This window comes from Folsomia candida, unplaced genomic scaffold (genome assembly GCF_002217175.1).
Source record: "Folsomia candida strain VU population unplaced genomic scaffold, ASM221717v1 Fcan01_Sc044, whole genome shotgun sequence".
Classification (NCBI taxonomy): Eukaryota; Metazoa; Arthropoda; class Collembola; order Entomobryomorpha; family Isotomidae; genus Folsomia; species Folsomia candida.
In genome coordinates, this window is record NW_019091236.1 from 151475 (window position 1) to 275744 (window position 124270).

The following is a 124270-nucleotide window of genomic DNA, read 5'->3' on the forward strand; positions in this document are numbered from 1 at the left end:
TTGGAATCACGTGGAGTTTCTGGCACGACGAGAGGGATGGAATGTCTCCTAGAAATTCCTGGCAGAGTGAAGAATCTCATATTTTCCGTAGATTTCGAAGTTGACGCTAGTGTCGACGACCTACCCAAAATTTTGTACAGTTTTCTGAAAAAACGTTCCCCCACTTTAGAAACACTAACCCTCCAGATGTCTTGGAGGAAGCAAGGGAAATACGTGTATTGGAAATTCCTAAGATTTCCGGTCATGAAAAACTTCAGAATTGCGGGAACTATGATAACAAGCGTTAAATTTGAAGTCAGACCTGGAAAATTTGGAGCGAATGATTACAACGCGTGTTTCCCAGTTTGGTCATGTTGGCGTGTATTTTTTCCTTTTGAAAATCAATATAATTTTCAAGTGGTCAAATTCGTGAAAAACATTCAAGTCAGAATGGTTTCTAATATGGAACTGGCTAAGATGTATACGCGATTTTTTGATGTCTTTCCAAGCGCGAAAGAATCGCTGATAAAACCATTGCAAGATTTACTTTTAAAGTGAAAATTTAAGTACATTTTCGGAAAATAATGATTAACAATAATGTACATACGTGCAAGCAGCAATGTCTCAAAATTTAATTATCTTGATTATGCAAAAGGATTCATGTAAGGACAATTTAGGTAGGTAACTGAAAAAAACCGGAACAATTATGTCACCGTATTTATATTGGTTATTTAAAATTCGGAAACTTTAATTCTCAGTTACTGAAATTTCTATACGTATATTGTCATGTTCACAGGGTGCTAATTAAATACATCTGTTCACGTATTTCTTGTACATATTAAATCGTACTGCAAAAAATATTTCTTGTAGCATTTTCTCCACATGTTTTTAACCTCTTAACAACGAAGTACACACATTTGTGTAGTTATTTTATTTTCCGTTCACGGCGAGGTACACACATTTGTGTAGTATTTTTCTGTTGACGGCGAAATACATATTGTACTGCAGAAATTTCCTTGACACCAAAATTTCTTCAAAAAAAGAATATTTCTTCGGTATTTTGTGGAAAACTCGATGGTGAAAAGTGGATTTTTTTCGATATTTTTCTCCTAAAATTTTTGAGTTTTCCCTATACCGAACAATGTTAAAAAGTGGATTCTTTGTGCACCGCATGTTCTATAATTTGATTTATTACCATCAGGCAGCCCACTGCGTGAGACTTTACACGGATAAAAGAAAGTCATACATTACACAATTTTCATTTTGCTTGTACATATGTATGTACATATAAAAAATGATGATTACATCATAGAAAAACAATCTTGATACTCAAACGAATCGAATAGTTCCTTAGGTCTCTTTGTATTCTGGCCATTAAAAAAATACTTCTTCGCCTCTTTTTTACACATAAGTAGACTCATCTTTCATGCTCATTTCTTAAATTTAATGGTAGATTAGACCATGACAGTGCTGCCCTATATTAAAAGGACTTGTTGGAAATATTAATACTAATTAAAATAATAGGAAAAATATTTGGGACTGCAGTCATTTAGCATTTTAAATACTTATTTACACAGCTCCCACAACAACAATATTTTCCGCTACTAACCATTCCAAGTCGACTGATATGACGAAGTTTTAGTTTCAATACATTATCTGTCGATTAAGGCTATTCCGAAGGAAATAGAGATGGGACAGTAGTTGAGGTTCCCTTGTTAGCATAACATAGTTATGATGATGATGTTGATGTTAATGACTTCGAAGCATCATAGTTTTGAAAATTTGGATCTACTTATTATTTTATTACACACCGGTAAAGTAAGAATGCACATATTTATGTTTCAAAATTTCCGCAAGTAATACCAAGAAGCAAATTAATAAACCAATTCCGCAAACGTAAAAACCCGTCGTAACCTTCGAACTAAAATCCAACCGTGTTACCGGTCGGACTTTCGGACCAGTCCAATTCCCATAGTGCCCAAGCAGCCTTGAAGGAGTCCATAATTTGTACACGACTTTCAAATGTGTCAAAATTCCCGAAGATATAAAAGATTTGAGACGTTTCTCGACATAATTCATTCTTACCCGAGGTATTGTCCAACCCCTAACGGTCATAAAGAAGGAGTCGCCATCCCCCTGTACGAATTTGGCATGGTGTTGATTATCGTTCAAAAAATTTGTAATTGCAGCTATATTCTCCTTTCTATCCATTAGCGCCACTTTTCCACAAGTCTGTAATCTCTTAGTCACCCCATAACTATCCCGCTCATCATATTCCACTGGTTGTATGGGGTAATCAATTAAAACACTTTTATCATAAGGTTGGGTTAAACTACCCATTGGTGAAAACGTCCCATTTCCTACGAATCTAAGGTTGTCATCCATTCCAAAATGTGGTTTAAGTTTCTGAACTAATTCTTCTGCAGTCTTCCTTTCACCAAAATTATGATCTTCGTTCGTATACATATTCCATACTTTTTGACAGCGAACGAGAATATCAAAGTAGAACATTTTATAGCGAAAATAGTCAATTTGAGGTACCATATTAATAATATTTCCGGCCAGTAAATCAAAAGGCATAAGGACTTGAATCCCTTCTACGTCCATCACACTCTTCCAAGGTGACTCGTACACCGTGGGGACAATCATTTCCATCGTAAACCAAGTTTTGTACCAGCTTATGAAAATAGTACCGACAAAAATGGTCCATACCAAGCAAAGGGTACGTATTCCGTACATGGGATATTTATTTCGCCTAAATTTTGTCTCGTAAGCAGACAACGAGATTGAGGTCTCCAGAGATATCGCTATAATTAGAAACATCCCGTCGGACATATTTCTTCTAAGCATTATAGACAAAATTAAGACCACCAAGACAAAAAGTATTATTATGCATGCCCAACTGGCAACGTCAAACGGGCTACTTAGCGCTCCTAACATTTCGAAATTTTCTCTTATACCATAGCAAGATACAAAACTATACTTCTGAACGTCATACATGACAAAATCATGTCCACCAAGTCCGTACATGCTGATTTTCTCCATTGGGTCGAAATAGTGAAATGGTGTCAAGTCTTCCAAACCGTAAATCAGCACGTCTTGCAGGATCAGAAAGCAGAAGAATCCATGAAACGAGATTAAATTTGTTATCAGCTGATACGCATACCTGGAATTACGCATGGTCCAGATATCAGTTTTATTAAAAACGCCGCTCAGTAAGTTTGCATCGTGTGTTCCTCTTGTAGCCCAAAAGTATTTGTTCAGCCGCGATAAGTTCTTGCCCAGTAGGACTAACTGGTCGAAGCATTCGCCTGGTGTACAACCTATTTGATACCATTCTTCAGAATGCTCCATTTTAAAAACGGGTTTCTTAATTTCGTATAAGTTGTGATATTGAAACAGCAACAGTGAATTATCGACTTTAGTAACGTCGACTAAAATGACTTCAGCTACGTACATGCGCAGAAACATTATGTTTTTTCTCAGGTAGCTTTTAACATCATTTTCAACCCCTGTGACGATGATGAAGTAATGTGACCGCAAAATAGTGTAAATGAAGGACGGCATATTCACAAAAACATGAAATTCGTTGGGCAATAATAAGCCTGCTTTTTCTGGTAGAATAGCTAACGTAGCCCAACAAAATGTTGCAGGATTACGCCTTCGTAATACAGAAAATTTATTATAAATCATCCTCCCTGTCACTAAACTGATCTCGATGTCGTATTCAAGTGAAATTATTGGTCCGTTAGTTGTCCGTTTGGTTGCCCAGGAAAATTTTCCTTGGAAGAAGACCATCGTTATACAGTTCTCAAATGGGACAAAATAATCCGTCAGCCTGGCATGGATGATGTCCAGTGTTGCCTGAGGATTGGGTTCTGCATGACCGACTGCTACATTTCCTAAGCCGAAGGTTGCGGCAGTTTGGGCCAAAATTACAGATAATACGAGTAAGGGGCTAAAATTAACTGTTGCCATTTTTCTGAAAAAGATAAACGGAAGGAACTTTGAGATTTGTGGATACTTGTTGCTTATTTGACTACAAAGTGAACACTGATCGTGATACTCTTATAGCCATTACTTATTCTGATTAGCCATAATCAAATTAATTGTTTATTTAGTTTGATACATACTTCCTACTATCAGTTAGATTTCTAGTCCAATTGTCTACACTTATAAGCATTTACTGAATATTGATCGAATTGGGTAATTAGACTGATCTTGAGGTGGTTGAAATAGAAACACATGGAGCAAAAATGTTGGCCAAGTAGTGTATAGACAAGTGTGTAGTTTTACAACTGCTGAAAAATAGTACCTACATTCATAAATATATAATTTAAATAATGATATCCAATTTAGACTAATTTAGCATAATTGTGTTGTGTCAACATTAGAGGCAGCCGATACATATGTACATCAAAATGCGTGGGCGTTTAGCCTTTTTTAAATGTAAAACGTAAATTATAATGCTCTGCGAATACAATTTAAACTTTAATAAATAAACTCAATGCGTGGGCCCTACAACTGGGACGCATTACCTGCGCAAAAGCAAAACATTTGCTATTGTCAACATCTGGAGACGAATGTCGTACGATAATATCCTACATACCTACGTATGTGCAAAAAATAAACGTAGTTAACGATTAAATTGTTAGCACAATTACCTGTTTACTATCATAAGTATGAGTGATTATGATACATATGTACATAGTTCGTGTTATAAAGTGAGTATGAACTTCATTTCCTTGGAGTGAAAATCAATATTTATTTTGTTCATTTACTTAACTGATTATTTTATACGGATTTAGATATTTTCTGCAATCCAACGAACATGTGTTTTTTTGCAGCAAAAATTATTAACTTCGCAAATCATGACATGAATCAATACAGTTTGTTTACTGTTCAACAATTTTCATTCAAACTCCCAACTATAAATACTTAAATTTACAAATTTATAAATGCACAGAAATTAAACTAGAATACATATTCAAAAATAGATCGAATAATCACGTGCAAAGTTGCGAATATTCATAGAGTTACGTTTAATTCGCAAATTGCAGTATTTACATATATTAATATGCCGTAATTTTATGTATTTAATATTTTCTTTATTTAATTTATCCTCCTTTAGTTTCTGTTAATGTCCTTTAATTTGTCAAATTAAAGTTAAAGTTTCAAAAATTGCCAAATGGATAGCTTCAGTTTTAATTGGTTAAGAATAATAATAACTTTAATTTGTCAAATTAAAGTTAAAGTTTCAAAAATTGCCAAATGGATAGCTTCATTTTTAAGAGTGAAAATATGTACATAATCATTTTAATTATGAAAAAGTTTTTTTTACTTTGCTGAGAATTGACAAAATTAGACAATTTTCACATTTAAGTCAACTTTACAAATTTTTCACTCTTCTCCCAAAGCAAGACAACATCTTTCTCGGTTAATTTTGGTCTTTGGGTGCAATCCCAAAATTTGCAGTCACTGTACATTTCTGCACTGCGATAAGCCAAATATGTGCTGAGGTCAAAGTGCAACGTGGTTTCTGCGCCCTAAAAAAACATGTGCAATTTAAATTAGCAATTCGTAATACTTTTGTAATCCGGGTTCTTGGGGTATTGGGAGTTTGGGGTAGGAAATTTGAGCAATACCAACGGGTCGTCGGGGTAGTCGGGGTTTTTAAATTTTATAAATGTGACATTAATTAAAGTACGCAAATTAAAGTACGTTCGACTCCTGTCACATTTTTAAAATTCGCCATTTCTCGTAACATTTTTTTCGTGATAAATGGACGTCGCCCGCGTCCCTTCTGGATTTTCCCTGTCGATATGCTTCGCAAGAAACTAAAAACTGATATATGCAGTGTATGCAGAATCGCACGAGGAATCCAACGCACTTATCAGATGTTCATTATCTCGAGCAGTTTTAAAGTTACTAGCTACTAACACTTAGCCTGAGCCCAGTAGGTAGGAACTGTAATGTAATGTTGTAATGATCAACTTTTTGTCCTCTTTTGTAACAAGTTTTTTTAGGTAGTACTCGACCACGTTCAGGTACTTGCGAAAGTACCTGAACCACTCTCTTTTCTTGACAATGTAGGTCAGAAATAGGTATACTATAGATATATAAACAGCAATCACGACATTACACATCACGCAGTGATCATCATGCAGTGATGATCAAGTCTTGGGATGGAGTGAAGAAGGGGAGAAGAGTCTTGCAGCAGATGCTGCTGCTGCTGCCCTTACCTTGTACAACCCTGACAAGTCAGAATGGAATAAAACTCTTGTCTACAAATACGCAACTACCATTCAAAAAGTCGTCCTTTATTTCCATCGCAATTCTCATTCAGTGCTGCGCATGAGCCACATGTGGGGTCATTTTAATGAACCCTTAAAAACGGTTCATTACAGAACCATTTTGCATGTGTACGCATACTTATTGAAATATAATCAATGTAATTAACCTGATGTATGTATTCATGACGATAAGACTGGAATCGATTGATGAAGAATATTCGATGAACTAGCCACGTGGCGGTCGCATCCGGTGGTCAGCGTAATATATAATCAAACCTTCCTTTATTTACTTTAATTAATTCCTTTTCTGACTAAACACAAGTTATGTAAATAAAATTGATGTTATACAAATCCCATTAAAACATTGTCTTACCTGGAAACGAATGAACTAATGAATGTATGTACCTAAGTTATTGACAACATAGATACGGCCAAGTCCATCGTCGGCTGAATAATATTTAGTCGTACTAATTCATAAAAGACCTAAGTGCAGTCGATGTTTCATTCAGAAACGACCGAAGTGCAGTGGTTACTTAATTCAGAAACAGGGCTGTGGTACTTAATTACTTTTGTACTTAATTACTTACTTAATTACCGAACTTGAAGTAATTGATAATTGATAATTGACTTCAATTACTCCAGAATTTTTCAAAGTAATTAAGTACTTAAGTACTTGAAGGACCTGGAGTAATTAAAATTAGAAGTACTTAATTACTTGGCCAAGTAGTAATTAGTAATTGAATTCTCAATTACTTTGATCAATTACTTAATCGAACATACTTGGGATGAAATACGCCTAGTCCCCTCTCCCGATGAACTCGAATTATGTAAATATCTTTAGCTGTGAACGCTTTGGCCATCATTCCCAATCAACATTTGCACTTCAAGCTTAATCCAATTTTATATTACAATTGTTTCAACTAGCTGTGCTCCATAGAATGCAAAAATTACCTAAGCAATCTCGTTTATCAGAGTCAGTTAAAATGCAATAGATAGAAATTCACGCACTAACAATTTTAAGATTTTAATTGTGTGAAGAAAACGACATCTATAGTAAAGATCGACAGCAATTTTAAACTGCTTTTGGATCCTATATAGATGAACTGTTTGCTGTACCAAAGATATAAAAGTTTTATCCTAGCCGGAAATGAATTTTTTGATCGAAAAAATTTAACCTTTAAATAGCATCTAATTAATTCTAAGTACGAGGGTTAAGTAATTGGTAATTAAGTAATTGACTTTCAATTACTAATAAGTAATTGGTAATTGAAAATCAATTACATGTTTGCAAAGTAACTGTAATTGATAATTAAGTTTAATTACTGGACAAAGAAGTATTTGTAATTGATACTTAATTCCAATTTTCGCAGACAGAGTAATTAAGAATTAGGAATTAATTACTTCCAGTGGTAATTGAACAGCCCTGTTCAGAAAAGACCTAAGTGCACAGAAAAAAGCAAGCAAAGACCTATGTGCAAGTATTTATTTACTTATGGCTAAATCGCGCGATATATGAAGACTCGTTTTGGCAAGATATATCAATTAGTAAATACATACTTGCACATAGGTCTTTTCTTGCTTTTTTCTGTGCACTTAGGTCTTTTCTGAATTAAGCATCGACTGCACTTAGGCTATTTCTGAATTAAACATCGACTGCACTTAGGTCTTTTATGAATTAGTACGACGTTTACGTAAATGTACATATGGAAATTCGCGGAATTATGTATATAGGGACACAAAATTCGTGGATTCGCCGAAAATTCGTGGAAAGATTAATGAATTCTTCATCATTCGTTTGTAACTATTAATCTATTCTGAAATTTGCGTACACATGGAATACACAAATGGAAACAGTTAATTATGGTTATATGTCTTCTTCCTAGTATTGATGGCATATCATTTTAACCTAAAATTTAACAGTGCTGTTGTCGACGCCTAGCACAAATAAGCACTTCTCATAAAACATTGATCTTGCGAAGCTCTAGTGATAAAAGTTTTTGAATTTAGAAATCCTTCAAAACCCAGTATGGTCACAATTCTTCTATTTTACTTCATAATGATCGCTTCCACTTTAAAATTACCACTGACCATAACTCAGCCGCGAATGGGGTGTACCTGGAAATATTCTATCTTGTCTCGCGGCGAGAATACTTCTAATCAAATTAATTTAAATGAGTTCTTTCTTCATAGTGCCACATCCAAATTTCCCATTATGCTGGAAACTTTTCCAGAAGAGAGGTCAATTCCACTTAACATGTCGACCTCAGTTTATAGACCATCGGATCAATGCAAAGTTCATGTGGTGATTGTAAAGCATTCTGACACGTTTTATTTGCCCACTGTTTATGGCGAGGATAACGCCAAAACGTTGGTATACATTACACCCGATGGGTGGCGTATGCGAGAAATAATTGTTAACAAACGTTGGGTCGGGTTAATTGATCATATTCGTGAAATTTTTGTGTTAAATGTTTCCTACGAGATAAACAAGTTGACATTGCTAAGAGGTTTTCAACACAGAGCCACAGAAGTGGTGGATTATGACCCTGAACAAGGTACGTAAATTAATCATTCATTTCATATTATGCTGAGAGATTTCTCTTTATAACCGAATTTGGAATTAGAATACTTTCCTTCAAAAATTTGAACAGTCCCCAATACAACTAAATGTGAAGTTTTGTATGTTTAATTTTTTCAAATTTTATTCAAAACACTAGATTCCTTCACCCATATCATAGCATTATTATGTTCGAGTATTAATGCCTGTTCCTAATCATACCTCTTAGGATATGATACTTAATGATTAGTCGAAGACATTTTTCTTTCTTGAAAGTTTCTACCTTTTTTCAGGAGTCCCTCAACTCAACGGAAACTTCAAACTTGCCAACATTTTGGTTTATGAACCAGAAGGGGATCAACGACACATATATCTGATAGCCCTACTTCATCTATCAAACCTCCCAGAACTTGACGCCTTACCAACCTTAATTGCTCCACAGTTCATAGTTTTACACCAATTGCAAACCAGCCTCAATTTTACTCCAGTGTTCCTACCAGATAACACAGCCCCTACGCAGCACCATCAGGACCGCAGAGGAATCAAACCTCCCACGATTTATACGCCAAAAATGTATTCATACGGCAAGACACGAATCAGCAATATAAATCCTTTGGTTACCACGTACTTAAAAATAAGAGAGGAAGCCTTGCATCTTTTATACTGCGTAAATGATCCGTCTCCCTACACCCCATCTGCTTTTCCTGAAATGTTATTTCACGCTTTCGACTATACGACATGGGCTTGTCTACTGGTTGCAATTGTTTGTTGTGCGCTCACCGCAAAATTTATCTCGGCCGGCGACCCGTACCCAGTTTTTGACATTTTTTGCGTATTATTTCGCCAAGATGTGAGCTTCTTTAAGCCACTGCATCTAATCCTTAGCCTCGTCCTTATCCCAGTCCTGTTCATGTATGAGGCCGATATAACGGCGCACGTCATTACGCCAAATGTTCCAAATATCTACAATAATTTTGAGCAATTAATTAATAACTCTTTTGCCATTTTGGTGAACAAGATTAATATTGGAGGTGGCACAACAGCCGATGAATATGAAAGTATCCCATATAAAATTGCCGATGCAAATTTGACATCAAAGAACATGATTAATTTTTATGTTGCTATACGTCAATTGAGAAAAATTATCCAGGAATTGGTAGAACGAAGGAGAAAATATGGAGAAACGAGGGAAAACGATACCAAAGCTGGGTATAGCTTGACAGAAGATGGTATAACAAATCTACTCAAATCTGCTCAAGTGATGTTGGGCATCTAAAATCTGTTTTAAATTTTAATTTAGAAGTTATTTTTTTGCTTTAGTAACCCTACGGAAACCGGTTTTCTATTTCTAATAAGTATCATGTTTCCGTTCTTTGTTATTACTCGCGATATTTGAACCTACTGCGAAGGTAGGCGACAATTTTTGTTTGGTTTTACATATAAATTTTTTAGGCGTAGTGGCATTAATAAAAAGTATGTAGGTGTGAAGCATTTTATGCTAAGATGTCGAAATTTGAAAGCAATCGGCCTAGATGTGTAGGCCTTACTAATCGTGTTTTGCAAAACTACAAAGGAGTAGCTTGAAGTAAATCGGAAAAGTCAAAGCATGGCTTGAAAATGGAACCTAAACATGCCTTCATATCTTTAAATATATTAGACGGATAACGCGAAATTGGAAAAAAGTGAAAACCGGTTTTACGAAAGTATGTCACATTTAATTTTTAAAATCTCAGTTTTGGATACCCTACTGTGTAACAGTGTAAATTATATTTTATTATAAATAGATATTCAATTGATTTATGTATTTCATTCTTATTCAGACGGCTTTCAACTCGTTGATGTCGCCTTCGCAAAGACGAAGCCCGGTTGCTTCCAGGACAGCATCCGTCGGACATTATTTTACAGGACAACCGGGCTTGAGAAGAAGTGTCACCTTGTCAAGGAACCCATCTTAACGAACGAGCCAAGCATTTGGACCTTTAAGCGGGATCGTGGGGGCGGATTTATGAGAAACAAGACAAATCAAATGTTTGAACATGGATTAACCGCTTTGTGGTATGATTCCTACGAGAGGGAAGTTCTGATGAGGCCGAATTTAAAAAAAAGCAGCATTTTTAGATGTCACCATTGAAGTTTTGAAGATACGAAAAGTAGCCTTTGCCTTTGTAACGGGGAGTGTTTTTATTGTGGTTTGTGTTGTGGTGGGGCTTGTTGAAAAGATGAGGCATTTCTGGATTAAAAGAACAAGGTGGGGTGCAGGAACTCGGGTAACTGAAATATTTCTATTTCAGTTCCTGCCCTGAGATTGTGCAATCCGCATTTTTTCTACATCTACATAGTTGCAAGAAAAACGTGTGCCTCGTTAGTATTTCTGCTTTGGGACTTGTGTCAGTCTTATTGAATGAGAGTAATTAATCAACCAGTTTATTAAATGAGATATAACATTTGGCCCTCATCACGTTTACAAATAGGGGAACATTAGTTACAAAACCGAGCTAAAATTTATCAAATAAGTAGTCACTAAAGTCGAAAAGTTTAAAAATAGTTATAAAAATATTGTTGTCTCGGCGACTAGCTTGAATCGCTTTCATTGCATTTATCGCGCGTCATTTCAAATTTATATTTCCACATTGCAACGTAATTTGCTTGAATTTATTTAAATACATTTTTTCTAGTGGATTTATTTTAGATGTGCATTCCACCAAGCTCGCTGCATTGCGTGAATCGAGTATCGAAGAACCGATGACATTTTATGCACCTGGCATAAAGTATGTGCTAAGATTAAGTTGTTAAGTACTACATAGCTATGTACATACATACATATGTAGGCATTATTATTTTTTAGTGGTTACTTATTATACTAAATATAAATGTTAAGTTACATACATGTGTAAAGGAATAAATATTGTCTGATCGACTTTTAAGACGTCCAAAAATTATGGCACACCATTTTGCACGCAGCCTGCACAAGTTCTGGGGGGAACGTATCTTGAAGGAGAAATTCAACTTTATATTTTGCACGCAAACGTCTTCCATAAGCATTTAGGTGATTAGACCGAAACATGTCAGCCACTTTATTTACGGGGACAAATTCGATTTCACGGTTTGGAAAATACTTACGTGATTTGACTTTCATGTGTACACATTATGTGAGAGAAAGTGTACATCGTTGCATAAAGATTTCAGCTCACACAAAAACGTACTGATATATTTTTCCGAATTGTCACTCATATTTATGGACAAAATTGTTACATATACTAAAATACATTTTCGAAAGGATAACGGATGTTATTACTTTTATCGACCTCTCTGACAGAAATAAGTTGCCGATTTGACACATATTATGATCATGTCAAATGAGAATATTATTATAATATTAATATTATTTTAAATTTAAATGGGTTTGGACCAGATAGAGTTGATGGGCATTCCTTTTGATATATTCATCCTTTCTTCTTTTCTTATGCTTCTGATGAATAATCCTTCTTTGAATTTTCTGTAAAATTTTTTGGGTTCCTTAAGTATCAGTTTATGAGAATTGGGGTCTGGTTTATGATTTTGTTCAATCATGTGTTTCGCAACGGGTGAAATTGTTGTTATTTCATTTCTAATGGCATTTTCATGTTCAGATATTCTTGTTTTGAAGTCCCTTTCGGTTTCTCCTATGTATTTAGCTGAACAATCATTACATTTGATGGAATATACACCGCATTCAGTTTTCTTGACTTTTTCTTTTGCATTGCATATTATTGTGAATAGCTTAGGTCCTGGATAATAACCAATTTCTACATCTAATTTTCTTTGTAAATATCGTGCAATTTTGGTTGTGACGTTTCCTGCCCAAGGTAGAATAATTCCCGTTTTTCAATTAACCCGTTTTTCTAGTTGTTTTGGGTCTGGGTTTGGTCCTGCGTTAATTTTTTGTTTGACTTTCTTCAAAAGCGGTATCGAATCATAGATTCTGGATAGTCATTCTTCATGAGTATTTTGATGGTGTACTCTATTTCGTTGGTGAGATGATCATTGTCTGAGAGTTTGAACTCTCTTGTCAGCAGTGTATCAACTACTCCAATTTTGTGCGCAGGTGGGTGGAATGAATGGAAGTTTAAGTATTTATTTGTGTGTGTAGCTTTTCTGAGAATGTGGTGGCCTAAACTTCGGTCTGGTTTTTCATAAAGCATTACATCTAAAAATGCTATTTTGCCATTTTCTTCTCTTTCTACTGTGAATTTTATATCAGGATGAAATCCATTGATTTGGTTGAGGACAGCTTCTAATTTTCATTTCCTAATAATTGCAAGAATGTAATCCACGTATCTCCTCCAAAAGATGATGAACTTGTTGTTGGTGACTAGTTCTTGTCCCAGGCTTTGCAGATTATTTTAAATATTAACTCTGGCAGTTGATCGTAAAACGACTTGCCTGATCAAGTTTCTATGTCAAAATTTCGAAAAATACTGATCAGGCAAGTCGTTTTACGATCAACTGTCAGAATTCTATTTTAAAGAGTTTTAAAGCCCTCAAAAAATTTGATACATCGGTTTGCAGAAGGCCTTCAAATGTCCTTGAGAGAGGGTATTTTTAAAACAAATTCAACGTCACATTTTACACCGAAACCCCTACCGTCCGAAGCCAATTGGTTATACAGTAGCACGCAAGCAACTTTGTGTAGTCCTGTAATTTTCCATGGTTTGGAAAATAATTAACAGAAGTGCCTTGTGGGGGTCTAGTGGGATAGTTTAAGCAGTGTAGTTGCGTGTTCGCATGAGTAAAGTAAAAGACTTCGATTGCCTACGTAAACACCATAAACCTTGTTCATATGTGAAAACCATATGTATGTGGGGATAGGAAAACTGGAGAACTTTAAATATCCATTCCATTGCAAAAAGCCAAATATTTGTTTGACTTAAGAAACAATACAAATACTCATAGTTTTGTGTAAAAAATAACTGTAATTTCCACATCATGACCGCCCAAATATTCATTAGCTTTTTACTAATAATCATCATCTCAATATCCTCCTCCTTCAATTTGAGACAGGTGGCAAGTTTATTTCCTTCCAGGTCGATCCTACATGTATTTGACGACTTAAGCGTAGAACATCAAACGCCTTGGGAAGCTAAGCTACTCAAGTTTCTATTGCAAAACCAAAGTTTTCTCAAAGTTTTGCACCACGATCCAACAAATCATAACATCACAGGCAGTCGATATTATGGGTCTTGCAAAAACAGTGCAAACATATTTTCTAAATATTTTGGTCACTCTACCACTCAGATTTCTGTAGTATTTTTGCACAAATTGGAAACGAATATCGATGAAAGAAAAATCATCCAAACCCGTACAATATTAAGCAACTGTGGAGAAGATCCAAACTATATATTTCTTATTGTAAGCCTGATAAGCAGAAGAACATACAGGATTTCTCGTTCTGCAGTATTAACATCGAAATGTTTTGTAGTCCGCGGAGGCCAGAATGGTACAGAGTCTCTACAAATTTTTGTACCATGCCTTACTTGCATATTATCACATCTCTTGGAACTTAAAGCACCAGAAAATGACCACGCCACAATCCTTGATTCCTCTTGGAAAATTCATAATTTCAACTTACGAGGATTACAAGTTAGCCACTACGGGTATCGTAGATTTGATACACAAATCCATACATGCAGCGCACTTCAGCGAGCTGGTAAAAGGTTTTTACGATTTGGCATATGTGTGCAGCGAGCACTCGCAGACAAACATAACTTTAGCGACATTATCATAACCGGAGAAAAAAATTCGGTTATTCCGGTTAATTTTGATTTTGTAGTTGATTCCACGTATGCAACCAAGTCTACAATTGAATTTGCGTTTATGTACCCGTCAGCTTTTTTATCCTGGGTGCCACATTTTGTTGAAAGGCTTCAACTTAGAATGGCCACGGTATGTTTTATAAGGCCTAAGTTGGTAGGCCTTAGAGCTCTAGTTATGCCCTTTGACCGGTATACGTGGGCGGCATCAGGAGTATCTTTCGCTTTCATTGCTATATTTCTGTCAGCAATTAAATTAAAAGATGGTTACACGTTAAAAAAATTTATTGTATACTTCATCCAATCCTTGCAATGGATCCTATCCTGCCTGACCGCACAATACCATGGGACACCTGTTATTTTGCGACTCCTACCTAATTTCCCTCTCTCAGTTATTATTTGCATCATGTCCTTTTTTCTACTAGGGACTGTGTTTTATCAAGGCTCCATGTTTTCTTCATTAATAGCGCTTACTCCGCCAGATCTACCATCAACCCTGGAGTCTGTTGTCGACTCTAAAATTCAAATTATTACTACCAGCTTTCTAGCGATAAGTATGTCATTATTACGCTATGAAATAATTGACGAGGTAATGAACGCCACTGGGAAGTCTACAAAGTTATTTCATACTTTGACCGACCTCAAAGCTAGAACAAGCTTTATCCCTCCCTCCACCTCATCATCATTTGGTATTGCTCTCCATATATCTGAAGCACGGAATTTAAAATTTGAGAATAATGTATTTAAGAAGGTTATGGATACATTCGCAATTATAAATACGGAATATGACTTGGACCAACTGTTAGCCGGGATGGGCGTTAAGAGGTCCCCTTTCGTTGTCCGCCATACAGAGTCGCCTAGATTTTTTATAAATAAACCCGTAACGACTACTCGCGGCTTCGCGAGTTGCGTCCTTTACGAAAGTATTGGTCAGTTAGTTCAATCAGGGTTGTTTAAATTGTGGATGGATTTACAAAATACAAAAAATTTTGCCCAAGGCGTCGCAGGTGGAATATCTAAGGAGCAATATCGAAGAATCGTGGCTAATAGAATTTTTGGAGCAAAGAAACAAATTATTTTTGAAGAAGCGGAACAAGTTGAGTTGTCCTCATTAGAAAACATAGTTGTGTTGTTTGCTGGTATAATAGGTATCTCAATAGCTGCCTTCATGCGGGAATGGTTGACATATCAAATTTTGAGTCATTTAGGCTGGAAATGTTGGCGAATTGCATGCCAAGTGTTGACGATGATGAAACTTTTGCTAATAAAGTTTCAAGAGGGTGCTGATATATTATCCATATCGTTGGTTCAGAAGGGCTGCAAATTGCTGAGGAGAGCAAAGTGGCCGTAATTTGGAAGAAGTTATTTGCTTCGTGCTTGCTTCATTGTTTAGTTTTAAATTCATAGCTAACTTGGGTATTTTTGTGTCGCTGAATTCGGATTGTGAATATCGATATTATTTACAGGGTAGAAATTAGTTATGAAAATTAAGGTAGTATGATGGAAATCTGTTAAATAATATATTATTCAAATGGGTATTTTAGCATTATTTGTGATAATTCTACACTGTAAAATAAGCATTTTCAAAATCAATTAAATGTCTAAAATTCTACTCTTCAGAAACTTTGGATTTAATGGAATAAATAATTTATTGGTTATATATGTAAGCCAAATGATATGGAAAGATGACTCGTAGTTTTTATTTTAATGTGAGCCACGACTAATATATTTGCGCTCTATAGTTATTGACCATTTGTCGGCCCTGGAAAACGATGAGGGCACTCCCACACGATAGCATCGCCCCCAAGCATTTTTGCCATGCCAAATATATAACCGCTGTTATTTAAATTATTAGTTAAGCTAATATTTAAATAAATTTAATTAAATTAATGCAAAAATTAATTAAACATTGCTATCCCACATTTATCCCAGTAATTGTTGACTAGTTTAGAACAATACAAGGACAACCCATCCTAAACACCCATAGTCGCTGATAGTTATCCATTGTATTAAATATTTCTTAAATGCCACTATACCACTGTGTCAAACATAATTAGCAGAGATACTGTTTGTCCCTGGCAAAAATTCTGTGAGACCAGGGTGGTCAGTAGGTCCAAACGATTGCTGCCAAATGCCAAATAGAACCTTCAACTACTTCAAGGATTGCAGCTGTCTTCTCCAGACCGACATTCGCCCCCCCCCCGTTATCGTCATCGTCCACACTGACATGACTTGTTCCGAGGTAACCACCAGGAATCACGACATCGTCTCTAAACCCGTTAGTTCCGCGACTACCGTTAAGGGAAATGAAATTGTAATGTTATTTGAAATGAAATGTTATTTCAAGTTATGGGAAATAACAAGAATCCAGGGAATGGAATGCGGTAATGAAATTTAATAATTGTCAGCAATGCAAGGATTTGCAACATCGGGGTCTCAATTAAGTTGCACGGGATGATTAAAAGCTGCCCACAGTTGTTCATAATTATATCCAGGATTTGCAAACGTCTGAGATGTTCATCTCCTGAGTGATCCTCGCGAAGGAGATGATCGGGGCTTCTCCACGTCTCCGCCTAAGATTCAAAGCAGTTTATAAATAAAGCCATATCGGAAATTTACCTGCTCGTGATTTTTTTCTTGAAGGAATTCATAAAATTGGATTTCTTTTGTCCAATACTAATTTCCTAATACGTGACCGTGTGACGTATGTATCAGATAAGTTCAAAACATGTATGCTTAAATGGGCAATGTTGGCGTCATATTCCTCATAAATGTCCAATTTGTCCTTCATGCTTGTAATGCATGCCTGTCACATTGGCTAAGCTACCAACCCGTCTAGACGGGCCACTAAACTTGTATGACATAAATAACGCTTCTATGTCCTTCTCCAACGACAATCTTTATGGGGTACTGTCTTGCAAATTTTCAAGCCCTTATCCTGGTCAATGTACGAGATAGAACAGTTTTTGTACCGTACACTTTAATTTGCTCGCCACTGTAACTATCTATGAGTGGTTACTTATTATTCTACATATTATAAATGTTATGTTGCATTGTATTATACAATGTATAATATACATATATGTAGCATATGTGTACAAACAAGTCAATCAACCAATGTATTTATTTGTTCAAACGATGGCCGCAGCCCATATCGCCACAAGAATTTCGGGAACATTAATTATGAATGTGTACCAACAAGTCACATGTTGTGTTATTGACTTTCAAGACCTTAAAAAATATGGCACACCATTTTGCACGCAGCCTACACAAGTTCTGGGCGGGACGTGTTTTTAGACAAACCCAACGTTATATTTTACACGCTAGCGACTTTCATCAGCATTTAGTTGATTAGGAAGTCATATGTAGAGCTGTGCACGGGCCCGGCTTTCAAAAACCCGGCCCGCCCGGCCCTACTGGGTTTTTCTGGATAAAAAGGCCGGCCCGCCCAAAACCATATTGAAAAAAGCCCAGCCCGCCCGGCCCTATAGGGTTTTTCTGAAAAAGCCCGGCCCGCCCAAAACCCTATAGGGTAGGGGCTTTTTACCCATCCATATGCAGTTCTGCACGTACGTTCTGCAAGTTCGTACCTCTACAACTTTTAAAGTTTCTGTTAGATTTTCAAGCTTTTGTACTTAAAATGATCAAAAAGGTCAAAATTTTACGGAAAAAATTAAAAACCAAGTGTTTTTAATTTTTGAGATATTTTTACGATTTTTTCGACGAACCCCTATGCACAAGAAAATTGCAAAATTTTGCGAAAAATTTAAAAGCTCAATTTTTTGAAAAATTTCATTGCATATGAAAGTTTAACTCTTTGTCATGATTTTTGTCAAAAATCATGAAAGTGCGTCCTGAATTTCAAAAGTTATGGCGCTTTAAAATTGAAAAAAATCAAATTTGGCGAATGTGGCGCCACGGCACCGCGCCAAATTTAAGTTTTACACGTAAATATGAATGGATCCCTCATCTTGGGTCCTAGTAGATTCCAAAAAACATAATGGGTACCCTGGACACGATGGGCACCTCGGAAGTTTCCCTTGTAAGATTTTCGGCGACTCTATTATACACGTACATTAGGTATTAGTAAAAAAAATGCAAATGTCGGACAAATCTAACACTTATTATTATCAATATTAAGTAAATTTACGTTATTTTAGTTTAAACAAAAATTGAGTTAAGGCCTTGTATTTAATAGAACTGTATTTATAATTTTGTCTTAATCTCACTGATGTGATTTACAGTTGAGATTTATTTATTCATGAAATTGGCTCGTGTAATGAAATAGGCTATATAAAACTATGAAGTTTTGTCTCAAATTTCCATATTGTACTTTGTCAGTAGGGTAAATTAAAAAGCCCGAAGCCCTACAAAAAAACCCGGCCCGCCCAAAACCCTACTGGAAAAAGCCCGACCCGCCCGGCCCGACTGGATTTTCCTAGGCAAAAAACCCGGCCCGCCCAAAACACTATAGGGTAGGGTAGGGTAGGGCTTTTTTAGGGTAAACCCGGCCCTACGCACAGCTCTAGTCATATGTAAGCCACTTTGCAGAATCTAGTTCCTTTTCACGGTTCACAAAATACCTAATTACCTGGTTTGACTTTTATGTGCAAAGATATCTATGCTTAAAAGCTTAAAATAGCATGAGTACGTGTTCCCCTGAATAAAGTGAAAGATATTGATTGCACACATAGCCATGTAAGATAAGCCTTGTTTCTAGGTGAACCCATAAGGATAGGTAACTTGAAAACCTTTAAATATTTCATTCTAGCACAGTCAGCCTAAATATTTGTTTGCCTTAAAATACCTTACAAATTCTCAAAGTTTTGTATCAAAAAAATCGATAATTTCCATAGCATGACCACTCAATTCTACATTGGGTTTCTAATAATCATCCCTTCGGTAGGCCCTACCTTTAACCTCGAGGAGCTTGCGAGTTTATTTCCTTCAAGGTCTGTCCTGAATATATTTGGCGACTTCAGGCACCAAACCTGAGTTTGGTGCCTGAACCTGAGTTTCTGAGCACCGAACCTGGAAGTTTATCACCTGGAATTTTGGGAAGTTGGTCTTCTCAAATTTCTCCTGGAAAACCAAAGTTTTCTGAAAGTCTTGCACCAGCTTCCAGATATCGTGGCGGCACAGCCAATCGATATTATGGATCTTGTAAAAGAGAAAGGCAAATCTTTTCTAATTATTTTGGTCATTCTTCCACTCAAATTTCTGTCGTATTTCTACCCAAAATCTGGTCACAGTTCGTGAGTGGCGTAGTCTCTCTTACCGGTCAAATCTTAACTTATTGTGGAGAAAATCCAAACTACATACATATTCCTTATTTTAAGCGTGATAAACCACAAAACGTTCAAAATTACTCGTGATTCAGTATCAACATCTAAATTGTTTTTAGTCCACGGTGGTCGAAATGGTGCAGAATCCCTTCAAGTTTTTGTGGCATGCATTCCCTGCATATTATCGCCTATGTTCGAACTTAATACATCAAAAAGTGAGCACAACGAACTCCTCGATTCCTCGTGGAAAATCCACAATTTCAACTTACGAGGTTTACAAACTAGAGGGGACTGGTATTCTGAGTTTAATCCAGAAGTTGATACCTGCAGCGCAATTCGGCAAGGTGGCAAAAAGTTTATAGTGTATATTACATGCATGCAGCTAGCACTCTGAGGCAAATTAAACTTTACTGACGTATATATATATCCAGAGTACAGAGTCCCCTTCTTCTTGATGAAAACAATGACTTTGCAATTGCCTACTTCTATGCGACAAAGTCTGGCATTGAACAGTTCATGTACCCTGCGACAGCTGACCGTTCCTGGATGCCACATTGTGGACAAAGACTTCAATTTAGAATGGCCACGGTTGCTTTAAGAAGAAATAAGCTGGTAGGCTTGGAAGCCCTAGCATTGCCTCTTGACTGGTATACTTGGGCGGCATCAGGAGTATCCTTCACACTCCTCGCCATATTTTTGTCAATAATTCGATTAAGAGATTATAGAAAGTTAAAAAACACATTTACTTCATTCAAACCTTGCAGTGGATTTTGTCCTGCCTGTCAGCACAATACCATGGAACTCCTGGTATTTTGCGACTCCTACCTCATTTCCCGATCCTTGTTATTATGTGTGTCGTGTCCTTCTTTCTGCTGGGGACCGTGTTTTATCAAGGCTCCATGTTCTCTTCACTAATAGCCCGTTCCCCACCAGACCTGCCATCAAACCTGAAGTCTGTGGTCGATTCGAAAATTCAAATTATTACCACGAGCGCGTTTTACGAAACAAAATCATTGCTAAAGTATTTAATGATTGACGATGTAATTAGCACAACTAACAAGTCTACAAAGTTATTTCACACTTTAGCTGAGCTTAAAGCAAGGACGAGTTTCATTGTTTCCTTGCGTCGTCTTTACACGTCAAACCCATCTGGATTTATTATTGGTCTAAACATTTCTGAAGGAAGGAATCTACAATTTGAGAATGAGGTCTCCACTAGGGTTATGGATACATTCGCGATCATAAATGGGGAACTCGACTTAGACGAAACGTTGGCAGGGGTCGGAGTGAACAGAGACCCCTACGTGGTCCGACATGTGGATTCACCAATATTCTTTTTAGAGATTCCTCTAGGTATTCATCGTGGCTTCGCGAGTTCCGTCATGTACGAAAGTATTGGTCAGTTAGCTCAATCAGGCTTGTTTGATTTCTGGGTGTATTTAGAGAATACCAGAAATTTTCTCCTCTCGGCCAAGCTTATGACATCTAACGAGCAATATCGAAAAATTGCTACCGCTAGAATTTTTCGAGGAAAGAAAGAAATGATTTTTGATGAAGCGGAACACGTTCCGTTGTCTGCATTAGAAAGCATATTTATGTTGTGTGCTGGTATGTTAAGTATTGCAACTGTAGCTTTCATACGGGAATGGTTGACCTACGAAATGTTAAGTCACGTAGGTTCGAAATGTTGGCGAATTGTATGTCAGGTGGTAACGATGATTAAACTAGTGCTAACAAAGTTTAAGAAGGGTACTGAAATATTATCTACATCGTTGGTTCTGATTGGCTGGAAATTCCTGAGAAAAGCATAGTTGCCGTAATTGCGTTATAGATATTTGTGTCACGTTTGTTTCGTTGTTTAGTTTTTATTTCATAACTAACTTTGGTATGTTTTTTGTCCCTGAATTCGGGTTGTGAATCTCAATATTACAGGGTAGAAACTAATTATGAATATTAAGGTAGTATGACGAAAATCTGTTAAATCATATATTGCTCAAACGGTTGTAAGTCTTGGGCATTATGTGTGGTAATCCTTGGCTACACGATAAATTAAAACACTGTAAAATTAGCCCTATTTAAAACCAATTATGTAAATGTATAACATTCCACGGTCGAGGCATTAAAATTATAGACATTTTTACATGCATTTCTTTACTTATAATGCCTGACTAGGGCTGACAAATTCGGATACTCCGAATTCGAAAAATCCGATTTTTCGGATTTAGGATACGGATTTCATTTAGAGACGAATCCGGATCTCCCTAACTTCAAGATTTGTATTTATTTACGATGTAAATATTCAAATCTTGTCGAGAAGTGTGAATTTAAAAAAAATTAGCATGTTGTGTTAGGTTAGGTTAGGTTCATTCCAAATATAATTAGTTTATCAGATCCGACATCAAACTCACTTATTTGAAATTCTACATTTCTCCAGTTCATGAATTGAAAAAAAATTCCCAGAACTTAACTGCATCGTCAGAAAATTTTCAGAAATGTTAGAATGTCTAAAAAGCTGAGATTGCAATTGAAGTCAATAATTCTACCATCTGACATCCATCTGATTCGTTCAAATATCAAGGAAATAAATAATAATAATAGATAATTAAAATCCGGATTTAAATCCGGATGTGGGTCTAAAGAAAGACGGATAATCCGAAATCCGGATTTGAAAATTGGGAACGGATTTTCAGCCTTATGCCTGACCATATAACTAATCTTCAGAAGCTTTGGATTTAACGGAAGAAATAATTTAGTAATTATATACATGCATAAGCCAAATGATGTTGAAATATGATACTTAATTTTAATATGAGCCACGATTCATATTTTGAAACAATTTTTGCGCTCAAGTAATTTGCCATTTTGCCCCCCTGGCGAAACGATGAAGGCACTCCCACAGGGTGGAACCTTCGGCGCCCGTAAGAATTTTAGCGATGCAATGTAACCGCACATCAGCTTGCATTTTGCACTAACAAGGGACACTCACGACCTGTCGTTTGAGTCCAGGGTACCCACTATGTTTTTTAGAATCTACTAGGACCCCAGATGAAGGATTCATTCATATTTCCGTGTAAAACTCATATTTGGCGCCGTGGCGTGGCGCCAAACTTAAAAATTTGAACCTTACAATGAGAAGGTGTGAGGTGGTTATCGTCGATATCCACCGGACTAATTTTAAATTGTTCACGCTCTAAAATAAGTAGACCCGTATTTTTTCGTTTTCGTCATTGACATAATGAAATAACATAACAAATTATTTTCGGTTTCAATGAATTCGAAAGTATTATGAAGCCAGAGTAAAATTCGCTTACAGTGCACATAAAATCTACAAAATCTCTTTAAGCTTTAATAAATATTTTGAGATTAAAATTTTATTATTTATTGCCTTAATTGTTTTGGCGGATTTAGTTAAAATCTTTGAACTAACAATAAGAGATGGTTATTAACCATCCCTTAAAGGGGATCAATTCTAAAGCGCTGTCTAGCTTTGCTAAAATTTCTAGATGAACTTCAGAACAGTAACGCCACGTACACTCCAGTGGCCCAATGGCTTCTTTCTTAATTTGAAAAACGCTCCATATATTTTGGAATTATTCTGTCACTCGCTGTTTGAAATTCGAAATACTTGCATGTATTATGTACCTAGTCTAATCTTAAAAAGTGATAGTAGAGTAGGCGACTATATTAGGTTAGTTTTAAGGAATTTCGAATTTATTTTTATTCCATTGAAAAGCCAGTTAAATTTCACGTAGGAAAAACGTATCAGACTTGAAAATGTATTCCTCCTGTGACCATGAAAAATTGGTTATCAGAGGTGAAGCTTCGATCAAAAATATGCACGAAATTTATTGAAAAAGTGTATCATTCCCCGGTCAGAATTTTTTTTGTGACCTTGACACTTCGATGGGCCTCAGAACGGACCTTCTCCTCAACTTTAATCATGATTTGGTGGTGAAATCGATTTCGGTTCGGCAAGACCAAGGACAAACTTAAATCGGAAATCAAGTCAGAAATAGATTTCTTCAGCCAGGTTTTCACGAATTTCGCTGCATTTTTACTGTGGGGTCCTGCACACAGGTCGGTGGCTTTCCACCCAATATGGACTGGTCAAGGGGTGTTCCATCTTCATTATGACGTTAATAAAATATTTTTTTGAACTATCTCCTCTCCGTAATTGAGGAAATTGGGCAGTTTTTGGTTTTGCGTTTTCCAGAACGCGTAGACTTTCGTCCATGACAGAATTTTCAGAATAAATTTCAGCCAAAATCAGGATTTTCCAAACCGTAATAACTTTTTAATGAATGGACAACCCGGTTGTAAATTCTATTAAATATTGTCATATCAACGAATAATCCAAGTGCATTAAAATCATTTAAAAGAAGGTAAAAGGACGGAAGCATTACAGCTTAAATAGAACTTTGCAAGTAAAATAGTGGTAAGTAAAAATTCAAACCATAGTGAATACGTCAAATTATACATTTTTCTAAAAAAGTAATGCATATTTAAATGTGTTTATAGTTTTAGCTGGAATATTTGTATAAAATTTCACCTTTTTTCAAGTACCGTTACATACTGGAGAAGTGAATAGAAGGTGACAAGTATCACGTACAAGAAGTAGAAGCAGCCATTGTGCATGGCTGTGATTGTGTGGAGCGTATCTCCAACGATTAAACCGACCAACGCGTACCACTCCACCTCGTTTCGGTCTACCGTCTCACAATTTGGACAATTTAATAAAATAGAGCCCAGAAGTGGAGGAGAACAGGGATCCATCAAGAAATGTGCCGCGACACAGAAACACGTACTTTCAGGGACGCTTGACACCAGGAACAACATTACTTTGAGGGCTGTCCATTTATTATGGGCACGTTTCTGGGAAGATGTAGTATCTATTTAACGAATTTAAAAGATTCACACTAAAAATGTGGACGCGAACCATGTTCAATCCAGATTATTATTTTTTTCTACAAGTTAGTTTGAAACATTAACCCTTTCGAAGCAATAAATATTTGACACGGTCTTTATGCTGATGCGAAAAATTTAGACTGTTTAGAGCCCCCCAAAATAATAGGTGTGAATTGTAGTTGCGAATTTTATTGTCGCAGAAACGTATTGAATTTTTTGTACATCTGCTCAAGTCCCCAACTAGATAAGTGTTTTTTCTAAAGAGTTTCTTTTTCAAAATAACATGTCAAATAATAATGTGGTAAGAACATTGTTTGCGTCCCCATTGTGAGTATATTTTTCTATCAAATTTATTAATCAGACGAGTACCAAAATGCTTATCAAATTTCACCAGAGCGTTTAAAAGCCGTGCCGCTTCGACGTTTGGATTCCACCCGTAGCTGAACAGTAGCAGGTTTAACGTGCACCCGAAATTCAACGTGGCTTCCATCATTTTTCCGTAACAACCGTTTGTTCCCAGTCGGTCAACCACGGTGAACATGGCGAAAAGACTCCAGGACTTGCACAAGTTTCCTGAATACACTGGAAAATTTCGTTTCGTATACGACCACTTCATTTTCAACCGGGTCAAAATCGAAGATCACAGCTCTCAGGAGTTTTAGAAGTTTGATCTGGAATTTGACGTAAGGTAAAAATATTTCTGACAGCATTTCGACCACTAACAAAATCGAAGCTACTCGTTAGCCTGGCAATTTTGAAGAAGAAGGAAAATAGAGTTAGGCATGAGGATATATGTTCCCAACTCGATATATTTGTCTGCATTGATGCATAACTGCGTTATTTACATTATTGATGAATTCCCGACTCAAATTGCAACTAGGTTTTGTGCATAAATGTTTCAAACTTCAAAGTTCAAATGATGGACATTTAATCAAGTTATTTTGAGAAAGTTGATGAAATTGAAATATTAAAGATCAATCAAGGAATATTTATTCTCCAGAGCTGGAATAATTCTGATTAAAAGATTCTGCTAATCTATAATTTGGCTATGACAGTTCTAAAAAACTAATCATAGTCCATAATCTCACTCAGGAGGGGAGCTTCACCACCTGCCCTTCTGGGATCTCGATGCCCTTTGGATATGTGGTAGGGTTCCATGAGTGTACTAAAACCCTGAAGTGGTTTGACTCCATGGCCACATTTGCACCCGCCACCCATTCGAATGGACGAAAACACGAACAAAGCCTTTCATGTGCTTTAAATGTCACCAAAAATCCAATTTTGCTCGGATTTTTATAAAATTTACATTTTTGTGATCCCAGATACTTATGTGATCATATCCAGCAGATATCACAACTTTTTTGAAATTTTGAATTTTTAGCCCGAGCCAGGGCTTATGTAACCACCATGTCCGTCTGTCTGTCTGTCTGTCTGTCTGAGACATCATAGAGCAAAAAGTATTTGACCGATCGATTTGAAACTTTGCACACTTGTTCATTAGGTCAATCTAAAGGATGAGTTCGAAGATGACCATGATCGGTCCAGTGGTTGAGCTGTAGGGGTCACATGACCACCACCGGTGGGGTTATTTTGCACCAAATTTCAAATAGCTTTATTTTGCATTAAAAATGAGGTTGTCCAAACGAATACCATGTGCTTCATATTTCGACATATTTTAATTGGCAATAATTAGCATCTAATTGGTTCTTATTGGTGGTGTGGGTGACCGGTTGGGGTTTTTATGAAAATTTTCAAAATGGTCGTAAAGGGTTGAAAACTGGTATGAATATGGATGGTGATCCCAGAAAGTCATTTGCAAACTCAGAATTTCATATTTTTTGCCCCAGACGGGGGGTGTGGGTGGAACCACACTGGTTTTTCAAAATAGTCGTATAGAGTTGTAAATTGGTATGGGTGATATGTTTGCTTTGCTACTGTACTAAATTTAATAGAAAGGATAATTTGAATTAAAAAAATGTAATTTTAAAATGCATTAGTATTTAAATCGGATGGAATCACACCCTGGCTCGGGCTGCATAAAGTTGTACTGAGAGGTTTTTCGAATAATTCATCAGCTCGAAAATTTCGAAAATTTTAAAAAAGTTGTGATAGCTACTGAATATTATCAGACAAGTATCTGGGATCACAAAAATGCAAATTTTATCGAGATCCGAGCAAAATTTAATTTTTGGTGGATTTTTTAAGTTGGTAACTTTTGTGGTTTTCATCCCTTTGAGTGGGTGTGGCGGGCGCAAATGTGGCCATTGAGTCAAACCACTTCAGGGTTTTAGTACACTCATGGGACCTGTCGTCGATTTAAATAATTATTTTAAATGAATTTGACTAGATGATTATGATTTATGAATTTGACTAGATAATGATTTATGAATTTGACTTCATGATTGTATTGTATGCATTTGTCATGATAATTTATACGTATGTGCATGCATGGTAAATAATGAGAAAAGCAGGGTGGAAGATTCAAATGAGTAGCCAGCCAGTCTGGATTTTAAGTGGAAATTGACCACATTTTATCTTCCTTTTTGTGCTCCCTTGAACTTTTGTGAACCTTTGTCACCCCTCCTCTCATTGGTTTAAAATTTTAGTGACCCCCTCCCTCCGCGTCTCCTTCCGTGTAGCCCATTGGAGATTGGGTGTAATTGTAGGCAGTGTGTTGCCACATATATGTGAAAACTTTGTGAATTTAATTTTAGTGTCCCTCCGACAGCCGAACAAGAACAGTTTCCTCTCGTCACACACTCTTAAACACTCTATTTGTAAGTAAAAACTTGTGACTAAATAAATAAAGCTACCACCCAGTAACTATTGTGACCACACCACGTTCTTTACGCCGACACGGTCACATTTTACGCCACCACCGAGTTACATATTAGTCACAGTCACAAACACATCAAATACATACAGTCCTCGATAATAAACTACAGGACCCTACCACATATCCAAACGGCATCGAGATCCCAGAAAGGCAGGTGGTGAAGCTCTCCTCAGTTTTTCGGGAATTAGAAATAATTCCCGCAAATAGTACCATTAACACAATATCCGTGACAGATTACGAATCCTGATTAATTCCAAATGTGATTACCAGGATTCGTAATTAATCCTCAATCTGGATTATTTACTCTGTTTTATTATCAAATCACGCTAGTTTGTCGGACGACATGTTGGGATTGCCAATGACGATTAAAGTGACATACTATGTAACCAAAAAATAATTACCACAACATATGCAAACTTTAACTTTACTGCGGTTGATATTATTCTTTATGGAAATAAAAGTCATTAATCACGAAAATAATCATGATTGCTAATAGTAATACGTAATTCTGCCTTTTCGCGAAAGCATGGATTAATCAATGCAAACATGAATTAATCACAAGATAAGAAGGTAATCACACTCCATATGATCTTGATCTTGTGGTTAATCCATAATTTTTAATCCACCTTCCAAAACAAAATAGTCACCCAGCTCTGTTGTACCAGATACCTAAATATGTACATAGATATATGCGTCTTGGGATGGCAAACAAATAATCAAGTTTTTGGAAGGGTCTCTCAGAAACATTCTTCATGAATGCATTCATAAATTGATTAAAGTTGGAACACACAATTATAAATATTTGAATCGATTCAGACTAACTTGATTGATTATTATGGCGTAGGAGGAGATACTATGCACCTTCTGTTCTCAATTTTTGAGGCCCTTTGCACTCTTGAAAACTGTTCTCTTCATATAAAAGTAAATGGACTCTTGTGACAAAATACAGTCGGGAAAATGTATTTATTGCCCAAATCGATTTTGTTACTTGAATTTGGAATTTTTCTTTAGATTAGTAACATTAATATACTGATCTCGTAGAGTATTCCTATAATCGATACATATGTTCATATGTAAATAATTGTACTTATTTTATATAGTAAAATATTTAAGGAATAGTTATTTCGTAGTGTTAAATTCTCATCTCAACAACTTCAATCATCCTTGACTCCGCCACCCCATTGCTTACACAGGCCGCAGAAACGTGCAAAACCCGATTCGTATCAATTTCCATCATCACCTCGATTGTTTCCAGATTTGCCTCCGCGGGAGGGATCCCATTTAGATAAAAGTCGCCCAACTTATGGTTCTCGACCGCTTTCGCCGCCTCCCCTTGAAATATCGAGACAAGAACGGAGGTCTGTTGATCATTCGCCGTTCGAAACTGTGCCCTCGTTACGTTTGGGATGGGAGTATTTTTGGGAATGACGACAGAGTAATCGCCACCCCAAACTTCTACCCCATACGACATCTGCGTCACGGTGGTGACGTGTTGATAGTCTGGGGAACCCCGGCGGATACTACCCGTCAGCATGGCCACCCTCATGGCCGCACCATGAGCCACAATTTGGTCAGGATCAATCGACATTTGAATGATGGTCCGATTACCAAAAAACTTCTTCAGCATGGCCTGAACTTTGGGAATTCGGGTCGAACCCCCGACCATGACTACCTCCTTGATCTGACCCTTATCCACCCTGGCCGCCTCCAGACAAGCGTGCGTCTTTTGAATGGCAAGCTGGAAAAGGGACTTGTTCATGTCTTCGAATTGATCTCGAGTTATACTGACGTCCAAGTCCACGTGGAGGGTCTGACCCTTACCATCCTGAAGCTTAAAACAGTCCAATTTGACGGCCGTTTGCATCGCGGAGCTGAGGACTTTCTTTGCTTTCTCACATGCCAACTTAAGCCTTTGGAGTTGCCCTTTGTCAGAAATTATTACCGTGCCATGCTTCAGCTTAATTTGAGCAAGAATGAATTGCATCATGTTTTGATCAAAGTCCTCCCCACCAAGATTTCTGTGCCCATCTTGGCTAATAATGTTTGACTTTCCCTTGGCCATCTTGACTACGGCGACGTCAAACGTGCCCCCACCCAGGTCAAAGGTTAGGACGTACTTGCAGTCCAAATTAACGTTGAGCTTATTATATGCAATTACCGCAGCGACCGGCTCCGAGATAATTTCAAGCACGCGAAGACCCGCCGCCTCACCGGCCAGCTTGGTAGCCGTGATCTGTTTCTCAGTAAAATATGCGGGCACGGTGATAACAACGCTTTTTATTTGGCCAACTAAATTTAACCTTTTCTCAGCCTCGGAGCGGAGCCCTTTAAGAAGTTCGGACGCAACGTGCGGTGCGGATACGAGAGTATACTTGGTTTTACTATTTTCCGGACAAAATATCTTGATCTTGGGTTCACCCCCGTCATTGACTACTGCGAATGGCCAGTTGCTGATGTTTTTCTGCAACTCGGGATCCGAAAATTCCCTACCTATCATCCGCTTTGCGTCGTAGGCTACGCTCTCCGAATGCGAATAGGAGCCTTCCTTAACAGAGTCGCCAAAACCTAGGGTATGCCCATGCTCGTTGAACCTGACATAGCTCGGGGTGGTGGGTAGCCCGTCACCATTGGCGACTGTTTTAACACAACCCGCCTCATAGATGGCGACACAGGAATAAGTGGTGCCAAGGTCGATCCCGATCCCCTCCACGGTCGGATAATTCATGTCGTTTCGTTGGACAAAGGTGGAATACAGAATTTCTAGTCGGCAATCAAATTCTCTAACCTTCTCCGGAGAGAATATCTTCCTTTCTAGGAGAATATGAGACCTAACTACGTTGTGCTCCCCACGAAGAACATTATCTCCTAAGAAGCAGTTTGTGTCGAGGCGTAAATTCATTTCTTTACAGTACTCTTTCTCCCCGTGTTTGAAATTGTCGTCCTGCTCGCCTAATAGGTTTTCGAACTCGGGAGAAACATTCTCATCAAAAGTGGCCTGTATAATGTTTTTCAGAATACCGATATGACTAATGCATAGTGGGTCGCTAGGGCCGGAAAAAAATTTCTGAAATTTTTTAACGGCCTCGCGTAAATAACGGGCATGCATTTTACGGAGGTCTTCCACGTTTGCGACCTGCTCTACCACCTCGGACATTTCATTGTCATACTCGTTGCTTACGACGTCCTGGAATCGTTTGATGGAAAGTGGCCTACGGCGTTGATAGCTTGTCAGGATATTGTCGAATTCGTTGGACACCTCTGACCGAAAATCGTCAAGAAGGCCGTGATTTTTTGTTTGTTGGTCAGAGTCAGACCTTAAATTTACCTCGGCTTCGTACACTTTATCATCGTGCAGTGCCCTAAGTTCGGAATCGCTGCGTATTACCTTGTCCATCATGAGCCAGTTCTTATCATGTTTGTACTTTGACATTGCGACCTCAATCAGATTCTTCTTACGGTCACAAATATCTCTTTGATGCTGCCGGAACTTTTCTTTGATGCTTGAAAAGGATGAGGCCAATTTCTTATACATATACGCCTGGAATTCGGTTGTTTCCTGTTGCAAGTTTTCTCTAGCGGATGACGTTAGCTGGCACCATTTTTTCTGAAGATCCTCTGGTGTGTACAGATTATCAAAATCTCTAATCGTTTCATCCTCAATGTACTTGATTATCTGATTGACTGCGGATTTTTGAACTCGTTCTCGTAAACCCTTATACACTTCGTTTATTTGACGCTCAAATTCTATGTAGAATTCTTCAAATTCATTAGGATTTTCGAAGTTTTCTTTCCTGGCGGTAAGGTCGTTTGATATTTCTTCAAACGCATTTTCGTGAATTTCCTTTAATTCTTGCGAACACATTGAAGGGTTGTCGGTCATTGCCTTGGACAATTTATCAACATACTCCTTGGCAAACTGGGCGGGCTGGAGATAATGGTTGTCGTCGTCAGAAGCAATGTCATCATTAACGGAATTCTTAAGGGAATTATTTAATTTTCTTCCAGGCGCTTGCATGGGTAAATTTGTCGTGTCCATTTTTTAGTTGTTGTGCGTTGCTAATAATTAATATCAAACTTAAATGAGCATAATTTGCGAGTGACAAAGTACTTTGTGACCTTCCTCAGCATATAAATAGTTAGGTGTTTACCAAATTCTGCACCGAATTATCGTCTTGGAATTATAACGAAATCTCCTTAACCCATAGATTGATTGGCTTCTCCTGTTATGCAAATGGTTGATGTGTTATCAGATTAGTAAATCTGCATACGTAATTATGCAATAATAAAAATGTACAGAGGGAACGTCCATATTTTGCGTGAAAAAATTATCGGGGAATTATTTTGGTTCTTGTGTCTTACTTCAGTTGAGCGTAACATTAGTGAGATACAGATTGGATGTATGGGTGGTCAATAAATTAAAATTTTTTCTCCGTTCTCAAAAGTGTATGACGTACTAGATATTAGAAATCAGGTGATGCCGATGCCGTCCAAATGAGCGTAGAAACCTATAAATTAATTCAATCGTTGATTTTTATCGTGTTCTCACATACTTGGAATCCCTTCTAAATAATAATTAGTTCTAATAATTAAGAAACGACAGTACGGATTTGACATTAAAATTGCATCTTAAATTAAAAATTATCAAAGCGGGAACTAAAATTGTTTTAGATTTGGATGGTAATTCTAGTCAATATTTGAATACTTACGTAATATGATTGATTTTGTCGCCAGCAAATGTTACCAACTCGCCCGGTCAGCAATGACTAAACAAGTAATTTTTTACTGAACAGCTGCAGCAAAATTCATTTGCAACTTCAAATCTGTCTGTATCGATACTGGGATTATTCGTCACTTCCTTGTACTCAATGTACATAGTTCTGGATATAAAAAATTGACAGGAGTTTAGTTGTAGCGTCTCTGCGGTTCATTAACCCCAAAAGTGACCGGCGACGTTATTACCGGCAATAAATATCTACAGTATTATAAGGTTTATCAGCCACTGGACGCCAACCCAAGTGATCTGTTATCAGTCACTCCACTCGAATCATGTTGGTTTATCTGGAGAGTTCGTTCACTGAACAAAAGCTAAGTGATTGTGACTCCTCTCCTTGATTGAAAACTGATGTTTATGTACCAACTAATACGGACGCTACACAGGTAAGGTTATTTATTTGTACATACTTCATGCAAAACTAGGCATTTACAAACATAAGTGCAATCGCACATGACAGTTCTTGCTTGTGGCGTCTGCTTGTGTAAATGCCATCCACCTTGCTGAAAACAAGTATGTCTACAAACTGGTAGTGATGGGTATTACAAAGCATTTTTTGTTATCTGTCTCTCCACGCGAGGCTTTGTCTCAATTCTTGTTGGATGGAGTGAAGCCGTCATCCATCCAACCCTCCTCATCCTGGGGTGAATAACTCGTCTGTCACTGTCAAGCAGTTTTGACTCTTGTACAAGCAGCCGATAACGAAGAACTGCGTACCTGCCCTGATCTACGAAAAAGTATTCCCTTGCTTAAAATGCAACAAAGTAAAACTTACGACTATAATGCGCTCCAAAACCTGAGTCAGCGTCTTCGTTGCATTAATCAAGAATGCATACAGAAAATAGAGGAAATGAAGGAGCCATGCGGAGTTTACATTAAGGAGGTTAATAAGGGTAACAATAACTTGCAGTTATGATCAAATTAACAAGGTGGTCAACAATTACCGCAGCCTTTTTTAATTTTGAATGCAATAAATGTAACCAGTGTTTGTAATTTTTTCATATGGTGTGACCATTTTATAACCACCTTCTATTTCAACCATCCTATTAGCCATTAATAATCTACGTATTTACTAATTTAGTTCGCCTGGCACATCGATTGGATCAGGTGGCCAAGACGGTGACAGAGTTGGAAGGTCAGATAGCTACAAAGAGCGGGTTCCACTATACCGTCGCGTATCGCGAGATGGTGACACATGCTGCTAAGATAACAAAGGAATTGGACTCCTTACTTCCTGATGATGATGACCTACGGAACTCACGTCTTGTCCTGCTAAAACGGGTTGAAACTGCCTTGAATGGAGCAAAATTAAAAATTATTAAGGGACACGCTGATGGACAACCGTGTAGAGGGTGCGAAGTTCAGCACATTTAGGTTCCAAACTATCACACATAATGCGAGTTGAATAAAGATAAATGTGCATAAAAATAAACTAAAATGACAATTAATTTTCGGGAATTATTTATTTCGACGAATAAAAATACGTACGTAATAACATGCATGTTTACCTAGGGCAAATTTGTATCGATTGAAATCAAGTACATTAATTTATTTATTCATGTTTTCCAACATAATTTGAATATGTAAGTTGGCTGATATTTGATTCATGTTGTAAGACTGGTTGGAGTGCCCGGTCCCAACAAGTTTTGTACACGTGGGACGATTACAGGTTTCAAAGCCCCTGGGAGAAGGGTGGTCTTAAATTGGGTGATCAGCTCTGAGCGGATAGATTTGCTTTCATGGGCGAAAGCATAAGTCCCTCCGGATGACGATGCGATTTCACGAATGTTGTTAAAGTCGACATCTTTGCCAATCCCGATCGTGAAACATCGCCACCTTTGCCGATTATGGGCAACGAGCTCAATCGTTTCTTTTGGCTGGGAAACCTAATAAATAGGAAATCTATGTGAGGGATGGATTAACCACATCTAACAACGGGGCTCATATAATGTTCAACCCAGACTATTATTTTTTGACCAGCTCAGGATCAAAAGCCAACTTGTTAAAAAATCGGTCAGTGCCACAGTTTAACAAAATTCAGAGCTTTAAGGGCGTCAAACGGTCAGGAAATTGTCTTACGGACTCTGCGCCTGGCGGCTACTGGTCAGTTTTTTGCTCGAATTTGCTGAATTTTGCGCATCAGCGCAATTTACCCACACTAAATGTTGCTACTACAGGGTTGGTGTCTCAAACTTTGGAGTAAGTCACAAGTTGTCGGCCCCGGATTTCGATCTCCTATTGGATATGTTGTGGTACTGCATTAGTGTAGAAAATGTGAAGGAGGGCTCCATGAGCCCATTTACGCTCGTCACACCCCCACAAGGGCGACCAACCCCGTAGAGTTGCCGTACTCGACAAAAATCGAGTTTTGGTCAGATTTGGAACTTGTTTGAAATTTTCAATATTTTGGAAGATTTTCTGACCAAGCGTATATATTAAAAAAATTCGAAATTTCAAAAAAGTTGATTTTGCTATTCGATATGATGAAGCAACTATGTGGGAGCACAAAAATGTAAATTTCTTCCAAATCTAACAAAACTCGATGTTTGGCGATGATTTTAGTGAGACAACTCTGGAGGTTTGGGCGCCTTCGGGGTGGCGGGCGTAAATGGGTTTTACCCTCCTTCAGTTTTTCTACACTCATATATACAACATAGGCTAAGGAGATCAAAATCGGGCGCCGACAACCTGGGACCTTCTTAGCCAGTTGAACGGAACCTTGGTTGAACGTGGTTTGAATTGCAAGTAAAGTATGCACACACCTGTCCATCTGTAATTATGTAAAGTTGTCTCAGGTGTGCAGGGACAGGTTTGCTTGACAAGATATCTTGCAAGACTGGGAAAAGGTTGGTGTATCCCATTGCATTAATTCCTATAAGTTCAGATGAGACGGGAATAAGAGTAAAAATTAGTGGCGACACTAAATGACTGAATTAGTTACCCTAAAAACTAAACCCTACGCTGAACTAAATGCTTTCCCTAAGATTATCAATAACTATCCCTATTTATCTTACCACAAATAAAGAAGAAAGGTATCCTTATTATGGCACAATTGCATAGAAACTCACCATCCAAAAACTTCTTGGCGATGCAAATGTTTTCTTGAGTGTATGGTTGTGATGCTTCAAAAATCATTGAATGGGTTCCATTAAAGGCAACCACATTGAAGAAACAGCTTACAGGGAGGGACTGGAGGGCAAACTAGGTGACCAATTAACAAGACATGGCTTAGTTTGTAAGGCGTGACTGTTGTAATAATGGTATAAAATGAAATAGGAATTTTTATGGAGTCAAACGTTCATATCGCAAAATTTGCTCCATTTTTGCAGATAAATTACCCGTAGTAAACTTAGAGACGAGTTCACTCCGTTTTTGAGATGATTTTTGAGATACCCCAAAATGAATATACCAAAACAACACCAGGTCAAAGTTTGATCAGATATAGTGAAAATAATTCATGGAATAATAATGTGACTTGAAATTTTTGACTAATTTTTGAAATATTTATCCACTGATTGGAGTAGAAATTGACGAATTTTAATTCTTACGTGTAGAGCCTGCTTGGCCAGAACAATTTTGTCTCCGTCCATGGAACTGGATCTGTCCAAGATAATTATAAATTCATATTTTTGATCGTCACATCGCAAATTGGGCTTTATAAAATCAGATTTTATCATTGCGGTTTTGCTATCCATTTTTTGAAATTTTTTTTATTCGACTAAGTATTTGAGAAGTAAAAACAAAATGTTGAGGTTAACTTGCTTCTGCTGCTCTTGTGCAAAAACACATTGGTGGAGGGAGCACACAGCAAAGATTTTGTTTACTCAATTCAATGACTTCTCCAGATTAGGGCTTGAACTCTTATCTACATCCAGACGTGGAGGGCATTTCTGTGTATTTTGCATACGCAAGTGAACGGCAATGCTTTATTTACCTATGGATCAATGCCTCTTCTGTTGTTTGATAAGTGTCAAATGCTTATGAGTTGAACTTTGCTACTTATAGACAGGTAAATTTTTTATTAGGTATGTAACTCTTTGACAATCTAAAAGGCAAAATATTTACGGGTCTTTACTCTCGCTGGGCGGGACATGACTAGGCAGATTTTGAGTAATCGCTGCATCACTTTTGCCTACTTATGTACATAATTATTTATGGACAATGAACCTTGTCTCATCCGGCATTTTACTTCCTCCTTGGGGAAATTTGTATTTATTAAAGACCTTCGTACATACATTAAAGTAAAGATCAATAGGAGGAACAAATACTAAATATAATCCGGACATAGAGCTTAGCAAGCTTTACATTCGCATCTTGGCTTGGTGTTCAGCAGCCGAGAAAAACTTGCTCGTTTCAAGGATATAACTTTGTTATTTACAATGTGATGGTGTAACGTGTAGCATTCAGATTTGGTGGTATTGTAAAATTATGTATTTAGTCCGAGTCAATGCAACCAACGTGTGTAAAGGCAGTTTGTGCGACAGTTGTAATTTCTTTAAAGATTTGAGGTCAAAGTTAAGGAAATTGGACGATTCTTAGAACGCAGAGGAATAAAACCGTTCTATTCGAACGAAAAAAATGTAAATTCCTGAACTTGTTCTTGAAATGTTTTGAAAACCCATTGCCCAAACTGCCTCAAGAAACGTTGGTTGAATTGTCCTGGACGATATAATTAAAACTTTCAACAAAATCAGACTGCAACGCTTTACACAGTCACATTGTTAGATATCGAACAATAATAATCCTATCGCTTTTGAGCATTAAATTCTTTCATTTTCTACGCACCTGAAAAGTTAGAACTCTGCATTTTTTATAAATTGTACGATATACTTGTGGTCGTATTCTGAATAGACTTAGGTGTGGTCAATGTTTAATTTTAAAAGGACCAAAGTGCACAAAAAAATTTAGGTTGATCTATTTGAGTGCAATTTGAGTGCCGAAATAATAATGCGTGAATTAAAATCTCGTAATAAGCTGAGATGCCAATATGTTGGCCCAAGAAGTCTAGTAGTGACGAAAAATTTTTAATTTAAAAACCACACCTTCCGCCGGTGTGGTTATTAGTTATTTATTTATTGTTAACGTAATTAAAGGTTTACAAATTTAGAATTGCACTTATGTCTTTTTAGAATTTTTATGCAGTTTGGTCTTTCTAAAATTAAGCGTCGATTGCACATATATAGGTCTTTTTAAAATTAGCTATCGACTGCACCTAAGCCTTTTTAGAATTAGTACGATGATGCACAGAAACTTGTTATGAACCAGCACCCGTCATTCATGTTGGGGGGATACCTTACATTTACCAATAAGGCAATTAAAGCTTCGTTAGATTCACACAAAACAACGCGTCTGCCAAACGTGGATCCTGATTCGACAGTTGCAAAACCTATCTGCAGCTATATAACTTCAAATTTCCGCCCCGATCCAATGGCGTCCATAAATACGAATAAACGGGATAATAAACAGGTAATTGCACACTAAATATTTTCGGTGTATGTAACAATAAACTCGAATAATTAAACTTTCTATTTTGCAAGTATTTTGCGGAAATTAATAGTCGACGGGTTGATTTTAGTTTAATCATCTCCTATATATGCAATTACAACATGATTTTGTCTGTGTTTTGTTTCCATTCTTTCACTTCACATCACATCACGTATAAACAAAAATTTGAGTTCTAACTCATTGGTATCTTTTTTACTGTAGACCAACAATTTACGTGGTAGCGTTGCAAGTAAGAACTTTCCTACAAAGTATTCTGCCCCACCGAGTGGACATCTATCTCGCTCCCGAATTTCACCGGATGAATCAAAAATTTCAACCCACCCTCCCGTCAAATTTCACAACGATTATGTAAACAATCTGTTTGTCTCACTTGGTCGTTTACAAGAAGAGGAAAGCAGATCCAAAAAATATCCAATGGATATATGGAGCATATGTGACCAGTGGGGAATCTCTAATATCCGAATTAAACTGGATGAGAATATCAATGCCACATTTCGTGGGTGGGCCACTGAGGGGTTCAGGTTTGGCCAGGATTTTTGTTTCGAAAACGCAATCGAACGCATATATTGGGAAATGTATCAGGAAAACCCTGATAATAGGAGATTATGTAACGAGTACCAGGATAGCTTAATACTTCGAAAGCGGAATAGAGTATTGATTGTTCGAGCTGCGATCGAAACACTTAAAGAATTTATGCAAGAGGTGAACCAAACATCTGGCAGTTCTAACCGCGATTACAGACTCAGTATAGCATCAAGTAATCGCCAACTTTTAGCTTCAGAAACTTTCCTATATATTGTTCGCAACCCGAATCCAAATCGTCAGGACTTTCAGTTTTACCAACGTCTAATTCAGACTGGTTCGGAGGCTTTGTTTTCCCAATTTTATGCAACTATGGTCCATGATTTAATTTCCGAATGCTTCACCGAACTACAAAAGAGGGTAGATGTAAATTTCATGCATTGTTTGAAATACCTCAAAATCGCGCAGGAACTGGGAAATAAGTACATCAGGACCTTGCGTAGCTTCAGGTACTGTAGAAACGGTATAAATATCATAAATGATGAACTGTTGCAAAATTTCGTTGCGCTGGTGGATGTTAGTATTGACACTTTTTCAAGTCGAATTTTTCAGTCGCTTGATGAAATGCAGGAATACGCCGATAAGAAAATGATGTCCTTAGTTGCAAAGTATAACGAGGGTATGCTCGCACATGTATCTACGAACGAAAACAGCATTGTTACGGCCCACAAGAAAATGTGCAGCGATGCAATAACCATGTTTTTTATGGAGTTAGAGAATTGTAAACATTGCACGGCAGAACTAAGAGAGTACTTTGTTACCAAGCTTAAACTACGTTTGGACGCAGATTTCGCAATTCATTTGGAAAGGTGCAAAGCAAGAAAAATTGAACGCCATTCCGCTGAAGTGGTTGAGCCTGGTTGGGATACTTACGCAATAATTTATTTGGAATTAGACAAAATATCCTTTGTCTTTGTGTCCAATGAGGAGGGATATCATCAAAGGAATATTAAACAAATTAAGGGTTCCGAACATGTCATAATTACCAAGGACAATGAAGCCTTTGTTGGAGATTTAGTCACGTTTTCTAGCCAAAGGATCGATAGGAAAAAATTAGTCCAGTCGTTACTCTCGTGTAGGGAGAAAAAAGCCGACACAGAATTATTTTTTGCCATCCTATTTAAACACATTGTCCAGCTGAGGGGTGACCACGTGGTGGACAAACTTGTGCTCATATTAACACAAAATTTTACTTGCACGTTTTCGACCTTGGTCCAGAATGCCCTTGAAACAGCACACGTAAAGGATTCTATCGTAATTAATGACGCTTATAACCTACCAGTTAGCAAAAAGGTGGGCAAATACAACCACGAACTAGACAGGTGCTTCTCCTCTTGCCTCTTTGTTCTTCATGAAACACGTTTTGAAAAGGGCCGTTTGGATGAGAAGGTACTGTCTTATTTTGACCTGCATGAGCGCAGGCTTCGAATGACGATATCCCACATGGACTCAAAGTCACGGGCAGAATCCAAGAAAATTTATGTAACAAACTTTCTAACGCGAAGAATCAATTTTAAAATATTGAAAACAAGCACAATTTCTTTTTCTGAAGTGATTGACAAAAGGGAGGAAAATTATCTTGGATATCTTGAGGTGAAAGGTCAAACTAAGAATGCTACTTGTACCTTCTCCTGTCACATTTCACCTAGTCTAAACTTCGGTGTTAGAGTTGAAGAAAGGGACGATTGTTCTATTTCGTGGACTCGAACGACACGAAAGAACCAGCGGGAGGACAGTGTAAGAATTAAAAATAATAGGGCAGAACTTGAGAAGGTATCGTTTTCAAAGGACATGGTACCAAATCCGGTACAAATTTTGAAGAATGTTGTTCTTCGAGTTGAGCACAATTTGAGGCATCATCCAGGCTTGAAACAATTTACGGTTAATCGCATTACAAAAGAGGTGGTGGCTGCGGAGGAAATAATTAAAGATGCGGGTGACCCCGATCGGATTCAAGATAAGATAAAGCTATTAGAAAAGTCGATACCGCTTTGGTTTAAAAGTGTTTAAAGATTGTTACAGTCTTACGTAAAGATGTTACCCTTTTGGAAAGAATCAAAATTATGTTCGTGTTAAACTATACTAAACGCAAAGTAACTTGCCTCTTTGTATAGTTAACATTACGCTGGTTTTATCATAATTTACTTAATCATTTACATAGTTACTTTCCAGAAAGTAACATTATTTTTAACTATGTATAAGTTACAAAATTATGTTGTAGCATGTGTAATAAAAAACGCAACTGTTGCAACGTAACTGTTGCGTTGCATGCAAATTTTTATCGATATCTATACATATTTACGACTATTTATAGAGTGGCCATTAAAATTGTGTTATCAGAAACTGGGTTTTATGCAGAGAATTGGCTAGATTTTATGCAGTAAAATTTATGCCGAAACAATTTGTGCACAAAATATGCAGAATTATACATAATTGTCCTAAACCTTTCTGCAGAATATTTATATCTGTCAGAAGTTTTATGCAGAATCGTTCATACTTTTTCTTCACAAGCCATTGTTCCGGCTACTTGTGTAGAATTATGTCAAATTCGACATACGATTTTCACCCCTAACTCAATTCGGCTTGAGAAAAAAAAATACGTGACGATTCGTTTAAAAATTGGTTAGAGTGTAACTTATCTTGGAGTTTGATATGGAATTTCATAAATTATTCAACACGTAAAATGCATTATTTGGTAGTGGATTTGCACCAAGCAAATTTTTGTTCTTTAATGTTTGACAATGTATTAAGTATTTATGTAAATAATATATTTACCCGAAACCTACCATACATACATACATACATGCATACATGTTATATGTTTCACTATTGATTAATCAGTGATAAAAATAAAATATAAGAAAATAAAAATAGCTTTAAAATTTTTATTATTCTTGCATTTATTTACTTTAAAATATTCTTAAAAATATATATCCTGGACATCAATACATTAAGGAGAGGTGGTCAATTCCGACGCCGAAATTCTGATTTGGCATTTCTCCCAAAATATATAAATTTTAAGCTTTCGTAAGAAATTACATATATTTAAGCAAAAAATCACATGTTTGCAAAATGACATTGGATTAATTTTTCATCATTAACAGAAATTCACACTTCGGTGAAAATCTGGACACATGAACTTGGTTAAGTTTGAAGGCAAGACTGATTTCGTCTTACTATTGCTTCTCCCTATTTTACTTCACAACGAGCTCCTGGGAATTGATTTTCCTAGGGAGAATGTAGAATTTTCTACGTAATACATTTAAGGGATGCATTCCGGACAGACAGACAGACGGAGAAAGGACTAATCTTACACTCTTAGCAAAGTGGTGAAGTCATATATACACTCCGTGATGATCTTGATTTGGTGTTAATTTCTCCCCGGGTTGGTAATAGTTTGATTCCAAGTGGTGAGTTTTCATCACCCCAACGGTGTATATTTTTCACTATGCGGTGTTGCCCTTTATCACCGCTCCGGTTAAGTCATATATGCACTCCGTTTGGTAATGATTCAATTAAATTCAATACCATTTTGCTAAGAGTGTACGTGTGTAGAACAGCAATGTTAATGTACATACTTATGTGCATGGTCAAACACATCTTTTATAATGTTTTACCCACTTTTAAATTAATAAATGCAAAATTTATTAGCATGCTTCCAATTTTTTTGACATACGTTCATACGTATGAAGCTAATTTTTACCTCAAACAACATCCTGTGCCAAATTACCATACATAAATTTGTTACCTTATATAGAATACTATACGCTATATTGCACTCAACTAATGTTGAATTTGTTAACAATCCTTTAGAACAAATTGATTGTGTAATGATAATCACAATCCTTTGGGGATCGCTGGAATCGTTTTGTTTCTTCGTTCTCATCACTCTCTTCGAAATCCGGGTATCCACCCATTTCTGTGTCACCTGCGGGTTCTGGAATGTCACTAGTTGATAAAATATGGCCGCTTGGGTCCACCAAAAATATGACTATGGTCCGCTTTCGTCCTTGTTTCCCGACCTCATCGACAGAAAATGGGTCGGCCCTGTGTTCATAAATATTCGGCAGAACGACGACTCTGTTTGAGGCGGTGGTTATCGGGCTAAAATCGATATACTCTCCTCCATCCCTTCGTTTTACCCGGGACGATAAAGTCGCGTTGGAAATATTGTCCAAATCCAAATAGTAAATTATTGTTGCGACTATCTTCTCATTTTTCCTGCCTTCTCTGTGCCAATTACTTGCCGCGATTTTCTTGACTTGCGTACTTGGAAGAGTTAAAGATTTTAGGGAAAATATTGCCTGCAACTTTTTCCGTAGTTTGACCTCATCTTTGGACAATAGGGATGCAAACATTTCCTCGACTAGGGGGACACTTTTGGAGAAAAGTTTTTCCAAGTGGTGGTACATGGTCTGCGCATAAAGCAAGTTTTTAGATTTACAGGGTGGTTCAAATGTCACGCTACAATGTACAATTTTTCAATGGGATAAACCCCTAAAAATCCATTAGTAACAAAATTTTGGATTGAAATTTGTTCAATTATTATCTGATGGAACATTTATAACGAAATTCTTAAATGTTGAATTATGTCTATAGCCAAATTTTCGGTAACTATTGAAATTTATGAATTTTTCCATAGAAAAAATTTTCCATTGTAGCGTGACATTTTAACCACTCTATAAATAAGTAAGTCTTTCAGAAATATGTGTGACAACAAGAGTACTAATTATCCCTCAAGATTAAAGAAATTCAGGGCAAAAAATCCACAATTCTCCTAAATAAAATCTGGAAATGCTTACTGTAGAGTATAATTTATTACTTGGAATTAATTACAACCAGTTTTGGGGAACGATTATCTATAGTACCCTTGATATCATATAAATATGTATCTGTATTTAAATGCCTTAAAAATAATTACCTCGTATTTCGAATTGAGACCGCTTAAATACCCGTCAAATTTCCAGGAGGAGCCATCTCCCCGGAAAGAAATGTCGGTCGGGATCATCATTTGTTTCGTGGAGGCATCCCGATCTTCTGAAGAGTACATTGATGTCAAGGGAATGGGATTAGATCCGTTATTTAGCCGGGTTATCCCTTCCCGATACAAGTACCGCGGGCTGGACGGATTTATCAGGACGAGGTGGTGGTGATTTTTTTCGTGGTCATTTGCATATTTTTTGAATTCTGCTTCCAATTTCTTCACCGAGTGTTTGAGCGAGTAGAGGAGATTGAAGGGAAGAAATGAGTCTCGAACGATGGTAGAAGACTGACTGAGGGATGGGATTAATGGGTAAAAATCCGTGTAGGGTAAAGGGTACTGAACTTTTTCTGTGTCTGAAAAAAATAATTTACAATATAAAATGCTACACTATAAACATATGTCCCGGTTCACATTCATTTAATTATACCGAAATGAATGAATAAATGAATAACTCAACAGTTCAAAATGATTGAGTTTGTTTTTTATTCAATCATTTTTTGCCCTATGTTAAATACAATGAATGAAGAATGAGTGAAGAATTAAAATTAATTTTCGAAGTGAATAAATTTTGAATGAAGGAAAAAAAATTGTGCAGGTATGACTATAAATAGTATTAAAGATTTTAAATTTTAATAAGTATACGTAACTTTCCCTATTAAATCCTAATCAGCATGAAATTTTGAAATTAAAGATTTTGAAATTTTCTTACCCGCACAACTTCGAACTCGTAGGGTTAGAAAATAAATAATTAGTAACGTCAGAAAATAATAGTGCTTCATTTCTTCGACTTATTTTTGGAACCAAATGCGCTAGACTTAAGTGGAATATGAAACTTGTTTCATATTTCGATTGCTTTTATATCAGCAATTTAAAAAGTTATGATGGGATGTGTAATTAAATATAAATTTTGTTTATCAAAGTCGAAAATAATGAAGTAATAAGGAGATGTACATATGTGTGTACGTGACATAACATTGTTAAGTAGCGCAAGCTACTTAATGCGATGACTTAGTTAGTCTGTCCATCTGTCTGTCTGTCCGTCTGTCTGTCAACACGATAACAGGAGAACGGATAGAGATAATCGAAATCGGTTTGCGGTATCATGCATATGACCCTAGGGGGAGGATCCTGCAAACTTTTTAGGTCAACCGGACCACACCCCCCGGAGCGGCAGGGGGTGTGGTCGGGGCAAAATGAGATTTTTAGAAAAATTTCATCTATGGATGAAACAGAGTTAAATTAAGTGTCCCCGAGTTGTGTCACACCCCCTCGAGCCCAGTGGGTGTGGTTGGGGAGCAGTGGGTGTGGTTGGGGCAAAATGAAATTTTTAGAAGAATTTAATCTATGGATGCAGGGCAGTTAAATTAAGTGTCCCCGAGTTGTGCCACACCCCCTCGCGCCCAGTGGGTGTGGTTGGGGAGCAGTGGGTGTGGTTGGGGAAAAATGAGATTTTTAGAAAAATTTAATCTATGGATGCAGGGCAGTTAAATTAAGTGTCCCCGAGTTGTGCCACACCCCCTCGCGCCCAGTGGGTGTGGTTGGGGAGCAGTGGGTGTGGTTGGGGAGCAGTGGGTGTGGTTGGGGCAAAATGAGATTTTTAGAAAAATTTAATCTATGGATGCAGGGCAGTTAAATTAAGTGTCCCCGAGTTGTGCCACACCCCCTCGCGCCCAGTGGGTGTGGTTGGGGAGCAGTGGGTGTGGTTGGGGCAAAATGAGATTTTTAGAAGAATTTAATCTATGGATGCAGGGCAGTTAAATTAAGTGTCCCCGAGTTGTGCCACACCCCCTCGCGCCCAGTGGGTGTGGTTGGGGAGCAGTGGGTGTGGTTGGGGCAAAATGAGATTTTTAGAAAAATTTAATCTATGGATGCAGGGCAGTTAAATTAAGTGTTCCCAAGTTGGGGCAAAATGAGATTTATTTTTTTTCAAAATTAAATCTATGGATTAAATAGAGTTGAATTAAGTATTACCGAGTTGTGCCACACCATCTGGCACTCGGAGGGTGTGGTTGGGGCAAAATGAGATTAATACAAATATTGAGTCTAACATGTAGGACATATCAACCAGTAAGATTGATTAATTAGAATTTAATTAGGAAACAATAAAACAGGTAAAATGCATGATTTTTCAGTGTGGCAAGATAGAATGAGGAGATCGCAATTATTTTGTTATTTTTAAATAATTCAGATTCGGCAATCTTTGCGTTATTTTGTATCGCATTCTCAGCATTCTTGCGCTACTTGGGTACCCTGCGTTGCCGCAGTTTATTTTCTATATGGTCAAATTATTTGAGTTTAGCGTTTTTATTCAATGGGGTAAACATATGTATAAATTGTTCGAAGAGAATACGTTATTTTAAATTATTATCGTGGATACACATTATGCATATATTTACATCTCATTAAGAAAATTATTTGCGTCAAATAACTATAGTAATTAACAAAACTTCTCCATATTTCAATGCACGACACAGAATTTGTGATATGCATGTATGTATATATATACAACCTTATCTATATTATAAGCTGGAAATATCTGTCGGCAACGGAAGTGAAAGCAAATGTTCCGCAAACGGAAGCAAAAGAGGAGAAAGTGGTTTGCATATCAAATACGTAGGAAAGTTGATAAGTCTGTTGCTAAGGATATGCGGGTTAGGTTATCAGGAAGGAGGGAGTGAACCCAAATTTTTAAGTGTGATTATCCAGCGGGAACGAGGTATGTCCCCTGGTATATGGTCATCGCTCTGCTGGGGAGAGGGGGAGGGAGGGTGTGCTCAAGGTTACTCAATTTTGGTTAATTTTTACGAAAATCGAATAAGCTCTCGCCCGGCTGGAGACGGGCTTATACGCTAGTGACTAATAATATTCATTTAATCAGAAATAACTAATTTAAATAATAATACTGTGCAGTAAATTTGTAAAGTGTCATCTATGGCGTGGGTCCATCCTCTTATCATGCAAACATTGGCATTGGCAGATCGTGCTATTTGCAAAATTCATGCTAATAAAATTTACGGGCGATTGACACCAGTTCGGTCCCAATCTGACGAGGAAACCTTTTTGGTGCCCTGAGCCCCCAGCATAACCAACATATACATTCGACGCAGTTTTTAATACTAGTCCGATGATGTGACAAAATTTCCGCGTTAAAATGACATTTGGTCACGTTGTGACGACTTTAGTGACGCGCGGAACGATCAATTTCCCCATGCATTTAATAGCGGAGGTCCACTCACACGCTCCTCTCTCATCTCGCTGGAGAAATCTCAACCCATTACATGAACTTAACGCATGACAAAAATGATGCGTGACAAAAAATAAATAATTAAGAAATAACCCTTATTTTACCCGCTGGATAAATATTAATCTAACCTTGTTCAATTTAAAAGACAACCAACCAATCTCAAAACATCGCCGTTACCCGATCTGGTACCGCAACCGGAATGGCTTAATGTTCACCATTGTTGCGCTAACATTTCTCTCCTTCATAATCACCGTACCCATTGTTCTTGTCCTACCGGTTCTGGATTCGCTCAACTTTGTCTTGTCCCAGCCTTCCCAAACACCCCCCATGATCTTCACTATATCAGATTTACTCTTCAGAATAATGATTTGGACCTCCACACTTGCCGAAATGTCCACAACTGTTGGGCTCGCACAGATGACGTATATTATGTTCTCCTTGTTATCACATCTCAAGTCTTACCAACCAAACTGGCGCATTGTGGCAAGAACCATGCCAAACAATAATAAGTGCAAAGAAGAACTAAGATTTCGTGGCTTATCCAATTTAGAACTGTACACCGTCCTAATGGTCCAATTTCGCCTGGTTCGTCAACAAATACTTTGATCGTGCAATCGTGACTACGATGGGGACTGGTTTTTTTCTCGCCGTCATGTCAAACTACGTAGTAATCATGCTCTTCGCTAAGTTACCCTTGCTTTTATACATAGCAACAGCTACGTTAGCCATGATAACTATTAGTAATTATTACGCTCGAGCTTCCAAGCGTAGGGAAAAGTAGTCGCTCTTCCATCAGTTTAGTCAAATATTGGCGAGGAAGTTCTGCATGGCCGTCGGCATGGAGAAGGAGAAAAGTCCGATCGCTACGTCCGACGGAATTGTGGATAGGACCTTGTTTCCCATACAGAGGGAAACATACTCAGTTCATATTAATGGAGTTTTGAATTACACTGTAAGCGCGATTATGCTTTTAGGTTTTTAAGTTTCCCGCCGGTATATGTACCTGCCTGCTTGTAAAGATTCAGGAAGTGCTCCTACGTAGTTGTGAGTATCAAGTTACGCCCAAATTACTGTACCTATGTAATTATTTAAGGAAAATCAAACACTTATATTAATTACTACTTAATATAAGTGTACTAAGGTTATTTACATTAAATAAATGAAAAAAACCGTTGCAAACGAAATGTAGCAATCGCGTGTAGCGACATGGTTATGGCACATCAAAATTATGCTAATTGCTGAAATCCCTGTCCAAAAATACGTCTAAAACGGTGTAAATAAAAAAAATCGACAATTTTCGACGTTGACGTCGTCTATACCTATATACATACATATTATTATCTTATATCTATATACATATATATCTATACTTAACTTAACTATGTCGTGTACTATGTATTAGTAAAATAAACAAGTCAAAGTTACCGGAATAATCTTCATTATGCAAGATTTAAATTACATGAAATGCAAACAGTTTGAGCAAGTAATTATCAAAAATTTTGTTTGATAAATGTTTATAGTTTTTCCGTAATCTCTCCATGCCTAAAATAATAATGCGAAAGCCGGTGATACAAGACATTTAGGTACTTAAGTTGAAATTAGTAGGTAATATAAAAAACAATTTGAATTACTTTTAATTATTTTTTCCGGGTTTTCTTGGATCGCGAAGTGGAAGGTTGAGTAAGGATGGCAGATTCTTCCGCGTTATCATCTTCGCGTTCGTGTCTATTAAAGTTTTAAATTACAAATGGATACATATAAAATAGCAATAACAAATATAACAGGGACACCGTTACCTGACACCTCGCGTGCCGACGACTTCCTCATTAACTTCAGGCGGCATGTATCTCTCGTAAGTCGACTTCGCCAACTTGGCTACTTTGTCATCACAAAGATCCTCTTGTCGCGCAATCAAGTAGGTAGGCATGCGCGACCCAGGGCCAGCGTGATGATTGTTCCAATGGGAGCGAGCTTTCTCTCGTGTTTCGGCATGATGCGGCTGCCCGTCAGTGATGCTGTCGCAGTTTGCGATTAGGCAAACGAATCCAACGCTTCCAACCAGGTGGACGCGGTCAACGTGTCGATAATACGACGACTTCGAGAATGTAACCGGGTTTCCGCTGACTTCGCACAAATAACACGTGAATTTTGCTGACACAGCCGACTTGGCCCTGTTGCACTTATTGTACGCTTGCAGATTCGGGAACGAGAATTCAGGGTTTGTGCAGCACTTTGTGAGAAACTCTGTTAAGTTACATTTTCAAATTTAAAACAAAGTTAACATTATCCCAATGTAAGCATATACAATTCAATAAGACCCGTACCTTCGTTCTTTGGTTTGACCACTTCAAAGAATTCCTTCACATGGATGAGACCTCCTGCAAGGGCCTTCGTTGCCCACACGGTTGCTGCCTTATGACATCTGCCTGAGAGTAGCGTCATAGTTTGAATAACTTCTATTTTATTTCTGGAAAAGAGTAAACATGAGTAAACGTGAAAAAAATGCCGAGTAAAAAACAAACCTCTCAGCATCGGCATCATGTTCCTCGTCCCCATCTGAGTCCGACTCTACTTCTGAGTGGTAAATCTCGAGGTGAACCTCGTCAATAAAATCTCGAACATCACTGTCCTCATCGCCGGAGGGGGACTCTGGTTCAACCTCGTCCACAGGGAGGGGGGCGTCATACAATATAAATTTGTCAACAATTTTAACACCATGCACATAAATAAATATACCGGGTTATCTGTAATGAACCGTTGGCACTCCTCCAAAGAATCGAACACCCGATTGGGTGGGTACAAATGATCCCGATTCTTGTTGACCGCGGCTACGCCACCCCAATGGATGCGATACCGTAACTCCGGTTCTTCAACGACCGATCGAACGAAGGCGACGAAAGGTATAGTTACTATATCACGTGTCGCAGGACCACCCCACCCACGAGTATCCGTCCAAGGTACGTAGACTACCTGGGCCGACACCGTGAGCCGAATCCCTCTTGCAAGATCTGCCTCCGCCATCCTGCATAATATTTGTATTTAAGTTTACGCAGTTACTTTTAAATCTTCGCATTGAAGGTTATCACGAATCTAAAACTTACTTTGTAGTGTCGAAAAATTAAAACTGACGAAAAATGTCCGAACGAGCTGTTTTGAATTTTTTCAAATTTGCTGTTTTAAATTCGACTTAAAATTCAATGTTAGACTGTTGCCTGCTTGCACACCACTAGTTGAAACCACCGGGTAGCTGGATCAAATGGGGTCAATTGGGCTTTTAAAGAATGAGATTCCTTATCCAACATATTCACAGCAAAACTAAGGTCAAATTTGAAATCAGGGGTATTTTTAATAGAAATTGACTGTCTGTACATATCTCCCAAACATTTTCTTAAAATTTTCAATCGTGTAGCAGAGAAGCTACTCATCCATGCAAGCCATTCTATACTTCTAGAGTGATAATTTGAAGAAACTGTTTGGGAGATATGTACAGACAGTCAATTTCTATTAAAATAATACCCCTGATTCCGAGCTTGGCCTTGGTTTGACTGTGAATACGCTGGATTAGAAGTTATCTCATTTTTTAAGAGCCCGATCGAACTGGTGGGAATCCGTCCAAAGTTTCTCACCTGCTCAATTGGACTTTTAAAAAATGAAATAACTCCTTATCCACAATACTCACAGCAAAACTAGGTCAAATTCGGATTTAGGGATACAAGTTGAATTGGAATTGACTATCTGAAAATTGCCAGATAAGTATAGGATGGCTTGCTAATGAGAAACACGATTTTGCCTCATGGTGATCTAGACATTATGTCATATGTGAGGACCAACTATGTGTTATGTGTGAACTAACGCGAACTAACTCTGGTTTAGTTTGGGCAGCTGCAGTGGAAAGAATTTGCACCCGCGGAATATTTCCAGTCAGCGGGTTTCCCAGGGTAGGAGAGAAATCGGAACCTTGTGGGAAACCTTGGATGGATTCCCACCTGCTCAATTGGATTTTTAAAATGAGATAACTCCTTATCCAACGTATTCAAAGCAAAACCAAGGTCAAATTCGGAATTAGGGATATAATTATAGTATACATTGACGGTATGTACATACCTCTCAAACATTTTCTGTAAATTTCCAATCATGTAGCAGAGAAACTTCTTATGCATACAAGCCATCCAATACTTAACTATATACATATTTATCTTATCTATATGTTATATAATATAATATATTATATCGTCGTCTACACTTATATACATATCTTATCTTTGACCTGAAATAGCATCATGGTTAAAACCGGCACGCATCTACATGCTATCGCCTTGCAGAGCAGGGTTTCGCTTATCGTCGTACTAATTCTATAAAGACCGAAGTGCAGTCGATAGCTAATTTTAAAAAGACCGAAGTGCAGTCGATGCTTAATTTTAAAAAGACCGAACTAAAGAAAAAAAATTCTAAAAAGACCTAAGTGCAAGCATGTATTTACTTATGGCTAAATCACGCGATATGTGAAGAATCGTTTTGGCAAGATATAGCCATAAGTAAATACATGCTTGCACTTAGGTCTTTTTAGAATTTTTTTTCTGTAGTTCGGTCTTTTTAAAATTAATCATCGACTGCACTTCGGTCTTTTTAAAATTAACTATCGACGGCACTTCGGTCTTTATAGAATTAGTACGACGTTATGTATTTACATATACAGCTGCAAGAAGAAGTTTTACTTCTCTTGGTAGTAGGTGGGCACTTTTACTGTTATTAAGCTCCTCAAACATTTTTAATGTTTGAGGTTTTAATGTTTGAGGCAACAAGTTTTAATTTTTCCAGTAGGTCGATGGAATGAAAAAAATGGGTACACTCCAAAACAGGTCAGTTGCGATTTTATGTACACATGTAACCAGATAAATGCTAGCGTAAATTAAAAAATCGGAAAACAAGTTCCCTCAGAATGAGTCAGTTTACTAAAAATTCCCTTACAACATTTTGTAAGATAATAAAAGTTCAAGTTTTTGATTTAAGTATAATCAAGCATGTTCCAATTTAGATGATCTATGAACGCTTCACTAGAACTCCGGACGGTATTTTGGCCGGCTTCTTATCGTCACAAAAGACAGCCATGGTATAATTTTTCTTGGAAAAGGATTCTGCATGATGAAACGCCTTGTCGCAGGCTTCCACCAGCTTGGCCGGTCCGGCGCAGCTGTAAATCCCAGGCGCGCATGACTCTGCGATGTCCTTGTCGCAGATTAATGATGACGTCGTAGTAATGGCTTAGATAGGATGTAAGCTCACGAAAATAGGCTAGTGTGCTATGCTATGTAACATTCTGTGCATTCCCTAGTACTAGTAAATGAGGATAATAAAGGCTATTATCATTATTAAGTATCGCAGATGCTTTATGAGGATGCTCTGGATGTCTGTCCGTCCGTCCGTCTGTCTGTCCGTCTCCACGATAACTTTCGACAGGTCACAAATTTTTTAATTCCGTTTTCGCCATAACTCATCTAATTTTCTAGCAGAGGATAAGTTCGAAGATGGGGTCACCACGACCACACCCACTACCACCAGTGGGTGTGGTCAATCTTATTTTTGGGAATTAATTTTTTCTTTCGACATATATTGTAGATGACGTTAATCTACAATGAAAACCACAATCAGAATTGACAACCACACCCACCATAGGTCAGGGGGAGTGGTCAAACAGAAATAACAAAAATTGACATTGCGTCGAAACGAGACAACATTTTTAAATTCGGTTTGCGCCATAGGGTGCCATAAATCAATTCACATATTTTGACCACACCCACCGGTGGTGAGGGGGTGTGGTCGGGGGTAAAATGAGATTTTTACCAAAAAATGTTCCAATGACAGTGGACAACATTTTTATCATGGTCAAATTTTCCCGCCGTGAAAAAATGTGATTGGGGCAATTTGAGATTCGATTATATATTGAACAACAATGGCAAAAACAGCAAAAGGATGACTGACGATCGACAAATGACGACAACGATAGGCACAACCATAAGTAGAGCAACAAGAATACCACCTGCGTTACTTGATTATATCTATGATTACCACAGTTTATTATTATTATTAAGCATCATTTAATTTAGAAAAGGGTTATAAATCTTTAACGCTACTCGTCAGTCAGTTATTAGACTGCTTAATACGTAGCGACACATATTAACATACATATTTCCATACCTATTTTAGTTTGTTAAATTATTGTTATCTTTCCCCCCATTTATTTAAGGGGCAATTCAGTATGAGTTCGCATCATTGACAACATTCAAAAAGAAAAAAAATTCGCAAAAAATTCACTTACGAACGTGCCCTTGTTAACGCACGGCTAGTAGTTCGTATTTTTTGTTGACACGATGTCTTAATGAATTACTTTAATCCGTATTTTGCAAAAATATTTCCCAGCTTATTTAATACATAGTTACCGATATAACATGGTTCACGGGACACGAAAATATTCACGATACACAAATTAAATACATTAGTTTTCGCAAATTAGTTTCAGTCTTCTCTCGGAATACTTGCGGAAATTGTCTGCATTTCCTTATCATTTTCACCGTCGACATGTTCCTCCTTATCGCCCCGCACTTTGACGCCTCGGTGCAAACTATTTCTCCCCAGGGTGCTCCAAGGTTTCGTTTTACCGGCTAATTTTCTGGGCAGGTCGTAGCACCCAAATGCGACACCGAAGAGGACGGCGTACACGCCGTAGACGACGTACTGGTCGCGAATCTGGAGGTGGAACCCGTGCCGCGAGGTGACCGCCATGGTGAGCAGGAGATGGATGAGGGTCGCCGCCAGAGTGTTCATGCCGAAGATGAAGGCTTCACTTTTTTCCCGGATGGATTCCGCGACTTGAGATCTGCACGGAAAAAAATACGGTAGAAATTACAAAATAATTTGAATTTGTCCCTTGTTCGGTATGAATTTTGTTACCGGAAGAGTGATAATGGTATTGTATAAAAATGTGATTTGAGCTTATTACAACTTTTAGATAATGTTGTGTGAGGTCGGCAGACTATTCAAATTAGTTTGTCACCCATAGATAACGTACAAATTTTGCATGAGAATTTACATATTTGCCAACGTTAAGAAATGTTTGCAATTTTGCAAATACTTATTGTGAGCTTGACGAACCGAGGTAAATAATTGTGTGCATGAAAGTGTGAACATTTGTGGTGACAAACCATTTGTTGACATTCTCAAATGCAAAAATTTGGCAGAAATTATGAACTATGGACATATTAAAAATACTCACTTTGCAATAATGACCAAAACCTGGAAGAAGGCTTGAAACAGGATAAACATTCCGTATGCGACGTACAAGTCGTGCGTTTTCGCCATAACGAACAACGCGACGCCTTGAAGGACGGTGGACACGCCGAAGACGAGAGAACCCCACTTGATCCAACAGTTCTTCGTCCTTCCGATAATTAGACCGAGAACGACACCTGGGGAGGAAAAAAGAGTTATATTTATAACTCACGCGAAAAATTATCTAGCAGAAGCAAAGCCACGCAATGAAATGAATATTCCCAAGAAACTTCAAATGATTTTCTACTAGTTATATTTGAAATAAGTGGATTAACCCGGGTGAAAAATTTAATGGATTTTTTGCATAAATTTTGCTGGTCTTTATGCAGAGAATTGGCTGGATTTTATGCAGAAAAATTTATGCCGAAACAATTTGTGCACAAAATGTGCAGAATTATGCATAATTGTGCAAAACCTTTCTGCAGAATATTCCTGTCAAAAGTTTTATGCAGAATCGTTCAGCCTTTTTCTGCACAAACCATTGGTCCAGACAATTGTGTCGAATTATATCAAATTCGACATACGATTTTCATCCGGGAACAAACTGGTAATCACGTTCCAAAAAGCAATTTCGAAAAACGTGATTATGCCCGCATTTTAACAGCTCATAGAAAAATCATGCTTTATCCGAGACAGAGTTATTTACGAACTTGATTTTTTGATATGACACTAAATACATAGGAGTTAGTTTTATTTACAAATTTCAAAAATAATTACAACAAGTCGAGGCGGCATAAACAAAATTCCGAGTGGTTAGCAAAATTTGGCATTAATTTCAAACTTCCGAACTGGCAACATGACATATGTATCAGGAATCCATTGTAACGTAATAGGAACTTCGTATGCATACTCTAATTTGGATTTCGCTCAAATTTTGTTGTGATATGTGTTGTAACTGCGGTATAAAAATTGTAGGCTATATAAATGCAAACGTCGAAGAGTTACATACATGTGAATTTACATAATTCCGAATTATTAGCAACATTTTCAGTTGGTTTAAACAATTCGGACAAAGTAACGGATTCTATCTAATTATTTCGCTCTATCAATAACTTTATGGGCTAACTGAAAATGCGAACCAAACTTACAAAATTCGATCGTGGAATGCTAATATGGAAAATGCAATTATTTTGGAAAGTTCAACATATTGGATAATTTGGGTCCAAAATCAAGGCAGCGGCCAAATTCTGATCCAAAATAATTTTTAAAATTATCTCCAGCCATACTGAAGCAAAGGTTTAGTCTTGAAACTTGAATTTCTGAAAATTTGTAAAAAATTCGCACATTTTGCCTCGTATCGCAAAAACCACCCATGCGCCACCCCAATATTATTTCAGATTCTTTATGTACACAAAATTACGGAAATTTTAAGCCATCAAACTCGAAAATCGCTCCATTGCGAAAAAAACACTATTTCATTGTATATATCTTCATAAAATCATGGAAACTTCTTTACAAATATGCATTTCAATTTATGTATGGCCTTGCATCTGCCAGATAAGTTTGGGTGTGAGTGTACTTCCAGTATTTTACGCAAACGTTAACAACGTCGCGTATATATTTTGCGTTAAAAAATAGAGACCAAAGTGTAAATAGTGACCAAAGCGCAAATTTTTCTAAAATTTACTTTTGACGACTCACTGTTATCTACGGATAAAAATTCAACGCATCAAATAAATATGTACAATCTACGAGCAATGGGAGAAAACTGATTCTACAAGATAACCTCTCAGACTCTTTGTCTGTATTTTTTTTAAATTTTTAAACTGCTAGCTTGAAGTTGCTAATTGCTGACATATTTATTCTTACAGAACTTACCATAGATACTCTATTAATAATTAGATAACGCGAGTTCTATACTTTGTTCTCAAAGCAACATGTCGGATTTTCCCGTAACTGGAGCTGAATTCAGTATGCGATTTGAGTGAACTCCGTTAAGACAAGGTCCGTTTTCTGTGGTGTACGAAGCCGGTGCACTGAATTCGCCTCCAGTTATGGGAAATGGAGCAGATCGTGGGGAGCATCCATCCCATTACGTTATATAATTCAAATGCATTGTTGTGGATTATATTTCATAAATTTTTGAATTTCACACTTAATTTCAAAAATTTCAAAATGCACCGTAATTGGTGGATGCGAGGTTAATTGAAGCGACAGGAGAGAGCTCGTCAGCTGTCTTATTTATTTTATTTCACACAAATACATGGTGTCGCAACCCTTTGGAACTTACTGATGATTGCGTGGGACGCGTGGACCGCGCCGTTGTATACATTTTGATGGCTGTGGTGCTCAATCTCTTTCCAGAGTCCCTCCACGTAGAGATCGACCTGGATGTAGAGCCCGTACGCCGTCGCCCACCAAACGGACCACTTGACAATGTCGCGGTTCGTGTAGGCGTAGAGGAAATTGTTCTTCCAGTGGGTGGGGGCTTCCCGCCACCGTTGAATATTTGAGGGTTGCTTTGCTAGCCCCACGTTCCTCGTGTAATCGAGGCCCCTCGGAATGGGCAGGGAAGATGGAGCTGGAAGTGATATATAATATGTAGATGATTAATTCACTAATTGCGTAACAATGCAGTTTTGCAAAATTATGCTGTGGTTAACCTCCCTGGTACATACCATTATTTTTTTTAATCAAAATTTTCTTAGTAATAATTTAATAATTATTATATAAATTTTCTTACTAATAACAACAAATTTCAAATTTTTGAGCTCTCTAATGAAAAACGTGAAAATCCAGTTTGTAACGTTAGTCGGTATTGGGAGAAATTTTAAAAATTTGTGAAGAAAAATATCAAAAATGTCCCCTTATCAGGATCGAGTTTTCCGCAAAATGCCAAATAAATATAGTCTTTTCCAGATTTTTGAGCTCTTAACTCGAAAAAATTCAGTTTTTAACATGGGGCTATATGCATAGGGGTAATTCCAAAATTTTGTAAGAAAAATATCGAAAATGTCCCCTTTTAAGTATCCAGCTTACCCCAAAAATACTAAACTAGTGTTGTTTTTTTGTAAGAAATTTTGATGTCAAAATAATTTACAAGAATTTGCGTATTTCGAACGGAAATAAAATACTACGCTGACATATGTAAATACTTTGTCGTTAAGAGGTTAATGGATAAATTCAATTTCTGGAAATCCTCACCTTCCTCACCCTTCCCGGCCTCTTTTTCACTTTCAGTCATGGGTTGTTGTTCCGGCTCCTCTTGCTTGAGCGCCTTTTCTTCCTCCACGTCCCTTAGGACACGTGGGAGCATGATCGAAAACAAGACGGCACCCACCCCACCCCCTAAACTGAGATAGTTGAGCTCCTCAAAGTCCATGAGGTTGAAGGAGATGAGGACTTGACCCGTCACACCGGAAATGAACTCGCCAAAATGCACGGCCGAATGCGTGTAGGACGTCACCCGTTTGTAATCACTTTTCTCAATGTTGGCATACATGTAGGTGAAATAAGCCACTTCGGTAGAAGTGGTGGAAATGGCGTAGTAAATTTGGCGCAGCTGGAAATAATGAAAGGTCAACAAATTTAATTTTTATATACGTTAACTAGAAAATTTTGGGGATTAGTATATACTGCACCAATTTTAGTATCTTTGCTCCGTGTCAATTTGTTAACGAGTTATTTTTGCACTTGCCCAAAACGGTAGAGCAAAAATCTTTACACAAAGTTATATCTGTAATATTTAGATTTCACCTCGATTTTATTATCACAATGAATAACAAATTTGTTTTGACGATAAGTGGAATCTAAACGAGGTACAATAAACCGTTGTAACGTTAGGAGTATCTCACCCTGTTACAATAATTTGAATAAACTGGTAAAATACGTGCATAATTGTTATCCAAGTATGTATGCTACGCAGGGTGAGCTACGTACATAATACTGGTAAACACACTCTCATAAAAATGCTGCCAGTTTGAAATTTATGCGCATATGTACATAGGTGCACTCTTAATTGCATGTTGAGTAAAGCAAGGGATGCAATTAACGACCACTCCCACCGCCAAGATTAAGGCTTTTGCCCCCAACATTGCGAAATTTAGCTCGCATTGATACATATTTTCCCCAAGAGATTTCTCCTTTTAACCCTAAATAAATATCAGATTAATCTCCTTAATGAAATGGCTCGCGACATAATCAAAATTATGTTTAACTCCGAAAAATTGATGTAGCTCTGTCATACATAATCAAAATTTCAATATTAATATATCTAAACTATGGTAAAGTACATATGTAGATATGTAGCTGTAACTCGATATGACACAAATCTTACTCTGGAATGCATATATATAATTTGTTTTGTCTATTTGATTTGTGGAAAGCTCAATTCAAGATTATATTGCACACTCATATCATTTTGGATTAGATTTGTGGATGACCCCTTTTCTACCATGAAATCTTGAAAATGTACAAAAATTCAGAGTCCATTTAAAGAAAGGGAAACATTATTTTTAAGAGTGAATGTCTTAGCTTTGAAAAAAAAATTATTTTTACCCGTGCCCAATCAACGTTATGGAACCCCAGATTGTGATAACCCACGTGATACAATTGTACACCCCCGCATTGACAATGATGGGTTTGTAGGAGAAGGCGTCCGTCACCATGGTGAGGAAGATAAGCGATATTATCGAAGTCCCCGTCGTGGCTGGAAACACCTCATGTGTCATCTAAAGCAAAGGAAAAATTTGTATACACTGTAAATAATCTGGTAATAAACATTACCGAAAATCACAAGTATATGACTCTGCCAAAGTGGTAATGATAAGTTGTACCGTGTGGTAATGGCTTGGTAATAAAGTTTTACCATCATGGTAACGAATTTTTACCACCTGGTAAAACATTATTACCAAATTTATTACCGAGAAATCATTACCTGCGTGACTTTACCGGATTATTAAGAGTGTACATATCTTACTATATTATAAGCCGTTGTGGACGACGTAACCGCAGTGGCGTAACTACGCATCAGCATTGACCAACTAATCATTAGTGGCGAAGCAAACAGGTCCAACAGTAATTACAAGCATCATATATAGTAGAAAATAATGATGATGAAATATATGTGACACATAATAATAATATACGTGCCGCCCCTGATCGAGCGCTCTCATATTTCCCCATCTATTTCCCATACGCGCCTACGTTAAATATATCAACAAGAACGACAAAACCAACAACACGTTACTATGCGACAAATTTTTTTTTATTAAATTTGTACTACTGAATTGATGCCCACATTATTTTCCGGAACATCAAGAAGATGTACCGGAACAACGCCGAGCGTAGCTGGCTGGTTTATACTAGTGTATTATTAATTACAAATTGAAAGTAGATGGATAATTCAAAATTAAAATCCAGTAATGGACTAATTAATTACATTTAATGAAATTTTGGTGTCATGTGATTCAAGCAGTACACACATTTGTATATTCCGGAAAATAAAATACTACATAAATGCGTGTACATACTTTGTCGTTATGAGGTAAATTAATTACATGAAAATAAAATTGGATGTATATACATATTTACATATACATGCATATAATTTGTACAATTTGTTACCGGTGAGGGAATAAGTAAATATGTATGAAAACATTGTTCAAAAGGTGAAAATTAACTCTAAATGAATTAAATACCTGTTCTCCCGTGAAGTTTTTATGGTCGACGGCATAATCGACCAGGAAAGGGGCCGAAGGACGAATTCTTTTAAAACTCCGACCATGATAAGCAATAAAATGGCAGCTTTCCACTGATATCGGCGCCGTTTCATGGTGAAATTCTGATTTGACATCTTATCCCAAAATTATTTATGAATGTCTTAAGTTTCCTGAAGTTTATTAAATATTAACACACATAAGGGTGACTATCATTCACAAATATGTCGTAAAAACTTTTCGTGAAAGAAATTACACTTTCTATGCAGAAATTCGCACATTTGCAAATGATGTATTAATTTTGCACCATTCTGGTTATAAGCAGAAATTCACATGTCGCGAAAATCTGCACACACTAACTTCTCCCCATTCTTTGTGAAGTTTGAAGTCAAGACTGACTTGATTTTGACACTAGTTCTCATCTCATATTTACCTTCACAGCGAACTCCTCCTGGGAATTGATTTTCTTGCGGATTATGCAAAAAGCACGTGCTACAATTGCATGGGGTGGGGTATAACTATATCGGATTCTTCATAAGTGAAGGATAACACGTGGAAGCTGGACGGGGTACTCTCTTCAAAATAATGTTACCCTTTTGAAAGCAGAAATCCTCCTGAATACTAATTTCAATAAAATCCAGAGAACACCGACTTGATAAAGGGTGAAGTTAACGTCGTTGAATTTAGTATAGTTAATGTAGAACTTGGGGACCGGTCATTAATTACGTAACGCAAAAATCGCGATTTTCCATGTGATTTTCCGTGTGACGGACACGATAACGATATCATTGGAGCTTTCAGACCCCGCTCTCGCGTTGCATATTTTATGAACGGCCTCTTAAAATGCTATGAATGCTTTTGAAAGGGGTACCATAATTTTTAAGAGTCTATGGAACAAGTTGAGACACAAACTTTACGTACGGCCCCCTTGTCTGTGCAAACAGAGAGTTTCCACAGTAATAAATACGGGGGAGAGAAAAAGTCAGCCAACGTTTTCCTTTTTGCTGCTCTTCAACTTTTAATTGAGCAAAAAAAAGTTGCACTGAAAATGTTCGATGTCTAGTCCCTTTGAATATTTCTCTAGCCATGACCATAAATGTGGATCTGGAAAGAGAGAAAAGCAATGGACTTGTTATTTAGTGGAGGAGAAACCGGTTCTCCATCCAGCACAAACATAAATATAATTTTAGCGTCCCCACGGCTTCCGCGGCCAGTCTGGATTTATCGATCTACACACACAGCTCCGAGTAAACGGCCTTGATACCTGGCATGAATGCGTGGTAGTACATACATAAGCAAGTAATCTTTCCCACCTACGAATGTATGTGCTGCATGCCTGTCACTAAAGTGGAATCAGTACACTCTTAGCAAAACGGTACTGAATTTAATTGAATCATCATCAAACGGAGTGCATATATGACTTAACCAAATTGTGATAATATTTACCCCACATTGTGATAAATCTTTCCCACAATTTGTAAACTTAACACTAGATAGTGAGGATTTATCAAATTGTGGGGAAGATTTATCACAATGTGGGGTAAATATTATCACAATTTGGTTAAGTCATATATGCACTCCGTTTGATGATGATTCAAGTAAACTCAATACCATTTTGCTAAGAGTGTATAAGTAAGTAATATCCACCTCAGAAGGAATGATGCAGGCGAGTCTTAATACAATTCTGGTCGGTAATAAAGTATGCAAACTGTGTAGCCAGCTCATGTCGTGGAGTGAATGTAATGCACAATGGACATGCTATCCCGGCAGGTCTGCACTCACGGTGCATCATGATCATCGTAACGCTAAAAAACCTGTGGTATCAAGATTACAAGGAGAGGATAAGCTTTGCATGAAAAACGACTCTCCTTTTAATAAGAGCATGTAATATCGATATTTCGGTATTTGAATACCAAAAATTCGATATTTCAATACCGAAATGTAGAAATTGAAATGTTAAATAAATAAGTACAAATGTAACCTTTTTGGGGGTGTCAAGAATTCAAATTTTGGGGTGTGACCAAGCCAAAATTAATATTGATGATATATTTATCATGTGAGTTCCTCTCTAGCCTCCTCCTGTGCAACACGTATCTCGCTCTCGCTCTGCATCTGGATACTCTTCCATCTGGGTCGCGGGTGTGCCAGGGCTAGTAAAGTGTGTCCTAAGGCCTTTTCGCCAAGTGAGCCTCGTCCACTCATACCCCCCACCTGCGTGCCTGGTGACACCCCCTGCCACACCCGTCCCAGCAACGACAAGCTGAGCCATCAGGCGAAGACGGATTCGCCGGACCTAGTGCACAGGAGGATCTACGCTTTAGAGGAGCTCCCCCAGGGAAGACCCTCGTTTGATATATTGGGGTGGTAAGCATGTGGGGGTGGTCGGCGGAAGAGTGAGTGGATGCAGTGCTGGTGGGAGTGGCTGGGCTAGGTCTACGGGGTTCCCATGACTGCGTCATGTGCTGCGGGGGGAGGGGTTAGTTTGTGGGGTGTACCATGGCCCCTTTATGGGGTCACTTAGGCCGAACCCTGAGATGGGTCATCGGTTAGTTTGTGGTCCATGGATGCTCCACTCCAGCCAAATTCCCGTCGTGCCTCCACCAGCATGGCACCTACTCATTTGGATGTCACCATTTTTTCCGATATGTAAATCGCCGATCTTTCGTTGGTCGAGCCTGGGTTTTCAGGTAGTCAGGGCCAAATGGTGAACTGGGCAACCTTCCAAGTTCAGGTAGAGGTTTTCCAGACAGACCACCAGTCTGGTTTTCCCTCTACTCCCCTGACCACCACCATCACAATTATTAAAATAAAATAAAATTTGACTAAAATATGTAACTAACTTATGTGATTGTGACTTGCAAGAGCTAATGGCTATTTATGCAATAAATATACATACATACATATATTTATCATGTGACGGTTGATTACTAAATATGTGACGTAATTTTGACCCAGCCCCCTATGGTTCATCTATTAAAACCGCAGCATTTTCCTATTCAATTTTGCTGAAACGAGTTGGCCGATGGGCCCAATGCTTATTAACATTGGAAATTTCATTTTGAACCATTCTTTCAATTCTCCATGGATTTTCAAAATTAAACATGTTTTGGAAACATCTGACCTTTGGCTAAAATAGATTATTTCAAATTTTTAAAATTTGATCTAGTTGACCTGAAATCAAGGTCACAAGGTCAAAAAATGGCAATATTTGCAAAGTCCTTAATAATGCGTCTTCGCAAATTTGATTCTAAATTTGTAAGTCAGACAACTCAGGGGAGTGGTAAAATATTACCCGCAGGTCATTCAAAAACTTGTGGGTGTGGCAGGGGGTGTGGAAAAATTAAATTAGGCTTAAATTGCTAAGTTTTAACAGCTGGAAGCGTTCAAAATATCACTATCCAATCAGGCGCACACCCCTCGACAATGGTTACCTTACCACATTAAAATCTTCAATCACCACCAACAGGGGGTGTGCCCATAAGCGTTTTTGTCGTTAATCATCTTAAGTACATTGTGCGACACAAATAATTTATTGTAGCGGAATGGCGAACCCAATGGTCACCTCATATCACAACAAACACCACCAACTTAAAATTTTGAATCCCCGCCCACAGGGGGTGTGGCTTTAAGCGGTTTTGCTATCTTTAAGAGAAAGCATGTCGTGTGACATATCATTTTGACCAGAAACGTTAGGGCAACTTAAAAATAGTATCGATGTTACCAAAACCACACCCCCCAGTGGGTACGGCTTTCTGCGCTTTTGCCATTTTTCGATAAAGCATGTCGTGTGACATATGGTTTTGACCAGAAACATAAGGGCAACTAAAAAATAGTATCGATATTACCAAAACCACTCCGCCAGGTGGGTGTGGCTTTCGCCGCTTTCAGCAGAATTCTTATAAAGTTTCTTGTGTAATGCGAATGTCGTGCTGTATTATAAGGGGACATCATCACAGTTAAAATCACAGTTATTGATTCACGATTTCCTCACGTAGCCATGTTTTTTGTAAAACCGAGAAGTTGCTGAAAACCACAACCACTGGGAGTGTGGTTTATAAATTATAAATTTGCAATCGGAGTGTGGGCATCGAGCTAAGAAAATTGGTATATCACAACCCATATTTTCACAATCTGTCGACATGGCTCAGTGGGCCAGACCCACAAGGGCAAGGCGTGCTGTCATTTGAACTTCGTTGTGCGTATCTAACTGCCGGTATATTTTTTCGACACAAAATTTTCCGATTTGAAACGACAATGTATCAATTAATACTATTTCACATATTTTTCTAACTGGTGAACACAATTGGAACGTGTTTGGTTGTATTTGAAAATTCTGGGAAAGAATATTTCGTAGAAATGTCAAAAGTTTCCGAACCGGCCAAAATTTTGAAAATCCCTTAAAAATTGATCAATTGAGAGTAGTGTCAATTTCCAATATAGTACGTATTACAATATTGTAAAGGTAACCTATTCACCAAGAAATCCAAGCGAAGGGTAAAATTATTAAATCGTACCGCAACGGTGCATCTACTTAATCGCAACTGATTTTTCAAGGGCTAATTAACACATTTCAGACGAAACTGTATTTTCGGTAGCTTTGAGCTACACCCAGTAGAGTTGTACCGATTGATAAACGGAAGCAAAACTCAATGTCCCCTTATAATACAGCACGACATTCGCATTACACAAGAAACTTTATAAGAACTCTGCTGAAATCGGCGAAAGCCACACCCACCTGGGGGTGTGGTTTTCGTAACATCGATACTATTTTTTGGTTGCCCTTATGTTTCTGGTCAAAACCATATGTCACACGACATGCTTTATCGAAAAATGACAAAAGCGCAGAAAGCCGTACCCACTGGGGGGTGTGGTTTTGGTAACATCGATACTATTTTTAAGTTGCCCTAACGTTTCTGGTCAAAATGATATGTCACACGACATGCTTTCTCTTAAAGATAGCAAAACCGCTTAAAGCCACACCCCCTGTGGGCGGGGATTCAAAATTTTAAGTTGGGGGTGTTTGTTGTGATATGAGGTGACCATTGGGTTCGCCATTCCGCTACAATAAATTATTTGTGTCGCACAATGTACTTAAGATGATTAACGACAAAAACGCTTATGGGCACACCCCCTGTTGGTGGTGATTGAAGATTTTAATGTGGTAAGGTAACCATTGTCGAGGGGTGTGCCCCTGATTGGATAGTGATATTTTGAACGCTTCCAGCTGTTAAAACTTAGTAATTTAAGCCTAATTTAATTTTTCCACACCCCCTGCCACACCCACAAGTTTTTGAATGACCTGCGGGTAATATTTTACCACTCCCCTGAGTTGTCTGACTTACAAATTTAGAATCAAATTTGCGAAGACGCATTATTAAGGACTTTGCAAATATTGCCATTTTTGACCTTGTGACCTTGATTTCAGGTCAACTAGATCAAATTTTAAAAATTTGGAATTATATATTTTAGCCAAAGGTCAGATGTTTCCAAAACATGTTTAATTTTGAAAATCCATGGAGAATTGAAAGAATGGTTCAAAATCAAAGTTCCAATGCTTATAAGCATTGGCTTCATCCGCCACATAACCTCGAACCAAGAAAATGCTGCGGTTTTAATAGATGAACCATAACAACATTAGTTCGAAGATGTAGTAAAGAAATTTATGCATAAAACATTTTCCTCCATTTGAGCATTAAATTTTTATTTATTTTTGGAATGTATCAAGTTTCCTGAACTTAAACTGTTTAAGTTTTTATTATTTCACAAATTCGGCTACCAATTAGTTATGCAGTTCAGCTTGTACCAAAAGTACAAAGAATTGGACGTCAATTAATCACATTTACCAAGTTTGCATACAAATAATTTGCCTCCTTTTGTAGTAATTGTAATAATTTCATTAATACATTTCGCAACATTTCTGCCCAGATCCCCTCCTCCAAACAATGATTTGATTCGTTGACCAATCGCTCCTCCAACGAGTAATTTAGAGCCTTTGCTCTAAATTATGAAACACAGTTAATCCATAAATACGGGTTTATTTTTCCCAACCAAAATATGTAATGATATCTTAAATAATGACCTTTTCAACAGGCTTATTCTTTTACCCAACCAAAATGATACAACACCCCAACCAAGTGATAGGGCACTTTGTTGCTGAAAGCTTTCAAATCAGGCGTAAATACAAGTTTTATTAAAAGATCAATGCGTGCACGAAAAAAATTGGAAACTTCATCATTCCTTTCTTCAAGATCCGACTAATTTGTTGAGCATAATTGATTGGATTAATTATGATTGGGAGAATTATTACTTTTGGTTTGGATAATGTACAATTTCGTTGGACCGTTATATAAATTGGCACCAAGTAAATATTTACATACGTACCAAGAATTGGCTCGTTTTAAAACTTACCTTGACTGTTTTAAAACTTCCGTTGACTGTATTCCTGATAAATTTACTCAAATCCGTAAACGGGGCACCCACGTCTTCCTGTTAAGACAATCGTTAGCTCAATATGTACCTATACGCATTGACGCATTATAATTTTATATTGATTTGAAAATAATTAAGCGTGATGGATTTGAATTTAAAATCAAGCCGAGTTTATGTAGCTTTAAAAATGTACAATTTTACACTTTGCATGTCATACCCGTGGATTACGAATTTTTAGAATAACTGTAATAAATAGCAATATGAATGCAAGTAATTAATTACTTCCTGCCTTTGCCAATCAATCTAGTAACGTGCTCAGCAGGTCGAGCAGAGCCGAGAATTCTCAGTCACGCTTAATTATTTTCCAATCAATAGGATCCTTTACCCGAATAAAATCTTCGATTTCTTTGGATACCTGCTCAACGTCTTTGCAACCCGTTGGGTGTTTAGCATTGCCTTGTGGGCATAGGTTGTTTATCAGGGACCCTTCCAGGTACTGGATATTATTGGATGGATAAGTGGTAAAAAATAAGTAGTGTCAAGCTTGGCGATGAATAATATGAGAACCTTTTTACTCATTGCGAGTAGTTTGTCCCCTCCAGGCCAGAGATTCGAGCAGATCTCCTAAATGAAAGATGATACAATTAATTTACATACGGACACACTCTCAATAAATTTTTGACAAAATTGTTACCGGCGGAGGTACTATGTAACTCTACCGAGAGGTAACACTAATAGTAACAAATTGTCTTCTGAGGGTAAGAAATTCCCTCCGGTATGGGTAATATTTTTATTACCTGAGCTTTGACATTGGGGGCTGGGCAGGATTTAGCCCCTTTATATATGCTACCCATTGGTGATAAATTATTACCCGAGCGGTAGAATTACATAGTACCTCCGCCGGTAACAATATCGTCAAAAATTATTGAGAGTGCAGGATGGTTTAAAAGTCACGGTACAATTGAACATTTTTCAATCGGAGAAGCCCTTAAAACTCCATTAGTTACAGGATTTTGGATTGAGATTTTTAGAAATTAATACCAAAACGTACATATGGAATACTGATGATAAAATTCTTAAAATGATGAATTTCAGAGAAAAAATTTCGATAACTAATGGAAATTTACGAATATTTCCCATTACAAAATTTGCCATTGTAGCGTGACATTTTAACCACTAAAATTGTTGACCATGTATGTTATGCATGTATGTATAGGAAATATATAAGTTTGTCGTTCGTATGTATGTAAATAAGTAACTTGCCTCCGCGTCTCCTCCTGCGGAATATATAAAATTTTCCAGAAACCTGTCCAATTGTGTTATGTTTAAGTTTTTCAAAAGAGGACCATCCCTAACAACAATTCCACACGTAGGGGCCTAAAGAAAAGTAAGTTAGGCAACATTCCAAATCATATATAGAGGTAAGTACTCTCCATTCACATAGAATTGCATTTTTTCTACATGGATTGATAATTTTGAGCAACTACTTGTACACAAAAATTATAATGACCACAGAAATACGAGACTGACAGTGGTGTGATTGCCCAAAATCCTCACTAATATTCCGGTAAAGTCAGGTAATGATTTCTCGGTAATAAACTTGGTAATAATGTTTTACCAGGTGGTAAGAATTCGTTACCATGATGGTAAAACTTTATTACCAAGCCATTACCACTTGGTACAACTTTTTATTACCACTGTGGTAGAGTTATATACTTGTGCTATTTGGTAATATTTATTACCAGATTATTAACAGTGCTTAATTTCTATAAAAATGCAACTCTGCGTGAATGGAGAGTACATATCGTCGTACTATTTCTATAAAGACCGAAGTGCAGTCGATGAATAGTTTTAAAAAGACCGAACTACAGAAAACAAATTCTAAAAAGACCTAAGTGCATGTATGTATTTACTTATGGCTAAATCGCGCGATATGTGAAGAATCGTTTTGGCAAGATATAGCCATAAGTAAATACATGCTTGCACTTAGATCTTTTTAGAATTTTCTTCTGTAGTTCGGTCTTTTTAAAATTAATCATCGATTGCACTTCGGTCTTTATAGAATTAGTACGACGATATGTACACAAATATTTATGTACGTAATTCTACATGTGTACCTGGGGTAACTTGAATTTCTTTGGATCACACGGTCCATCCTATGCGTCATGTACATACACAAATATGTATATTTGTAAATTATATTTTGTGAAAAAATATGTATGTAACCAGTTTCCAATTTTTTACCAGGAGGCACGTTAGAAATGGTTTGTCTGGAAAAAAAATCTATCAAATCGATCGTTAGAAATTTGAACATTATTTTGCAGAATTTTTCAAAACTGTAACCTTAAAGGCATCCTTCATCACTTTGACCGCTTCGTCAGTAAGGCTGCAATCTTCTTGTGCCTAATTTTATAACGAGAATATTCATTACGTGGTCGCACCGTTAGGATAAAAAAAGCTATGAAAAAATTGGCGTTAAAATTTAAATTCTAAAAATGTCGAAAAAAGGCTGGAGGTTTTTTTCGATTATGTAAATATGTTACGAAGCGAGCAGGCAAACCAGAGTTGCATAATTCCCGTGTTTTTTTTCAGGTTATTATTGGCTCAATCCGTTTTAATCGGATGAGGATTTTTTAGAGTTCAAAAAAATGGATAGAATTGAATTTTTTTGAGAAAATTGAATATTTAGTCATAACGCAGGTAAAACTGGTAATGACTACCCGTATTTATTAATTTAGTAATTTATTAACTGGTAATAAATTAGTTTGTACTTGCCTCAGAAACTGCGAAAATCAGGGAATAAGCGAGAAAAAAATAAGTCGTCGGATGCATTGTAATTAGGTTCCAAAATGTGATCTAATCCGAAGATTAAGATTGTGAAGAATAAGAATAAGGATCACAAATCAGGCATTTTATTGGATGCGAGTTCGCCTCTAGAATCGCAATGATGGATAATTCAATTATAATTTAATCAGAATATTTCTCGTAGGTGGCCTGGAATACTTGCGAGCGGGAACGTGCATAAAGTACGTCATAAAAAAAGTCGTTTTTTAAGTGTACAATCCTCTCCTTCCCTACTCTATTCAGGTTAAGCTTAACACAGGCAGGATTGACCACCTAAAACCATAGTTCGGATATTTTGCGTACTCCGGCCTACGCGTACTCCGGCCTCCGGCCTCCCACGCGTACTCAGGCCTCCGGGTACTCCGGCCTCCGGAAATAGTCGCGTACTCCGGCCTCCGGAGGCCGGAGTACGTACTCCAAGCCCGGAGTACTCCGATCTATGCCTAAAACAACCCACTCGCCTGTTTGACTATGTAATATATGGACGTTCCACGTGATTCTAACTCCATATGAAATTTAAATTTAGATGGTACGCCCGCCTTGGCTTTAAAAATTTATTCCGGCACGCGGATTTAATTGCTGTGCAATTCTTTACATTATCACATTCAAACATAAATAAGTTTGACGTGCAATCATTACTTTACTGCGTGACTTTCAAGTAGATGGTTTGAATTATGATGCAATTTGTGGAAAAAGATTGACTACTGATTTTTGACAGTGACAGTGAAATGGAAAATTTGTGTATGTATTTATTGTCCAATTTTCAGCGTACTTGTTAAATTGAAATATCTAAGCAATTCTGGTAGAGCCTCTGGTGAACATTGTGCCAATTTATTCATACGGATAGGCATGCTTAATATGAAAGTGTGAAATTTTTTAAACTTGATAATGTAAAAATTAATTTTAAATTGTTCACGCTCAGAAATTAGCGGACCCATAGTTTTGCGTTTTTTTTACCAGAACGTTTTCGCTTGGGGTTGAATTTTTAAATAAATGTGTACCATAAAATTTGGATTTTTCGAAATGAATAACTTCTCGAATTTCAGCCTATTTTTAGAAATTAGGCACAAATTTTACTCCAAATTTTTGAAAATCTTTGAAATTATTTAAAAAAAATCATTTTCAAATTTTTTAAGTGAAGATTTTTATGCTATTTATGCATGTTTAAGAAATGAAAAAAAACGTCTTTTGCAAATGATATTGGAGGTATGAGAAGGTTGGAACGAGTACTGCATGAAAAATCTCCCGGTTTTTGGAAACTCCTTCCTCATCCGACCCATCTAAGGGTTAACATGAGTAAGATAAAGTCGTACTAATTATATAGACCGAAGTACAGTCGATGATTAATTTTAAAAAGACCGAACTACAGAAAAAAAATTCTAAAAAGACCTAAGTGCAAGCATGCATTTACTTCTGGCTATATCTTGCCAAAACGATTCTTCATATATCGCGCGATTTAGCCATAAGTAAATACATGCTTGCACTTAGGTCTTTTTAGAATTTTTTTTCTGTAGTTCGGTCTTTTTAAAATTAACTATCGACTGCACTTAGGTCTTTATAGAATTAGTACGACGATAAGCAACTCAAAACCACTCACCCACTTTTCTTACGTATGTATGCAATACATATGTATCTGCGCAATCCCACCCTCGTTATACATACACACAAAAATTGACCATGTAACCCTGCCGTGGAAATGAGAGATAACCTTCACCATAATCTTGGAGAAGTTGGGTCAGTCCAACTCCCTAAGTCTGACAAGTTAGGAATAAAAGCAGCTCAATAAACACTGAGAAAACTGGTTTATTTGTAAAAATGTGAAAGCGATGCACACTTAGAAAACTAGTACATATTTATTAAATCATCACTGACAATGCAAGTCTTTCACGTGTATAAATGGGACCAATTTTATTTTGTTCAGCACAAAAAATGAACATATAAATATCCCGTAAATATTTTTTCATTTTTTATAATGCCCTAATTTGAGCGCGTGGCGCGAATTTTAAATATTTTTCCAGCCAAACCTAGGTTTAAAAAAATCCTTAATTTTTCGAATTTTATCAGAAATTCTAAATCATGTCTCACTAACTTGTTGCTCTCTCTTTCGCATCTCCGCAAGTTCTGCGGAGAAATTTTGTTCCTGGAGAGGGTCTCTTTTCTAACTAAAATGGTCAAAAAATAATCCGGGTGGAATTTGTCTAAAGCAAACTACCACCAATCTGGTGAGGAGTTTTAACCGAATCAATGCCAGTGTTGGGTAGATAGATACATATGTGATTAAACAAAATTTTTAATACAAAGTTGATGCACTTGTCTTTAAATGCAAAGTACATATGCAAATACGTAAATATGTACATATACATATTTATATTGTGTATGTACCATGACGCAAATCTACCTTAAGCTCGCTCCATCGCTATAAAAGCATGACGAAATTTCTTCATTCTGCATTTAAGGTGGAATTTTCCTGCTTAATTATGCATTATGTAACCGATGCTAGTCTGTCCAATTATCAGTGAAATTCCTATTTTTCGCCCTTTATCAATTTTCATAGCTTAAAATTTGGATAATTTTGGGCAAATAAAGAATTCTTAATAATTTGAACGGATAGTTACCACGATTCAAGTAAAAATGGAGTAAGAACAAGGCCTGACTCGGGCTCAAGTAAGCATGTACTAGATCCTCTCTATCCATGCATTCAATCTAAACCAGTTACATACATAAATATGATCCAGTTCGACCTACCTCACTGGAAAGGTTATATAATGTACCAACTTTTCAAGGAGATTACCCACTTTGTCAGAAGCACCTGGCCAAGCTCAAATTATTTGTACAGGCGTAGCCTCAAGTAATTTTGACGAAATAAGTAAAACATACATAAGAAAATGACAAGTCTCAAGTTTTCTGTGGTTTTAATTTTTGCAATTTCGGTAATTAAAATTTTTATAGTGCTAATTTCAAATCCTGATTTATTATACATAAATATTTTGTAAATCAGATTGTATCCACTGCGCCACCCCCAGAACGGAAATGCCGCACGGTGTGGACCGACCTTAATAAACTCGAGTTACGGCAGATCGGAGTCTGTACCAAAGAACTGGGATGGAAGGGTGGGAGAGAAAAGACGCAAAAATCAACGGTATATTTGCACCCTTAAAAATAATGCTATGTATCTTTTTGAAAATGTAAATGTACATACACTGAATTGGAAATTAGGTTAGTGTTACGCTGAATTTAGTTTAAATTTAGAATTCAGAGTGCATTTACTCTTCCATTTTTTAGAGTGTATTTATATAGCAGAATAAATGGTATCTTTGATTTTGTACTGTACAATTAGTTAAGTAAGATTTAAGTATTTAATATATATTAAAATTCGTATTTCCAGTGCACCATGAAATGCGTTTTGACAAAGGAAGGCTTAATTCAGGAGGATGGTCACTTATCCATCACGAACTACAACTCTTATCTTCTCGACCACTTTCCCCCATCCCTTGTGGAAAGATCCAACGAGACATTTTTCCCCTGCTTTGAACTCTTTGAAGGTAACGAATTAATAACAATTCGCCTTCAAATTTATTAAGGGGTGAAAGCCCTTTATAAGATCATTATGTCCGTCTGTCTGTCCATCTGTCCGTAGCTCCGATAACTTTTGAACGGAAAGACATAGAGACTTGAAATTTTGAACGTAAACTCCTAACGTCAAGGGACAGGACGAGTTCGAAGATGGACCCTATGGGTCACACCCTTCAAGATCAAAGGTCATGAAATGTCATCTTAAGGTCAATTTTACGGATAGCACACTTCTTTCACCCCTGGCTTACATGCGTTGTAACGGTTTATTTAGTCTAATTACATCTATGTATGTACACACTAAAAAATATCTGTAATGCTACCTTTTCGAAAAGTAAATGCGGTCTGAATTTTATATTAAGTCAACTACATATCCTAACTCCGGAGTAGCGTTAGCCTGATGAAGGGTATGTAAAGTTTACGCGGGTTTAGGTACTATCGTTTAATCCATATTGAAGTCAGACCGAGTTTATGTAGTTTGCGAAGGGGTGACATTATTTTTAAGTGTGTGTTACACTTAAATATTTTAAATGCCACGCTACAAAGGAAAATTTCGCAACAAGAAAAGCCCATAGATCTCCATTATGTAGTTATGAAGATGTAGGCTTGAGCTTTTTGTTAATTATTCAACTCTAATATCAAAATTCTTATAACAAAATTCGCAAAATGCTGAATTTCACAGGCAAAATTGGTGGTAACTGGTGGAGATTTACGAATCATTCTATTAACAAATTTGTCCACTGTAGCGTGACATTCAAACCACCCTGTGGTTCAAATATATGCGTGATTTTGATTTATGCAATAGGGACAAACATTGGAGTGGATCCAGACTGCAAGGAATACGAGCCTTTTACGAAATGTCTTACGAAACGATTTGCCGATGTATGTAATCCAGTATTGATTTCTATAAGTTTTTATGCACTAATTTCATGAATAATTCTGTTTTTTATATTTTATTTTCCAGTTATGCAAAGGTCTTCCATGAGGGAATTGGACTATTTTTACTTGACACTGATGCATCTTCACCCATTTCAAAATATGTTTGTTTCGTAGACGATTAACATTGCTAAAAAACAAAAAAATACTTGAAAGCTTTACCTTTTAAAATTAGTTATTCGTCTTGTGAATGAACTTTATTAATAAATGTGTTATCAAATAAGTATTAAATTGGCATATTTTTTACAAATTGGTCACGGTTAAATTGGCAAAACGGAAATGAATCAAAATTTATACTAACTAGCATATAAGCCCGTCTCCCGCCGAGCGAGGGACAATTATAAGATACAAATATCTGTAAGGAACGGAAATGACAGACTTAATTTTTTAGTCTTGAATTTATTTTGAATTTTCGCGCCATTTGAAACTCAACTTTCTCTATTTTCACTTCCGTCACCGAAAATTACTTTCACTTCCGTTGCAGACAGACATTTCCAGCTTATAATATAGGTGGCGGGATTACATATTATCAACAATGGCCGACACATCCGGCAGCGGCCCCCTGGCAACTTATCCCTGAGCAGGATCCCCCCGTGCAAGAGGCAGTCTCACATGGCCCCTGTTTCCCCGTGTAACACCAGCTCCCCGAGGATCCCGAACAGTACCGCCAACACCACCCGGCCGGCGCCCACTTCCGACTGCACCCCGTGCTCCCAATTTGCCCCTCAGTTACGGACACGACAACCACGAGGACCACGGCGCAAAGGAGGAGAATTCGAGACGACTGCATTTCTGAAAATTACAAAAATAATAAGTTTTCACAAAAATAAAGGATAAAAGGGATTCTATAATCTTTAGTCTTTAGGCGTTAGTCTTTAGTCTTTTTAATCTTTGAGTGTTTTGAATCTAGCCAAAAATTCGGAAATGGTAGAACTTTTAGTTTTACTTTGGTTATATAAAATTTCTTACATATGTGACCAAAATACGGAAATTAATTCAACGGAAAAATATTGCTGACCAATTTTGAATTTTGAAAAAAAAAATCTCAAATAAAAGAGCATCACCTACATATTTACACGTATTCAGAAACATTACGAATTTGTACTTCAGCAAAAAAAATATTGAAAAAGGGTAATATCTGCTAAGAGGTAGAATTCTGTGAATTTTTAAACTATGTAAATATATTATAAAAATGGGTACCTTCGTGTTTCGATTTCTTAAAAAAAGTATGATTTCCACCGCAAAGTTTCCTTGAGCTTGTAAATATGAAGTTGAATTGCTTATGATTTTGATTTCATGGTGGGAATTCTTTTTATACCGAGTGAGGCTACCCATCTTCGGGTACGCATACTTCGAAAATGTCAATTGCGCACGCTTTTACCCAGAAAAACTGTCCTTCTCGGAAAATGAGAGTTTTTGTGACGAGCAATCAAATGTATCGAGGGGACCGTGCATAAAGGATTTCATCCGTTTTGTCCTATTCCGAATTAATATGCACGCTTGCGTCCTTCTTTTTGAAATTAATTACATAGACACTACGAAGGGGAATACATACATAGTTCAAAAAATATTTTTAATATTTTTTAATTTTTTTGAGATAATATCTCACGCACGGTACCCTTACCAATTACACGTCCAGATTAATTTGCAATTTAAACGTTGTTTTTTTTTGTTTGTTGTTGTGCCGTACAACTACCGACGTCAGTGCTAAAAAATAAGTCGCACTGGGGTCCGTGCATTAAGGATACGATGAGTTTATCCCGCCCAAATAATAAGCTTGTTCATACGTAATATAAATAATTTCCGTTAGAAGGATGTATGTATTTATTGTACCGCTTTGACTGAATCAGTCAAACCTAAATGGACGACATGCGTAGTGTACTGTCCCTCAAGTGAGGATGATTTTACATATTTAGTATGGATGAAAACATGTTTTGGTGGTGAACAAGTGCATGAAATGAAATGATTCGCAAGTTTAACATAAATGCAAAATCCAGACAGACACAATTCCATGAATGGTTTTGGGATGTAACATTTTGAAAATTTTCCACTGAACTGTACATACATTCAATGTCTCTTATTCTCAATTTGTTAATTTATGTCGTGTTTTCATAATTGACCAAAGAAAAAATGCATGATATATGTAAATATGTATGATGATTCATCAGTTAATTTTGTATATTCTTCCATCCTACTAGTTAGATTAGATTAGATGCCTTAAAAATATATATTGCTACATACTTGTGTCATGGTGTGTAAACCAATTTGTAAAGAATTGATCTCTGTTGATACGTGAATAAAGGCTTAACAACAACAACAATAAAATCGGGTGTACGATCTTTGCAAATATTTGCTCACGTGTTTCTTACGAATTTCCCAGAAATGCGTCACAATTTTGATTACGGCAAAGGTACCCCAAGTGCGACCTTTTTTATTGTTCGATAATCTTAATATGTACGTAGCACAAATCGGTGTAACCAAAGTAATTAGCATGTTATGTTGGAAAACCAATTTGATGTTAGACATGAACAAATGATTATATACAGCATCGTGTCACCTTTCCACATCACTCATGAAGAATTGGTCATGTATTCATGCATGTGGAAATGTATCAAATGTCAATTTTGGGTCAGAATTTTGGTAAATTCTTTGATGTTCAAGGAATGTTGAAGGAATAGGAAATCACATACATAGATCGTCTGCATGCAGCATGTATGTATGCAGCCGATAATTTCTACTCGCGGGTTTGGCGGTGAGACGTACATACATATCTTTTGTACCTGGTTTTGATTAAAATCGACAGTTGCCAACTTTTCAGTACTTATTTATCTCGAGTCGACATCGATACTCGAATTCTTCATATCTTGCATACATAAATTTAGCAAATATTGGGAACTAAATTGGTCTCAATTTTTGACATCGTTGCTCTAACTGTGCAAAATTACCTTATCTAGTGCCCAGTTGTTGCACTGTAAATATTTTGTTACGAAGCTGAAAATCGGTTCTAAAGAAAATTATTATGTATAATAACATATGTACATATAATAATACGTATATTATATGTGCATAATGTACAATGTATAATGTGTATAATATACATATATATATAATACATATAATATGTATATTTAATAACCTTGGAATTCGAATAGATCGAACTTCAATTTAGTCTTTACTATATTTGTAGCATACATATAACATTAAGCGACGCACGTATGTATTTCCTGTTGAATCTTATTAACAATAATAATAAATAAAACACATTCAAGGCATTAACCATTAACGTGTATGTATTTATGAGCCGTCAAAAATTACATACACCTTGGTTCTCACATAGCAAGATATAAGCACAATTTTGTCCTTACATATCACGCCATTGACGACGCGGACAATTCCAGTTACCTTCACAAATTTACTCTTGCAATAGCTAAAAATGAAACATTTATTAGCAATGTTTCCCAACTTACTGTCAATATTCCTAGCAATTTTGCATCTTTCTTGCGAACAAAAACCAACGTTTGATAATTTCCTTCAGTTATTTACTGACTGCACGTTAGAAATTTTCACAAGCAAAAATTACGATTTTGACGACCCACGTTTCTGGATATCGGAGACCAACCTCAATTTTCCTAAATTGGTCAAAGACATTAAAATGTATACTCGGTTAGTGTCTGACGCTGGAAAAAATAAAACGGTTAAAGAATATTTATTATCCAAGGAAAATTTTTTCCAGTCAATAAATGCAAAAGATTGTTGCCGAATTGGATTCATTGACTTGCAAGAAGGCGAGGAATTGGATCTGTCCAAGAGCACTTATAGTCTATTTCGTCTAATGGCTCAAAATCCGCAACCTCACCACGTATTTATCCGCGTAGGAATTCCTGCACCTGCTGATTTCCCTTTACCAACAGAAGGTCAATTCGATTACACATTACGCTTTCTGATAGCCAACATCTACGAAATGTATATTAGGGGAAATACGGTTACTGTATTACTCCCAAACGCGTACTTTGAACTGGTATTCAGTGACAAGGAGGCCAACATATTGAAATCAGATATGGACCCAGACCAGATCTCAAAAAGAGAGCGACACTGGCGAGACTTAGACACAATGCTCCAAAGTGGATTTAGAAATATGGAGAATATGGAGATCTACGTTAAGGAAATAAAGCTCACAAAGTATGAGATAGACCAGTACTACAAAATTTGTGGGATTTACAAAATCAGGGATTCCCCCTCCCCTTTTTCATGCATCACGACAACATTACGCCGCAAATTTAATTTTACCATCGTATTCACGTGGGGGAGTAGTAGTGTGAACCTATACTACGCGCGAGTAAACAACGACATTTTACGGGGTTCTTTTGAAGACGTATTCCTACAACCAAATCATTACCCAAATCGGGTTGTACCGGGAACTAAAAACTGTTGTGTTTAGTAGAAACCAGGAATCAGACGGGTTCGCTTTGATAACTTCATTTGATTCGCAAACTTGGATTTTCCTCCTTTTGCTTCTATTGTGCCTAAATATTCTTCTAAATCTTTCCCCATCTGGGAATGTATTCCCTTGGTACGTTTCCTTTATTCTGGTGAGGTACTTAATGGATCAGTTAGTAAATATTGTAAAATCGTCTGGAGAAAAAGAAAACACGATCCTTCGAACCATTCTTTTGTGTTGTGCAGTCCTTGCGATGAATATTGGTAACTTGTTTCGTGCAACATACACATCACAGCTGACCACAAAGACTTTACCAGATATGATTAGCGATTTAAATAGCATCGCGTTTTCCTCCATCCCAATTGTAACCACAGGGAGGGAAATCCATAGTTTTGCACATCATGCAAAAGAGTTTACCTCTTTTCTCACAGACGAAATTGAAACGCGACTAATCGTGGATGTTAATAATTCAAACATTTACAGCATCCTTAATAGGATAAACGATCGCACAAACTTTTTACTATCTTCGTGGTATGATTTCGCATTTAATGTTAGCAAGAAGCTCCCAATGAAGACTCACAATGGATACAAGCCAAATCCTGAAATTTTTGTGCTAATGGACGAAGAGGTTGCTTGCGACGCCCTAATTAAACTTTTGGCCTTTAATAAAGCATATTTCCCTATTTCGTACTGGAGTTCGGGTATATATACTGCAAGATATATGTACTTTGCAAGCAGCACTTCGGTTGGTAGAATCTTATCTCCTGGGTTTAAAGGCTTGCAAGAATCTGGGATATATTACTGGTGGCAGCACCGGTTTTCTGATCGGGGGCTGCTACATCCAAGTAGCTTTTACACTAATAAGTCTTACCTTGGAACTGATTTGCACAGAGCACTTATTCACTGGCCGCCGAAGAAGTTACCAGAATTTGAAAACGATGTCGTTGGACTGAGAAATTTTATTATGTTTGCGTATATCCTCGTATTTTTTTATTTCTTGTCTGGACTATTGGCCTTGCGCGAGGTTTGTTGTCGCCGGGAAACAAGGCGGAATATATGTATGCAACTTGGTTAGGCAGGGATAGTTAACAAACGAATCCGTGCGTGGCACTTGGAAAAGATTTTGTGCAATCAATTTTGCATTGTGTAATTGAACAAAGACACAGGTTTGACAAGCCATAAAACATATTTTTAAATGCTGCTTAACTTTACAACACAACGTATGTACCTAGTATTGAACAGTTACAAGGACACACAAGTTTATGGGTTAATCAAATCAATATTTACTTCAACTAGATATCTTATTGCTTAAATAGTTATATGACGAGTAATGAGTCCTACGATTGAACAGTTTATATACACAATCAGAATTTAACTGCATGAATATGCCATCAGGTAAAATACATTAACATACATACATAAGTTATGAAAAAATACGCCGTATTGTTTATTCTTCATAAAACATTATATTAAAAGTAAATAAGTAATGTGCGCCACAATAAAATAAAGTTTGTTTGGTAATACACCACTGATTTGTAATTTTTAACACTATTCGCAGACACATACATATGTAAAAGTACAAAGATATGTATGTATACATGTACATTGATGCAACTGCATGTTTGTGAGTGTATTTTGTTAACGAGGCACTTTTAGGCAAGGACTACATTGGACTTGGATGTTTTCCGCCAAAAATTGATTCTCATAAGGACTGGACGTTGCTCGATGCGGTGGAAGAGGAAGGTCAAACTGCGCTACAATTTCAAGACCTATAAATTTTTGTGATGACGAAGATTATCCGATCAACTCATATAGAATTGCACACCCAAGGAAAAAATTCGTAACTTTCGAAATAAATTTTCCAGCTGCGTATAGCCATGGAGTCAAACCGGTCAAGGGTTCAGGTTCACTCATGGCTAACTGTTTATCATTGGTAGAAATTTGGAGCAGATCTGTTATTATCAATCTCGGAAGCTCCCCTCCTTAATATTGGATTAAAACTACGTTTACTTTGCGAAAGGGTAACACCATTTTTAAGAATTTACACTGACATGAATGAGTGATTTTGTTTACTCTTTAGGGACAAAGATTGGGGTAGATCTAGACTGCAAGCAATACGAGCATTTTACGAAGTGTCTTACTAAACGATTTGCAGATGTATGTAACTCCAGTATTGTATTCATGCTTTTAAAAATTTATTGGATAATCCGGTTTTTCTGTTTTTTTCAGTTATGCAAAGGTCTCCCATGAATGAATTAGATCAATTTTGTTTCACATTTTCCTTAATGAACTCTCCAAATCGGTTTGCCTTTCACAAATATTGCATACGAGTGAATCAATCTCGAGCTACATACATACGTTCTAAAACTTGAGATTAACCAACTGATTTAGCTCAAAATTATGTAACATTATCAAAACTACAGATTATCCTTATGACTCATCACTTTTTGCAACAATTGTTCATAGATTAATCTGGAAATTAATGTATGGACAGTCGATACGATTTCTTTTGCATTTTGATCGCCACCTCATTCGTGTATGTAGATTTTATAGTTTGGCTTTCGAAAAACTTTCGTCACACGTTGCACGAATGTAGATTTGCACTAATCGTGTCTGATCCTAAATTAAAATTTATGATTCAGTAGCGAAAACACTTGTGTATGCAAATTTTAGGGTCTTTTGTGAAACGCTAGCCAATTATGTATATGGAGTGTTTCTACGACGGAAGCTCTAAAAAGTTTCTTATAAATAAATAACACAATTTCTAGAGGTGGGACAATATGTGCGGTCTTAGAGAATTTCTTTAATTCCGTGGACTATATTTGCCTATACTTGCGTGAATAACCTGCCATTTTACATAAGGATTGCGTGTCTGATACATCAGCCAAACAAATATAACCCATCTTCAAATGAATCATGGAGGACTCGCATGCAGACTTCCTCGATCGAATTTTAGGCTTACGTATCCGTGTTGTCCGTCTATCAGTCTGCCACTAACTCTCGTAGACATGCATGACATGCATTTAATTCCCAAATTAAAAATCTATTCCAGTACTGGCTACTACAAAATGATTCAAGTGAACGAAATGTAGATAAATGTTAAAAAAATTGAGTCAAAAAGGTGACGTTCTTTACTAATAGATTGCAACAGTTTCGAAAGATTAATATAAGGCGAGAATTTCATAATGTCGAATCCAGTCAGAATTTTGATCTTCAAAACATTCTCCATGCTGTTATCTTTGTCTGAATGCACCACTGTTTGGGACAGAATGTTTTTCGACTCCGACCTGACATATATATTAACCCAAAGGTGTGATAAGTCACGAAAGATCGAGTACAATAGCTTTGAAGAGGTACGGATATCTAATTCATACTCCCCGCTGCGTCAATTTGTCCTGTGTCAAACCCCGCAGACAATTCACTATCCTAACATATCCAAAAATCAACAAATATATGGATATAGCAACATAGAAAAGTCGACCAGGCCTAAAGTCATATTCTTTCCGCTGGATGTCACCATGGGCTACATCGAGGCTTGGGGTACTTTAAAGTGCGAATATTTAATCAATGCATCGAACACGGTATTTCGACAAGAATACATCTTTGGTCAGATATTTGACCAACGTGACGCGGCATGTTACCAGCGTGCAGCTCAGTTTACTTGGACCGCGAAACTATTCTTATTTGAGAAGAGTACCAATGCACCCCTCTACATTCCTTGCTTGACATGTAATCCGATCACGTGGTCAGTATAGGAGGAAATCGCGTTATTAGAAATTGTGAAAACTTGGAATCTTCAAAATAGGAATATGCACAAGTACTTGGTATTTATTGAGACAAGGGTGAGCGGAGTCTGTAGTTTATTTTTTCGAGGATTTCTCAATATATCAGTACCCTACTTTTGTGAGGCTGAAGCAATTTCGGCAAAGTATAATTTGACCTTCTCAGAATATAAGGGACATTACAATGACTCCATCAGCGCTAGAAATTTTGGTCTGATTTTATCTGAAACGTATCAAAGAGCTCGGGCATATGAAGCGATTAGTCAAGTCACCTTGAGCTCAATAAACTTTGTAACAATAACCAACGACCCCTCTCCTGCCAGCGGCGTGGAAGCCTTCATCTCCCCGATGGACTTGGAGACTTGGACCTGCCTCTTGATCAGCATTGTTACGCTTGCTCTGTTCTTTACGTTATTGACAGCAGGCCAGCGTACTTGGGTGAAGAGATTTGTTGGTAGCGTAACCACCGTGACATCGATCTTTCTCGGGCAGGTGGACGATAGTGGGAGAAAGGCATATAATGCTGAAAAGATGGCCGTTGTCCTAGTGATTGTATGGATCTTTGGGAATAACATTCTCATGATAAACTTTTATCAGGGTTCGATATATTCATATTTGGCGGTCCTCTATCCACCTGAGACTCCGAGCGGGATTGAAGATCTTGTCAATTGGAATATCCCTATGATAGCGATGGATTACATTACCCGAGATAATGGCCTCCCACCTCTAACATTTCTTATTGATCGCAATATCCCCGAATTAATATCCAGCGACCGTCAATCCCCTGAATTTACTCGATTCGTAATCAAACTTCAAACAAAGCTGCTGCGTGGCGGGGACGACTCCGGATTTAACATAGCGCATGATGCCATATCCGGAATTTCTGCACGAACTCATCCAAGGGTCGTTTTATTGTTTCAAGAAGAGATGTTGGATTTTTCCATCAAGGTGGCTAAGCTGTATGGAAATCGTCGCTACGTCCGAAATAGAGGAGTTTCACCGTTCCAGATTGCGAATTTAGTCGTTGGGAGTAGAAATTTACTGCACCGATTTTTAGTTAAGGATTGGAGACGAATGGATGAATCCGGATTGAGTAAAGTTTGGAATCATGCATATCGTACGAGCCTCTTGTTGTCGTTGAAATCGGATTTTGAAGCACGGAAGAATTATTTTAAGGCGGTTCAACTCTCGTTTGGGAATCTGCAGGAGCCCATCACGTTTCACGAGTCTCATCCGGTCTCCATGGATTTCATTCTTCCCGCCTTTTACGTTTGTGCAGTTATTATGTCGGCTGCGTTGTTTGTGTTCGTGGTAGAAAATAGAAAATACCTAAATAGAAAATTGTGGAAATCTGTTGTGTTGGAGGTCGTTCATTATGCTAGAATTATTAATGCTCTTATCCGTTCATGTATTTTTATAATGACTGTGTCAAAAAAATAGTATATTGTATATTCTGGTACGGTGGAGATTGAGGAAAGATGTATTTAGGTTATGAGTTCAGGTTACGAACGGTCGTAAATTATTATGCAAGAGGAGTAAGCAGTTCTCCGAGTTTATTAAGGTATTTATGTAGGTATGTGTAAAATGTAAAGGTATTTACTGTTATAATAAATAACTCAGACCTGGGTTTTTCAGGTAATCAAGCTTGAGGGGAAAAGTGAGTCTGTATTTCTTGTGTTAAGTTCTGAAAACAAATGATTTTTTCATTTAGCAAAACAAGCAATTATAAATTTAATTTTAGTAATTACTAAATTTATAGAGATGTCAGCAACTTGCTGTTATAATATATGCACTGTGCCCCTTTTTAAATTTGAAAACCCGGACACGTGGATGTTCTCACCCAAAAATCTATGTAGCAAAAGCCCATGACCGCAAAAACCTGGGGTAACATTCCCTGTCAAGCAAATCATGCATATGAAATCTGGAATGAGCGAAATTCTCCAGCACTTAAATTATAATTTTTCTTATGCCCGTTTATGACATGTAGTTTCTAAAATTACTTGCAACCTCGATTTATTTTAATTTCCTGATCACTTGATGAATTACTGAACAAAAAAATAAATTAGAATTATCTCTTTTTTGGTGAAATTTTAATGAGCACCTTAACTTTGGACCGCATAAAATAAAATAATCAATTCGTGAATTATAAAGATAAATATTATTATACATCATCATTATGTTTTTGTTTTTCTCCGTTGGACTTAGCTTTGCCAGCTCGTCCTATGTATGTATGTATATATGCTCGAAATTTAAATGTAAATATACACCAAATTATGCCAGGAAATAATTACAACTCCCCTAAAACTAATATGTGGTTTGGGTAAACCAATTTAATATTTGACATGAACGAGAAGGAAATAAGTATTGGTTACGCATTAACCTTCAACGAACCTCTAGAACTCGTTACCAGCAAAATTGGAAAATTTGACGTATTTACATTTAGGATTACATTTAGCCTTTTCGTCTTCTCGATACGAAATTTTGGGACCAATTCTAAACCTCTTCAAGAAATTTTGCACATCTTGGGGGATAAATTAGTGTATACTTTTGGCAACATTGGTATAGCAGTGCAGAATAAACTTACAGATAAGCTAATTCAACAACTATGTGCACAATGCCCGACCAAGTTTCTGTATTATTTGTCTTCAAATCACCATTCTACAATAATTCCAAACCTCATTGCATTATATTGTTTGTTCTTGATTTGAGCATTTATGTACAGATACATATGTCCCAAGATATATTGCAATATATTGCTGTATCTGTTAAATATTAAATGGCGCAATAATCCGTCTTGATCAGTGTTACACTAAGGAGCAATATTATTAGGGTAAGACCAAACTCAAAATTCCAATGATCATCACAAAGAAACAGGCGAAGGTATTGATATGAATTCTTCTGCAGTTTATGCACCATTTATTAGTCTTTCATTCGTATTAAGCCAGTTTTGAAAAAACGTTCAAATTTCCGCATCATCAAATTAACAGTGAAAAAAGTCAGAAAAAAAGATAGCAAAATTATTCGAGTAGAATTAACTATTATTTAATATCTGCATATATACTTTGGATTACACATCCCAAATTGTAGCAAATGATGCGTTGGGCCTGCATATATTGTTGCAAATAACTGCATAACAATAGCCTTGAATTTATTCAACCAATTATTAAGCGATTTCTCCACGAATGTTTCCAATAGTTCATAATTTTTTAAAATCGAGTTCGCCCACGCCTGAAATTTTGAATTTTGAAATTTCTTTTTCAACTAGGTCCCAGAGAAGTTCAATGGGATTAAGTTCTGCGCATCACGGTAGCCAATCCAACAGTATTATGTGTCTTTTTTTCCAAATTATGTCAAGTTGGCTTCACTTTTTGCTTGGGATCATGCCTTTTTGGAATGTGTGTAGTCGACCCAGAGTCTGCGAGGTGGTAAAACTTTTGCTATTTCGGATAGCCAGACCCTGTTAGACAAATTGGTCCATGATTCGTTCCCAAAATTCCAAATTCTCAGCACCGCCAGATCTAGATCACCCGTATGTCATAACGCTGCCACCACCTTTGATGCCAGTAGCTGGCAAATTCTTTATTTTCAGTGGGTCCACTTACTTTCTCAAAACGCAAGCACATGTACTAGATTCAGAAATGTTGAAACTTTTGCCGGACCATTCGATATGCTTCCAAAAATATCGTTCCTACAAAACATGGACTCATTTGAAATTTCGTCATATTTCTGTATCCAGTTTGATGATTAATGTGTTTTTTCCTAGCTCTCAAATTTTTAAATCTGGCAGTTCTCAGGGTTCTTGCTTCTCGAAATCGAATTGCTGAATCTTTAAGGTCATTTTGGACCGCGGTCGCGATTTTGGGTCCTGAAAGTCTTGGCGTGGCCTAGACTTTACGATACTTTACGACTATCTTAACGATTGCTTATTATTTTATGCAGGGAAACTTCGAATTTTTGTATATTTCTAGGATGTTAGCAGTTGTTCCAGTATCTCTATATTTTTCATGATAAAGTAGATATAGGAGGACGAGATACGACGTATTTCAGAATTTTCACTTTGAACCTTCTTCCCATTTGCATTGCCTTCCCAACCCTGCATTAGGTGGCCAATGGGGGTCTCTGCAGTTTTCTTCCCATGACTTAACAAGTTTCAAATTTCCAAAATTAATAGGTCATAACAAGGTTAACTAAATGTATGAAACAGTATTTCCATGTTTATTCCAGTTTTCTTTATATTAGTGTTTTTATAGAAAAAACGAATAATTTTGATCGGAAAAATTCTAACAAAAAAAGTTTCCCTTTTCACTTTCCCCAAAAATATCAGAGTTGGGGAGATATGCGACATACAATTGGAAACCCTATTATATTATTTATCAATCTTAGGAAAGGATTTGGAATATCTCTTATTGATACTGAACAATTGTCCTTTGAATTTTGAGGTTCCCTTAACCCGAATAAAATTGCTCCCTAGTGTAAAACAGATTATGGATGCATAATAACCTTGGAACTTGAACTGGTTTGGATCGAACTACAATTTGTCTTTTTTGTATATATATCTAGCGTAGGAAATTAGAACATATGTACGTAGTCTGCGTTAGATCTCAAACCCATGTAGAAATTGAGGTATTTCTTATTTAGGTATATGTAGGTTTTAGTTTTGTCCCAATTCATCGCGACATTTTTATTTGTACATAATACAAGTTGTGTGTTGAGCCAATTTGTATCATTAAAGTGGCTGACCATCCCTGCAATTGTGAAAATGAAAAAAACCATCGTTCAATATGTTGTTACTTTACATATTGATCACAAGTTTGCCAATGTCTCACGGAATTCTAATGTTTGATAATTTCTTACAGTTATTTATTGGTTGCTCGTTAGAAATTTTTACCAGCAGAACTTATCCATATGACGACACACGCTTCTGGATATCGGACTCCAACCTCATCTTTCCCAAGTTGGTTAAGGACAGTAAAATGTATACACGGTTAGTGTCTGACGCTCGTAGAAACAAGACGGTTAAGGAATCCCTATTAGGTAAGAAAAATGGTCTGGAGTCAATAAATGCAACAGATTGTTGCCGAATTGGATTCATTGACTTGCAAGAAGACGAGGAATTGGATGTATTCAGCAGCTCGCATAATCTATTACGTTTAATGTCCCAAAATCCACAACCTCACTATGTATTCATCCGCATAGGAATCCCTGCACCTGCCTATTTCCCTGTGCCAACAGAAAGCCAGTTCGATTACACGTTACGTTTTTTAGCTGCCAACGTCTACGAAATGTATATTAGAGGAAATACAATCACGCTTTTACTCCCAAACTGGTATTTTGAGCTAGTATTCATCGAAAAGAAGGCCAACAGCTTGAGATCGAATATGTATTCAGACCTGGTCTCAGAAAGAGCGAGACATCGGCGAAACTTAGACGCAATGCTCCAAAGTGGATTTAGAAATATGGAGGACACGGAGGTCAACGTGATGCAAATAATTACGCTCACCAAGTATGAAATAGAACTATACCACACAGTATGTGGAATTTACAAAATCAGGGAATCTCCCACCCCATTTGTATGCGTCGCTCTAACACTGGGCCATAAGTATAATTTCACAATCACGTTCACGCAGGAAAATAGTAGTGGGAGTTTATATTATTTGCGTCTAAATACCGGTATTTTATGGGATTCTACTCGCGAGGAAGTATTTCTTCGACCAATGCAAATCATTACTCCAGTTGGAGAGTATCGAGAACTAAAAACCGTTGTTTTCAGTAGAAAGCGGGAATCTAACGGGTTCGCTTTGATAACTTCATTTGATTCGCAAGCTTGGATTTTCCTGTTTTTGCTACTGTTCTGCCTAAATATTTTGCTAAATATTACTGCTTCCGGTGACACTTACCCTTGGTACGTTTCCTTACTCCTAGTCAGGTACTTAATGGATTAGTCAGTATATATTGCAAACTCATACAGAGAAAAACGAAGAACGATGCTTCGAACAATTATTTTTTGCTGTGCAATGCTTGCCATGAATGTCGGAAATTTGTTTCGTGGAACATACACATCACACTTAACGGCGAAGACGTTACCATACTTCAGAAGCGATTTAGCTAGCCTCGCACTTACCTCAGTGCCAATTCTAACAACTTCGACAGAAGGTCATGGCCTTGCTAACGGTGCAAAAAATTTCAGCTCGTTCCTCACAGATGAAATAAAACATCGACTACTCGTGGCTGTTAATACTTCAAACATTTACAACATTCTTAGCAACATCATGGGTCGCACAAACTTTTTGCTATCCTCTTGGTATGATTTCGCACTTAATATTAGCAACAATCACCCAATAGAGACTCACAATGGGTACAAGCCACCTCCTGAAATCTTTGTGCTAATGGACGAAGAGGTGGCGTGCGAAGCCTTAATTAAACTTTTGACAATAAATAATGCGTATTTCCCAATTTTCTTCCGGAGTTCGGACATATATACCGCAATCTATTTATACATGTCAAGCAGCACTCTGGTTGGTAGAACTTTATCTCCTGGGTTAAGTGGCTTGCAAGAATCTGGGATACTCGACTGGTGGCGTCACCGTAACGCAGATCGAGGGTTACTAAATCCAGGTACCTATTACTCTAATAAGACCTACTTTGGAACAGATTTGCACCGAGCACTTATTCACTGGCCCCCAACGAAGTCGCCAGGATTTGAAAATGATGTTGTAGGACTTAGAAATTTTGTCATGTTTGGGTGCATTCTTATATTTTTGTATTTATCGTCTGGAGTTCTGGCGTTGCGCGAGGTTTTGTATCATCGGGAAACAAGGGAGAATATACATACAAGTTGCTTGTGCAGCAGCTGCAGGCAGCCCACAAACAGCAAATGCGAAAAAATTCATGTTGTTCAAGCTATTGTGAATTTGGTTATTGAACCAATCTAAATTTTTGAGTACAAACCTTCCCGCAAGACACTAATAATCTTTTTATCTTTAATCAAAAACTACTGCGACAAACAATTTGTTTACCGAAAATTAATGCTTACGATTAAAGGAAATACCTAAAATGCTTAATACTTAAAATGCATATGCATGTAATGGGTGTAAATTTAATCCAACAACATTTTTCACTGCATAGTTTTTTTCGAAACTGCAGGTATTATCAAAACCAATTTTTTCACAAGGTATCATAGTATTTGGCCTTTTCACCACGTACTTGAATCAAGTCCTGAACGCTATGGTTCATGCAATGAGCAAGTGAAAATGAAAATGTATAATGATATATGTAGCTACATGGTTACAGTGAAGGCTAGTGGTTTGGATGTTTTATAATTGGTGAGAAGGTGGATAACCAAATAGGACGAACTCAAACTTCATTTTGTGGTCAATGCGTCCAATCTAAAATGTTTTAATTTTAAACGGATTTGAATGTAATTTGTGACACATTAATGGTCTAACATTTATATTTAAGGTTACATATTCCTGAAATCTAAATATACTAAGTATTGTTCATATTGTGTCTATTTTTAGTTAGTTTTAGTTTATCACAGTATGTACGAAAAATTTGAACTTCGGAAAATTATTTTTGACAATAAAGTATAGTCATGCAATTAAAAAAAAAAGTTACATATTTGTATAGATAATTTTCAAATCGAATTGGTTATAAGCTATGGTTGAAATATTCATGAATTGATATTTATGATGACTAATAACTCTATTAAGATCAGTATTACGCTTACATACATACATACGCTTTGTCTCAAATGTAAGAGATAGAAATTGGATATTCTCTCATTCTGTGATATGCTACTCGTGGGTCGTGATATTTTGTTATATTATAGGTAATTTAAATGGCTCCACAAAGTTTCATTCAAAATACGCTACAACTACCCGAGATTTTATCATTCTCCCAAAATTAGACAAATTGGGCTGTCTCAAAAGTAAGAGATAGGACATTTTTAAATTAATTTAATATTAATTTCTAACTGAATCCAGCCCTAGACACAGTGTCTAATATTTAGTGACACCTCCCTGGACTAACAAGGGAACCTCAACTACTGTCCAATCTCGATTTCCTTCGGAATACCCTTAATCGACAGATAATTTAGTGAAACTAAAACTTTGTCATAGAACATGCGGTGCAAAATCACGTTCTCGCGAAATATTTGGCGAGAGCTGCACCAGAATCTGTCATTTTCCCAATGCTTTTAACATAGCCACCAGCCTTTCGAATGCTGAAATGAACATTATGGAATATTGAAAAATTATACATATCCACAATTGGCCACCATTATACAAATGTACACATCCGCGTAATTTCAGCCCGATCACGAATATACACAAAGTGTTGCAAATATTTGTAAATTTTTTTGCAAATTGCGAAAATCGGAAGAATTTCCCAAATTTGAATGCTTCGTTACCTTAAATGCAACAGAGTTTGCAAGTTTAACTAATGTAAAATGCAATTTTCTTATTGCAAAAAATTGCAAGAATTTGCAAGAATTTGCAAGAATTTGAATTTCTAAGTTCGCAATTTTCAATTTTTCATTATCATTTTATGAAACTAAAAAATTATCATTTACATAAATATATACAAATGAAAGTAAAGCTAATTTGTTGAACAACTAAAAAATCAAGCTACGCATTTTTTGCAACTTGAAAAAATAAATATCGCAAATAATTTCGAATAATTCGTAAAAATAGACTAGCATTGGTTATTTTAACTAATTTTCATGAAAAATTGGGGACTTCAAGTTTTGAAAAATTCTTGCAATTTTTTTGCAATAAGAAAATTGTATTTTACATTAGTTAAACTTGTAAATTTTGTTGCATTTAAGGTAACGAAGCATTCAAATTTGCGAAATTTTTCCGATTTTCGCAATTTGCAAAAAATTGGCAAATGTTTGCAACACTCTTTGCATATTCGTGATCGGGCTGAAATTACTTGGACGGGTACATATATAATTTTTCAATATTCCATAAAGTTCATTTCAGCATTCGAAAGGCTGGTGGCTATGTTAAAAGCATTGGGAAAATGGCAGGTTTTGGTGCAGCTCTCGCCAAATATTTCGCGAAAACGTGATTTTGCACCGCATGTTCTATGACAAAGTTTTAGTTTCACTAAATTATCTGTCGATTAAGGGTATTCCGAAGGAAATCGAGATTGTACAGTAGTTGAGGTTCCCTTGTAAGATTAACTCAAATATCCGTCGTTTCATTGAATCATTAAAATTCTGAAGAGTTTCCAATGGGATGTTCGCCCATCCTTCGTGAATTTGGCGTTCCAGTTCTTGTTTGGTCCGATACTGGCGTCCGTGTGAGTAAACTCGACGCGAAAGTTCTGCCCACAGATTCTCCATTGGATTGAGATCGGGACTTCTTGCTGGCCAGGGCAAAGTCCGCATGTTTCTCCTCGCTAAAAAGTTCAGTGTGGAGCGAGAAGCGTGAATTAAAGCGTTGTCTTGCTGGAAAATCCACCCTCTCCCTCCAATTTTTGGACCTTCTCGAATGAGATTTGCCTTGAGGACTACTTGGTAGCCTAGGGAATCTGCTCTTGGTGGGATCGACGCAAGTTCAGTCTTTCCATTCTACCCAAATCCTCCCCAAAGCATGACAGACCCACCCCCTATTAATGAGCCAATAATATATTTTTATATTTACTGATTAAGTAGTTTAGTGTGAAAATAACTGGTCAAAAATGGTTTCTGACATACCTGCTTGTCGCTTAGAAAAGATTTCTGGTTCCTTCTTGAGATGGTGCCAATAATACGAGTAACCATCCGGTCCATCAGATTAAACTTTTTTTCGTCCGTGAAAATGACCTTTTGCCACTCTTTTTCCCATGACATGTACTTCCTGGCGAATTCCAGCCTTGCGTCCTTGTGGCGTTGGGTCAAGGGAGGCTGGGTAAGTCTTTTCCTCCACTCCAAGTCGGTATTATTAGTCAGGGACCTGTGTACGGTGTCCTTTGAGACAGTAAACGGCAGTTCCCTTCGAATTTCTCTGATAGAGTACTGCCCTGTTGCGGCAAGTTTGCCAATTTGTCGCCCATCCCGAGGTATCAAAATCTTAGGGCGACCATAGGAAGTTGTTTCAAGGCCTTGGTGGGTCTTTGAATTAAGATAATTCGAAATTGCACTTTGCGAAAACCCGAGGAAATTTTTTTTAAATGGCCAATGAATTTTTTTTATGTTGCTAAGGAATTTTTTTTATGTTGCTAAGGAAATTTTTTTATGTTGCCAAGGAAATTTTTTTATGTTGCCAAGGAAATTTTTTTATGTTGCCAAGGAATTTTTTTATGTTGCCAAGGAAATTTTTTTATGTTTCCAAGGAATTTTTTTATGTTTCCAAGGAATTTTTTTATGTTGTAAAGGAAATTTAATCATAATCATAATCATAATCATAATCATAATCATAATCATAATCATAATCATAATCATAATCATAATCATAATTCTTATCTGTTCCCTGATTGGTGGAGCCGGAATCTGAACAGCGAATCAGAATACAGGAATGTCACGGAAAATTTCACGGGACGGACTTTTCGAAATTATAATATAGATTTAATGTAGATTCTGAATATAATATGCAGTTTTTGGTTTTCCTTACCGAGAATGAACCATTAATTAAAAATTGGAGAAGAATGGAAAATTCATGCAAAAAATTAAATCGTACCCTTTCAGTTTTTTGATCAGCTCATCCTTGCACACACTTAAAAACAATAATTCTTAACTCAACTTCGATTGATATACGGTTTTTAATATTTTATGTAAAAGGTTTCAATTTTTTTGACTTTGATGATGCTAGACATCCCGAAAAATGAGTAGAAAATAGCCATATGCCGTGGAAAAAAAGAGGGTCATTTTCCTGCATAGGAAAGGACTATGCTACTATAAAATTGCATTGGGGACGAAGTTTCAGGAGCCAACTATACAATTCCTTGCCCAAACATGGGAGAAAACTTGATTCTTGGGCAATTTTCATTGAAGACGACACAAAACGGCAATCAACAAGGGCGAGCATCCAAATATAATCCGCAAGATCTTGACCAATTAGGGACTATTGGCTTCAAAAATTGCATCTGAACTGCAGGAACAATACAAAAGAAGGGTTTCTACTCAAACAATCAGATGCAGGGTCCGGGAATGGGTCTTTATGGGTCGAAGTGCGAGCAAGAAGCCATTCATTTATAAGTCAAATATGGCACAGCGTACTAAATGGACCCTGAAACTCAGCGTTAGGATTCTGAATGACTGAAAACGTGTCAGTCAGCATGACACAAGCATGTGCAACAAATTTAGGGCAATTGCAGTCGTGAAGATATGGAAGAAACCTGGAGAAGCCCTTAAACCCAAATCCATAAAAAAGACAATGTAAAATAATCAGGGAATTGTGATGGTTTGGGCCCCAAAATTTTGGAATGATGTTGGAACTTTATGTTTATTGAGTCAAACATCAACAATGAAGTCCAGCTGACAATTCTGGAGGGAAATCAGGTCCGCTGAGCGAGGAAATTGAGACTTGTGACGAAAATAATTTTGCAATTCGACGTGAATCCCAAAAATACGCCAAGTTAATTAATCGGTACCTAGAGTAAAAGGGAATTTATGCCCTCCCATGGGTTGCCTGATCTACTGACCTCAACCCCATCGAAAATTTATGGGCATAATTGGCGATGAGGATTTCCAACCGAAAACCGAAGTCCAAATATGACTTGCATGTTATTTTATGCTAAGTGTGGCTAAACGTCTGACCGGAGGTGACACAGAATTAGTAGAATTCATGCCGCGGCGTATCATAGCTGTAATTGAAGTATACCGAGGCGTTTCAAAGTGTTAACTAATTATTAAACACAATTTGTATTAAAAATCCACAAGGGTACGATTTAATTTTTTGCATGGATTTTAAATCTTCCCCAACTTTTTAATTAGTGGTTCACAATTGGTAGGGAAAAACAAAAAATGCGTGTCATTTTCGGAATCTACGTTAAATTTCCTACAAGACTGATGCATTACATAACAATAATCGATTTCCATCAAGTAGAAAACCATGGATTTATGACGTGATAGAAAAGGGTAGGATTTAAATTTTTGCTTACTGTAGTTTCAACAATATAGATAGCTTAAATTACAACTTCGTGGAAATACAAGAGATTATTAGTAATTAATGCTACTTATAATTTGTCCCCGACGTACATACGCAAATTGGATTTGTACATACGGCAGCATACGTTATCGTTTCGGTGAAATTCTAATTATTTCTACAAAATGAAAGGCACGTAGGCAACCTGCCTACGTGACATACATAAGGTACATTAAATTTCTCGGGGAAAAAATAATAATTATGGCCATGTAATACATAAATTCATAATCGCGCTAAATTAGGCACATACTTAGAATTTTGTTATCCTCAAATTTTTCTGCGTACGCCCCGAACTGCAAGCTTGCAATTCGATTTTGTATAAAAGAGGAGACACGACTCCTTGCGACCCTAGGACTCTTTTTTCCGCCATTCTGAGAATTTAGACGTAGGAAAGTACGTGCATGAAATAATTTTCAAAATCAGAACATTTATAATTATTTCGTAACTCTAGGTATTTATTTAGTAATTTCGAACGACGAATTTTGATGTATCTATTGTGTAATATGTAGCTGTGCCATTCGGGAAGGATTTCAAAATTAAATAAGCCGGTCTTTATTTTTGCCTACATATTTATACATGTACTTACGTTTAATGCCCGAGTTTGGATATTCCAGGTTACATAAATACGCAAATTTGAACCAAATGGCACTATTTAGCTTTTCATATATTTTTGGACACAGTTACCATACGCATACAACCAGAAGGGCAACAACGCGTTAACATGAGAACCTGTAAAAAATTGAACTTGTTTTCATTCATTCATGGGCTACCCATTAACTCAGGAGGTAGAGAAAAGCACCATCGAGTCAGACTGATTTTGATAAAAACTCCAAACACGTCCCATTTTATTTTGAGAAACAAGTAAATTTTTTGGGCAGCTGAATTAGTATTAAAAGGGACGGGTAGTGGTGGATATTTCATCTTCTTACCTATATAGCTTCTCATAGGTTGAATTGCAACACGACGATTGTCTTCATTTACTTTGTAAATTGACCACAATTTTGTGCAGATTTTTGACTTCAATACATACATATGATTTGACGTGATTGTTCAAATTAATCGTGATGTTGGTAATTTTTGGCGTGGTAAGTAGTATCTGATTAGCTTGTGAGAATGATCATTAAAGGATAAAATTGTGTGAAAATAGATTTTTCCATACTCAAAAGTGTGGTAAGCCATATGTATACTTGCGTAATATTCTGCTTACGTATGTCAAGTGTGTAAGAAATTGTGCATTTGTCGCGTCCAGATAAAATGAAATGAGACACAAGATTGAACGTTGGTAATGCGATATGAACGAAATGTGGCAATCTTATCATAACACGACTAACGCGTGCTGTCCATCAGCTTATCAACTTATCTTTATTGACGTCCTTTGCTCCGCGTCAAGTGTTCCCATTTTTATGAATAAATACTGCGCATTTCGTAGATACATACTTGTCCAGTCATATTCCATTTGTTGAGGAGACTTATTCTGTATTTTTTATAATTGGTGGTGCTAATATTTAAGATGAACGGTTTCAATTTAATGATTTGTGTGATATTCGTCCAACCAATTTCCGGCAGTGAGACGGATGGTAAGACATTTCTTACATGAATAATCTCACCTCAATACAAATTTGTCTAATTTGTTTTCCACTTCAGTTGGTGGTGGAGTCGCGGATAAAAATCGTCAAAATTATGGATACGAAATTTTTGTCGGGAAGGGATCTACTTCATTGTATTTCATATTGCAAACAACGGTAACTTCCTAAATGAATTGGACATGAAGACAGTGTTTAATTGGTATTATTTTAACTCCAGGGCCACTGGATGTATGCCCTTAATTACTGTCATAATCACAACTTTGCGCCTGGTCGAATCTCGACCGAGCGGGATTTCGAAATAGTCTCCAACTTCATAAAGTCAAACGGACTACCGGAAGCAAATCGTAAAATGTATTAAATATTTTTGTGGTTGAAGGTTTTTTAAATAATACTTGTTTCAGAATCAATCTGGCTACCCGCCACGGATCACGGAAATGAGGGAACGTTTCGCTGGCTGGATCGCCTTGATGAGGTTGCCGTAGGCAATTGGAGTGGTGGAGCGCCCTCTGGAAATAGAAGTTTGAACTGCTTGAAGATCAATAGCGATGGGTTGTACCAAGGCGATTCATGTTCGCGGGGTCGAAGAGCACATTATGCGTTATGTGCCGTAGAAAATTTGCATGACAACGACCAATATAATAATTATGTGCAGACAGCGCCCAAAAAATTGATTGACCTTGTGGAAGATGAGGTTCGAGGTTTGCGTCCGATAGGTAGCGTTGGAAGGAAATTGTACTATGTGGACGACACGAACATACTGGAGGTGGCGAATTTTTTCGGATTCCTACATGAATATACAGGGTGGTTTAAATGTCAGGATACAAGGCAAACTTTTTCAATGGGAAGAATTCGCAAATCTTCATTAGTTACAGAAATTCTGCCCAAGAAATTCAATATTTTAAGAATTTTGTCATCAGTTTTGAATAAGTTTTGTTGAAATTCTCATCCCCAAATCCGTAACTGGTGGAAATTTACGAATTTTTCCCATTGATAAGCTTTCCATTGTACATAACCTGACATTTTTGCCACCCTATGTGTCTCATTGATTTGTACCGGTTTATTTATACAATCCTAGAAATCGTGGCTTGAAGGGGTAGATTTTTGTCACGAAAATGGAATGAGAATCGCCGGCCCAGAAACCGTGGAGGAGATCGATTTCTTAAGAAACTTTGCAAATGAGGAGGCGAACGCGGGTTTGGGTTAAAATAATCGTTAACCTAATTGGTAAATAGTGATAATTGCCTTTCTATCTACTTAATAGGAAGGGATGCACTTTTTCATATTGGTGCAACTGACATGATGGCGATGTCCTGTTCACGGGGAAATACCAAGTTTCGCTTGTTCCAATTGGGTAAGGATGTAATTAGCGAGACGGGTTTGGACGGGTTTGGAGGTTGGTGGTGGTATAAGTGTGCTTTCATGACAACGACGGAATTTCGGGCATCCGATTGCATTAGCGGGGCGCAGTTTAGAATAATATGTGAAGTTGAAAACACTTCAGGTATGTAATTTACTAACTATGTAGTTTCTTTTAATCAGAGCTTTTAACTTAGCCACATTTCTAATTAATTAGTATTTGATAATTTGAAAGATAATATTTTGTCTTATTAATTGGTAATTAGTAATTAAACTCTTGAGGTTGGTAATTAAGTTAATTAATTAGCTAATTAATTAGAATATTAATTAATCAACTGATTGGTGATTTTAAATGATTTTCTAATTAATTAGTAAGAAAAATTAGCTTTGGTAGTACTAAATAGTTAAGGTTAACTCGTAATTAATAATTAGTTTAAACGCGCTATTTAATTAGATAATTAATTACAGATAGATTCACTAATTAATTAAAAAACCTTGCTTTTAATGAAGGAGCTTAACAATTATTTAATCTCACATTTGTATCGTAAGTATAGTTCCATCTACTACAACCGTCTCGCCAGGACCGATTTGTGAACCTGGTCAATATTTCGTGCCACATCAAGATTGTAGATTTTACTACGTTTGCAATGAAGAGACTCCTACCTTGGCCCAATGTCCGAATGGTCTTTACTGGAATCAGGATTTGACAACGTGTGATTTTCCGGCCAATGTGGGAGAATGTGTGGGAGGAACACGGTAGGTTAGCTTTCGATTTACATAAATGATTAAATAATTCAAGTTGCAAATTGTTTCCGCGGCACATATGTAGGTCACCGTTCGATGAAAGTTAAGATCAATCCAGCAAGCGAATGGCTAAAGATTTGTTTGTTTCCTAAATTTATTTAAATAATTGAAAAGAGTATAAGAAATAAAATGTGAGACCAATTTTGAAATATCCGTAATTAATAAAAATTGCTAAAAAATATAAATGTAGCGATTAAACACGAATAACCAATTTTCTCAATTTCTACATGTCTTGATAATGAATAGCAGATTGCATTCGAAATATTGACAAAATAAAACAAATTCTTTTTCTTCGAGTTTTCCACTAAAACTCCGTGTAATCCAATTATTATTAAACACGAATACGATTTGTTAATGTTAAAAGAGAATTCGATTTGTACATTATTTAGACTACTTTTTTGAACAAGTCAGATTATATTGGACTAAGTTTGAGCTTATTAATAATAAACAAATGTAATAACTTTGTTTAATATTTTTGTTGGGGTTGCTTAAGATTTTGGGAATCGAAACCCTTTATTTCACAATTTATGTAGGTAAAATTATAATAGCAATCCGCATAATAAATATTTATTAAATATTAATATTCCATCTATTAGCATATTTTAATTCATTACATACAGGGTCGGTTATTTATATGATGCATATTAGTAAAATGGACCTTAAAATTGGATAGGTAATTTATGTTATACTCGGATTATATTGGAAATTAGCTTTATAAAATGTTCACCCCTGGGATAATTTTTCTGAATGATAATTTTTGCATCAGAATACATTACAAAACGATAATGCTCGTTATTATGGCGCCAGTGATGGGGTCACTGATACCCTCCGACTTGCAATGATTTAATCTAATTTTTTAAAAGTGTGTGTATGCAAAAAGTAATCGGCATTTATGCATCAAGTTAACTCAACGTCATAGTAATAATTTTGCATAGTGTATCCTCCGGTGACGGATGCATATATGTATTTATCTGCAAATAAGCATTTCACTTAAGTAATAACTTAAGTGTTTCATTAAACACGCCATTGTTGCTAAATTAGTTGAAAATGTAATTAATTGCTAATTACTTAATTACATTTGACGAGAGCAAGTAATTACTCACTCAATTACTAATTACGAAAAAAGATGCAAAGAAATACTCCGAAAAATAGCCAAAGGCTGAACTGAGAAAAAACTCGTTACACAAATGTGTGCAATCTGGAATATTTCCGAAAACTAATTGATAGCAGGGATATTCTACTTTGTCGAGAGTATTTTGCATCCGTGCAACTTATCAAACATCATATTAACAATTTTACATTTAAGCACACCAAACAACCTACAAATTTTGCTCCTACCTTCAAAACAGTAACACAACACAGAACCTGCAACTGCAACTCCGTACAGAACGAAAATTGTAACAACTCCCCCATTCAACCCTAACGAGAAGGAACTATCGTCCTTGCTTAGGCTAATTGCAGGCTTCCTATCCAACACGGCCCTATATCCCAGTTCCTGTTCTATTCGGGCATAAATTCCTGTTTCAATCAGGATTATATAATATTTTGGCACTTTGGAAAAACCCTCTCTCTTGAATACAAATCCTTTGGGAAGTGGATTTAGTATCTCTTTCCCTTTGTGGAATTCATTCTTATGATAATTCAAGGTTAGGAAGTCATACTCAAATTGTAGAAGGTCTGATTGAGCAATTAATACCGCTTTTCGGGAACAATCAACAATTTCTGTTTCTATCTTTCGCTGCATATAGGTTAGATTGAGGTCTTTTCTTGAGTAGTCAATTCCCTTTGGAAAATGGGAGTGACGTGGATTCAAAAGTTGCAGCATTCCCGCCAGATGGGGCCACTCTAGCAATGGAACCCATTCAGAACTTGGCTGGTGCCAGGGTCTGTATCCATCCAACTCTTTGGTCACATACGTTAGAAACTTAAATCCAATGACATCAATGCCGGGAAGTATGAATGGGGTTGACAACAATTTATAGCAATTGTTAGAATCGTTTCGATTTTGTAAATCGACAAAACTTTTATTTTGATAAAATTCGTAAAATCGAACACCTTCAAAGTACGATGAAATAAGGTTGATTTTTAATTTCTCTCTCCAATTGTGCAAGAAATCGGACGAATTGTAATAAGCAGACGAGTGTATTGCACCATCTTCGCATAGAAGATCTGCAAATGTTTCTGGAATTACGTTATTTAGCGGCGAATTTAGCTTAGAGATCATCAATCCGTTATAACAATTTGTTAGAATGACAGACATTAGACTCCAGATGCCAAAAATGTATCGGAATATTGTCAATTTGTCAATCTTGATCGGAACCGGGTGTGCCTCTTCTAGCAAAGTGGAAAGAACGAAAAGCCAGGGGGAAAACGAGACGTTTTCCACCTTGGCATAGCGAACGTACAACGAAATAATGGCGGTAATGACGAATAGGCAAATGCCTAGCCCAATCCATAAATCTGGTTGGAATGGATCCACGTAAAAGCGAAAACTTAAATACGATTCGGCATAACAGGTTAAGAATTGAAATCCCGAGAATTTCAAATTGACCATTGTACGGTCGTACTGGAAATATGAAATTTCTTCTAATACGATTTCCGCGTAGTTGATACGCTCAGAAACGGCAGTGGCTAGAGTCGCATTGGCTTTGCGGAACATGGCCTGAGCCAAATGTTCAACCGTGTAATGTTGGGAGCGGTCAAATGGATTAAAAGGATCGATGTCATTTACTAAAGTGATGTTTATTCCAAAATTATCTTTCTGTTTGCTCAAACTACGCACATCGAAATACCAATATTTAGGTGGCGTTGCTAGGTTGATAAATGTCATTATTGCATTGTCAATTTTTTCCACACAATTCAAATCTCCCTCGTGAACGTATGTCACGCCTTGGTCCTTAACACAGAAACGTGCCAAGCTGCCCTCCCGAGAAATGTAAGCTATGCCCAAGTTATCAATAGCCCTGTTATACGTTCCCCATTCCAATAACAAACTCAGAACTCCCGCTTTCTCACGATGCCCCACAACTACCACAAAAAGCTTCTTGTCACGGATGGGAAGAATTCGATTAGGATCAGGAAATTTGGGTCTGCAATAGAAATATGTACCGCTTGCGAGTTCCATCTCTTTCTTCGGATCATGTTGATATCGCCATTTCGAATCTAACGAGGTAAAAAATGTTATAAGAACAATTTGTACTCGGCACTTAGCAAAACGTGATTTAGTCAAATCGAATCTAGGGTGCTTATTAAGCATACGAAATAAAATTTCAGTTGGCAGGTGACCTCGATTTGAATGGAATGTACTGGACTCTACGCCATCGTGTAAGATTTGCAGGTCGCACGGGTAAACGTGGTCGAGGAGATGATCAATCTGAACCATGTTGGTCGCCATGATAAATTGTCGACTAATTAGAATGATCAATGTAAAACGTGTAATGCAAAATTTCTGAAAGTGGAAATATTTCTCGAAATTTCAACTCCAGTGTAATTTGTGAGATTAGGAACCTGAAGCTACTGTAATTTCAGAAGTCTTCCCAAGCCAAGAAAACGACAAAGCTCCCTTGGCATTCTCATGTTTGCTTTATGTTCCATGGTAACCAATTTATGGAAATGCACTTTAAAAATCGATGACACACGGTTTAAACACAAGTCATGGTATTACGTGTTCATTTACTAATGAATGTATATGCCTAATGGCAATGATAGTAACCAATGGTTACCATCATTAAATTTGCGAAATTTTTCCGATTTTCGCAATTTGCAAAATATTGGCAAATGTTTGCATCACCGTTTTGCATATTCGTCATTGGGCTGAAATTACGCGAACAAGTACATACATAATTTTTCAATATTCCACAAAGTTCATTTCATCAGCCGAAAGGCTGGGGACTATGTTAAAAGCATTGGGAAAATGGCAGGTTTTGGTGCAGCTCTCGCCAAATATTTCGCGAAAACGTGATTTTGCACCGCATGTTCTATGACAAAGTTTTAGTTTCACTAAATTATCTGTCGATTAAGGGTATTCCGAAGGAAATCGAGATTGGACAGTAGTTGAGGTTCCCTTGTGAGCCAATCCTTTGAATGTGTTGGCCTCTCGAGGCGAGGAGGGAGAAGAATTGCCTGCCAACGCGTCAGGGTCACTGACTGACGCGGCGTCAGAGCCGAACTTGGTGATTGGGCCATTCCCAATTCGTTCCGAGGCGGAGCTGTCCTTGTTGGAGGGAGAAGGGAGCCATCATCGCGCACGTCCCCACATCTGTTTTCATGTTCAACAGTTTAAACGTACCAATAAGTAATCACACAAAATACATATTTGCATATAATCACTTCTTCATTTCTACCATTCGTGACCAAGCCTGCTAGTGGTTACCAGCATTGCCATTAGGCATATGCATACATGAGTAAATGAACACGTAACACCATGACTTGTGTTTAAACCGTGTGTCATCGATTTTTAAAGTAAAGGGTGTTAATAAAGTCCGATCCCATGAATTTTTTGGAGCGCGGTTGTTACAAATTCAGCTGGAACTTTTGAACCAGTGAAGTTATTTATTTCAAATTTTTACCATGGGAGGAACAACTAAACGTGTAAGTCATGAGCATCTTAGAGTTAAGATACAAACATTGCATCAGCAGGGGTTTAAACCTGCAGAAATTGTGCAAAAATTGGGCTGCAGCCGCAGAACTGTTTGGAAATGGAAGAACAAAAATTTTGTCCACGACAAAAAGCGACCCGGGCGACCCAGAAAGGTGTCACCTACCACAAAGAGAATGATTAAAAACAGACTTTACAAGAAAACCGGTAGTTCATTACGTAATTGTGCAAGGGAGTTAAATGACTCAAAACGCTATAAAGAGAAGAAGAAGCAAATTAACTATGTGACCGTGCAAAAATTTGTGAAATCTACGAGGTGGGGTCACACAGCTTACAAACTAACCAAAAAACCTCTCATGTCACAAAAAAATATCGATGACCGTCTGAAATTTGGAGAACTCCTTCAGAAAAGTGGCCATTTGAGTGAAAAAAGACTTGGTGAAGAATTGCGCAGTCACATCCTTTGGACTGACGAATCTATTATTGAGCTATATCCAAAATTGAACCAACAAAATGTTCGTTACAGGACAGAAAACAAATCGGATGTACCATCAAGAGCAGTCCCAAAATTCGGGCTTAAAGTTATGGTAGCGGGTGGATTTTGTGCACGTGGCGTGACTCCTCTACATATCATACCAAAAGGCCAAACAGTCAATGCAAAGTATTATATGGAAAAAATATTACCTATCTATTTCGATAGCATGGGGAACAAGGAAATATTTCCGAATGAAGGAAAAATAGTTTTCATGCAGGATGGTGCTACAGCCCATACAGCAAAAGCGAGTTTGAGTCTCATCAAGACGCAAGTTTCAACGGTCTGGAGCAAGGGGGTGTGGCCCGGAAACAGCCCAGATTTGAATCCCCTGGAGAACCTGTGGTCCATACTTAAGGAAAATGTATACAAAGAACCACAACCCCGGACGAGGGAAGAGCTAGTAAAAAAAGTTCAAGATGTATGGAATTCGATTCCCACAGACACATTGGAAAAATTAGCACAGAGCCTTAAACAAAGAGTTGAGGGCATGGTTAAAGTAAATGGTAACAAGACCAAATACTAAGGTAAATATGTCGAACATTTTTTGTAAGTATCACGGGTAGTTTTTTTTATACTAGCCTTCACTTTTTTATAGGAAAAATGGGATCGGACTTTATTAACACCCTTTATATGAGACGAGTGTAACCTCACCCCTTCTAATTCCTTGCTTGACTTGCAATCCGATCATGTTGTCAGTCCAGGAGAAAATCTCGTTTTCGGAAATTGTAGAATCTTGGAACGTTCAAAATAGGAATATGCACGAGTACTTGGTATTTATGAAGACATCGATGAACGGAGTGTGCGGTCTACATTACCGAGGATTTCTCAATATATCGAAGTCCTATTTTTGTGAGGCAGTAACAATTGCGGAAAAGTATAATTTGACCCTTTTAGAATATAAGAAGCATGCAAACAACTCCCTTAAAATTAGTAGCTTTGGTATGATTTTCTTTGTAAAGTATAACGACGCTAAGCAGGAAGAATCGATTAATCAAATTATCATGCATTCAATAAACTTTGTAACGATAACTAATGGCCCCTCTCCTGCCAGCGGCGTGGAAGCCTTCGTCTCCCCGATGGACTTGGAGACTTGGACCTACCTCTTGATCAGCATTGTTACGCTTGCTCTGTTCTTTACGTTATTGACAGCAGGCCAGCGTACTTGGGTGACGAGATTTGTTGGTAACGTGATCACCGTGACATCGATCTTTCTCGGGCAGGTGGACGATAGTGGGGGAAAGGCATACAGTGCTGGAAAGGTGGCCGTCGTCCTAGTGATTGTATGGATCTTTGGGAATAACATCCTCATGGTAAACTTCTACCAGGGTTCGATATATTCATACTTGGCGGTCCCTGAGACACCAAGCGGGATTGAGGATCTTGTCAATTGGAATATTCCTATGATACCGTTGGATCTCATTTATCGAGAAAATGGCCTCCCACCTCTGTCCTTCCTAGGTGATCGCAATATCCCCGAATTATTAACCAGGGGCCGTCCGTCCCCGGACTTTACTCGATTCTTAACGAGATTTCAAGCTAAGCTGTTGCGTGGAAGCGACGACGGTGGAATCATGATGGCGTTCGACGCCATGTCAGGAATTTCTGAACGAATTCATCCAATAATGGTTATATTGTACCAAGATAATTTATTGGACTCATTTATTAAGCAAGCAAAACTATGGGGGAATCGTCGCTATGTAAAAAATAAGGGGCCAACACCTTTCCAGATTAATGATGTGATCGTCATGAGAAAAAATTTGCTCCACAGTTTTTTAATCAAAGATTGGAGAAGAATGGATGAATCAGGATTGAGCAAAGTGTGGAATAATGTTTTGGACACGAGCGCCTTGTTGTTCTTGAAATCAGATTTTATAGAAAGGAATAATTATTTCAAGGCGGTTCAACTCTCATTTGGAAATTTGCAGGAACCCATTACGTTCCACGAGTCTCAAACCGTCTCTATCGAACTCATTCTTCCCGTCTTTTACCCTTGTGGTATTGTCGTGTTGATTGGATTTCTTCGATTTCTAACAGAAAATAGAGAGAATTTCGTGCATCTATGGAAAAACGTGGCACAAGAAGTGTTTAATTCAGCTAGAAATGTCCTCGTTTTTGTTGGGTCATGGCTTTTGAAGGGACACAGAGTCAAAAAATAGTAAGCTGTATTAGAATAGTGACTTCCCAAAAATAATAATACGTATGTACATATGCATGACACAACATACCTGATGTTTATGTATGAACTGTGGCGAATAATTCTGTTATAGGGTTTGCTTCGGAATGAAAGAAACTTTAGAAAAATTAATTAATTTATATGGGGAAAAAAGTCTCATTAAGTTGAAACGCGGTAGTTTTATAGTCCATGCGATTTGCTACCCAAACCTATCGATATCTCAAATAGTTCAAAAATGAGAACTAAAAATTCAGAGCAACTCGCAAAAAGGATTTGCCACTACTACGAAAATGTGTCCGGAAGATGGCATATAGCCACTTCAAAAGTGAACAAATCCCTAAAGGGACAACTTGCAGAGTTTTAGATAGGTATGAGGAGAGGGGGAGTGCTGAATATAAAAAATCAAAAGGCCGTCCTGCTCGTGTAATGACCCCCAAAGTGATACGTAGAGTTCAGAAGGAATATCAAAAAGACCCTGGTGTATCAGAACGAAATTTGGTCAACAAATTGAAGATAGCTTCATCAACCTTGCTCCGCATTAAAGCTGAGAAGTTGGGGATTAAATCCTACAAGGCGACACCTGCACCAAAATACAACCAAGGTCAGCAAAAAAGAGCAAATACCAATTGTCGGAAGATTGCTGAAAAACGACTCAAGCAAAACGTCCCCGTGATTCTGGTCATGGATGATGAGACCTATTGCTCGATTGATCCAGATGAAGTCCCTGGGAGAAAGTACTACTCATGTACTAATAAGAAAACGGTTAAAGATGCTTTCAAATACAAACCGAAGTCAAAATTTCCCAAGAAGTACATGATCTGGCAAGCATTGGACTCAGAGGGAAACGTCTCAAAGCCGTTCGTGACCACAGCCACCATGACCTCGGAGAGGTATCTGAATGATTGTGTAAAGAAGATCTTGATCCCTTTTATCAATAACCGTAATGTACTTTTCTGGTCGGACATGGCAACATGTCATTATTCAAAAGTTGTTGTGGACTATCTTCGGTCGCAAAAAATCGATTTTGTTGAAAAAAAGGATAATGCTCCCAACGTTCCTCAGGCAAGACCAATTGAAAGATTTTGGGCTTTATGCAAGGGAGAATATAGTCGTCGAACAAAACCAGCCAAAAATTTGGGAGGATTTCGTCAGATTTGGACACGAATTTCAAAAGCGGTAGCGAAAAAGTGGCAAAGCACTTATGGGGACTGCGAGACAAAAAATTCGCCAGATAGGAAGGCAGGGGGTGTATGGACCATACCAAGCAAAAAAGTGAATGGTAGGGACCTTGCTTATAACCACTTAAAATTTCTTTGAAATTAATTAAGTTTTTCTAATTTTACAGGCATTTTATCAAAAGTTTCTTTCATACCTAAGCAAACCCTATTTTAAAGCTCGTCTTCCGTTAAGCAATTTTCCAACTTTGTTTAACATATAATTATGCATGTATCATATTTATTAAGGGGTGAAAGCCCTTTATAAGATCGTTATGTCCGTCTGTCCGTCTGTCCGTAGCTTCGATAACTTTTGAACGGAAAGACATAGAGACTTGAAATTTTGAACGTAAACTCCTAACGTCAAGGGACAGGACGAGTTCGAAGATGGACCCTGTGGGTCACACCCATCAAGGTCAAAGGTCATGAAATGTCATTTTAAGGTCAATTTTACGGATAACACATTTCTTTCACCCCTTGCTTACATGCGTTGTAACGGTTTATTAATAAACTTTTCTGCATATATAAGAATTGCTCACAATTTTAATTTGATCAATTATGTATACAATATGATATATCTTATCATTTATTGGATAAATCAGGCATGCATTGCTACCGACTAACAACAAAGTGTGCGCTTTTGATTATCTTCACATATCTTACTCTGGGGTCAGAAGAATACTGTGTTCTCTTATTATAAAAGATCTACCATAATCGATTTTATATTTTGTACAGGATTTACCGATAATTGAGAATTATGTAGTGCGAATTACTTAATTAATAGTTAATAATACCCTTACCGTCCCACGGACTACACCCTTCAAAAATTTGAGCACACTTAACGGCTTGATTACAAAATACCCCCGATAGCCAATTCCCAACGGTGGACAGCTTTTCCTAAACCGGCTTAAATACTTCTTTTCTTCAGAGCTCTTGGTGCGAATAAATTTCCATGAAAACTTGTTTAGTTTTCCGTCCAGATAAAATTTTCCGCCGAAATGAAGCGCGAAAATCCAAAAGATTTGAATTCCCACGGTCCAAAAAGCGATCACGTTCTTTTCCGAGTAATCCATCTCATTCCAGTGACGAAGTTTGTGTAAAGGACGAAATTCGTGGCGATGGCTTGAAACGGGATTAGAAAAAGGCCCACGACTTGCATCACGTGCAAGTGGAGGATTTGAAATTTACGGTATTCGAGAGGTAAGTTGGTGGGATGGCGAAAATGGGGATGTGTCGAATATTTCTGGGCGGGCAGTGTAGCGTTGAACTCGGTCGAGTGGATGGGAATTAGAAGAGCTGAAAAATAGGAAAAATATATACATGGTGGTCAACAATTTGTATCTAACCCCCAAAAATTTTGTAGGCATGTTGACTACAAAAAGAGTAGCTTAATTTCTGACGAGCTGCAGCTTTTTGTGGTGATTTGGAAAAATTATCAAGAGCTGAAGACGTTTCCCCCCAAGAAAACTAATGAAACTAATTAAACGAGCGAAACAAATTCACCGAGGCCGACTGCAGTTTTGGGGTCAATTTTTAAAATGAGCAAAATAGGATCCCAGGTGAAAAATTTAAGGGATTTTATGCATAAATTTGGCTGGTTTTTATGCAGAGAATTGGCTGGATTTTATGCCGAAAAATTTATGCCGAAACAATTTGTGCATACAATGTGTAGAATTATGCATAATTGTGCAAAACTTTGCTGCAAAATATACCTGTCAGAAGTTTTATGCAGAATCGTTCATACATTTTCTGCACAAACCATTGGGCCGGGCAGTTGTGTCGAATTATGTCAAATTCGACACACGATTTTCACCCGGGATAATTAACCCTGAGTATTTGGACTTGAAAATATGGTGTTACTCAACTTTACACATGAGCTACTGACTCTCCAAGTCGATCGGTCAAATACTTTTTGCTCTATCATGTCTCAGACAGACAGACAGACAGACAGACAGACAGACAGACAGACGGACATGGTGGGTACATAAGCCCTGGCTCGGGCTAAAAACTGATTACCTGACATCCAGATGAAGAAATACACCAGAACTACGAGCACGGCCACGGTGATGTATAGACAAAAACTAGCGAAGGCCATAAACATGACCAGAACGGTTTTGTAATGTTTACTCTTTCTTGAAATTAATAACGTCCAACCGATCGGCAGCTCTGCCCAAAAGTATGTTGTGAAGGATCCAACAAAATAGTACCACGTGCTGACTATTGCAATGACGAGGTAGACATAGAAGAGGGTACTTCTCCCGTTGTCATCCTGTTTTAACGTCCAGTTACCTGAGAGGTCAAAGGTAAGTGTAATCATTCTGGCACTGATTTCAGGTTAGTGTGGTCAAATTTGCAAAAAGTGAAAAGTATACTTTCCTCAATGTTCTCAAAACATTTTTAATTTTGAAGATCGATTAAGAGTTGGCTCGAATTAAAAATTTTAAAGCTTCAATGTACATATATTAATTCTCGCAGATTTTAGCGTCTTAGCGTGGAAATTGGTCCCATCACCCAACTAGCAGCTAGTTATTAAGGGGTGAAAAAGTTTAACTAAAACCATTTCGTAAGATTGATATTTCCGTTCGTCCGTCTGTCTGTCTGTCCGCGTGCTAAACCAAAAACTGTTTGACATATTGACTTGAAATTAGGAACATAAATACCTCATATGAAAATAAAGGTCAACTTCGAAAATGGGGACTGCACCTCAAACCTGTCCGGGACAAAAAGGTATAGGTCAGGGAATGTCAAGTGGCGTATTTATGTCAACTTTCCAGGAAATTTAATTAAGAATTTATTGATGACCTGCATTTTGACCTCAAAGATCATGAAAGGTCACTTTGAGGTCACGGCAAGATCATTAACTGCTAAATCTGACACATATGTATGTCAATTTGAACTGAAATTTATCCCCCAATTTAATGGTGACCTCCATTTTGATCGCAAGTACGTACCATGAAATTTTTTCATATAGGACTTCATTTAGGGTTACCAAAATTAAAAAAATAACATGAAAAATAAATACATAAAAAATTACTTACGCTTAAACGTCTCCGCATAATTGGACGTTAAGTTGCAAACACGAACCATTTCCCTCGGTTGGAATATGTGCGGAATATACGCCGTGAGCGGTAAGGTAATCGAAAATACTATTACGACGCATAAATTGAACTCGAAAGTTTCAGCAGGATCGATAAAAAGACATTGGATCGAGCTGGAAATGAACTGTGCAAATAGCAACGTTCCAGCCAGAGTCGCTTTGAATTTTGTTAACCGCGTTGTGTAGAACAATTTTCTTCTCGAGTCGAATCTTACGGCCGATCCGCCCGGGAAAGCTAAGATTTCTAGAAAAGTGTCAAACAGGATTAAGCATTGTTGCGTCATGTTTGAGAACTTTTGAATGTTTCCGACTGTATTTATGACTTTTGTGGAGTGAAGAATGTTTTATAATATTTTTGCCTATGGAAAATGCGTAATGGGCGGCAGTCAATCTATCGATTTGCTCAGCTCATCTATAATTTTTGAAATTGTTTGTTTTGCAAAGTTGCAAATTTGCCTTGCAAATTATACAGTCGGTAGTAGAAAATCTTTAAACCATTTTAAAAATTATATGCCCAGTAGGGAAAGTACCGTTTGATTCATTTTCTAAAAAAAATAGTTTGATGCTTCGTGTATTTATTTTTTCGTGGAGATTTAAAACCAATATTTAAACTAAAATTAAATTTCCATGCTTACGTCACGTAAGCATGGAAATTTTTAATGGGAAATTTGTGTTAATAATTGCCAAAATTTTGTTCCTATTCTTATCGAAAAATTAATTCGAAAAATACAATCCTCAACTTACTTAAGTATACGTCCTCGTAAATAAATATGTACATATGTATGCTAGGGCCTCTAACTAATGTGTACAACAAATTTTTCCTACAAAATTATGGGGTACCGCGTAACGGAATTGTATTTATTATGCATTATTTTATTACGTAGCAATGGCATGATTGTTTTTCACGCAGAACAACAACTGTGAAAAATAATAAAATATGCGAGAAACACGCTACGAGTACGTACATAAATCTGAAAAGTTGGGTAACATTATTGAACAAGGAATGATTAAAATAATAAGACAAAACAATTGGGTTATATTTATCTAACGTTTTGCAAGATTTTGATTCTTAGTAATTCAATATTCAAATATTTACTGATTTACTGATTTACTGATTTACTATAGTTTATTTACGTGTCGCGAATCATCAGATACACATATTAATATTAATAATACCAGACCGATACTGTCTGTCAGACCGTATCAATCTATGTATGGCAGATTAGATTTTATTTAATCTTTTGACACGTAACAAATTCTTTTTAGAATTTGGAGCCAAGTGTTTATGAAATACGAGTAATTGATGATAGTGCAAGAATTAGTGCAAAGTAGTAGCACACAATTTTATAGAAAAGTAGTGATAAACTTTGGTTTACTCAGCAATCCCGGTTTGGGCTAAGCAAAGCTGTACGGATAGGTTTCATAATTGAAATTGTAATTTCGTAATTGCAAAGTGAGCTAATATGTGTAAAGCATCTATGATTTCGGTGGAGGGTTTTACATTTTCGTTGGGAAAGAAAAATTAAACCCGTTGCACATTGCATTAATGTCGATATCATTAATTTTGGTAGGATAAAACTGTATTTTCGTTGGACCGTTTAATTGGCACCCAAAAACAAATCCCGTTTTACATACATATGTATGACAACAAAATGTAAATTTTTAACATTTCGGCGTGTTCCCGAAGTGTTTTTGCCGAGAATGCAGGGCAAAGTTTCCTAGAATTTTCTAGCATCTTCTGAAAATTTAGTAAGTTTCCGGGAAATTTTGAGCATTTTTAGTATCCGTTTTTTCCAGGATTGCCCTTCCATCGTTTTCTTGGAATAAAGCAGAAATGTAACCCAACTTTACCGAAAATTGGGTATCTATCTAAACGTAATATTTGGGACCTTTCTGGTTTTTGGGAAAATAAAACCCCGAAATAAAAAAAATTAAAAATCCTAAATTCCATACGACATTGAGAAATATTTAAATATTCGGTAAAAAAATTTTGAAACCTAAAATTTGTGTGACGTATGTAGGACAAATTCCTTAAAGTTACAATGGATTTTACGCAAAAAATTCTGAAAGTCAACAACGTTCCCGAAACGTGAATTGTTGTTTTTTTGCCGATAGCCAAATTTTTCGGGACGAAATTGCTCTTCCTTTCAAATTTAACCACTTCTTATGAAACACAACTTGTTTCCACTACGAAAGTTGACATAAGAGTCGTCTCGCGTCTTGCCCGTATCACGCTTTACTGTTCAAATCATTCCTCAGTGTGCAATTTGATTGAGTTTTCAAAACCAATTAGTTCTTAATGTTTAAACTAATTTTGTTATGAGAAACGCAATGCATTCCATGATTTTGCATGGTACATAAATACACCATGCAAAATCCGAATTTAACTGATGGTCTCATCCACATATTTCAAATTTTATCTCATTTAAGTTATCAACATACATACATATGTCAATATCCACCTGCTTAGTACGTTATCATATGTCGAACCATGAATGTATTTATGTTTATAGCTGTTAAAATCAAGCTTAATTGATAATAAACGTTAAGGAAAAACTTGCCACCTACTGGGAAAACGTACTACCAATATCTTTAAGTACTTGGTGCTTATGATTTATTTATTTGTCAACGTGTCAGACCATTTCTGTCATTCCGTTTCGAATTCCCAGAAGAAATAATCCCACTCCGATAACAAGTGCATAGCCGGACAGGAATAAAATTTGATCACGAATGCCGAGACGCAATCCGAATCTGGAGGAAATTACGAGCGTAAGTGCGGCGTAGATTATACAGGCTGCGAGACCATTTAAACCCAGGATGAAGCCTTCACTTCTTTCCCGGATGAATTCGGCCACCATGGATCTGAAATTTAGGAATTTCTTAAATAATTATTATGTAAACAATTTTTAGACAGATCCGTGACACAAATCTTCCGTAAAGATTCCATTATGCATCATTTTTTGGTATTGCAAAATGCCAAACTAATGATTAATGAAGATTAAGCCGACGTTTTTTTTACCAAGGGAAAATATGCAAGTATAAAACGCACGTGATATCATTTTTGTGCATGAATGCCCATGGACTTATTTTGGTAAGTGACGAAACGTCTCCGTAATCCCCACACAAATATTGAGCATACCTTCATCCATGACGACTTGTGTCGAAATTATTTAGACTATTATTAAAATTGAAGAATTTTCTTACTTTGCCAGGATAGCCAAAACTTGAAAAACCGCCGTAAACAGGACGAAGCATCCATACGCGATGTACAAATCGTGCGTTGTGGCCATTAAGAATAGCGCCCCGCTTTGAATCAGTGTTCCACCCGCGAGTATCAGACTGCCCCACTTTCTCCAGTTGACCTTATTTCCTACCGAAGCCAACAGCAAGCCTAGGGCGACACTGAGCAATGCCTGCGCCGCGTGCACGGCCCCGCTCCACTTTTTCTGCCCGGTCTGACTTGAAATTAGGCGCCATAGCGAGGAAGGAACGTAAGTGTCGACTTGGACGAATAAACCAAACGCGGTCGCGTACCAGAGCGACCACTTAAGAATTTTGGTGTGGGAGTACGCATGCAAAAAATTTTGACGGCATTGTTTCGGGGCTTGGAGAAGTTTCTGGAAGAGCGATTTCTCCGTAAAGTTGAGAAGCATCGAGTTCGAATCCCCTTCCTGACATTTTTTTGCATTTAATTCCTCCATCTCGCCGCCTAGAGGTGTGCCCTGGGGTAATAATTTTTGGGCTCCCAGGGAGTCTATTTTAAAATTCTGGACGACAAATTTGTACCAAGTAAGTAAGTTCATTAAAAAAAAGGTTTTAGATAATAAAAGCTATTTTCGATATATTTTTGGAACGAAAACTAGCCATGTTCAAGGTGTTTCAATTTTCCTGAAGGATTCATAAACTTGAGATACATATTTATACCCTTCAAAAACTGTCAAAATTTGGATTGTACATTGTAAAAACTTGGACTCTCAGGGTTTCTAGAAATTAGTCGTCTAGAATTTTAGAATACATTTACATACATATGTATTTGAGAAATGCTAAAAAATGTGCTGATCCAAACTGCTAACCGGATTCATTTCCTGGTGGGGAATATTGTATACTTTTCTTTCTACGTGTTCGACGGACGAACCGCCCCAAACTTTCGGCAGGAGAAGGGCGAAAAATAAAGTTCCGTAGGATGCCACGAGAGACAAATAATTTAGTTGGGGTAAGTCCAATATTTTATAAGAGGTTAGAAGGAGTTGATTGCTAAGCCCGGAGAGGAATTGGCCCAACGAGACGGCGCTGTGACAGTAGGCCGTGACCCGTTTATAATCCGACCTATCCGTGATGGAGTACATGTACGTGAAGTAAGCGACTTCCGTGGCGGCGACACTGATGCCGTGAATCCATTGACGAATCTGAAATTAAAGTCACATGTATCTATATTATAAGCTGGAAATGTCTGTTGGTAACGGAAGTGAAAGTGATTTTCCGTGACGGAAGTGAAAGTGGAGAAAGTTAAGTTTCGAATGGCGCGAAAATTCCAAATAAATTAAAAGTTAAAAAAATAAAAGTCAGTCGTTTCTTACAGTCATTTGCATCTTATACTTATTAGCCCCTCCCCCGGCGGAAGACAGGCTTATACGCTAGTGTACATATATTTAAGTAAATATTTATGTAGCTAAAAAAATCGTCTTTGCGAAATCAGGATCATAAAAAAGCTCCAAAACTGGAGCAAGAATTAGATTCTATGCATAGGTAATTTAGAAAGGCAGCATATTTAACATATGCATCTATTTACAACCGTAATAGTAATAATCTTAAAGGCACGTGGGGACTGATACCTTCAGTCCAAATTAATACGGCCCTTACCCTGGCAAGCTGGACACCATCGTAAAACCAAATTGTCACCATCCACGTCACAATGGAACATATCGATCCGAAAACGATCACGGGTTTATAATTCAACACATCCGTGACCATGATGAGGATGACGAGGCTGAAAATAAGGGCTGGACAGATGGCCGGGATCACTTCATGAATCATCTATGAAATTAAACTCAAAGTAGGTATATTTAGTTATTTAATTAATATAGAGGGTTTTCTCGACCTTCGTAACTGTGGATTCGTAAAAAAATATTCGTAAATTTACTTAATTTACGACGGGTTGACGTGAAAGAAAGACCCTTTGTAAAAAATATTTCGTAAAAATTGTTGTTAATTTTTCCTTGCCTAATATCATCGGTAACTATGGTGTTCGAAATATCATGATTTTTTATGCTTACAAAATTTTTTTACGAACGAAAAAGATGCCTAAAGCTTGCGTACATATATTTACGAAGCTTCGTAAGCATGGAATTTTCGTAGATGTCGTAAATTTACGCTATTTACGACAGTTACGAAGGTGACGTGAAAACCCTCATAGTTAATTATTCTTCTTTAAAAACTATCATGTAAGTACCTGGTCAACGCTCAAATTGCAGTGATCGACGCCATAGTCGAGCAAGGATCGGGCCGAGGGGCGAAATCCTTTCAACAATCCGAGACAACAGAGGATAAAGACGGCCCATTTCCATTTCCGTTTGTGTTTGATGGTTGTCATGGCAACCAGGTCGTACAGTCATTTCAAACTAATTTTTTTTCTCGCCAAATAACCATTTCTCCTGTCCAAGAACTGATTACGAAGTAAGTAATCCCCAGATTCATGAAACACTTATGATTTTATTTACTGGAAATGGTTCGGTATTTCTGACATAAATAAGTAAATATGTACATACGTAATTTGATGTCAAGCTCAGATTGAAATTTTTCAAAGCTTGACACGCAGTATATGTATTTATTTGTCCAAAAAATCAAATTGTAAATGTAGCCTGGGTTTAAAGAAATGTGCAAAATTCGAATTTGTGAGTTAGATGTGACCTTTATACCACTGGACAAGGACTTGGTTGTAACTGAGAGTGAGGAAAGTACGGGGAGAATTTCATTACTTTCTCTTCGCCACACAAAAACCCACTTTACTTTAAGATATGGGTTTTCTAAGGTACGAGTAGGGTTTCACACATACGTACATACAGGGTGGTTGGAAATGTAGGGTTACAATGGAAAATTTTTCAGTTGGAAAGATTCGTAAATTTCCATTAGTTACGGATTTGGGATTGAGATTTTTATTAATTTTTATAAAAAATTATGGAACACTGATGACAAAATTCTTAAAATATTGAATTTCAGAGGCAAAATTTCGGTAACTAATGGAGATTTGCGAATTCTTCCCATTGAAAAATTTTCCATTGTAACCTGACATTTAAACCACCCTGTACATAGCTCCAGTTCAGGTGGTTACTTTCTTACCGTCTTTCACCCTTTTGTGTATCAAACAGTGGGAATTACATATTTGAAAACAAATAAAATATTTAGTATTTACACCAGTTTTTTAGACGTATGTAATTGACGTGTGAAAACTGAAATGAAAATTCGAAATGCTAAAACCTGACGCAAACCTGTTTCCCTAATTTTTTACTCGCCTTTTTTGTCATTTGCCTAAGTGCTCGACATAGGTATTTATTTAGCTATTTGTGTGTCAGAGTTAAGACGTGAATAAAATATGTATGTATAACCATCCAGCAATGTACGCAACTCCCATTTCTCCCACCGTACATATCACTGATCAAGGAAAGCATTTAAAATGAGACGCTGTTGTCCGGAGGAAAGTTGGCATATGAGATACAGAGAAGTAAATATGTATGTATGCATGTATCACTCAACTTTCCCTCAACTAAATAACGCTGGCAGGTAATGAGATAACTTTTTCGGGATCGCAATATCCTCTCACCTTTCGCTGCGTGACGTACATAAAACTTTATATCTACACTTTTACATATCGACATGTTTATATATTTACTACACATCTGCTGATAGTGATTTAGTAATAAATAAAGTAGTGGAGATGGATAAGCGTCCTCGTCAAGGATTTCTCACACACTTTATTTCTTATGGGGAAAACTTGGTTAGGGCTTCTCGCCATTAAAAAGACGGGTCCTCGCCATACATTTCCTTATGGAAAAAAAGACGGGTCCTCACCACATACGTTTATTGCATGTAAGATGAAACTATAGACAGGATATACTGCTTATACTAACCCAGATGTATTTTCATGCGCAAAAATCCTCCAGATGTATTTTCATGTCCTGAATGACGCGAAATCTCGAATTACTCTATCTCAAATTGCCCCAAAATTTCTCAAATTGCCCCAAAATTTCTCAGATTGCCCCAAATGACTCTGTTTACCCCAAGTACCATAGATTAGCCCTCGTCTCCAGACACCCCAATTGACTAAAATTACCCAAAATCTCAAATTGCACCGCATGTTCTGTGACAAAGTTTTAGTTCCTCTAAACTATCTGTCGATTAAGGCTATTCCGAAGGAAATCGAGATGGGACAGTAGTTGTGGTTCCCTTGTTGACATGTACAAAGTTGTGTGAAATAATTTTCCTGTGATCATGTCATTCCTGAATTTTCAAAAATGATAATAAAATTATCTATCATTGTGTTTACAGATCATTAATATTTATTTTCAATTGCGGTTCACTATTCTCAATTTAAAATGTAATGAATGCGTTGACCATTGTTTACCAAGTCAAATAAAGGTACATAGATGAATATATACTACATACTCTCACTGTATAAATTAGCCTATGTCCCTTGACAAGTAAGATAATATCCTCGCACACCAGTAATAACGTACACATGTAATTTAAATTAACTGATTATTTTATTTCTTACAACAACATTTTAAACGAATGGTTTGTAGTAACAAGTAAACTTTTAAATGTATTTTGAATATGCAAGTACACAATTTGTGAAGTAACTCCCACCGATAATTTATGAATCCACCATATAACTCTCACCAAAAAGTTATGCCTCAATATTTCCCCAAACAAAGCCAAGATGCAAAGAACCAAGCAAACTCCATAAACATAGAAACCCGTTATGATCTTGGAGCCAAAATCTAACTTGGATACCGCCTCGACTTTTGGATGTGTCCAATTAGCATAGTGATCGAGTTGTTTCTCAAGATGCCACAATTTATAAAGAGAATTCCAATGCGCCCAAATTCCCGATGAGATCATCACTTTAAGACGCTTCTCTGCATAACTTTCTCTTACCGGAAGCCATACCCAACCTGTAAACGTACTAAAGAATGAGTCTCCATGCCCACTCACAAACGTTATCTTCTTATCGTTATCATTTAGATAACTCGTCATTCTGACAATATTTTCTTTAGTGTCCAGCAATGCTACCTTTCCACAACTTAACAATGTTTTAAAAATTTCATAACTATCTTCCCTATTATATTCAACAGGTTGAATTGGAAAATCCTGTAATGCACTTTTATTGTATGCTGGCGGATTTTCAGGCCACCCTGTAAACATCCCGTTCCCGACAATGTTCAAATTCTCGTCATACCCAAAATGATGTATCAGACCTTCAAACAAACTCCTAGCCGTTCTACTGTACTGCACAAGGCGCTCATATTTTGTACCTTCACTCATGATTTCCTTACACCTGAATAGAATTTGCATATAAAAATACTTATAACGATAATGAGCTACTCGAGGCGGCAACAAATCTCGATCATAGGTCTGTAGAAGAAGAAAAGGCATCAGAATTTGAATCCCTTTGACATCAAACACACTATCCCAGGGGGATTGGAATTTGGTGGGGATTATCATTTCCATCGTGAACCAAGTTTTGTACCAGTTCGCTAAAATAGTTCCTACCAAGAGAATCCAGACTGCGACGATAGTATAAAGACCAAGCAGGTAGTGCTTCTCCCGTCCAAATCTTGCCTCATAAATCGCTCTAGATAACAAGACGGAGTTTTCTAGGGATATCCCTACCATGAGATACAACCCATCTGAAACAAATTTTGTACGAAATGCGGTAACAATTGTGACCACTGTAGTGAAGCTAATTGCCAGCCAGGTCCAACTTGCAGTATCAAACGGACTAAGCAACGCTGAAACTAGGTCAAAACTTGACTTTACATTATAACAAGATACGAAGCTATATGATTGATATTCGTAGAGGGTAAATGTGAAACCTCTTCTGTTTATTAACGCAAGACGCCGAATGAATGGGATTCGATGTTGTGCTGTGACGTTGGCTAATTCTAGTGCCCACATGTCTTGTAAAATCAAGAATGAAAGAAACCCATTCAGCGTTGTCAGATTTACTATTTTACGAAACCCATGAAATGAAAGGTCCATACGACCAGAAAAGTAACTAGGAGTCAGTATACTTGTGGTAAATTGATAGGGTGAAGACCAAAAATACTTGTTCAGCTTCGATACATTTTTACTTATCATACCCAATTCGTTAAAACAGTGTTGGTGCACGCAATCAATTGTGTACCAGGGTTTAGAGTGTTCAATTCCAATTGGCGGTGTCTCAATGTGATACAAGTTATGATAACGAAACCGAAGTAACTGACTTTTCTCCATTAAACTTTTCACATCTACTATCAGAACGTCTCGTAACCCAAAATTATCCAAGACAATTTTATCGTTCAAATACTCATGAACATCGATCGGATTTGTCGTAACCCAAATGAAATATTGTGATTCCCAAGTCGAATCAACGAAACAGGAATGCACAATGAATGGCCTGATGCTTGCGAGCAAACCACTTTGTTCGGGTAGAATAGCAAACGTTGCCCAACAATGAGGGGCAGAGTTGCGTCTTTGTTTGAGGGCAAATTTGTCAAACATTGTTCCTGTAGCCCTCGAACTTCTATACATTTGGTAGTTAAGTATAACAATTGGTCCAACTGTTAAACCAGTTAAGGATATCAAAGAAAAATTTGTTGGCGTGTATATCATTGTCGTACAGTTTTCAAATGGCAGAAGATACTCGGCAAATTTTCTGGGAATAGTGATCTGTTTAGATTGCACCTCCTTTCCCGCTACTGCATTTGTAAAAATGATATGCAGCAAAAGTGACTGAAGGAGCCGACTACGATTTAGGAATAGCATTCTGTTCCGAAATATGATTACTTTTTGTATGTCAACATTTATAACTTCAAAAGAGTTTTAGGGTTGATTATGTTAGCTAAATTTAATAATAAAGAGGTAATTTTATGCTAATAAAGAACCGTTGATCCTCGCGGTAAAGAATGTTCTACAGTTTGTACACACCATCGTATAAAGAGTTTAGGAGATATACAAAAGTAGCTTATATCGATATAGGTTCCTTAGCAAATAAATCCATCGATACCTAATAAAAAATTATTTCTACAGTTTGGCGAAGAATATGAGTAGTCGAGTTGTGATACTAAGCGAAGCGGTGACGTCTACAAAATCCACCAAAAACGTCGAAAAATCGGAGAATAAGGAACCACCAGTGGCACAAATCACTGTAGAAGTTTTACCATGAAAAAACATGAATTTTGAAATTTCTATCTCGTATGGAACATTTTTCAACTAGAGAAAAGACTCTGTGACGATAATTCCATCGGTGGTAAAACTCTGTAAGCGTTACGAACTGGGTGATATATCGATCAAATGTTTACGCAAGCACACATTACAAAAACTCGTGAACCTACCTACACATGTATCTTGTCACTTACGGAATAGATACTTGATATATATGAATTTGAATATTTTCGTAACCAAGTGTTATGGATTTTTTTTACGTATTTACGTTTGTCAACCGAGAACTATGTCAATATTAGTGTAATCATTTTGTACTAGAGTGACCGTCATAATTTGGCCGAAAATAAAGTTTTGAGGAAACTCGATTACTTATAATTAACCGAAAACAACTTGAATTTAAACTAGGCAGCTTAAGGCGCCTATGTCGGTAGGTATCCTCTATGATAATGTCCAATTAATGCTAGCCCAATGATTTAGAAGTTTCACTCCGCGCTGAAATTTCGAATAACACGTGGCAATTTGCTACACATTAATTTTGCTTTTTAAAGGGTACTGAAATAAGCCAATTTTGACAGGTACATATATATGAACATATGTTTGTGCGCATAGCATATTCTAAATTGTGGGTATGAAGAAAAAGTTGGACGGAAAATACAAAGTTTGCAAAATTCAAAGTTTAGTAAGAACAGGGTCAGAAGTTTTTAGATACGATGTTTGTATTTTTCCAGCTAGAAAATCAATGTGCTAATTTTCTAGTCAGGAAAGTTTCAAGAGCTGAGGATGAATGAATTTTTCAGAAAGCTTGAACTTTTTCAAATTAGTGGTTATAAGCTGCTTCTCAGGGATGTGCTGTGGCATGATATTATGCTACCCCTGGTTTGGTTTTTGTGGTTTTACGGGTTTTTGTGGGTTTCAGGGTAGCAAATTTGGGCAATACCCAAGGGTAGTCGGGTAGTCTGGGTTTTCAAATTTAAAAAAGTGCATAATATATTATGTTACTGAGAATTTTATTAATTAATTCGATATTAAAATTGAGTTAATAACCTGATTTTTTGGAAAATTGTAAATCATGGTCTTCATAATGTAATACATGAGGTACTGACTCAGTTTGCCCTCAAAACCTTGACTACCCACGAAATCCAGGTAAAACCCCGTGGTATTACTTCTAAATAGCAAAACCCCGCGGTTTTCGTTACCCTGACTGAAAATGTTCCATTTCATGAAAACTAATTTACACGACGGCTGGATTAATAAATAACAAAATTATTACGACGCTCATGGGTATAGTGAGACATATGCAAATGGGGTGACCCGCAACAATAATTTTAGAGCACAATAATGTATTCTTGCTTTAACCACAAGTAAATATGTACGTAGTAACTCCCACGTATGTAAATATAATTGTATCGTAAGATGGTTAAGGTTACGCTTATCAATGGATGCTTGAGAATGAATGATAAATAAATATGTGTTCACGTGGCCAAGCTAAATATTTACGAAGGGCTCGGCAGGCAGGCGTCTGAGTTCACACGTGGCGGCAAAGCAAATACATATTTACGTTTAGCAAATATGCAAATATAAAAAGGATTTTATTTATATGTACATTATCACTTGAAAGCATTAATTATTCATGCACCACCATTTATTCAATTCTTAAAAGTTCAAACAATGAAAAGTGTGTATAGGTAATTTACATAATATGTATGAACGTTATTTGGCATAAATTTATTTTTACAGGGTATCAAGAGATATGAAAAAATTACCAATTTAAAGCGTGTTTTTTATAGTTAAGTGCATGCTGACGTCAGTGTAACTAACAGGAAGGCTGGAATGGGACAAGGGATGTGATGAGCGCAACCTGTACAAGCTGACTCGTAACATACACTCTTAACAATTTGGAGACAAATCGTTACCCGACGGAGGTACTATAGTGCTCTATTTTTTGGTAAAGACTTATGAGCCGTTGAGAGATAAGGGAGAGATAAGCCAAAAACTCATGCACCGAGCACACGTGACGTCGTCATTTATATGAAAAAATCAATAGTGCCATGTATTTGTAAAAGAAATGTTAAATATTACCAGATAAATATAGACTGTCCGGTGAAGGTAAGTGTCAAGCTATTTTTGACAGCAAAAACTGAATGCATGAAACAAATCTAACGAAATTTTGTGGAATACTAAGGATGAACATATCGAAGTTTTTTAATCCTTCAGTTGCCCAAATACCCCTTCCGGTGGAGAGACCACTATGTCGAGAATCTCTTATTAGCGCCAGTTTGCCACTCTCATCAACTTCTATGTATGATGCCTTTCCCTATTACCCGTTGAAATTTTTTGAAATTTGTTTGTGTGCTTTTTTTCTAAGTATATTGTTTCGAAATTAGTGCCCAAAATCTTTCAACTGATCTACATTGAGGAACGTTTGGACCGATGTTTTTTTCTCGACAAAATCAGTTTTTTTCCATAGACGGTACCCAGTCACTATTTTGGCATTCTATTTAGCACATATACATGTCAGGCCAAAATAAACCGCGCTTGGTTTTGATAGAGGGGGTCAACCTTTTGATCATACACTCTTTCAAATAAAGTTCAAAGTTCACATTCTTCTTCGTGGAAGCGAATAAGAGAGCATGAGTAAGGTGTTTTAAAGATTAAGTAGAAATGTATGACGTTGAATATTGTAATCTGATATTTGAGTAGGAATGCAATGCAAATCCAGGCCTATTGTGAACTGTTTAATTAAACTCCTAGTTACCAGTTATTTCTCGGGAATATTCCGTTGCGTACCAATTACACACATGTGTGTAACGATTTTTTATCACTTGACTACCAATCGATTTTTCGCAATATTACTTTGCCTACCAATTACACATATTTGTGTAGCAAAATTATTTCCATTAGCTACCAATTACACACGAGATCGTTTTCCATTGCGTACCAGTTACACAAATGTGTGTAACTATATGGGGGATTTTAAAAATTCTGGTAGTCAACGGAAATCTATCAAGTTGTGTAATGAGGGATAACGTAAAATTTCCAAAAAATATTTTGGTAGCTAAGAAAAATAATTTTGTTACACAAATGTGTGTAATTGGTAGGCAAAGTAACATTTCGAAAAATAGCTTATGGTAGTCAAGCGATAAAAAATCGTTGCACACATGTGTGTAATTGGTGGCCAAGAGGTTAACCTTTACGTGATGATGGAGATAAATTATCTGCAATTCTTAATTATAAGGAAACGTGCATGACTAACAATGGAGGTCTCCCAACGCATGCTCGCAGATTTGGACCAGACTAGTGTCAATCGATCACAAATATAATTAGTATGAAATTTGCAAATGCAAATATCTCCCAATAATGCACAGGTTTGGCGGAGATATTTGCATAAAAAGCGGGAAAAATGTGCAGCGAATTTGGAAAATACAAAATTTGGCAGCCTTGCAAAGCTGCCAAAACGCACCCTATGGCCTTTGGGTGCGTTTTCTGCTTTTTTTAATGCAAATATCTTCGCCAAAAATTCGCATTTGTAGAGAATTTAATGTGAAAATTTCATACTAACTATATTTGTGATCAATTGACGCTAGTCTGGTCCAAATCTGTGAGCATACGTTGGGAGACCTCCATTGTTAGTCAACGGGATTATCCAGATCGTATGATCTTGTTATCGTTTATCTAAATTTGGTGATAAAAGTCTGGAATGAAATTATTACTAAGCAATACATACATATGTATAAGGAGAAGTAATTAAGTTTAATTTACTTAATTTATATTATGTATTTACTGTGTTTTTGTGGCTACCTCACATTTTTATGTGGCAGGGTTAGTCCTAAGTACTTGTTTGGTTCGGTATCATACTAAAAATATCCTAGCGGATTGAGTACTCTGCTGTATACATATTTGTGGGAGGTCGATTTTTTTCCCTCTCAGCATTGTTGGTAAATATGTACTAATTCAAAACCGCCTTTCATCATGTAAACTAAAGATTCATATGCATGTATTTAGAAAATGTAAATTTTACACTTTAATCAAGAAATTGTTAAAATTGCCGATTAGAAATATTGGAGTGAGTTTGATCTTGGATATAAGGTAGAAATTTAACATCCAAAAGATGCAGGAAATAAATTATTTTTTTAAAGGGTTACAGATATTTTTGCCGCCCAACCATTGCATAAATAAATGTATGTATGACACAAACAGCGTGTCAAACAACATATGAACTTATGTACAGCCCAGTTCTTTATGAGAATAGGAAATTTAAAGTAATTATTTTTCTTAATGTATTAATTATTTGCTAATAGCAAAAGTCCAAGAAAAGTGGAATTCAATACCAGTGGCCACTTTGGAAAAATTAGCCCAAAGTCTGAAGCAAACAGTTGAGGACATGATTGCAGTGAATGGTCGAAAGACTAAATACTAAGGTATGTCTGATAAAAAAATTGACTTCATAATTTTTACCAATTATGAGTAATAGCTCCTCAAAAATTTACAGGAAAAGTGTGATCGAATTAAATCAACACCCTTTACATATGAATAATAAAGGTAAGTTAAACTGACATAAACTACTGTTTTCCAAATTCTACGTTGATTTTAAATTACATATTTTACTCTATTCAATAAATTCAATTGACTGCACTTGCAGGGTTTAAAGA

The 124270-nt window shown here is 37.0% G+C and overlaps 9 protein-coding genes and 1 long non-coding RNA gene across 15 annotated transcripts; 4 read left to right on the plus strand and 6 right to left on the minus strand.

Annotated features, from left to right (window-relative positions):
* Positions 1 to 28588: 28588 nt before the first annotated feature.
* LOC110861692 (ribosome-associated molecular chaperone sks2) lies at positions 28589 to 32648 on the minus strand. 3 transcript variants are annotated; one of them, XM_035844895.1, is made up of 4 exons: positions 32351 to 32648; positions 31939 to 32149; positions 31793 to 31864; positions 28589 to 31700 (listed from the first exon to the last, which is right to left on the minus strand). In XM_035844895.1, the coding sequence occupies exon 4, from the start codon at positions 31678 to 31680 to the stop codon at positions 28777 to 28779; it is 2904 nt and encodes a 967-aa protein (XP_035700788.1). In that variant the 5' UTR covers positions 31681 to 31700; positions 31793 to 31864; positions 31939 to 32149; positions 32351 to 32648; the 3' UTR covers positions 28589 to 28776. The 3 variants fall into 3 exon arrangements, with proteins under 3 accessions (XP_035700788.1, XP_021966506.1, XP_035700787.1); XM_022110814.2 differs by having other exon boundaries at positions 32099 to 32149; positions 32351 to 32647; XM_035844894.1 differs by having other exon boundaries at positions 31793 to 32149.
* Positions 32649 to 32849: 201 nt separating this feature from the next.
* Positions 32850 to 33910, plus strand: LOC110861696. The gene is made up of 2 exons (XM_022110820.2): positions 32850 to 33308; positions 33497 to 33910. The coding sequence occupies exons 1-2, from the start codon at positions 33170 to 33172 to the stop codon at positions 33787 to 33789; spliced, it is 432 nt and encodes a 143-aa protein (XP_021966512.1). The 5' UTR covers positions 32850 to 33169; the 3' UTR covers positions 33790 to 33910.
* LOC110861695 (von Willebrand factor A domain-containing protein 5A) lies at positions 33869 to 36212 on the minus strand. Its single transcript, XM_022110819.2, has 4 exons — positions 35964 to 36212; positions 35484 to 35616; positions 35178 to 35287; positions 33869 to 34301 (listed from the first exon to the last, which is right to left on the minus strand). Exons 1-4 carry the CDS (start codon positions 36108 to 36110, stop codon positions 34020 to 34022), a joined length of 672 nt encoding a protein of 223 aa, XP_021966511.1. The 5' UTR covers positions 36111 to 36212; the 3' UTR covers positions 33869 to 34019.
* Positions 36213 to 36740: 528 nt separating this feature from the next.
* LOC118433227 lies at positions 36741 to 41329 on the plus strand. Of its 3 annotated transcripts, none has more exons than XM_035844927.1 (3): positions 36741 to 37272; positions 37642 to 37881; positions 38122 to 41329. In XM_035844927.1, exons 2-3 carry the CDS (start codon positions 37672 to 37674, stop codon positions 40510 to 40512), a joined length of 2601 nt encoding a protein of 866 aa, XP_035700820.1. In that variant the 5' UTR covers positions 36741 to 37272; positions 37642 to 37671; the 3' UTR covers positions 40513 to 41329. The 3 variants fall into 3 exon arrangements, with proteins under 3 accessions (XP_035700820.1, XP_035700821.1, XP_035700819.1); XM_035844928.1 differs by having other exon boundaries at positions 36741 to 37207; positions 37663 to 37881; XM_035844926.1 differs by having other exon boundaries at positions 36741 to 37881.
* Positions 41330 to 42159: 830 nt separating this feature from the next.
* On the minus strand, positions 42160 to 44290 carry LOC118433211. Its single transcript, XM_035844904.1, has 3 exons — positions 44196 to 44290; positions 43424 to 43839; positions 42160 to 42917 (listed from the first exon to the last, which is right to left on the minus strand). Exons 1-3 carry the CDS (start codon positions 44263 to 44265, stop codon positions 42312 to 42314), a joined length of 1092 nt encoding a protein of 363 aa, XP_035700797.1. The 5' UTR covers positions 44266 to 44290; the 3' UTR covers positions 42160 to 42311.
* Positions 44291 to 53243: 8953 nt separating this feature from the next.
* LOC110861677 (thiamine transporter 1) lies at positions 53244 to 58663 on the minus strand. Its single transcript, XM_022110804.1, has 5 exons — positions 58595 to 58663; positions 57201 to 57558; positions 56287 to 56577; positions 54001 to 54193; positions 53244 to 53604 (listed from the first exon to the last, which is right to left on the minus strand). Exons 1-5 carry the CDS (start codon positions 58661 to 58663, stop codon positions 53244 to 53246), a joined length of 1272 nt encoding a protein of 423 aa, XP_021966496.1.
* Positions 58664 to 65397: 6734 nt separating this feature from the next.
* On the minus strand, positions 65398 to 69027 carry LOC110861707. 2 transcript variants are annotated; one of them, XM_022110834.2, is made up of 9 exons: positions 68918 to 69027; positions 68486 to 68545; positions 68387 to 68425; positions 68260 to 68298; positions 67406 to 67519; positions 66710 to 66766; positions 66558 to 66638; positions 66122 to 66199; positions 65398 to 65710 (listed from the first exon to the last, which is right to left on the minus strand). In XM_022110834.2, the coding sequence occupies exons 1-9, from the start codon at positions 68972 to 68974 to the stop codon at positions 65543 to 65545; spliced, it is 693 nt and encodes a 230-aa protein (XP_021966526.1). In that variant the 5' UTR covers positions 68975 to 69027; the 3' UTR covers positions 65398 to 65542. The 2 variants fall into 2 exon arrangements, with proteins under 2 accessions (XP_021966526.1, XP_021966525.1); XM_022110833.2 differs by having other exon boundaries at positions 66528 to 66638.
* Positions 69028 to 71757: 2730 nt separating this feature from the next.
* On the plus strand, positions 71758 to 73712 carry LOC110861693. The gene is made up of 5 exons (XM_022110816.2): positions 71758 to 71916; positions 71985 to 72125; positions 72372 to 72528; positions 73362 to 73438; positions 73521 to 73712. The coding sequence occupies exons 1-5, from the start codon at positions 71872 to 71874 to the stop codon at positions 73539 to 73541; spliced, it is 441 nt and encodes a 146-aa protein (XP_021966508.1). The 5' UTR covers positions 71758 to 71871; the 3' UTR covers positions 73542 to 73712.
* On the minus strand, positions 73664 to 74825 carry LOC118433214. Its single transcript, XR_004833246.1, has 2 exons — positions 74693 to 74825; positions 73664 to 74284 (listed from the first exon to the last, which is right to left on the minus strand). It is a non-coding gene; the product is annotated as an uncharacterized LOC118433214 (long non-coding RNA).
* Positions 74826 to 95257: 20432 nt separating this feature from the next.
* Positions 95258 to 98058, plus strand: LOC110861697. The gene is made up of 8 exons (XM_022110821.2): positions 95258 to 95417; positions 95485 to 95582; positions 95644 to 95770; positions 95828 to 96189; positions 96502 to 96619; positions 96688 to 96927; positions 97337 to 97538; positions 97612 to 98058. The coding sequence occupies exons 1-8, from the start codon at positions 95351 to 95353 to the stop codon at positions 97631 to 97633; spliced, it is 1236 nt and encodes a 411-aa protein (XP_021966513.1). The 5' UTR covers positions 95258 to 95350; the 3' UTR covers positions 97634 to 98058.
* Positions 98059 to 124270: the final 26212 nt, after the last annotated feature.

Bases quoted from the DNA above. Each gene is read 5' to 3' on its own strand.
- LOC110861707 (XM_022110833.2), bottom strand. From the start codon at position 68,974: ATGCATCCGACGACTTATTTTTTTCTCGCTTATTCCCTGATTTTCGCA. The intron at 68,426-68,485 runs GTTACAGTTTTG...TCGATTTGATAG, and splicing joins TGATGAAGGATGCCTTTAAG to ATTTTTTTTCCAGACAAACC. The intron at 67,520-68,259 runs GTACACATGTAG...ACTTTTCTTTAG, and splicing joins AGAAATTCAAGTTACCCCAG to GCCCCTACGTGTGGAATTGT.
- LOC110861695 (XM_022110819.2), bottom strand. From the start codon at position 36,110: ATGGATAGCAAAACCGCAATGATAAAATCTGATTTTATAAAGCCCAAT. The intron at 35,617-35,963 runs GTAAGAATTAAA...TTGGTCACCTAG, and splicing joins TGGCCAAGCAGGCTCTACAC to TTTGCCCTCCAGTCCCTCCC. The intron at 34,302-35,177 runs GTGTGTGCATAC...CCTATTTATTAG, and splicing joins ACATAATTACAGATGGACAG to GTTTCCCAGCCAAAAGAAAC.
- LOC110861697 (XM_022110821.2), top strand. From the start codon at position 95,351: ATGAACGGTTTCAATTTAATGATTTGTGTGATATTCGTCCAACCAATT. The intron at 95,418-95,484 runs GTAAGACATTTC...TTTCCACTTCAG, and splicing joins TTCCGGCAGTGAGACGGATG to TTGGTGGTGGAGTCGCGGAT. The intron at 96,928-97,336 runs GTATGTAATTTA...TCGTAAGTATAG, and splicing joins TGAAGTTGAAAACACTTCAG to TTCCATCTACTACAACCGTC.
- LOC110861693 (XM_022110816.2), top strand. From the start codon at position 71,872: ATGACAAGTCTCAAGTTTTCTGTGGTTTTAATTTTTGCAATTTCG. The intron at 72,529-73,361 runs GTAACGAATTAA...TTTATGCAATAG, and splicing joins CTGCTTTGAACTCTTTGAAG to GGACAAACATTGGAGTGGAT. The intron at 73,439-73,520 runs GTATGTAATCCA...TTTATTTTCCAG, and splicing joins TTACGAAACGATTTGCCGAT to TTATGCAAAGGTCTTCCATG.
- LOC118433211 (XM_035844904.1), bottom strand. From the start codon at position 44,265: ATGAAGCACTATTATTTTCTGACGTTACTAATTATTTATTTTCTAACC. The intron at 43,840-44,195 runs GTAAGAAAATTT...TATTTTTTTCAG, and splicing joins ACGAGTTCGAAGTTGTGCGG to ACACAGAAAAAGTTCAGTAC. The intron at 42,918-43,423 runs GTAATTATTTTT...CTTTATGCGCAG, and splicing joins GTCTCAATTCGAAATACGAG to ACCATGTACCACCACTTGGA.
- LOC110861677 (XM_022110804.1), bottom strand. From the start codon at position 58,663: ATGGTGACGGACGCCTTCTCCTACAAACCCATCATTGTCAATGCGGGG. The intron at 57,559-58,594 runs GTTATCACAATC...CATTATTTCCAG, and splicing joins TGTACAATTGTATCACGTGG to CTGCGCCAAATTTACTACGC. The intron at 54,194-56,286 runs GTAAGTTCCAAA...TTTCCTCCCCAG, and splicing joins CGCGTCCCACGCAATCATCA to GTGTCGTTCTCGGTCTAATT.
- LOC118433227 (XM_035844926.1), top strand. From the start codon at position 37,672: ATGAACCAGCACCCGTCATTCATGTTGGGGGGATACCTTACATTTACC. The intron at 37,882-38,121 runs GTAATTGCACAC...TTTTTACTGTAG, and splicing joins ATAAACGGGATAATAAACAG to ACCAACAATTTACGTGGTAG.
- LOC110861696 (XM_022110820.2), top strand. From the start codon at position 33,170: ATGCAACAAAGTAAAACTTACGACTATAATGCGCTCCAAAACCTGAGT. The intron at 33,309-33,496 runs GTAACAATAACT...TTACTAATTTAG, and splicing joins CATTAAGGAGGTTAATAAGG to TTCGCCTGGCACATCGATTG.
- LOC110861692 (XM_035844895.1), bottom strand. From the start codon at position 31,680: ATGGACACGACAAATTTACCCATGCAAGCGCCTGGAAGAAAATTAAAT.